The sequence below is a fragment of the Capra hircus genome, chromosome 11, assembly GCF_001704415.2.
Source record: "Capra hircus breed San Clemente chromosome 11, ASM170441v1, whole genome shotgun sequence".
Taxonomy (NCBI): Eukaryota; Metazoa; Chordata; class Mammalia; order Artiodactyla; family Bovidae; genus Capra; species Capra hircus.
In genome coordinates, this window is record NC_030818.1 from 43,690,641 (window position 1) to 43,834,819 (window position 144,179).

The 144,179-nt window shown below is 42.9% G+C and overlaps 1 protein-coding gene and 1 pseudogene across 1 annotated transcript; both read left to right on the forward strand.

The window, feature by feature from the left end:
* Positions 4,069–9,853, forward strand: LOC102178632 (annotated as a pseudogene).
* On the forward strand, positions 10,110–90,796 carry EVA1A (eva-1 homolog A, regulator of programmed cell death; the record flags this gene model as incomplete). The annotated part of the gene is made up of 2 exons (XM_013967623.2): positions 10,110–10,188; positions 89,516–90,796. Coding segments are annotated over 2 exons (441 nt in total), but the record flags the coding sequence as incomplete, so codon positions are not given.

The following is a 144,179-nucleotide window of genomic DNA, read 5'->3' on the forward strand; positions in this document are numbered from 1 at the left end:
GGGACTGGACCTCTTCCATGAGTCAAGATGTCCTGCTGCTAACCAGGACACCAGTGTGCAGGGTGGTGGAGCCCTGCTCTTACCACCAGCACCTTGGGAGCCTAGCATACTCTGCAGGGAGGCCTAAGCTTGTTGACAATTGGGCTTACAAGCTTGTAAGCTTACAAGCTTACACTTGTAAGCAAGAGTGCTTACAATGAGAGTTTAGTTCACAGCTCTGGGCCTGGACCCATGCATGAAGTAGTTACTTCAGATTCTGGTTTCCCAGGATGAACACTTTTCCTCTTCTAATTCCCCACCCCTGCCTATAACTGGAGCCACAGGCCATGTCTGTGAGTATGGACTCCCTCCTGCTTCTGCTCCTACCTGGCTCATCCTATGGCTCTCAACCCCAAATTGTGTTCCTATTTAACTGAGCCATAATGCCAGCCCAGCAGTCCCATAACCAGGGGAGTAGCTTCATAAGATGGCCACTGAGTATCTGCTATAGTCTAGGATAGGGACTTAATAGCCCCTCCTCACATTCAGTCTAAAGTCTTGAATTATACAGAATGCCAGATGGCACTAGTGGTAAAGAACCCGCCTGCCAGTGCAGGAGACATAAGAGACACAGATTCAATCCCTGCATTGGGAAGATCCGCAGGAGGAGGGCACGACAACACACTCCAGTATTCTTGCCTGGAGAATCCCATGGACAGAGGAGCCTGATCAGCTACAGTCCATGGGGTCACAGAGTTGGACACATCTGAAGCAACTAACCATGCATGCACAGACATGGAAAATAGAGGATTCCCTCTTTTATGATAGTTGTGCTATTAATGAAGTACTGAACCCTCTCATCCTGGGATAAATATCCCCAATATGTTTGGTTTCTCATTGCAGTCTATAGTTTCTCTCTCCTCATCTCAGGTTATGGAGGATCGAGCCATGCATTGCTTGCTTGCTTGCTGAGTCGCTTCAGTCATGTCTGACTCTTTGCGACTCTATGGACTGTAACCTACCAGGCTCCTCTGTCCAGGCAAGAGTACTGGAGTGGGTTGCCATGCCCTCCTCTAGGAGATCTTCCTGACCCAGGGATCGAACCTGCGCCTCTTACGTCTCCTGCGTTGTAGCTGGATTCTTAGCTGCTGAGCCACAGAGGAAGCCCCGAGCCATGCATAGTGTCTTGGTAAATGGGCAATCAAGGACAACTTATTTTACATATGGGGAAAAGGGGGACAGAGAATTTTGATGAAGTGTAGCTGTGACAAGTGAATGAGGTCTGAAATAAGAACTCTTGTTTCTATCAAAATGGTGGTGTGGGGGTAAAAGGGTGGTGATTGATGTGAACAATGGTGGTGGTCAATTGTACCACTTGAGAAACTTGGATTGCAGGGACAAACAAATCTTCATTTAATGACATCTCAGTTTTCTCATTTATAAAACATGAAAACAAGAGTACTTAACATGTCAGGATGCTGTGAGGGTTAGGAAAAATATATGTGAAAAGAACTGTGGCAGGGTTTGGCTTTTGTAAGTAAGCAAGACAGTTAAGTGCAAACAGGTGCAACCACGAAGTGGGTAGCTTTGAAGTGTCCCTATCCAAGGCTTAACCATATAGTCCAGAGATTTCTTGAGATAGCTTCTGGGAGCATCAGTTCTTATGGGGCCCTGGAGCAGTCACTCCAAAGCCCTTCCCTCAGGTTGGTCTCTACGGAAGCATTCTCTTTGAAGAGGGACCCCTAAGACCCCCAAGAGGGCTCTCTGGCCACATATGCCCAGTTGCACAACCAGAGGCAGGGGCTGCCCTGGATGCTGCCCTAGGGGCTGCCCTCATCCCTTTATATCTATGATTCCTGAAACTAACTGGGCTGTAGAAGTTCAATAGTATCTTCTTCAGTATAATGAAATGAGGTTATCCTAAGCAGAGCATTTAGCTCAATGCCTGGTGTGTACTAAGCATTCAACAAAGGTTTTATTTTTGTTGTTTTTTAGTTGCTAAGTTGTGTCTGACTCTTTGCGACCCCATGGACTGTAGTCCACAAGGCTCCTCTTTCCATGGGACTTCCCAGGCAAGAATACTGGAGTGGGTTGCCTCTTCTTTCTTCAGGGGATCTTCCCCACCCAGGGATTGAATATGCATCTCCTGCGTTGGCCGGTGGATTCTTTACTGCTGAGCCACCAGGGAGTAGTTTTAAATCCTAAGCTAGGTTTATGGGTCAAAGTGCTTCCAAATTCCAGAGTCCTTCCTCTAGATTAGGAAGCAAGTGAATATGCTCTGGGTTAAGGCCAATTCATGGAACGTCTATGCCACCATTATGAATGATATTTATTCATTCATATATTTATTTATACATTTAGTACACATTTACTGAGCATCACTTATGTGTGTTGCCCTTGCTCAGCACATAATTCTCTGATCTCTGGTGCTTATTAATGGCAGCTGCACACAGAGTGTTTTATCAGGAAAACCCACCTCTGAACATCACTTTTCCATTTGCGTGCTGATAAAGCTAGCAAGTTAGAAAGAGCTCTGATCATGGCACCTTTCAGGCCAAGGTGTGAAATATAGAGTTAGTCATGTGTGTATTTTACAGATAAGTAACTGAAGCCTGAGAGGCCTGAGGCTCCAAGTTTGGAACAGTACTTCAGAGGCCATCTGAGGCAAGAATCTGATTCCCTGATTAGTTTAGGAAACAAGGGACCTTTCCAGCAGACCCATTGCCTCTGTACAAGGGTGAGATAATTGGTCTTTACATTGTCATTTACACACAGGTGTTCTTTTCTTTCTGAAGAGGTGTCCTTCAAGGTTAAATGAAATAGCATTTGAATAAGTCTAGAACAGTGGTTTTTAACTCTGACTGTATTAGATCATCTGAAAAGCATTTTTAAAACACTGATTTTGGAGCCCCACCACTGCTGCTGCTGCTGCTAAGTCGCTTCAGTCATGTCCGACTGTGCGACCCCAGAGACAGCAGCCCACCAGGGTTCCCCATCCCTGGGATTCTCCAGGCAAGAACACTGGAGTGGGTTACCATTTCCTTCTCCAATGCATGAAAGTGAAAGTGAAGTCGCTCAGTCGTGTCCAACTCTTAGCGACCCCATGGACTGCAGCCTACCAGGCTCCTCCATCCATGGGATTTTCCAGGCAAGAGTACTGGAGTGGGGTGCCATTGCCTTCTCCAAGCCCCACCACAGACCAACTAAATAAACATTTGTGGGAGCAGGGGTCTGGGGGCCTCATATTGTTTTTTAAAGCTCTCCAGGTGTTTCTAATTAAAAAGCTCCACAGTCTAATAACCAGTCATTCTTATACACAGTCAGTGGTCTAGAGATCAGTGCTTTTGAAATTCTAATGCACATTTGAATTATCTGGGATCTTGTTAAAATTCAGATTCCGATTCAGTAGGTCAAATAGGGCTGTAAAGTTCCCATTTGCAACAAACTCTCAGTTCATGTTAATAATGCCAGTCCCCAGATCACACTTGAAAGAGCATCCCCAGAAGGTGCTCTGGATTCTGGTCATCCACTGGTCACCAGTGTGTCCAGCCAGAGGCCTGGAAGTTGCCTCTTTACTTCACCCACTCATCTGTACCCTATCAGCTCTTGGTCACTAGTTCTTGCCAATGCCAGCCCACTGTTCTCTGTAGCTTGTCAACTTAAATGCACAATGTGAGAGTATTATCTGCAGTAAAATGAGGACTGCAGCCAGGAGACAGCACCTCAGACAGCTCTGAGAAACTGCTCCAAAGAGGTAGCAGGGGAAAGGTCAGTATATATGATTTTTTGTGAACAGGGAATACATGCAATCAAACACATTATTTTTCCAGAAGGTTTCTATTAGTCTTGTGAAGCCTTTGCTAATCCTGAGGAACAGTGTCACCATGAAGGATTTTAGTGTTCCAGATAGGAGGAGATGCAAAAATTGGGCTCACAAAAATCAGCTCCTGAGAATATCTAACTATCTAAAGACCTGTCCTGTCAGTTTTCCTGGGGCACAGGTTACCTCATTTCTGCTCCTCACCCTGAACTCCTTCAGGGGATGTTGAAAGTTAGCAGCAACAAATGATTTAATCCTTGTAGAAGTAAATGGCAAGCACCCAGGTATGTGTGTTTGTGTGTGTGTGCTTAGTCAGTCAGTCATGTCCAACTCTTTGTGACCCCCAAAGACTGTAGTCGCCAGGCTCCTCTGTCCATGGGGTTATCCAAGCAAGAACACTGGAGTGGGTTGCCATTTTCTTCTCCAGGGGATCTTCCCGACCCAGGAACTGAACCCACATCTCTTGAATCTCCTGCATTGGTAGGTGGATTCTTTAGCACTAGTGCCACCTGGGAAGCCAGAGCTCCCATGGCAAGTGCAATCTGTGGTTGACAAGTTCTTAATTCTGTCTTGGTAGACTAGTCACCATTCTCTTCCACATTCATCTACTGTCACTCCCCATCCTGGCTGTGTTCTCTGATAGACCACCTCCTGATGGGGGTTTTCCATTCCTTCTTAGCTCTGTGCATGCCTTTTTCACTCTGTAGAAAGCTCTTCCAGTACTTGACCTATCTTGTAAGAGACCACAGAATTCCTGGGCCTCTGTCTGCACCAGACACATATTATAATTGTCCAGGAACAACTTGCCCTACTGGTTCTTTGCTAAGTTCCTAGAGCCCAGCTCAGCACTTATCAGGCTCTTAAATAAAACAGTTCTTGAATTTAAGAACAAAAATCCCAAATTTGAATGAGCAAAACCAAACAAAGACATCAAATACTCTCCTCATCAAAATAACATTCTTTTAAGATTACACATTAGGTTTTAAACACCCGCATTGGGGGACAAAAGATGTCCTTTTCATTATAGGGGACTGGAATGCAAAAGTAGGAAGTCAAGAAACACCTGGGGTAACAGGCAAATTTGGAATATGAAATGAAGCAGGGCAAAGGCTAATAGAGTTTTGCCAAGAGAACGCACTGGTCATAGCGAACACCCTCTTCCAACAATACAAGAGAAGACTCTACACATGGACATCATCAGATGGTCAACACCAAAATCAGATTGATTATATTCTTTGCAGCCAAAGATGGAGAACCTCTATACAGTCAGCAAAAACAAGACTGAGAGCTGACTGTGGCTCAGATCATGAGCTCCTTATTGTCAAATTCAGACTTAAATTGAAGAAAGTAGGGAAAACCACTAGACCATTCAGGTATGACCTAAATCAAATCCCTTATGATTATACCGTGGAAGTGAGAAATAGATTTAAAGGACTAGATCTGATAGACAGAGTGCCTGATGAACTATGGAATGAGGTTCGTGACATTGTACAGGAGACAGGGATCAAGACCATCCCCATGGAAAAGAATGCAAAAAAGCAAAATGGCTGTCTGGGGAGGCCTTACAAATAGCTGTGAAAAGAAGAGAAGTGAAAAGCCAAGGAGAAAAGGAAAGATATAAGCATCTGAATGCAGAGTTCCAAAGAATAGCAAGGAGAGATAAGAAAGCCTTCCTCAATGATCAATGCAAAGAAATAGAGGAAAAGAACAGAATGGGAAAGACTAGAGATCTCTTCAAGAAAATTAGAGATATCAAGGGAACATTTCATGCAAAGATGGGCTCGATAAAGGACAGAAATGGTATGAACCTAACAGAAGCAGAAGATATTAAGAAGAGGTGGCAAGAATACACAAAACTGTACAAAAAAGATCTTCACAAGCAAGATGATCATGATGGTATGATCACTCACACTCACCTAGAGCCAGACATCCTGGAATGTGAAGTCAAGTGGGCCTTAGAAAGCATCACTATGAACAAAGCTAGTGGAGGTGATGGAATTCCAGTGGAGCTATTTCAAGTCCTGAGAGATGATGCTGGGAAAGTGCTGCATGCAATATGCCAGCAAATTTGGAAAACTAATCAGTGGCCACAGGGCTGGAAAAGGTCAGTTTTCATTCCAATCCTAAAGAAAGGCAATGCCAAAGAATGCTCAAACTACTGCACAATTGCATTCATCTCACACACTAGTAAAGTAATGCTCAAAATTCTCCAAGCCAGACTTCACCAATATGTGAACCGTGAACTTCCGGATGTTCAAGTTGATTTTAGAAAAGGCAGAGGAACAAGAGATCAAATTGCCAACATCTGCTGGATCATTGAATAAGCAAGAGAGTTCCAGAAAAATCTGTTTCTGTTTTATTGACTATGCCAAAGCCTTTGACTGTATGGATCACAATAAACTGTGGAAAATTCTGAAAGAGATGGGAATACCAGACCACCTGACCTGCCTCTTGAGAAATCTCTATGCAGGTCAGGAAGCAACAGTTAGAACTGGACATGGAACATCAGACTGGTTCCAAATAGGAAAAGGAGTACGTCAAGGCTATACATTGTCATCCTGCTTATTTAACTTCTATGCAGAGTACATCATGAGAAACGCTGGGCTGGAAGAAGCACAAGCTGGAATTAAGATTGCTGGGACAGCAGCTCCCCAGCCCCAGGCCAGGAGGCCCAGATGGGGGAACCCCACGCTGGGCCCCTCTGGACGATGGCAACGACTGGACAGGAAGTGAGGAAGCAAGCGAGGAGGGCACCGACGGCAGTGAGGGGGCGGGGGGCGATGGAGGCCCAGACGCTGAAGGTGTCTGGAGTCCAGACATCAAGCAGAGCTTCCAGGAGTCCCTGGCCATCTACCCGCCCTGTGGGCAGAAAATCATCCTGTCTGATGAAGGCAAGATGTATGATTGGAATGAACTGATTGCCCGCTACGTCAAGTTGAGAACAGGAAAGACCCAAACTCGCAAATAGATCTCTAGTCACATCCAGGTTTTGGCCTGAAGGAAATTGAGGGAAATCCAGTCCAAGCTCAAGGCCCTGAATGTGGACCAGGTTTCCAAGGATAAGGCTTTCCAGACAATGGCCACCATGTCCTCTGCCCAGCTCATCTCAGCACCTTTCCTGCAGGCCAAACTGGGTCCCGCCGGTCCTCAGACCCCGCAGCTTTTCCAGTTTTGGTCGGGGAGTTCTGGGCCCCCGTGGAATGTTCCTGATGTAAAGCCATTCTCGCAGACACTGTTCTCCTTGTCACGGACTCCTCCATCTACTGACCTCCCAGGGTATGAGCCCCCCAAAGCCCTCTTACTTCCCGCTTTGCCCCCACCTGCCCCATCACCCCCAGCCTGGCAGGCTTGGGCTCTGGGCACTGCTCGGTTGCCGCTAGTGAAGTTCTCGGCCTTTGTGGAACCACTAGATGCAACTGATTCTTACCAGAGGCACCTGTTTGTACACATCAGCCAGCACTGCCCCAGCCCTGGAGCGCCTCCCCTCGAGAGTGTGGATGTCCGGCAGATCTAGGACAAATTCCCCGAGAAAAAGGGTGGTCTGCGGGAGCTGTATGATCGTGGGCCCCCCACATACCTTCTTTCTGGTCAAATTCTGGACGAAGCGTGCTCAGCTGGAGGACGGAAGATTCGTGTACTGCCTGCTGCGCTCACCCATGTTCGAGTACCTGGTGAATTTTCTGCACAAATTGCAGCAGCTGCCTGAGCGTTATATGATGAACAGCGTCCTGGAGAACCTCACCATCCTGCAGGTGGTGACAGAGACACCCAGGAACTGTTGCTCTGCACTGCCTACGTCTTTGAAGTCTCCACCAGTGAGCGGGGGGCCCAGCACCACATTTATTGCCTGGTCAGGGACTGAAGGGGGACCCCAAAAGTGGCTCACCCTCCAGAATACCCTCTCCTCCCAGGCAGGACCTCCAGCTTTCCCCATGTTTCTTACATGGGGAGGGGACTGCTCCCTGTTAGGACTCTAAAAGCTGGGTGGTGAGTGGAATGGGCTGGGACTGAGAGGGGAAGACGGATCCTGATGTTGAAACCTCACAGGGGTGTCTGAAAGGACAGATCACCCCAGAGCATTAGGCACTGAGGACGGGAGTGAGACAACCCCTGGGATAGCACTGGTTTCTGTCTCTGACAGGTGCCCTACCTTTTCTTTGTTCTGGATGTTCTGGAGGGCCCCCGTGACACATGGGCTCGTCCCTCCCTGTTTTTCCACACCTCCCTGTTCTCAATCTCCCTCTTCTTACCACCTCCATCCCAGGAACCCTGATATCGAATACTGAAGGTTAACCCTTTCTGTGCAGGGGCAGAGTCAGGTGGGCCCTGGAAATGTATTATTATTTTTTTAATATAACGTGATATTTATAAGTGGGTATTAGGGTCATGACTTTTTCTCAGCTGGGCAAGCAGTGGGGTGAGGCTTTTTAATCTCATGCCCTCTTCTAAATGTGCCATGGGGCTAGACTGTGTTGCCTCCCTCTCCTCTCTCTCCTCCTGCCCCCCTCTCCCCCTGCCTCAAATGTGTTGGTTCGTGTTTTGACAGAGGATAAAGCTATTTTACCAAAAAAAAAAAAAAAGATCGCCAGGAGAAATATCAATAACCTCAGATATGCAGATGACACTACCCTTATGGCAGAAAGTGAACAGGAACTGAAAAGCCTCTTGATGAAAGTGAAAGAGGAGAGTTAAAAAGTTGGCTTCAAGCTCAACATTCAGAAAACGAAGATCATGGCATCTGGTCCCATCACTTCATGGCAAATAGATAGGGAAACAGTGGCAGACTTTATTTGGGGGGGGCTCCAAAATCACTGTAGGTGGTGATTGCAGCCATAAAATTAAAAGACGCTTACTCTTTGGAAGAAAAGTTATGATCAACCTAGACAGCATATTAAAAAGCAGAGACATTACTTTGCCAACAAAGGTCCATTTAGTCAAGGCTATGGTTTTTCCAGTAGTCATGTATGGATGTGAGAGTTGGACTGTGAAGAAAGCTGAGTGACGAAGAACTGATGCTTTTGAACTGTGGTGCTGGAGAAGACTCTTGAGAGTCCCTTGGACTGCAAGGAGATCCAACCAGTCCATTCTAAAGGAGATCAGTCCTGGGTGTTCTTTGGAAGGACTGATGCTAAAGCTGAAACTCCAATACTTTGGCCACTTCATGCAAAGAGCTGACTCACTGGGAAAGACTGTGATTGTGGGAGGGATTGGGGGCAGGAGGAGAAGTGGATGACAGAGGATGAGATGGCTGGATTGGCATCACCAACTTGATGGACATGAGTTTGAGTGAACTCCGGGAGTTGGTGATGGACAGGGAGGCATGGCATGCTGCGATTCATGGGGTTGCAAAGAATCGGACACGACTGAGCGATTGAACTGAACTGATTGGGGGGGAATAAGTAGCTTAATTAGGGGCTCAGGTATGCCCCTGGTGGTTCAGTGATTCAGAGTCTGGCCTTCCACAGCAGGGGGCACAGGTTGGATATCTGATCCTAGAAATAAGATAGGGAACTAAGATCAGAAAAAGGGAACCACCCCCCCCGCCCCCCTCCCCACACACAAAAGAGCTCAAAGCAAGCTAGAGGACAGAAAGGAGAGGATGGGATGCTGGAAGCAGCTTGGAGGTTAGCTTTTAAATCTGGGCTGGTCCCAGCAAGGGCGCCCCTCATAGCTCAGTTGGTAAAGAATCTGCCTGCAATGCAGCAGACCCTGGTTGGATTCCTAGGTCAGGAAGATCCCCTGGGGAAGGGATAGGTTACCCATTCCAGGCTTCTCGCCTGGAGAGTTCCATGGACTGTATGGTCATGGGGTCGCAAAGAGTGGAACACGACTGAGCTACCTTCACTTTCTTTTTCTTTCCTCCCAGCAGGGGAAAAGGGAAGAGCTCTGGGGCAGGGTGGGGACAGCCCACGGAGAACCTTTCAGAGCCCTGGGGACTGTTCGAAGTGCGCGGAGAAGGCAGGAGTTTCGGAGCTTGAGCTAACTTGCTGCGGAGGGAGGCGCCGCGAGCCCAGCCATTCAGGTTTCAGGTCTTTCCAGCGCCCTTACGGGTAGCTGGTTTGGGGAAGGGGAGGGGAAGGGAGGGCAGGTCCAGAGCAAAGTGGGTGGAGTGGAGGGGGCAGACTGAAGGAAATGAGACAACCTTTTCCTCCCACCGAACCGTGGTCCTCCTGCGTCTGCTGGGGTTACCACCGCCGCCCGTGAGCGCCCCGGCCGGGACCCGGTGCCCACAGGTCTCCACGGGGTTTCTTTCCGAATCGCCAGTGCCAGCCCAAACCTTGGCCACAGCTGTGTTGCGTCCTCTTAGTGATCGGCTCCTGGTCCCCCGGCTCCGCCCCCAGCACCCGGAGCCAGGACCCCGGAAGTGCGCGTTGGCGGCTCGGGCGAAGGTAAGCGTTGCGGTTGAGCGCGCTCAGGGTGTAGGGGCGCCTGGCATGCCCAGCGCGCCGTGGCCTGCCCTGAACACCCCTGCTTTGGAAACACGCAGAGTACTTCTGACCCGAGAAGGCTGCTTTGTTCCTGACCCCCTGCCCAGGTGTTGTAGCCTGAGTATCCCCAAGGAACTTTGCTTACGGGCGCTTGTTTTCTCTCTTCTCACTTTCCTGTTGCTTCCTACCCGCATCCCTGCTGCTTTTTCTGGATCCAGGAACTCTCCGCTCCTTGCCTATGTAGCCTGGCTTCGGAGAGCGAGTCCTTTCCTAATCTCTGCACCTCTCTTCTCCTCCGCCTCCGGGACCAGGGGCTTAGTTCCCAGCCGGCGACAGTGACTGGCTTTGACCTCGGACCTGTCAGGTGCAGCCCTGTCCGAAATTTCCTTGGCTCTAGTTGATCTCATTTTTGTTCAGCGGCTCAGTCGTGTCCGACTATTTGCGACCCCGGGGACTGCAGCACACCAGGCTTCCCTGTCCCTGACCTTCACCATCTCCCAGAGCTTGCTCAAACTCATGTCCACTGAGTCAGTGATGCCGTCCAACCATCTCGTTCTCTGTTGTCCCCATCTCCTCCTGCCTTCAATGTTTCCCGGCATCAGGGTCTTTTCCAGTGAGTTGGCTCTTCCCCTTAGGTAGGTGGCCAAAGTGTTGGAGCTTCAGCCTCAGTTCTTCCAATGAAGATTCTGGGTTGATTTCCTTTAGAATTGACTGGTTTGATCTCCTTGGGGTCCAAAAGAGTCTTCTCCAACACCACAGTTCAAAAGCATCATTTCTTCCATGCTCAGCCTTCTTTATGGTCCGACTCTCACATTCATACATGACTACTGGAAAAACCGTAGCTTTGTTTTATGAATGTTTTAAGCCAGCTTTTTCACTCTCCTCTGTCACCGTCATCAAGAGGCTCGTTAGTTCCCCCTCGCTTTCTACCATAAGGGAGGTGTCATCTGCATATCTGACATTTACCAGACTCCTTTCTAGGAACTCAGCCTGCTGCATGCTTTTGGTGGCCCCAGAAATCAAAGTGGATAGGGGGGTGAAAAGGTAGTTGGTGGTCCCTAAATCCTTAGGGGGATGCTCTGCTCACGGAGAGGAGTGTAGTCAGCTTCTTGCAGTTCTGACTGGGTTTCCCAAGAATTAGAGTGTGGGGGTGGGGATGAGCACTAAATATGGGATTCAAGGGTGGAGGTAAGGAGGCTGATTTGGAAGGAGAGGGGAGGAAACCATTTTGTGTTAGTTTGCCATTTTGCTCTTATTAACTACCTGAGTTTTCACATCAAGCCTCTGAGTAGGGACTCCTATCCCTATTTTACAAAGGGGCAAAGTGAGAAGCACAGAGGGTGAGTAATGTTGCCAGGGCTATGCAGATGGGAAGGGATACAGCCAGGATTTGGGAATCAGCTGGTTTGTACCAAGCATCCCCACATCCTGCCCTACAAAGAGTTCCTCTATCCAGTTTGAGCAGAATACCAACACCTGTCCCTGGGCCATACCACATGGGACCAGGCTTTTTACTTTTTGAGCAAATACATCTTGATTCTATTCAAATCCAAATGATTTATTTAGTACCTACTATCCTCACAATTCAGTGGAAAGCACTGAAGCTTCAACTTGAAACCTCACTCCTGTATCTTCTGCCCGTCATCCAGTCTGTCATCAAATATGTAATTCTTCCCCAGAAGGATGACTTGAGTCTCTCTCCCAGAAAGACTGTTAGGCTTGTTGGCTAACCTAAACCCTAGAGTGGGACCACTAGCATTTAAATCCTGCATGAGGCCTTTCTGTAGTTTTCTGTGTCTGGAAAGTAGGGATGGGAGGATTTAAAATAGAGGCTGCCAGCCAGGGTTTCGGTTTTGCCTCCCAAATGGTATCTGGCAATGTCTGGAAACATTTTTGGTTCTTAACATGGAAGTGTTAGTGTCCTCCGACCCTCAGATGACAGAAGAGATGAGAGTCTGCACGTGTTTTACGAGCACTGAGGTAGATCCTGTGCATATTATAATTTGAGAATCACTGTCTCATAGAATAAAATCTAACCTCAGACACTGACCTCAATTTACCTTTCCCAATTCATCTCATGACACTTCCAGTATGCACTTTCTATTCCACCCAACTTCCCATTCTTTTGGTATTCTAGGTCTTGACTTTTTGGAACACCCTTCTTTCTCCATGGCTAGCAAATTCCTCATTATTCTTTGAGACCAGATCTCAAGTCCCGTGCTGGGTGAAGCATAATTCAGCCCCTACAGGTGGTTTGGTTTTATCCCTCCCTGCTACCCCATCCCCAGCCATCCTCTCCCATTTTTTCTTTTAATATCTCTCTTGTAGTGTTTACTGTGCTTTATAGGGATCTCTTGTTCATCCCCTGACTGGTCAACCTGGAACCCAGCACAGTGCTGTCCTCATGCTGGTGGTTAAACTTGCAAGCTTTGGAATCAGGCTGCCAGCATTCAAATTCTAGTTCTGCCACTTTGTGACCTTGAGACATTGACTCAGCCTCTCAAAACCTTATTAACAAAATAAGAAGAAATAGTCTGCCTTCTCTGCAGACGACTGTTATTAACTAGAGGGGTAATAATTGTTCATATTAGCACTGAGTGCCAGGACAGGGTTCAATTTTAGCATTTTATATTTTTACTAATTTAATTTTTATGAGGACCCTATTATTTAGTACTAGCATTATCCTATTTTCCAGGCAAAGAAATGGTGTCCCGGGAAGCTAAGCAGTTTGCCCAAAGTTGCACAGCTAATGTAGGCCAGGATTCACCAGACATCTGGACTGTAAAACACATTCTGGTAAAGGGCTTAAACCACATATAGTAAGTGCTATATAAACAGGAGCTGGATTTGTTGTGTACATTGATAAGAGCCAAAGTCTATTGGGTTTTTCAACTGCACCACCTTGTGGTCTATGACTCTGCCTTTCTTCTTACGATTCCCGTTCCCTTCCTCTCCATCTTGCCCCTAACCCAGGCAATGTCTTGTCTCAGAGGGACAAGACATTAGGGTCAGTCTCCTGTCACAGTTCTAGGTCAGCACCAATGAACTTGATGCTAAGTGGAGCCTTTTGTGAGCCAGGTCAGGGTCAGAGCAGCATTCACTCTTTGAGAACAGGCCCATAGAATCAGCACACTTGCTGGAGGTGGGAGGTGCCGAGGAGGAGTTAGGAGCTACCTGACTCCAGCTTCTAAGCATTTTGTGTTTTGCAGTGTGTATAGCACATCAGTATTGTGTTAAATCAGTCAGTGAATGTGGGATGAATGGATGAATAGCACTAGGTGGATCTCCTGCCTATACTTGATGATTCGGAGTATGCTTTTTCTCCAAGTGTTATATATTAAAGGTAAAACTTATTAAGAGAGTTTAATGACTTGCAGAGTTTTTGAGAACCACATTTGGAACCTGTCACTGACCACTTTCATGAGGTATGTGTGACACTGGATACTAGGTTACAGCTGATCACTTTATTAACTTGAGATCCTTTTCCCTGAATGTAGCCCTGCCTTTGTTTTTTTTTTAAATATAAATTTATTTATTTTAATTGGAGGTTAATTACTTTACAATATTGTATTGGTTTTGCCATACATCAACATGAATCTGCCACAGGTATACACATGTTCCCCATCCTGAGCTCCCCTCCCACCTCCCTCTCTGTACCATCCCTCTGGGTCGTCTCAGTGCACCAGGCCCAAGCATCCTGTATCATGCATCAAACCTGGACTGGCGATTTGTTTCATATATGATATTATACATGTTTCAATGCCATTCTCCCAAATCATCCCACCCTCTCCCTCTCCCACAGAGTCCAAAAGACTGTTCTATACATCTGTGTCTCTTTTGCTGTCTCGCATACAGGGTTATCGTTACCATCTTTCTAAATTCCATATATATGCATTAGTATACTGTATTGGTGTTTTTCTTTCTGGCTTACTTCACTCTGTATAATAGGCTCCAGTTTCATCCACCTCACTAGAACTGCTTCAAATGTATTCTTTTTAATGGCTGAGTAATACTCCATTGTGTATATGTACCACAGCTTTCTTATCCATTCATCTGCTGATGGACATCTAGGTTGTTTCCATGTCCTGGCTATTACAAACAGTGCTGCGATGAACATTGGGGTACACGTGTCTCTTTCAATTCTGGTTTCCTCGGTGTGTATGCCCAGCAGTGGGATTGCTGGGTCATAAGGCAGTTCTATTTCCAGCTTTTTAAGGAGTCTCCAACACTGTTCTCCATAGTGGCATAGTTTGCATTCCCACCAACAGTGAAAGAGGGTTCCCTTTTCTCCGCACCCTCTCCAGCATTTATTGCTTGTAGACTTTTGGATTGCAGCCATTCTGACTGGCGTGAAATGGTACCTCATTGTGGTCTTGATTTGCATTTCTGTAGCTCTGACTTTGAAAGCTGAAAGCTGAACCCCTTCTTTGCTGGTCCATTGGCCACTTGCTGTATAGGCCAGACTGCCTTACACAAATACCTGCACATTTGTGTACTCTGGCTTCTTTCACAGCTGACTCAGACAGTTGTGATCCCCCTGAGTTTGCTTGGTTTGGCAGGTTGTCCCTCAGACTTTAGTGGAGTGAGGTTGCCTGGTATGTGCAAGGTGTTGAGGTTTTGTTAGGAGGTCACAGAAATACTCTAGTAAGGCTGCTTTTGAGGATGGAGCAGGGTGAGAACTTCCCTGTCCATCAACGTGTTGCAGACCACTCAGATTCCCTGTAGCACTTCAGACCAGACTCTTACTGCCTCTGGTGGTAATGTCTCTGGCATTATCCCCTTTCCTGGGTCACCAGATGACTGATCTGAGAAGCATTTCCCTCAAGTGCTAATGACTGGAGTAAAAGGCTCAAGATTTTAGGAGCATCACTTGTATTTTCATTGAGGCATTTATCTAGAAGATAAACTAGCCCAGGAGGGGCATGTCAGGCCCGGCACTATGTTTTCAGGCCTCTGATGTCACAGCTTGGCTGCCGTCTTAGGTAGTACCTCTTAACCTCTTCTACCTCTCAAGTAGGAGCTTGCTGGGTTTGTGGGGACTGGTAATCATGAGTGTGACAGATAGAAAGCTGTATGTACCTGGAATATAGCTAAAGAAGGGCCTGACAGATGCATGGGTGTATGGTGACTGGAGGACAAGAGAGGGGTCTGGGAGATGGCTCTGACTTTCCAGCAGTCCAGGAATCTGTTTCTGTATGTTGGGAGACCATGGAGTGGGCTCAGGTATGCTGAGCTCTTTGAATGGTGGCTCTCCCTTCTGTTTCCTCCTGGGGCAGTGGAACCAGAGCCCAGGGGGAGGGACAGTGTGTCCAGCAAGCAAAGAAACCAGAGTCACAAGGTTGTCTCAGTGGTTGAAGGTTTATTTGTTTGTTTTTTCCTTCAAAGCCCTGGCTAATAAACTGTGTGGATGCCTCCTCCTGAATCTGGACTTTTGAACATTACCTTTAGAGAAGCCAAAAGTCTGTCTGAATTGATAAGTAATTGCTAAGTTTCTCTGGACTTAGAGAGGGAGGAAGAAAGCAAGAGAGAGAGACGAGAGAGAGAGCTAGGACACTCTCTATCAGGTCTGTTTTTTATAAAATCCAGCATGTGACCTAGCAGATCGCTGTCATGGCTGATACATTTGCTGGGAATCATGTTCACAGTTCCAGTCCTTTTCTTTGATCCAAAAGCCTTTTGTCAAAACACACCTCAGGGTACATATGTTTGTTGATTGGACAACTGATATAAGTACGTCTATAGGTCATTCCCAGATTTCACTAGTTTGTTTACCACTTAGTGACATGCCCCTCCCCCCCACATATAAGCCATACTTCAGTTCAGTTCAGTCGCTCAGTCGTGTCCAACTCTTTGCCACCCCATGAATCGCAGCACACCAGGCCTCCCTGTCCATCAGCAACTCCAGGAGTTCACTCAGATTCATGTCCATCGAGTCAGTGATGCTATCCAGCCATCTCATCCTCTGTCGTCCCCTTCTCCTCCTGCCCCCAATCCCTCCCAGCATCAGAGTCTTTTCCAATGAGTCAGCTCATCACATGAGATGGCCAAAGTACTGGAGTTTCAGCTTTAGCATTATTCCTTCCAAAGAAATCCCAGGGCTGATCTCCTTCAGAATGGACTGGTTGGATCTCCTTGCAGTCCAAGGGACTCTCAAGAGTCTTCTCCAACACCACAGTTCAAAAGCATCAATTCTTCGGCGCTCAGCCTTCTTCACAGTCCAACTCTCACATCCATACATGACCACAGGAAAAACCATAGCCTTGACTAGACAGACCTTAGTCAGCAAAGTAATGTCTCTGCTTTTGAATATGCTATCTAGGTTGATCATAGCTTGCCTTCCAAGGAGTAAGCGTCTTTCAATTTCATGGCTGCAGTCACCATCTGAAGTGATCTTGGAGCCCCCCAAAATAAAGTCTGACACTGTTTCCACTGTTTCCCCATCTATTTCCCATGAAGTGATGGGACCAGATGCCCTGATCTTCATTTTCTGAATGTTGAGCTTTAAGCCAACTTTTTCACTCTCCTCTTTCACTTTCATCAAGAGGCTTTTTAGTTCCTCTTCACTTTCTGTCATAAGGGTGGTGTCATCTGCATATCTGAGGTTATTGATATTTCTCCCAGCAATCTTGATTCCAGTCTGTGTTTCTTCCAGTCCAGCATTTCTCATGATGTACTCTGCATAGAAGTTAAATAAGCAGGGTGACAATATACAGCCTTGACGTACTCCTTTTCCTATTTGGAACCAGTCTGTTGTTCCATGTCCAGTTCTAACTGTTGCTTCCTGACCTGTGTACAGATTTCTCAAGAGAAAGGTCAGGTGGTCTGGTAGTCCCATCTCTTTCAGAATTTTCCACAGTTTCTTGTGATCCACACAGTCAAAGGCTTTGGCATAGTCGATAAAGCAGAAATAGATGTTTTTCTGGAACTGTTTTGCTTTTTCCATGATCCAGCAGATGTTAGCAATTTGATCTCTGGTTCCTCTGCCTTTTCTAAAACCAACTTGAACTTCTGGAAGTTCACGGTTCACGTATTGCTGAAGCCTGGCTTGGAGAATTTTGAGCATTACTTTACTAGCAATTGAGTGCAATTGTGTGGTAGTTTGAGCATTCTTTGGCATTGCCTTTCTTTGGGATTGGAATGAAAACTGACCTTTTCCAGTCCTGTGTCCACTGATGAGTTTTCCAAATTTGCTGGCATATTGCGTGCAGTACTTTCACAGCACCATCTTTTAGTATTTGAAATAGCTCCACTGGAATTCCATCACCTCCACTAGCTTTGTTCGTAGTGATGCTTTCTAACGCCCACTTGACATCACATTCCAGGATGTCTGGCTCTAGGTGAGTGATCACATCATCATGATTACCTGGGTCATGAAGATCTTTTTTGTACAGTTCTTCTGTGTATTCTTGCCACCTGTCCTTAATATCTTCTGCTTCTGTTAGGTCCATACCATTTCTGTCCTTTATCGAGCCCATCTTTGCATGAACTGTTCCCTTCATATCTCTCATTTTCTTGACTAGATCTCTAGTCTTTCCCATTCTGTTGTTTTCCTCTATTTCTTTGCATTGATCATTGAGGAAGGCTTTCTTATCTCTCCTTGATATTCTTCAGAACTCTGCATTCAAATGAGTTTATCTTTCCTTTTCTCCTTTGCTTTTGGCTTCTCTTCTTTTTTCAGCTATTTGTAAGACCTCCTCAGACAGCCATTTTGCTTTGTTGCGTTTCTTTTTCTTGGGGATGGTCTTGCTCCCTGTCTCCTGTACAGTGTCACGAAGCTCCGTCCATAGTTCATCAGATACTCTGTCTATCAGATCTAGTCTCTTAAATCTATTTCTCACTTCCACTGTATAATTGTAAGGGATTTGATTTAGGTCATACCTGAATGGTCTAGTGATTTTCCCTACTTTCTTCAATTTAAGTCTGATTTTGGCAATACAGAGTTCATGATCTGAGCCACAGTTAGCTCCCAGTTTTGTTTTTGCTGACTGTTTGGAGCTTCCCCATCTTTGGCTGCAAAGAATATAATCAATATGAATTTGGTGTTGGCCATCTAGTGATGTCCATGTGTAGAGTCTTTTCTTGTGTTGTTGGAAGAGGGTGTTTGCTATGACCAGTGCATTCTTTGGCTAACTCTATTAGCCTTTGCCCTGCTTCATTCTGTACTCCAAGGCCAAATTTGCCTATTTCTCCAGGTGTTCTTGACTTCCTACTTTTGCATTCCAGTCCCCTATAATGAAAAGGACATCTTTTGTGGGTGTTGATTCTAGAAGGTCTTATAGGTCTTCATTGAACCGTTCAATTTCAGCTTCTTCAGCGTTACTGGTCGGGACATAGACTTGGAATACCGTGATATTGAATGGTTTGCCTTGGAAATAAACAGAGATTATTCTGTCATTTTTGAGATTGCATCCAAGTACTCCATTTCAGACTCTTTTGTTGACTATGATGGCTACTCTATTTCTTCTAAGGGATTCTTGCCCACAGTAGTAGATATAATGGTCATCTGAGTTAAATTCACCCATTCCAGTCCATTTTAGTTTTCTGATTCCTAAAATGTTGATGTTCACGCTCTCCATCTCCTGTTTGACCACTTCCAGTTTACCTTGATTCATGGACCTAACATTCCAGGTTCCTATGCAGTATTGCTCTTTGTAGCATCAGATCTTACTTCTATCATCAGTCACATCCACAGCTGGGTGTTGTTTTTGCTTTGGGTCTGTCTCTTCATTCTTTCTGGATTTATTTCTCTACGGATCTCCAGTAGCATATGGTCACCTACCGACCTGGGGAGTTCATCTTTCAGTGTCCTAGCTTCTTGCCTTTTCATATTGTTCGTGGGTTTCTCAAGGGAAGAATACTGAAGTGGCTTTCCATTCTGTTCTCCAGTGGACCACATTTTGTCAGAACCCTCCACTGGAAACCTTCCATCTTGGGTGGCCCTACATGGCATGGCTTAGTTTTGTTGAGTTAGACAAGGCTGTGGTCCATGTGATTAGATTGGCTAGTTTTCTGTGACTGTGTCTCCATTACTTGTCTGTAAATATGTTCTTCAGTACTATTTTTCTAGATTCTGTATATGTGTATATTCACAATCAATAGCCAGACAAAAAAGATAATTACAATTGCAAGCTTCAATGGAAACATGATTAACAACAATATTAAATAATTACATGCAATTTGAGGGGTCAAGCAGAATGATGTGGGAAGTGGACATACATACATGTACATGTTTTCATCTGCCCAGCCAGTCTTTGTCTTTTGATTGGTGCATTTAATCCATTTACATTTAAGATAATTATCAATATGTGATCCTATTACCATTTTCTTAATTGTTTCAGGTTTATTTTCTGTAGGTCTTTTCCTTCTCTTGTGTTTCCTGCCTAGAGAAGTTTCTTCAGCATTTGTTGTAAAGCTGGTTTGGTGGTGCTGAATTTACTTAACTTTTGCTTGTCTGAAATGCTTTTGACTTCTCAGTCAAATCTGAATGAAAGTCTTGGGTAGAGTGTTCTTGGTTGTAGGTTCTTACCTTTCATTACTTTAAATATATCATGCCATTCCCTTCTGACTTGTGGAGTTTCTGTTGAGAAATCAGCTGATTATCTGATGGGAATTCCCTTGTATGTCATTTGTCATTTTTCCCTTGTTGCTTTCAATATTGTATCTTTGTCTTTAATTTTTGTCTGTTTGATTAATGTGAGTCTCAGTGTGTTCCTCCTATGGTTTATTCTGCCTAGGACTCTGTGCTTCCTGGACTTTGTTGACTATTTCCTTTCCCATGGTAGGGAATTTTTCAGCTATTATATCTTCAAATGTTTTCGCCGGTCCTTTCTCTCTGTCTTCTCCTTCTGGACCCCCTATAATGAGAACGTTGGTGTACTTAATTTTGTCCCAGAGGTCTCTCAGGCTGTCTTCATTTCTTTTCATTCATTTTTTCTGCATTCTGTTTTGTGGCAGTAATTTGCACCATTCTGTCCTCCAGGTCACTTATCTGTTCTTCTGCATCCATTATTCTACTATCGATTCCTTGTAGTGTATTGTTCATCTCTGTTTGTTTGTTCTTTAGTTTTTCTAGGTGTTTGGTAAACATTTCTTGCATCTTCTCAATCTTTGCCTCCATTCTTTTTTCCAAGATCCTGGATCAATATCACTGTCATTATTCTGAATTCTTTTTCTGGAATGTTGCCTGTTTCCAATTTATTTAGTTGCTTTTCTGGGATTTTATCTTGTCCCTTTATCTGGGATATAACTTTCTCCCTTTTTATTGTGATTAACTTTCTGTAATATAATTCTTGTTTTAGCTGCTGTGAGACTGTTTCTTCTTGCTTCTTCTGTCTGCTCTCTGATAGAGAAGGCTAACTAAAAGGCTTGTGTAAGCTTCCTGATGGGAGGAACTGGCGCTGGGAAAAACTGAGTCTTGCTCTGGTGGGCAGGGCCTTGCTCAGTAAAGTTTTAGTCCAATTATTTTTAGTCCAATTATCTGTGATGTGTAGGGTGTACACCCTCCCTGGTAGTTTTTTGGCCCGAGGTGACCCAGCCCTGGGGTCTATGGTAGGGTTAATGGTGACCTCCAAAAGGGTTTATTTCAAAGAGGGCCTTCAAGACTTGCTGTTTCCATGCCCCTATCCTGGTGGTGAGCCCCTGCCAACCCACACCTCCACAAGAGGCCCTCTAACACTAGTTTTGGTTCAGCAGCCTGTGGGGGTCACTGCTCTTTTCCTCTGGGTCTTGGTGTGTGCAAGATTTTGTTTGTACCCTCCGAGACAGGAGTTTCTGTTTCCCCTAGTCCTGTGAAAAGTGAAAGTGAAAGTCACTCAGTTGTGTCCAACTCTTTGCGACCCCGTGGGGTATACAGTCCATGGAATTCTCCAGGTCAAAATACTGGAGTGGGTAGCCTTTCCCTTCTCCAGGGGATCTTCCTAACCCAGGAATTGAACCAGTGTCTCCTGCATTGCAGGCAGATTCTTTACCAACTGAGCTCTGAGGGAAGTCCCAGTCCTGTGGAGTCCTGTAATCAAATCCTGCTAGTCTTTGAGGTCAGATTTCCTAGGGATTCCTAGTCCCTTTGTTGGATCCCCAGGCTGGGAAGCCTAACATGGGGTTTAGAACCTTCACAACAGTGGGGAGATTTCTTTGGTATTATTGTTCTCCAGGTTGTGGTTCACCCACCCGGCAGGTTTTGGATTTGATTTTATCGTGATTGTGCCCCCTCCTGCTGTCAGGCTGCAGCTTCTTTCTCTTTGGACGTGGGGTACATTTTTCTGGTGTGTTCCAGCCTCCTCCTGTCTATGGTTGTTCAACAGCTAGTTGCAATTTTGTTGCTCTCGCAGGAGGAAATGAGTACACATCCTTCTATTCCACCAGCTTGAACAGGAAAGCTTAATTCTAATTTTTTTGAAATTAAAAAAATTTTTTCTTTTTTTCTTGATGAATCTAGCTAATGGTTTGTCAATTTTGTTTATTTTCTCAAAGAACCAGCTTTTAGTTTATTGATCTTTGCTATCGTCCTTTCATTTTTTTTTCCATTTATTTCGGCTCCGATTTTATGAGTATTTCCTTGTACTAACCCTGGAGTTTTTTGTTTCATTTTTTTTCTGGCTGCTATAGATGTAAGGTTAGGGTTATTATTTGATGGTTTCCTTGTTTCTTATTTTTTCTCTTTTTAAAAAAGTTTATTTTTAATTGGAAGAAAACTGCTTTACAATATTTTGTTAGTTTCTCCCATACATCAACGTGAATCAGCCATGGGTGTATATGTATCCCCTCCCTCTTGAACCTCCCTCCCACCTCACTCCATCTCTCTGCATTGTCATAGAGCACCAAGTTTGAGTTCCCTGAGTCATGCAGGAAATTCCCAGAACAAAGCTAGTGGAGGTGATGGAATTCCAGGTGAGCTATTTCAAATTCTAAAAGATGATGCTGTGAAAGTGCTGCACTCAATATGCCAGCGAATTTGGAAAACTCATCAGTGGACACAGGACTGGAAAAGGTCAGTTTTCATTCCAATGCCAAAGAAAGGCAATGCCAAAGAACGTTGTAATGTAACTACCTTACAATTGCTCTCATTTCACATGCTAGCAAAATTATGTTCAAAATCCTTCAAGCTAGGCTTCAACAGTGTCTGAATCGAGATCTCCAAATGCACAAGCTGGATTTAGAAAAACAGGGGAACCAGAGGTCAAATTGCTAACATCTGCAGGATCATAGGAAAAGCAAGGGGATTCCAAAAATATCTACTTCTGCTTCATTGACTACAAGAATGCTTTTGACTGTGTGGATCACAACAAACTGTGGAAAATTCTTAAAGAGATGGGAATGCCAGACCACCTTAGCTGTTTCCTGAGAACCCTGTATGCAGGTCAAGAAGCAACAGTTAGAACTGGACATGTAACAGTGGATTGGTTCTAAATTGGGAAAGGAGTATGTCAAGCCTGTAGATTGTCACCCTGCTTATTTAACTTAAATGCAGAGTACACCATGCAAAATGCTGGTCTGAATGAATCGCAAGCTATCATCAAGATTGCCAGGGGAAATACCAACAGCCTCAGATATGAGGATGATACCACTCTAATGTCAGAAAGCCAAGGGGAACTAAAGAGCCTCTTGATGAAGGTGAAAGAGGAGAGTGAAAAAGGTGGCTTAAAACTCAACATTCAAAAAACCAAGATCATGACATACGGCCCCATCACTTCATGGCAAATAGATGGGAAACAAGTGGAAACAGTGACCTATGTTATTTTCTTAGGCTCCAAAATCACTGTAAATGGTGACTGCAGCCACAAAATTAAAAGATGCTTGCTTCTTGGAAGAAAAGCCATGGCAAACATAGACAATGTATTAAAAAGCAGAGACATCACAGTCAGCAGAGGTCCACATAGTTGAAGCTATATTTTTTCCCGTAGTCATGTACCAATGTGAGAGTTGGACTGTAAAGCAGGCTGAGTGTCTAAGAATTGATGCTTTTGAACTGTGGTGCTGGAGAGAACTCTTGAGAGTCCCTTGGACAGCAAGGCGATCAAACCAATGGAAATCAGCCCTGAATATTCATCGGAAGGGATGATGCTGAATAGGAATGATGCATGATGCTTGACCACCTGATGCAAAGAGCTGACTCATTGCAGGGTGTCCTGATATTGGGAAAGATTGAGGGCAGAAGGAGAAGGGTGGGACAGAGGATGAGATGGTTGGATGGCATCACTGACTAGATGGACATGAGTTTGAGCAAGGTCTGGGAGTTGGTGATGGACAGGGAAACCTGGTGTGCTGCAGTTCTTAGGGTTGCAAAGAGTAGCACATGACTTAATGAGTGAACCACAGCAATCTATTTTACATATGTTGATGTTTATGCTTCAATGCTACTCTCGATTTGTTCCACCCTCTCCTTTCCCTGCTGTGTCCACAAGTCTGTTCTTTATGTCTACGTCTCTATTGCTGCCCTACAAACAAGTTCATCAGTACCATCTTTCTTGATTACATATATATGCATTAATGTACAATATTTATTTTTCTCTTTCTGACTTAACTCTATATAACAGGCTGTACGTTCATCCACCTGATTAGAACTGACTGAAATGCATTCCTTTTTATTGCTGAGTAATGTTCCATTGTCTATATGTACCACAACTTCTTTATCCATTCATCTTAATGAATGTCCATTCATATCCATGGACATCTAGGTTGCTTCCATGTCTTCACTATTGTAAATAGTGCTGCAGTGAACATTGGGGTATGTATGTCTTTTTCATTATGGTCTCCTCATGGTATTAACCCCAGTAGTGGGATTGTTGGATCATATGGTAGTTTTGTTCCTAGTTTTTAAAGGAATCTTCATATTGTTTTCCATAATTGCTGTATCAATTTACATTCCCACCAACAATGCAAGAGAATTCCATTTTATCCACACCCTTTCAAGTGTTTATTGTTTGTAGATTTTTTGATGATGCCATTCTGACTGATGTGAGATGATACCTTACTGTTTTTTTTGATTTGCAGTTCTCTGATCATGTGTGATGTTGAGCATCTTTTCATGTGTTTATTAGCCATCTGTATGTCTTCTTTGGTGGAATGTCTGCATCGGTCTTCTGCTTACTCTTTGATTGAGTTGTTTGTTTTTCTGGTATTGAGCAGCATCAGCTTCTTATATTTTGGGGGAATTAATCCTTTGTCATTTTTTTCCTTTGCAATTATTCTCTCCCAATCTGAGGGCTGTCTTTTCAACTTGTTTACAGTTTTCTTTTGCTGTGCAAAAGCTTTTAAACTTAATTAGGTCTCAATTGTTTATTTTTATTTCTATTCTTGAAGGTGAGTCATGGAGGATCTTGCTGTGATTTATTCAAGGAGTGTGCTGCTTATGTTTTCCTCTAAGAGCTTTATTGTTTCTAGCCTTATATTTAAGTCTTTAATCTATCTTGAATTAATTTTTGTGTATAGTGTTAGGGGGTGTTCTAGTTTCATTCTTTTACATGTCCAGTTTTCCCAACACCACTTATTGAAGAGGCTTTCTTTTCTCCATTGTATATTTTTGCCTCTTTGTCAAAGATAAGGTGTGTGGGTTTTCATCTGGGCTTTCTATCTTGTTCCTTTTGTCTACATTTCTGTTTTTGTGACTGTAGCTTTGTAGTATAGTCTGAAGTCAGGAAGGTTGATTCCTCCATCTCCATTTTTCTTTCTCAAGATTACGTTAGCTATTCACAGTCTTTTGGTTTCCATATAGATTATGAAATTTTTTGTTCTAGGTCTGTGAAGAATATCATTGGTAGTTTGAGAGGGATTGCATTGAATCTGTAGGTTGCTTTTGGTAGTGTAGTCATTTTCACAATATTGATTCTTTTAATCCAAGAACATGGTATATCTCCTCATCTGTTTGTGTCGTCTTTGATTTCTTTCATCAGTGTCTTATAGTTTTGTGCATAAGGTCTTTTTTTAGGTAGGTTTGTTCCTAAATATTTCATTCTTTTTGTTGCAATGGTGAATGCAATTGTTTGCTTAATTTCTCTTTCTGGTTTTTCATTGCTAGTATATAGAAATGCAAAGGATTTCTGTGTATTAACTTTATATCCTGCAACTTTATTATATTCATTGATTAGCTCTAATAATTTCTGGTGGCACCTTATCATTTCTATGTATAGTCTCATGTCATCTGCAAAAAGTGAGAGTTTTACATCTTCCTTTCTAATCTAGAGTCCTTTTATTTCTTTTTCTTCTCTGATTGCTGTGGCTAGGGCTTCCAAAACTATGTTGACTAATAGTGGCGAGTATGGGCACCCTTGTCTTGTTCCTAATCTTAGCAGAAATGCATTCAGTTTTTCACTCTTGAGAAAAATGTTTTCTGTGGATTTGTTATATATAGCCTTTATTACGCTGAGGTAGGTTCATTCTGTACCTACTTTCTGGAGAGGTTTTTGTTTTTGTTTTTTTAAATCAGAAATGGGTGTTGAATATTGTCAAAAACTTTCTCTGCATCTATTGAGTTGATCACATAGTTTTTATCTTCAGTCTGTTAATATGCTGTGTCACAGTGACTGATTTGTATATATTGAAGAAACCTTGCATCCCTGAGATAAACCCCCCTTGATCATGGTGTATGGTCCTCTTAACGTGCTGTTGGATTCTGTTTGCTGAATTTTGTTGAGGATTTTTAATGCATCTGGTTCATCCATGATTTTGGCCTGTGATTTTCTTTTTTTGTGTGATATTTTTGTCTGGTTTTGGTATTAGGGTGTTGGTGGTCTGATAGAATGAGTTCAGGAGCTTTCCTTCCTCTGCAATTTTCTGTAAGCATTTGAGCAGTATAGGTGTTAGTTCTAAACTTTTGGTAAAATTCACCTGTAAAGCCATCTGGCCCTTGGCTTTTGTTTGTTGAAAGATTTTTGATTGAAGTTTTGATATCTGTGCTTATGATTGTTCTACTCATATTTTTTATTTTGTAGCTTTTAGTTCAGCTTTGGAAGGTTTTTCTAAGAATTTGCCCATTTCTTTGGTGTTGTCCATTTTGTTGGCATATAGATGCTCACAATATCTGTTATAATCCATTCTATTTCTGTGTTGTCTGTTGTAACTTCTCCTTTTTCATATTCAATTTTATCAATTTGAGTTTTCTCCCCTTTTTTCTTGATAAGTCTGGCTAATGTTTTGTCAATTTTGTTTATCATAGTTTTAATTTTATTTAGCTTTTAGTTTTATTTATCTTTGCTATTGTCTTCATTTCTTTTTCATTTATTTCTATTCTGATCTTTTTTATTTCTTCTACTAAATTTTGGAGTTTTTTTTGTTCTTCTTTTTCTAGTTGCTTTAGGTGTAGCATTAGGTTGTTTATTTGATGTTTCTCTTGTTTCTTGACGTAGGCTTGTATTGCTGTAACCTTCCATCCTAGCACTGGTTTTACTGCATCTCTTAGGTTTTGAGTTGTTGTGTTTTCATTGTCATTTATTTTTATATATTTTTTCATTCCTTTTTGATTTCTTCAATGACCTCTTTGTTATTCAGAAGTGTATTTACCACCTTCCATATGTTTTTTTTTAGCATTTATTCCCCCTGTTTTAATATCTAATCCTGTAGCATTGTGGTCAGAAAAAATGTTTGATACAATCTTAAGTTTTAAAAATTTATGAAGGCTTGATTTGTGACCAATGATGTGATCTATTCTGATGAATTGTCCATGTGCGCTTGACAAAATAGTGAAATCTAGCCTTTTTGGATAAATGTCCTATACATATCAATTAGGTACATCTGGTCCAATATGTCATTTAAAGCTTGTGCTTCCTTATTAATTTTGTCTGGAAGATCTGTCCATTTGTGTTAGTTGGATGTGAAAGTCCCTACTATTATTATGCTGCTGTCAATTTCCCCTTTAATAGTTGTTAACATTTGCCCTATGTCTTGAGGCAATCCTATGTTGTGTGCATATATATTTTAAATTGTTATGTCTTCTTCACGGATTGATCCCTTGATCATTATGTAGTGTCCTTCCTTGTCTCTTGGAATGGTCTTTATTTTACTTTCATTTTTTTATGATGAGTATTACTACTCTCACTTTCTTTTGATTTCCTTTTGCATGGAATAATTTTTTCCAGCCCTTCACTTTCAGTTTGTATGTGTCCCTAGGTCTGAAGTGGATCTCTCATTGAGAACCACATTGGGGTCTTGTTTTTTTATCCATTCAGTTCTCTGTGTCTTTTGGTTGGAGCATTTAATCCATTTCCATTTAAGGTAATTACTGATATGTATGATACATTTACCATTTACTTTATTGGTGAGTGTGTTTTTGTAGGTCATTTTTTTTCCCTTGTGTTTCCTGTCTAGAGAAATTCCTTTGGCATTTGTTATAAAGTTGGCTTATTGGTGCTGAATTCTTATCTGTAAAACTTTTGATTTCTCCATCGAATCTGACAAAGCAAAGTCTTTGCCGAGTAGAGTAATTTTGGTTGTAGGTTTTTCCCTTTCATCACTTTAAGTATATCTTGCCACTCTTTTCTGACCTGCAGAGTTTTTGTTGAAATATCAACTGATAGCCTTATGGGAATTTCACTGTATGTTTTTTTTTTCCCTTGTTGCTTTTAATATTATTTCTTTCTGTTTACTTTTGTTAGTTTGTATAATAAGCGTCTTGACATGTTTCTCCTTGGATTTATCCTGTTTGGGACTCTCTGGTCTTCCTGGACTTGGGTGGCTATTTCCCTCCCCATGTTAGGGAAGTTTTTGACTATAATCTTCTCAAATATTTTATCATACCCTTTATTTTTCTCTTCTTCTTTAGGGACACCTACAATTTGAATGTTTGTGTGCCTTATGTTTCCCTAGATGTCTGTGAAACTGTTCTCATCTTTTCTTATTCTTGTTTCTTTATTCTGCTGTTTCAGTTACTTCCACCATTCTATCCTCCAGCTTGCTTATTTGTTCTTTTGCCCCAGTTATTCTGTTACTGGTTGCCTCTAGTGTATTTTTTGTCTCATTGTTCATTGCTGATTGTCTGTTCTTTAATTCTTCTAGGGCCTTGTTACACATTTCTTGTATCTTTTCAATCCATGCCTCCATTCTATTAATCTGTGCCTCCATTTTTATTTCCATGATTTTAGATTATCTTTACTATCATTACTCTGAATTCTTTTTCAGGTAGACTGCTTATTTCCTCTTCGTTTGTTTGGTCTTGTAGGTTTTTACCATGTTCCTTCATCTGCTGTGCATTTTTTGTGTCTTTCCATTGTGTTTAATTTGTTGTGCTTGGGATTTCCTTCCTACAGGATGCTAGGTCATAGTTCCTCTCATTCATGGAGTGTGCCCACCGTGGGTGGGGCTGGACCAGTGCCTCATGATGGTTTCCTGGTTGGGAAGACCGGTGCTTTTGTTCTGGTGGACAGAACTGGATCTTGTCTCTCCGAATGGCAGTTCTGTATTATCCAGTGATGTGTTTTGGAGTGTCTGTGCACTTAGTGTAGCCATACCAGCCTGTCTGCTAGTGGGCAGTGTTGGTGTTCTTGTTTTACTGATGTTTGGGCCTGAGTCTTCCACACTGGAGCTTGCTGGCTTTTAGGTGGTGCCTGGTCTTAGTGTTGAGATGGAGGCCTTTTGGAGAACTCTCACCAGTTGATGGTCCATGGGCTCGGGAGTTCTCTGGTCCAGAGTCCCAGACTCAGGTCTCCTACTTCAGAAGTTGAGGCCCAGCTCCTTACTGTAGTTCTGGACTCCACAAGGCATATAATGCAGAAGAGAAGAGAAAAAAAAGCAAGTCGAACAAATGTACAAACAAAAAATGGATGGACAGATAAAATCCTAAGACAAATGGTAATAGCAATACTCCGTAGACAAGAACATCCGAAGAAGCTCACATGCTCACAAGAGGAAGAGATAAAAAAAGAGAACAAAAAAAAAAGAAAAATAAGAACCAAAAGAGAAGAGAGCAGTGAAGCCAATTAAAAAACCCATAATTAAAACAAATATAAAAACTAGCAAAAATACAAAATTGAAAACATGGGGAAAAATCCTATATATCTACAGAGTACTGTAAAAATAGGAAAAAATGAACAGGAAAAAAGATATATATATATATATATATGTATATATATATGTATAGTGTGAGAGAGAGAGAGGAGGAGGAGGAGCAGTAATATCCTCCTGCGTACTCTGTTGTCCTTACCACACAGTGATCACCAGCCAATCTGCCTCCTCAGGAAGTCCTCCAATATCTCTAGGAAGGTGTCTGGACCTTCTGTGGGCATTCTGGGGTCAGCTCAGACCCAGATATGTCCTCCAGCTTGTACTTGCTTCCAAAGTCCACAGTTGCCCCCAAAGCAGTCTCAAACCTATTGCGGGGATTTAACCTGGTGTCTGTGACCATGAAATTAAAAGATTCTTGTTCCTTGGAAGAAAAGCTATGACAAATCTAGACAGCATATTAAAAGCAGAGACATTGGTTTGCTGACAAAGGTCCATATAGTCAAAGCTAAGGTTTTTCCAGTAGTCATGTATGGATGTGAGAGTTGGACCATAAAGAAGGCTGAAGAAATGATGCTTTTGAGCTATGGTGTTGGAGATGACTCTTGAGAGTCTGTTGGACTGCAAGGAGATCCAACCAGTCCATCCTAAAAGAAATCAGATCTGAATATTCAATGGAAGGACTGAGGCTGAAGCTGAAGCTCTAGTACTTTGGCTATCTGATGCAAAGAGTTGACTCTTAGGAAAGAACCTGGGATAGATTGAAGGCAGGAGGAGAAGGGGACAACAGAGAACGAGATGATTGGATGGCATAACAAACTCAATGAACACGAGTTTGAGCAAGCTCCAGGAGATGGTGAAAGACAGGGACGCCTGGCATGCAGCAGTCCATAGGGTCGCAAAGAGTTGGACACAACTGGGCGACTGAACAACAACAACCTGTTGTACCTGCAGCTGCAGTAATGCATTCCCTTCCTCTTCTCAGGTCACACAGCCCCTAGTGCTCAGCTTTGGTTTTGGCCCTGCCTCTGCTTGTAGGTCTCTTTCTGGTGTCTGTTCCACCCAGGCAGGAGAGGGCAAAAGTATCGGCTTATTAGGGCTCACTTGCTCAGACAGGCTAAGGAGATGGAGGGGAATAGCACATACAGTTGGGGTTTGTGAGGCGTGCCTTCTGCAGCTGCAGCCTGAGGAAAGTTGCTGTAGTCTGAGGTGGTTCATGTGCTCTCCTAAAGGAACTGGCCCTGGACTGTGTGTCCCTCGGCAGAGTCAAGCTGCACAGGCTCCCAGGAAGGTGCGGGTAGTGACCTGTGCCTGTTCACAGTTTGGTGGCGGGTGCTACCTCGGGGGTTGGGACAGCAGTGGTGTTTTGTCCCTTGCCTTTTGCACTCGTGCAGGCTTTGGTGGTGGCCATTTGGCCTGTTTCCACCTTTGGGACTGAAAACTACAGTCCCTTCTAGTCCTGCTTCTGGCACTCGTGCCAGCTTTGGTGGTGCTGGCCAGCGTATCTACCTCTGGAGTCACAGTCTGCAGCTGCATCTTGTCCCACCTATGGCACCAGCGAAGGCAGAGCCCTGTGGTCTGTGAGTATGTGGAGTTAGAGGGTCCCCACAGCAGTGATCTTTTGTGTCTCTGGCAGGCCCAGGCTTTTCCCCGGACTCCCTCAGCTGTGTCATACTAGCTGCCTCAGAGTATCTTCACAGCAGTCAACCCAAGTCCTTTACCTGAAGTCTGACCCCCACAGCCTGAACCTTAGCACCCAGCCCCTGTTTGCCACAGCAAGTGTGCAAACAGCCTCTCAGCCTACAAGGGCTGGTTGGCAATGATCTCTGTAGTGAATTCTCTCCATTTTGCCTTCCAAGCACCTATTGCTGCATCCAGCTTTGAGGTTCTGTAGCTCCCCGCCCCCCCCCACCAACCTTTTCCCTGCCCGTGAAGGGGTTTCCGAGCGTGTGGAAACTTTTTCTCCTTCACAGCTCCCTCCTTGAGTTGCAGGTCTCTGTTCTAAATCCTTTTATTTATTTATTTTTTTCTTCTATCTTTTGCCCTACCCATTCTGTGGAGATAAGCTTGCGTTTTTGGAAGTCTGGGATCTTTTGCTAGCATTCAGCTGTTTTGTAGACGTTGTTCCACATGCAGATGTATTTTTGGTGGATTTATGGGGAGAAAGGTGATCTCTTAGTCTTACTCCTTAGCCATCTTGAAACCTACTCCCATTTAGCTTCTTAATAATGGGAAAGACTGATATTTCCTTATGAATGCTCTGTAACCAGGCTTAAAGGACAGTTCCAACAAACTCTTAGAAGTGTTTATCTAGATCCAAAGACAATCTCCATGTTTTAATACATAGAATTCTTTCATTGCTTGACCAGAGGTAGATGCCACAGAGGGCTGAAAGCTTGATTTAAACAAGAAATTCAGCTTTGCCTTCATTCATGGAACTGACATCCCTGAGGCTGCAGGCTAGAAATAGAGTTTGACTGCCAGCTTCATTAATTTGCCTTGGTTGAAAAGGTGTCTTTGCTCTTCTTGGAAACATCTCAGTGAAATGCACACACCTCCACAGAAAGCCTTTGTGGATGGGGCTGTCTCTCAAAGAGACACTGTCCAAAATCAAAAAGGCCACACAGGAAATGGCCTTGGGATATTTTTCCCCCCCTATACTAAGCAGCAACTAAGCTGAATTATTTGCTTGATCTTGAGCTTCAGGTCTTAGGAAGAATGAACAGTACAGCTTTCAAAAGTCACAGTCTGAGCTCAAAGATTTCCTCTGTTGGAGTCAAGGAAGGATCATTCCAGCCTGGCAGTCTCCTCCAACCCTTCCCACCCAGGCCTCTCATCTATGTGGGCATGGTGTGTGGTGCCTCTAGCTGGATGTGGGTGTGATGCATGGATAGGACACCCTCCTTAGGGACAGAGAGAAGTTGCAGTAGTCTTGCTCACCTTTCCTTAGTAGAAAAGGAGTAGACGATGTCTTTTTCCAGGAAGTCATGGTTGGGATACTGTATGGTTCAGTGAAAATGTAGACTCAGTGACATAAAACTATAGCTTTATTCCAGTTTCATGAGGTCTGAATTTGAACTCATCAAAAGGGCTATGTAAACATTCCGCACAGATTCCAAGAACAAGTGAATAGAACTGTATACATATTCCAAACACCCTCATCAAAGCGTATCCAAACTTTTGGACCATCTGAATGCCAGAAGAATCTGAGGGGCAGTATCTGGTGTACTCAGAAAGTAACAGTTTTGATTCTTTCGATTATTTCATTGGTATTTGTTTCATTAGTAAAATCTCTGTTTTCTTTTATCATTCATTCATTCATTCAACAAATTGTACAACTATTATTTGGCTGGCTACAGGATATGTGATGGTAACGTGATGGTGAATCCAACAGTCTTAGTTCCTGTCTTCTTGGAGGTCATTGTGATTAGGGGACAGACATTAAAGAAATAAATACACAATGAAATACATGATTATAAATTATAGTAAGTTCTATGTTGGAAAAAAACAGGGTGTTCCAGGAGGGAAAGAGAAAAAACAGTTTAACTTGGGGATGTCTAGTGAGGAAGACAGCTATGTAGACTCATATCTACTGTATTTGTTGGTGTTCAGTTGGTAAGGTGGGCCTGTCTCTGTGACCCCATGGACTGCAGCATGCCAGGATCCCCTGTCCTTCACTATCTCCCAGAGTTTGCTCACATTCATGTTTGTTGAGTCAATGATGCTATCTAACCATTTCATCCTCTGCCCGCCTCTTCTCCGTTTGCCTTCAATCTTTCCCAGCATCAGGGTCTTTTCCAATGAGTTGGCTCTTCGCATCAGGTGGCCAAAGTACTGGAGGTTCACTTTAGTCCTTCCATGAATATTCAGGGTTGATTTCCTTTAGAACTGACTAGTTTGATCTCCATGCAGTCTAAGGGACTCTCAAGAGTCTTCTCCAGCAGCACAATTTGAAAGCATCAATTCTTTGGCACTCAGCCTTCTTATTGGTACAACTCTCATATCTGTACATGACTACTGGAAAAAAAAAAAAAAAAACCCGTAGCTTTGACTATACAGACCTTTGTTGGCAAAGTGATAACTCTGCTTTTTAATATGCTAAATTTGTCATAGCTTTTCTTCCACTGAGCAAGTGTCTTTTAATTTCATGGCTGCAGTCACAATCTGCAGCGATTTTGGAGCCCAAGAAAATAAAATCTGTCACTCCTACTTTTTCCCCTTCTATTTGCCATGATGTGATGAGACTAGATCCGGATGATCTTAGTTTTTTTCATGTTGAGTTTCAAGCCAGCTTTTCAGTCTCCTCATTAACCCTCATCAAAAGGCTCTTCAGTTCCTCTTCAAATTCTGCCATTAAAGTGGTGTCATCTGCATATCTGAGGTTGTTGATATTTCTCCTGGCAGTCTTGATTCCAGCTTGTGATACATCTAGCCTGACATTTTGCAGGATGTACTCTGCATATACATTAAATAAGCAGGGTGACAATATACAGTCTTGTCTTACTCCTTTCCAAATTTTGAACCAGTCCATTGTTTCATGTCCAGTTCTAACTGTTGTTTCTTGACCTGCATACAGGTTTCTCAGGAGATAGGTAAGGTGGTCTGGTATTTCCATCTCTTTAAGAATTTTCCAGTTTGTTGTGATCCACACAGTCAAAGGCTTTAACAAAGTCAATGAGCAGAAGTAGATGTTTTTCTGGAACTCCCTTGCTTTCTCTGTGATCAAAAGAAGACTGTCAATTTGATATCTGGTTCCTCTGCCTTTTCTAAAGCTAGCTTATCTATCTGGAAGTTCTTGATTCACATACTGGTGAAGCCTAGTTTGAAGGATATTGAGCATAACCTTACTAGCATGTAAAACGAGAACACCCATACAGTAGTTTGAACATTTTTTGGCATTGCTCTTCTTTGGGATTGGAATAAAAACTTACCTTTTCCAGTCCTGTGATCACTGCTGAATTTTCCAATTTTGCTGACATGTTAAGTACAGGACTTTAACAGCATCATCTTTTAAAATTTGAAATAGCTTAGCTGGAATTCCATCACCTCCACTAGCTTTGTTCATAGTAACACTTCCTAGGCCCATGTGACTTCACGCTCCAGGATGTTTGGCTCTAGGTGAGTGACCATACCATCACGGTTATCTGGGTCATTAAGACATTTTTTGTATAGTTTTTCTGTGTATTCTTGCCACCTCTTCTTAATCTCTTTTGCTTCTGTTAGGTCCCTACTGTTTCTATCCTTTGTTGTGTTCATTGTGCATGAAATTTTCCCTTGAAAGCTCCATTTTCTTTAAGAGATCTCTAGTCTTTCCCATTCTATTGTTTTCCTCTACTTCTTTGCATTGTTCTTTGAAGAAGGCCTTCTTGTCTTTCCCTATTCTCTGGAACTCTGTATTCAGTTGAGTGTATCTTTCCCTTTCTCCCTTGCTTTTCACTTCTCTTTTTTCCTCAGCTATTTGTAAAGCCTCCTCAGACAACCACTTTACCTTCCTGCATTTCTTTTTCTTTGGGATAGTTTTGATCACTGCCTCCTGTACAGTGTTATGAACCTCTGTCCATAGTTCTTCAAGCACCCTGTCTACCAAATCTAATCCCTTGAATCTATTTGTCACCTCCACTGTATAATCATAAGGGATTTATGCTCTAAATCAGACTTGAATGGCCTAGTGGTTTTCCCTACTTTCTTCAATTTGAGCCTGAATTTAGCAATAATGAGCTGATGATCTGAGCCACAATCAGCTCTAGGTCTTGTTTTTGCTGACTGTATAGTGCTTCTTCATCTTCAGCTGCAAAGAATATAATCAGTCTGTTTTCAGTATTGACCATTTGGTAATGTCCATATATAGAGTCATCTCCTGTGCTGTTTGAAAAGGGTGCTTACTGTGACCAGTGTGTTCTCTTGACAAAACTCTGTTAGCCTTTGCCCTGCTTCATTTTGTATTCCAAGGCCAAAATTGCCTGTTATTCCAGGTATCTCTTGACTTCCTTACTTTTGCATTCTAGTCTCCTATGATGAAAAGGATATCTTTTTTTGGTGTTAGTTCTAGTAGGTCTTGTAGGTCTTCATAGAACTACTCAACTTCAACTTCTTCAGCATTAGCAGTTGGGGCATAGACTTGGATTACTGTGATGTTGAATGGTTTGCCTTGGAAACAAACAGAAATCATTCTGTTGTTTTTGAGATTGCACTCAAATACTGCATTTCAGACTCTTTTGTTGACTTTGAGGGCTACTCCATTTCTTCTGAGGAATTCTTGCCCACAGTAGTAGATAATAATGGTCATCTGAATTAAATTCACCCATTCCCATCATTATAGTTTACTGATTCTTAAGATGTTGATGTTCACTCTTACCATCTTCTGTGTGACCACATCCAATTTATCTTGATACATGGGCCTAACATTCCAGCTTCCTATGCGATATTGTTCTTTACAGCGTCAGACTTTACTTTCACCACCAGACACATCCACAACTGAGCATACTTTCCACTTTGGCCCAGTCACTTCATTCTTTCTGGAACTATTAGTAATTGCCCTCTAGTCATCCCCATAGCATACTGGACACCTTCCAACATGGGGGGCTCATCTTCTGGTGTCATATCTTTTTGTCTTTTCATACTATTCATGGTTTCTCGCTGCAACAATACTGAAGTCATTTGTCATTTCCTCCTCCAGTGGACTGCATTTTTGTCATAACTCTCCACTCTGGCCAGTCCATCTTGGGCGGCCCTGCATGGCATGGCTCATAGCGTCATTGAGTTATGCAAGTGCCTTCTCCATGACAAGGCTGTGATCCATGAAGCAATATGTACTGAATATGACATGTCAGTTATTGGTGGGATATTATTTCCAAGGAAGGAGTGCCTGCCCCTTGGACAGGGCTGAGGCAGCAATTCTAGAAGGCTTCATAAAAGAAAGGATATTCAAGAAGTATATTGAAGTACAAATAGAAGTGTTTTTGTTGTTGTTGTTTATTTGGAAAGGGCGTAGTGTTGTTCTAGGTGAAGAGATTCTGGTGTGTTTTGGGGAGCCTTATTCTGCAAGAAGTTTAGGCTGCAAGTAGGAGAATGGTGAGAGATAAGTCAGGATAGACTGGTTAGGGCCAACTAACACAGCTTAGACTTTATCTTATAGTCAAGTCACTGAAGGGAATGATGAATTATCAAGGGGGAATGTTCTAGAACAAATTACCAAGGGTACTGCAAGCTTTCTTAAAGAACCAGATAGTAAATATTTTAAGCTTTGCAAGCCATACTGTTTCTGTTGCAGCTACTCAGCTCTGCCACTATAGTGTGAAAGTTGTAATAGGTGATACATAAGCAAATGAGCATGACTCTGTTCCAATAAAACTTTACTGATACAAACAGCCAGTGGGCTTGAGTTACCTGGGAACTTACCAATGGCTATTCTACAATGACAATTCTAGGGCCTCACTCAAGATTGGATTGGACCATGGGGAGAGAATGGAGGCAGTGAGGCCACTTAGGCTCCACTGCTTTAATTCAGGGGACCTAAGAAGGAGGGACTTTGAAGAGAAATGGCTTGTGACATGCTCAAAAGTCAAAATGACAGGACTACATAACCAATTTGATGAAAAAATGTCTAGCTGTTTCTTTAATGCTCAGTGGACTGATTCTTCCAGTAAAAAAAAAACAAAACTGTAAATATTCTGTATTTGTGACTCAGAATTATGTGTACATCCTGGGGAAGTCACCTCTTGATCACAAGACACTATGCTGGGTGTATTATATAGATTATTATGTAGAATTCTTAAAAACATTGTTTTATTTCCTGTTTTTCAAACTGAGGTTTGGAAATGCTAAGCCATTTGCCCAAAGTCAAGTAGCTGGTAAATGGTGGAGCTGAGATTGGACCAGATCTTGTATCAAAGCTTGTGACATTCTTAAAATATAGAGTCTTCTCCCCACCTCTCATAGTGTGGCATGAAGCCCCATTCCATAAGCCTATGCAACTCTCTCTTCTCTGTCCCTGCTAAGACCCACCTAGCCCTTCAGGGTTCTCAGTTAGCCTCTAGCATAGCAAGGACTGTGTTTTAGCTGCAAAAAACAGTTAGGTGTGAGATTATTCTTCTGTGTTTGACAAAGGACATGCAGGAAAGCTCAGACCCCAACTTGAGGTTCTAACCTGATGATTTTTGCATGTTACAATTTGGAGAAAGTGTGGTATTAGGTTGTGGATTAGGGAATTCCTGAATTTAAGTGTCTAGATTAGAACATTTTCTTATCCACTGCCTAATCATCCAGGGGATGTTTGTTAACTTCAGATAAGATAACTATCTGATAAGAGAAAACTTGTTAACTTACACTCTGGAGGTCCAGATTAGCTTCTGAAAGGACAAATGACCATTATGGTCAAGGAAATCAATTCAGTTACCATTCTCCCTCAGGTTATCTAGTAACACCACTGATTATTACTTTAGTGCCTTGTCCAGGTTCACTAAGAGACAGTCTCTGCATTGAATATTTCAAACAGGCCTTCAGAGACAGAGAAATATCCAAAACCAACTGAATTGTATCATGGATGCTGTGCTGTGCTGCTGTGCTAAGTCGCTTCAGTTGTGTCTGACTCTGTGAGACCCCATGGACTGTAGCCCGCCAAGCTGCTCTATCCATGGGCTTCTCCAGGCAAGAATACTGGAGTGGGTTGCCATTTCCTTCTCCAGGGGATCTTCCCAACCCAGGGATTGAAGCTGCGTCTCATAAGTCACCTGCATTGGCAGGTGGGTTCTTTACCACTAGCCCCACCTGGGATACAGCAGTCCTTTTAGTGAGACCTCTTGGACAGAGTTGGGTCACATGGTACATGGAATGGCAAAGAGATCTCTGGGATTGAAGTGAATCAACTCCATGTCCCATACCTTGGGCCAGGGAGGACGGACAAACAAAACAGAGGTCCAAGGAGGACAGCATCTTGGAGATAAACACCAGTGCCTGCCACAGGTTTTGGTCTGTTTTGACTTCCAGCCTGTATTAGTTTCATAAGGCTGCCATAACAAAGTACTACAAACTAGATGGCCTATAACAACAGAAATTTATTGTCTCACAGTTGGGGAGGCCAGAAAAAATATTAGCAGGGCCATGCTCCCTCTGAAGGTCCTAGGGAAGTATCTGTGACAGGTTTCACCCTGGTTTCTGGTAGTCTTAGGCATTTTTGTTTCCTTCCTTTGTCTCTTCACATTGTCTTCCTTCTGTGTATGTGTGCATCCAATTTTCCCCTTTATATAAGACACTAGTCATATGGAAGGACCCACTCTAAAGACCTCATTTTAACTTGGTTAAATCTGTAAAGATCCTGTTTCCAATTAAGGTTACATTTTGAGACTTCATATCTTTTTTGAGGGACGCAATTCAACCTATAACACAACCCTCTCTCAAGGAGAGTTCAGGACTCCTTCCTCATACCAAGGTGATTGAGTAGCTCTACCCTAAGGTATCTTCATCTGTGTTCTTTAGGCCACGCTCACAGCCTTTGTCCTTCCAGTCTCTCCTTACTTTAAACTTTGCTCATTCAGTTAACAGTAAGTGTTCATGTTAACAGTAAGCATTGAGTTCCTGTTGCATATCAGGTACTATGCTAAGTGCCCCTCTACCATGCTCTCTTCACTTCCTTTGGAAACAGTACTCCTTTCCCCCAAACAGACATTGACCAAAATTTGTTTGTCTTCATAACTCAAGTACTAGTATCATGCCTGTGTTAATAGGTGCTTTATCAGTAAATGAGTGAATGAATGAATGAATGATTCCTAGGCTATGCTGCACTGCTGCTTTCCAGGCTGCATTCTTCTCTTGGCCTCCTTCCCTCAATCATGTCTAGTCACCACTCTTTTTCTACATGCCCAGAGCAAGTAGCACATGGCACTCTTTCCATTATGCTGATACCTCAGCTATGCTGGTCCTAATCATCCATGGATACATTTGGCTACCCATTGACTACCATCTCTCTGTCCTGCCTCACACAAAGAAAAGTCAAACTTCAGTTCAGCTCAGTTCAGTTCCTTGGTCATGTCCAGCTCTTAGCGATGCGGCCATGGACTGCAGCATGCTAGGCCTCCCTGTCCATCACCAACTTCAGGAGTTTACTCAAACTCATGTCCATTGAGTTGGTGATGCTATCTAACCATCTCATCCTCTGTTGTTCCCTTCTCCTCCCACTTTCAATCTTTCCCAACATCAGGGTCTTTTCTAATGAGTCAATTCTTTGCATCAAGTGGCCAAAGTATTGGAGTTTCAGCTTCAACATCAGTCCTTCCAGTGAATATTCAGGACTGATATCCTTTGGGAAGGACTGGTTGTATCTCCTTGCAATCCAAGAGTCTTCTCGAGACAACACAGTTCAAAAGCATCAATTCTTTGGCGCTCAGCTTTCTTTATAGTTCAACTCTCACATCCATACATGACTACTGGAAAAACCATAGCCTTGACTAGATGGACCTTTGTTGGCAAAGTAATGTCTCTGCTTTTTAATATGCTGTCTAGGTTGGTCATAACTTTTCTTCCAAAGAGTAAGTGTCTTAATTTCTTGGCTGCAGTCACCATCTGCAGTGATTTTGGAGCCCCAAAAAATAAAGTCTGACATTGTTTCCACTGTTTCCCCATCTATTTCCCATGAAGTGATGGGCCCAGATGCCATGATCTTCGATTTCTGAATGTTGAGCTATAAGCCAACTTTTTCACTCTCCTCTTTCACTTTCATCAAGAGGCTCTTTAGTTCCTCTTCACTTTCTGCCATAAGGGTGGTGTCCTCTGCATATCTGAGGTTATTGAAATTTCTCCTGGCAATCTTGATTCCAGCTTGTGCTTCATCCAGCCCAGCGTTTCTCATGATGTACTCTGCATATAAGTTAAATAAGCAGGGTGACAATATACAGCCTTGACGTACTCTTTTCCCTATTTGGAACCAGTCTGTTGTTCCATGTCCAATTCTAACTGTTGCTTCCTGACCTGCATACAGATTTCTCAAGAGGCAGGTCAGGTGGTCTGGTATTCCCTTCTCTTTCAGAATTTTCCACAGTTTTTGGTGAGCCACACAGTCAAAGGCCTTGGCATAGTCAATGAATCAGAAATAGATGTTTTTCTGGAGCTCTCTTGCTTTCTCAATGTTCCAGTGGATGTTGGCAATTGGATCTCTGCTTCCTCTGCCTTTTTTAAAACCAGTTTGAACATCTGGAAGTTCGTGGTTCATGTACTGTTGAAGCCTGGATTGGAGAATTTTGAGCATTACTTTACTAGAGAGTGAGATGAGTGCAATTGTGCAGTAGTTTGAGCATTCTTTGGAATTGGAATGAAAACTGACCTTTTCCAGCCCTGTGGCCACTGCTGAATTTTCCAAGTTTGCTGGCATATTGAGTGCAGAACTTTCACAGCATCATCTTTTAAGATTTGAAAAAGCTCAGCTGGAAGTAATTCCATCACCTCCACTAGCTTTGTTCATAGTGAACAAAGCTACGAACAATGTTCAACTTGCTTGCCCACAGAAAGATGGCTCTCATAGGAAAAGCAAAACTTCTTCCATAGGCATCTTTGTTTCTCCATTTCTAAAGTTTCCCTCTCTTGCAATTTCAGAAGGAAAGGACATACCATTTCTGCTACATTGATTATTTCAGCAAGTATTTTTTCGAGTCCCATGTTTATAGATGGGGCTATATTTAAAGCACATTAACTCTTATCTAGTTTCTACCTTTCTAATAAAAAGGCCTGCTTCTTTAACTTCTTCCTGTTTAATATATTGGGTTTCTCCTATGTATTGAATAACACAGTGATGTTTAAATTTTTTTTAGCATTAATACTCTTCAAATGAAATCTTAAATGGAATATCAAAGAGTTAAAGAGAAGAAACAAAAATTGTGTGGTATATTTGAAAACAATGAGACTGGTTATGATGAATATAAAAATATAAATTGAAATTTTGCGATGACAGGGCAGCCTTGGAGTCTCCTCACTATTAATACTTCTCTGTGTTTTGTATTGGCTGTACAGCCTTAAGGAAGTTATGGCAGCCAGACGTTCAAAGTGATAGCACTTTTAAACAGGATACCTTGCAGATTCAGGTTATTTTGATTAAAATGATCCAGAAACTTGAAAGAAGAATATAGGAAAATGTGGTTTTAATGTTGACTAATTAATACTATGTAACAACTGTTTGCAGAGAAGGCAATGGCACCCCACTCCAGTACTCTTGCCTGGAAAATCCCATGGACGGAGGAGCCTGGTAGGCTGCAGTCCTTAGGGTCGCTAAGAGTCGGACACGACTGATTGGACTTCACTTTCACTTTTCACTTTTATGCATTGGAGAAGGAAATGGCAACCCACTCCAATGTTCTTGCCTGGAGAATCCCAGGGACAGGGGAGCCTGGTGGGCTGCCATCTATGGGGTCACACAGAGTCAGACACGACTGAAGCAACTTAGCAGCAGCAACAGCAGCAGCAACTGTTTGCATTCTTTAATTATAAGGGATTTAATTGAAAGTAATAGATAAACAGGTTCTTCAACCAATTTTTATCTTCCTTTCACAGAAAATACTTCTTCAAAGCATATTGTGACATAATGATATGTTAATTAAGAGTTTTGTGACTTCAGTGCCTGTTTCTATTTAGTAATCACTTAAAGCCCTTAATGGGCTTCCCTGTGGCTCAGGTGGTAAAGAATCCACCTACAATGCGGAAGACCTGGGTTCCATCCCTGGGTTGCAAAGATCCCCTGGAGGAGTGCATGGCAACCCACTCCAGTATTCTTGCCTAGAGAATTCCATGGACAGAGGAGCCTGGTGGACTGCAGTCCATGGAGTTGTAAAGAATCGGACACAACTGAGTGACTAAGCACAGCACAGCACAAAGCCTTAAACACAGCAAAAAATATTTAATTTGGCATGTTGAGTCCAAACTTCAGTTGTCATTTTCATCACTGACATTTTGGCCTGCATTGCTGAGTTGGTCTTATTTGGATTTATAGAAGCCTTCCAAGCGCTATAAGAATAAAACAAACATTAAAGATACTAATAATTCCACAGTGCAACAGGTAATGTGGTCACTTATTACTATATAGTTTACTGTTACCTCTTTATGTGAGCATGCGCTCAATGGATATCCCAGAGTCTTGTCTGGAATTTAACCACGCCATGGCATACTTGAGCCAAAGTGGTGGTGGTGGGCTTACTTGTCCAGTTTTACAAAGGAAAGACTTGCATGGATCTGAATCACTAAAGACTTTTTCAGAACTATAGCTTTCCTAATTAATGACATTAGAAACGTCATTCCCTGATGGCTCAGTGGTAAAGAATCTACCTGCCAAGCAGGAGATGCAAGAGACGTGGGTTCAATCCCTGGGTCAGAAAGATCCCCTGGAGGAAGAAATGGCAACCCACTCCAGTATTCTTACCTGTAAAAAATCCCATGGACAGAGTAGTCTGGCAGGCTACAGTTTTTGGGGTTGCAAAGAGTTGGACATGACTAAGCACAAGCTACCCTTAATATATTCAAACATACTCATGATTTTCCTTTATTCTGTGCTTGTTCACATTTGGTATATCACACACTGAATATATATGCTTATGGTTTAAAAAATATTTTAAAAAACATAATTTGAGTCAAACATTTGTAGAACCTTTAAAGCAAATAGTTTGAACTCCAGTGTATTGGAGTATGATGTAAAATAATGGTGGCTTCTAGGAAGCTGAAGAACTGACTTGTTGGCATCAGATAAATGTCTGCCCAGCTCATGGCTTTTCACCTTCTGGGTATTCAGCAGTTTGTCTGCATTGCATTGAATTGAATTGGCCCAGAGCAGGTCCTGTGTATCTGTGGACTAGTTCCCCCTGGAAGGTCTCAGGTGGAAGCTGTCTACCTTCTCAAGAATCCACATGGCTCTTGCCAAGGAAGGCTGGCACACCCCTACCTAGAATTTCCCTTTTCTCCAGCTCCCTGGGGGACTACAATGGGTTTCCAGACTCTACCTTGTTTTGGATCCACTCTTCTGACTTCTTGTATTCTTTGGCTTCCCTTGTGGCTCAGCTGGTAGAGAATCTGCCTGCAATGTGGGAGACCTAGGCTTAATCCCTGGGTTTGGAAGATCCCCTGGAGAAGGGGAAGGCTACCCACTCCAGTATTCTGGCCTGGAGAATTCCATGGACTGTATAGTCAATGGGGCTGCAAAGAGCTGGACATGACTGAGCAACTTTCGCTTTCTGACTTCCTCAGTGTCCCTGTGCTTATGCTCTGGTTTTAATAATTGTCATGGACTTAGAAGTCAGCTTGGGACTTGGGAAGCCAAAATGGAAAAGAATCATGACCAGTAACGTTTCTTGCTCCCATTTACGTGTTCCTTGGCGGGGCATTATTTTTGTGAGTTCTCTACATTCACAGATGCCCCAGCTATACAGGACTTGGGAAGCCCTGCTGGTGGCAGTTGAAGCCTTTGCTTGAGGAATACAGGTTAAGAATAAAATGGCAAGTGGATTGCCTTTTTTAATGGCCTGGATTAAAGATCCACGAGTCTGTCATCATGTTCTGCCTTTTCAGCAACCGTAGAGAGAGAATCACACAGGATTTAGTCAGAATTATTCAAGCACATGTTGGCTGGCTGGCCATCAGGACTGAAATTCTTTTCATGCCCAGTGTGGTACAAATGTTGTGATCCTGTTTGACTACTTCTGCCATCTCCGTGAAGTTTCTCCTTTCTCCATCTGACACTTGGCAGGCTAGTTTTCACTAGGTTTCAGCCATGAGCTCTTTCCGTTACCTTTGGTATTCTTCATCAGGGTTACCTCGTCTGTTTTCATACTTCAGCTGATGACTCTCAAATGCTTTTAATTATCACTCCAGGATCACAGTATGACTCCAGAATTCCTTTACGTTATTATTCCTCCAAACCTCTTTACATGTCTTACAAGCTAACCAAATTCAATGTTCTTGGGTTTCCCTACATTTCCTTCATGAAGGAGAATCTGGTATAAGGCCCCTAATTTCAAAGAACTTATATAACCTAATGCAAAAATATAGGAAACACATACTTTTACCACATGCAAAATATTGTCACAGAGGGCTACAGGGCTACAAGAGAGGGACCCATTCTGTATGATGAGGAGAATCAAAGAACTTTCTTACAGAAGATGATGTGACATGGATCTTGAAGGGTGGATAGGACTCAGAAGTGCATGAATATAGAGAAGAGCATTCAGCAGAGCAAAGCCCAGAGGTAGAACTGAGTGGGAAGTATATGAAGAAGAACATGATTCCATTTGCTGGGACTTTGGCTGTGTTGGAAAGCTAGGTTGGGAAGAACCTATGAAGGGCCTTGATTTACAGGCTCACACTTGAATGGCTCACACTTGAATTTTACTCTGTAGGTGGCGATTTTAGAACAGAGGAGTGGCATTATTAGAACATTGTTTCTGAATGCGCAGTCCGACACCAGTATATGATCTTGGGGTAGGAGAAGAAAAGGGAACTCCTAAGTTAGGTGAGTGGCAATGGAGACCAAAGAGGGGATAGGAGGTAGAATTTTCAGGGCAAGGGATAGGAAGGGCACAAGATGACTTCCAAGTGTGAGTATGAGTGATTGGGAGGGTCAGGATATTGTGAAAACTGTGGAGAAAATAGAAAATAGTTTAGTGGGAGAATGAACTTAGGACACACTGGGCTGGGGAGATCTCTGAGAAATCCAAGTGGAGACTCTCATCACGCCTCATCCGTCCTCAGTCCTTTAGACTCCCCTTTCAGGTTAAGGTGGTCTTGCTCCCTGCCCGGCTCTCCAAGCTAGAATCAACCCCAACTTATATGCCCAGGCCTGTCTCATTTGGGGCAGTAAATATTTAAGAGGATCCCCTGACCTTCTGGGCACATATATTTGGGCATCAGTCAAAGAGTCAGACACAACTGAAGGGACTTAGCACAAACCTACCAGGCCAGCCTAGGGCTGATCCTAAGAACCTTGCAGGTTAGACCACCTCTAACCCACATGGTCTACTTCACAGGACTGGTTTTTGTTTATTTCCCTTTCAAATTCTTGCCCCTTTTCTTGTGTTCTCACTCCTGTATGCCCTCCTGGGACAGAAACCCCTGCTCCCAGACTAGTGCTAGGGTCCTAAAACATATGGACAGAATCCAGAGGCTGAAAGCTAGTCTTTAAAGATAGCTTCCTGGATTCTGACCATTTTTAAGGCCCTTAGAGTTGACTCAGGCTTCCCAGGTGGCGCTAGTGGTAAAGAACCCACCTACCAATGCAGGAGACATGAGACGCAGGTTCGACCCCTGGGTCAGGAAGATCCCCTGGAGGAGGGCATGGCAACCCTCTAGTATCTTGCCTGGAGAATCCCATGGACAGAGGAGTCTGGTGGCCTACAGTCCTTGGGGCCACAAAGAGTCAGACAAGACTGAAAGTGACTTAGCTCTGGCACTAGAGATGACTCCACTCTTCTATCTACAAGATCAAATCTTCAGTGCCTGTATCATCCTTAGGGATGGGCCCTGGTTCTCTTCCCACTTCCAGGTGCTACTTCAAGCCCAGTACCACAGCTCACCAGTGACTTCCAGGAAATGTGAGGTGTCCAACATGTGCATGGCACGCTCTGCATCTTGTACCTATCTGGGCCCTTATGAAAACATCTTGCATCCTGCCTCCCAAGTTTTGAACATTCCTTTAGATCCTCACTCTTCCCTCTGTTGTACTCTAGTTGACCTCCCACACGACTGGACACCTGACCTTCATGCCATACTGGAGGTATTTGGATTGCTGGTGCTTGATATTTCCCATATTGGTTGTTTTTGCTGCTGGTTGCCCCTTGGTTCGGACAGTGTCATCATGCAATTCCATGGGTACTTCCTTTATGTTTATGGTTTGGGGACTTCAGAAATAAACTGAAACTGGGGAGGAATCCAGGAGTATCCAGAGCCTTTGCGATTGACTTAGTCAAACATCTTCAATCTCTTTTTTCTCATAGTGAAGACTTCACATAATTAAAACCATTCCTGGCCAACACTAAATAAACTTTGCACATGCTGCTTGAGTTACTATGCAGTTTTACCCTAGTGTGGCTTTGTCTGAAATTAACATTTCACTGAAACTCTTCCTCTGAATAGGCTGAAACCAGAAACAGTGGAAACCCAACATTTGCTTTGTACAATGCAACTTTAGGACAGGACTTCCCCACCCCCCCACCTCCCCTCAACCATCCCACCTTACCCCCCTGCCCCTGCCACATTTCTTAGGTATGTAGCTCATTTGGGGGAAAAAAAAAAGCCTTCTTGGCAGAATCCATGTAGCATGAGCCAAATATCCTAGCTTGTGTTTCTATATACTCAGATATAAAGTGATGGAGAAAATGCAATTCTAAATGCCCATCATATAGCATTGGTGTATAAAAGTTAGGATTACCATTTATTGAGTATCTACTATGTACCAGGCTCTGCATCCTCAAAAACATCCTGTGAGTATAAATGTGTCAAACCTGGGTTTTCTGGTTTTCTGATCCATACTCTGCCATGCATAGGATGGACTAAACTGGAGGCTGCCTTTCTCAGGCTTAAGGGTGCTCTGATTTCCTGCTAGGTTTGGTCAGTAGAGTCACCAGTGAATGAATGATTGGAGGGTGAGGAAAGGAGGAAGCTGGAGCATTTCCTTCCTCTCTCTTTCCTCAGGTATCTCCTCCAGTAGTGGCTGCATCTCCATGGTTCCATCTTCCACTATATCAGTGCTCCATGGTTCCAGATTCTTCCTGGCGACCCTGGCTCCTGGAAAACACAGCCTTCTCCCTGTGTCCCTTCAATTGGCTCCTGCTTATTGTTGCTAATCTCTGGTTTATCTCTGGCCCATCTTGTACAGTCTTACTCCAGCTATTTTCCTCTTTTTAAAGTTCAAACCAATCTGAAAAGATTTTTAAATTCTTGACTTTGTCATCTGTTATAGCAGTCTTCAAATCTCAGCTTCTCTGTCGCCTTCAACCTGTTTATATCTTTATCAAATGCAACCAGTTCTCTGAAATAAATTTCTTTTGTTGTAAATACTTGAAGCAGTTTCTCTGGTTAGAAGGGGATTGATGGATTGAAGCTGGAATCATTAGCCTCATTTTAAGGATGAGGAAACAGAGGATCAGAGGTTAACTGATTTGCTCAGTCTTAAATATAGGAAATAGAACTCTAGTTTAAACTCATGCTTGATCAGTCCTGAAGCTTGTGCCCTTTCCCCTATGTACATCTGTGTTCTGCTTACTGCTACCACACAAATGGAATCTAATTTTTTTCTGTATAAATCCCTTCATCTTCTGGAAAAAGAAAACTCTCATAACCTCCTTCTCCATGATTTCCCCAGATGAAATGTTCTATATCTCTTCAACTGTTCCTTATGAAAAAGAATTTTGAATTTCCCAAGAATCCCTCTGTGGCCCTTTTATTGCCATACTCACTTCCCTTCTGACCCTAACCCCTCCTTAATCCCTAAAACCACTAATTTACTCACCATTTTTATAGTTTTGGCATTAAAAAAAAAGACTATTACATAAAGTCATGCAATATGCAACCTTTTTGAACACTTTTTTTTAGATTCACTTTTTTTTTAATTTTTATTTTTGCTTTATTTTACTTTACAATACTGTATTGGTTTTGGCATACATTGACATAAATCTGCCACGGGTGTACATGAGCTCCCAAATAGAACTGCCTTATGACACAGTAATCCCACTGCTGGGCATACACACCAAGGAAACCAGAATAGAAAGAGACACATGTACCCCAGTGTTCATCGCAGCACTGTTTATAATAGCCAGGACATGGAAACAACCTAGATGTCCATCAACAGATGAATGGATAAGAAAGCTGTGGTACATATACACAATGGAGTATTAGGCAGCCATTAAAAAGAATACATTTGAATCAGTTCTAATGAGGTGGATGAAACTGGAGCTGATTATACAGAGTGAAGTAAGCCAGAAAGAGAAACACCAATACAGTATACTAACACATATATATGGAATTTAGAAAGATGGTAATGATGACCCTGTATGCGAGACAGCAAAAGAGACACAGATGTGTAGAGTGGACTTTTGGACTCTGAGGGAGAGGGAGAGGGTGGGATGATTTGGAAGAATGGCATTGAAACATGTATACTATCATGTAAGAAACGAATCGCCAGTTTATGTTCGATGCAGGATGCAGGATGCTTGGGGCTGGTGCACGGGGATGATCCGGAAAGATAATGTGGGGTGGGAGGTGGGAGGGGGGTTCATGTTTGGGAGCTCATGTTAGATTCACTTTTTAAAGTTATTTATTTATTTATTTATGGCTGCTGTGGGTCTTTGTTGCTGTGTGCAAGTTTTCTCTAGTTGTGGCGAGCGAGGGCTATTCTTTGATGTGGTGTGCAGGCTTCTCATTGCGTTGGCTTCCTGTTGAGAAACACAGGCTCTAGGGTGTGTGTGCTTCATTAGTTGCAGCCCGTGGGCTCAGTAGTTGTGGTGCACAGGCTTAGTTGCCCCACAGCATGTGGAATCTCTCTGGACCAGGGACTGAACTTGTGTCCCCTGCATTGGCAAGTGGATTCTTAACCACTGGACCACTAGGGAAGTCCTGAAATCTTGGATTGAGTTTTTAACTCAACTTAATTTTTTAGAGATTTATCCAGGTTGTTGCATTTATTAAAAGTCTGTTCCTTTTTTCTTGCTAGGTAGTATTCCATGGCATGAGTATTCCACAGAACATTTACCCCTTGAAGAAAATTTGGGTTGTTTTCAGTTTTTGGATATTACAAATAAAACTGCTTTAACTATCTGTGTGGGTTTTTGTGTGAATGTAAGTCTCCCCTTATTTGGAATAAATGCCCAGGAATAGTGCAATTGCTGGGTTATGTGACAGTTTTTTGAGGAACTATAGAACTGTTTTCTAGAGTGGCCGTCTAATTTTACATCCTCACTAGCAATGTATCACTGATCTAATTTCTCCATATCTTTGTCAGAAATTGGTGTTGTCTCTATTTTTTAGTTTTGCTGTTTTGATAGATATGTAGTGGTATCTCATTGCTTTAATTTCATCTTCCTAGTGACTAATGATGTTGCATATCTTTTCATGTGCTTATTTGCTATTTCAGTATCTTCTTTGGTGAAATGTCTCTTCATGACTTCATTCCTGTTCTAAATGGATCGCTGTTTTTTATTGTTGAGTTTTGAAGGCTTTTTATATATTCTAGATAGTAGTCCCTTTGACAGATATATGACTTGCACACTTTCCCCCACTGTCTAGTTGTCTCTTCATCCTCTTAACAGAGAGAATGTTTTTAATTTTGATGAAATCCAGATTATCAATTTTCCCTATTCTGCATCGTGATTTTGGTGTCAAGTCTGAGAATTCTTTACCTAATGCTAGATCCTGAAGATTTTCTATTTTTTTCCAAAAGTTTTGTAGTTTTATGGTTTGTATTTGGTCTGTGATTCACTCTGAGTAAACTTTTATGTAATATATGAGGCTTGGGTCAAGGTTCACTTTTTTGCCTTTGGCTGTCCAGTTTCTCCAGCACCATTTGTTGTAAAAGCTCTTTCCTCCATTGAACTGCAAAGCATCTTTGTCAAAAATCAGTTGGGCATATTTATGTGGGTCTATTTCTGGGTTATTTATTCTGCTCCATTGCTCTATGTTTCTGTCTTTCAGAAGTAACACACAGTCTTGATTAATGTAGCTGTATACTAGTAAGTTTTGATATAGGTAGACTTATTCCTCCCACTTAATTCTTTTTCAAACTTGTTTTAACCATTCTAGTTCCATTGCATTTTTATATAAATTTCAGCAAAATCTTATTTATATCTACCAAAAGTCTTGCTGGTTTTCTTGTTTGATTTTTGGCTATGGTTTTAATAAGAATTCATTATATTTATATCTCTTTGGCCTTTTATACAGCTCTCACAGCAAGTATACTGGGGTGGTTTGCCATTCCCTCCTTCAGTGGATCACGTTTTGTCAGAACTCTCTGCTATGACCTGTCTGTCTTGGGTGGCCCTGCATGGCATGGCTCATAGCTTCATTGAGTTACACAAGCCCCTTTGCCATGACGAGGCAGTGATCCTTGAAGGGGACTGTATACACAGAAGAACTGTATAGAAAAGATCTTAATGAACTAGATTACTAGATGGTGTGGTTGGTCACCCAGAGCCAGACATTCTGGAGTGCAAAGTCAAGTGGGCCTTAAGAAGCACTACTGTTAATAAAGCTAGTGGATGTGATGAAATTCCAGCAGAACTATTCAGATCCCTAAAGGATGATGCCATCAAGGTGTTACATTCATTATGTGAGCAAATCTGGAAGACCCAGCAGAGGCCACAGGACTGGAAAAGGTCGATCCTCATCCCAGTTCCAAGGAGGGTAGTACCAAAGAATGTGCTAACCATTGGACAGTTGCACTCATGTCCCATGCTAGTAAGGTCATGCTTAAAATCTTGCATGCTAGGCTTCAGCATTATGCGAACCAAGAAATTCCAGACGTCCAAGCTGGGTTTAGAGAAGGAAGAGGAACTAGAGATCAAATTGCCAATATTCACTGGCTTATAGAGAAAGCAAGAGAATTTCAGGAAAACATCTTTGACTGCATGGATCATGACAAACTGTGGAAAGCTCTTTGAGAGATGACTCATTGGACAAGGCCTTGATGCTGGGAAAGATTGAGAGCAGAAAGAGAAGAGGGTGTGAGAGAATGAGAGGGCTGGACAGCATGACCGATGCAATGAACATGAACTTGGGCAAAGTTAAGGAGATGGTGAAGGACAGAGAGGCCTGGCGTGCTGCAGTCCATGGGGTCACAAAGAGTCGGACACAACTGAGCGACTGAACTGAACTGACAGGGCAACTGCACAACAACGACAACAACAAAATACTTGTATATCACTTTGGGGAGAATTAGTATTTTTACTGTATTGAATCTTTCAGTCCACAACCATGATTTCCTTTCACTTTTTAGATCTTTGATTCTCTCTGCAGCATTGTGTAGTTTTCAGCTTTAGAGTTCTATACATGTTATGTTACATTTATATCTAGGCATTTAATTTTTTGAGCAATTGTAACTGGTATTGTGTTTTTAATTTCAGTGTCCACATGCTCATTACTGGCATTTAGAAATAAACTTGAATTTTGGATGTTTTATCTGTTTATCTTCCCTGTGATATTGCTGAACTCACTTATTAGTTTTAAGGGTTTGTTGTGGCTGTTGACTTTTTTGTTTTGTGTTTTTAGATTCCTTGGTATGCTCTATGCAGACCATTAGTTCAGCTCAGTTCAGTTGCTCAGTCGTGTCCAAGTCTTTGTGACCCCATGGACTGCAGCACACCAGGCTTCCCTGTCCATCACCAACTCCTGGAGCTTACTCAAAGTCATGTCCATTGAGTCGGTGATACCACCCAACCATCTCATCCTCTGTCATCCGCTTCTCCTCCTGCCTTCAGTCTTTCCCAGCAACAGAGTCTTTTCCAATGAGTCAACTCTTTGTATGAGGTGGCCAAAGTATTGGAGTTTCAGCTTCAGCATCAGTCCTTCCAATGAATGTTCAGGACTGATTTCCTTTAGGATGGACTGGCTGGATCTCCTTGCAGTCCAAGGGACTCTCAAGAGTCTTCTCCAACACCACAGTTCAAAAGCATCAATTCTTCAGCACTCAGCTTTCTTTATAGTCCAACTCTCACACCCATACACGACTACTGGAAAAACCAAACTCTTGACTAGACAGACCTTTGTTGTCAAAGTAACGTCTCTGCTTTTTAATATGCTGCTAGGCTGGTCATAGCTTTTCTTCCAAGGAGCAAGCGTCTTTTAATTTCGTGGCTGCAGTCACCATGTGCAGTGATTTTGGAGCCCCCGAAAATAAAGTCTCTCACTGTTTCCATTGTTTCCCCGTCTATTTGCCATGAAGTGATGGGACTGGATGCCATGATCTTAGTTTTCTGAAAGCTGAGTTTTAAGCCAACTTTTTCTCTCTCTTTCAATTTGATCAAGAAGCTCTTTAGTTCTTCTTCTCTTTCTGCCATAAGGGTGGTGTCATCTGCGTATCTGAGGTTATTGATATTTCTCCAGGCAATCTCGATTCCATATTGTGCTTCATCAGATAGCTATAGCTTAATTTGCTTTCAAGACTTCTTTCTTTGTTTTAGTTTTCAGAAATTTAATTAAAATGTGTTCTGGGGACTTCCATCTGCCTGCCAGTGTAGGGGACATGGGTTCGATCCCCGGTCCAGGAAGATGCCCAGGGCAACTAAGCCCATGTGCTGTATCTCCTGAAGTCTGTGTGCTCTAGGGCCCATGCTCTGCAACAAGAGAAGCCACACAGTGAGAAGCCTGCACACTTCCCTAGTTGTGGTGAGTCAGGGAGAGAGTAGCCTCCACTCACCACAACTAAAGCAAGCCCACATGCAGCAATGTAGCCAAAGTGTAGCCAAAAATAATACATAAAAATTAAAAAAAAATTAATGTGTTTTAGCATGGATTTCTTTTTTGATAATAGCTATCTTTATTTATTTAAGTGTAAATTTTTATTGGCATACAGTTGGTTTACAATGTTGTGTTAGTTTCAAAGTAAATCATTTATGCATATATCCACTCTTTTTTAGATTCTTTTCCCATATAGGCCATTACAGAATATTGAATAGAGTTCCCTGTACTATACCATAGGTCCTTGTAAGTTATTTATTTTATATGTAGTAGTGTGCATACGTCGACCCCAGTCTCCCAATTTATCTCTCCTACCCCTTTCCCACCTGGTAACCTTAAGTGTTTTCTACCTCTGTGACTCTATCTCTGTTTTATAAATAATTTCATTTGTACCACCTTCTTTAATATGCTACATATAAGTGATATCATATGATATATCTGTCTTTCTTTGACTTACTTTAATCAGTATGACAATCTCTAGTCCATCCATGTTGCTGCAAGTGGCACTATTTTGTTCTTTTTTATGGCAGAGTAATATTCCATTGTGGGCAGGAGAAGAAGGGGATGACAGAGGATGAGATGGCTGAATGGCATCACTGACTCTATGGACGCGAGTCTGGGTGAACTCCAGGAGTTGGTGATGGATGGGGAGGCCTGGCGTGCTGCGATTCATGAGGTCACAAAGAGTTGGACACGACTGAGCAACTGAACTGAACTGAACTGAATATTCCATTGTATATGTGTCCTCCATCTTCTTTATCCATTCCTCTGTTGCCTGACTTTTAGCTTGCTTCCATGTCCTGGCTGTTATAAACAATATTGCAATAAACATTTGGGTGCATATATCTTTTCAAATTATGATTTACTCTAGATATATGCTTAAGGGTGGGATTGCTGGATCATATGGTAACTCTGTTGTTCATTATTCTTCTTCATAGTGCCCGTACCAATTTACATTCCCACCAATGGTGTGGAAAGTTTACCTTTTCTCCACACTCTCTCCAGGATTGATTGTTTTTAGATTTTTTGATGATGGACATTCTGATCATGGTATGAGCTGATGTCTCATTGTAGTCTTGATTTGCATTTCTCTAACAATTAGCCATGTTTTGTCAGAACTCTCCATTATGACCCAACTATCTTGGGTGGCCCTGCACAACATGGCTCATAGCTGAGAAAAGAAGTGAAAGGCAAAGGGAAAAAGGAAAGATATACCCATCAGAATGCAGGGTTCCAGAGAATAGCTAGGAGAGATAAGAGAGCATTCCTAAGTGAACAATTCAAAGAAATAGATGAAAACAATAGAATGGGAAAGACTAGAGATCTTTTCAAGAAAATTAGAGATACCAAGGGAATGTTTCATGCAAGATGGGCACACTAATGGACAGAAACTGTGTGGACCTAACAGAAGCAGAAGATATTAAGAGGAGGTGGCTAGAATACACAGAAGAACTGTACAAAAAAGATCTTCATGACCCAGCTAATCATGATGGTGTGATCAATCAGCTAGTGCCAGACATCCTTGAGTGTGAAATCATGTGGGCTTTAGGAAGCTCACTACAAACAAAACTAGTGAAGGTGATAGAATTCAAGCTTAGCTATTTCTAATCCTAAAAGATGATGCTGTTAATGTGCTGCACTCAATATGCCAGCAAATTTGGAAAACTCAGCAGTAGTCACTGGAAAAGATCAGTTTTCATTCCAGTCCCAAAGAAGGCAGTGCCAAAGAATGTTCAAACTACTGCACAATTGCACTCATCTCACACACTAGCAAAGTAATGCTGAAAATTCTCCAAGCCAGGCTTAAGCAGTATGTGAACCGAGAACTTCTGATATTCAAGCTGGATTTAGAAAAGGCAGAGGAACTGGAGATCAAGTTGCCAACATCCATTGTATCATAGATAAAGCTAGAGAATTCCAGAAAAGCATGTACTTCTGCTTCATTGACTACACTAAAGCCTTTGACTATGTGGATCACAACAAACTGTGGAAAATTCTGAAAGAGATGGGAATACCAGACATCTTACCTGCCTCCTGAGAACTCTGTATGCAGGTCAAGAAGCAACAGTTGGAACCAGACATGGAACAACAGACTGGTTCCAAATAGGGAAAGGAGTACATCAAGGCTGTATATTGTCACCCTGCTTATTTGACTTATGTACAGAGTATATCATGCAAAATGCCAGGCTGCTTGAAGCACAAGCTAAAATCAAGATTGCTGGCAGAAATATTAATAATCAGATATGCAGATGGCACCACACTTATGGCAGAAAGTGAAGATGAAGAGGAACTAGAGAGTCTCTTGATGAAGGTGAAATAGGAGAGTGAAGAAGCTGGCTTAAAACTCAACATTCAAAAACTAAGATCATGTTATCTGGTCCTATCATTTCATGGCAAATAGATGGAGAAACAATGAAAACAGTGAGATATTTTATATTCTTGGGCTCCAGAATCACTGCAGATGGTGATTGCAGCCATGAAATTAAAAGATGCTTGCTCTTTGGAAGAACAGCTATGATAAACCTCAGTTCAGTTCAATAGCTCAGTCGTGTCCTACTCTTTGCAAACCCATGGACTGCAGCACGCCAGGCCTCCCTATCCATCACCAACACCGGGAGTTTACTCAAATTCATGCCCATTGAGTCGGTAATGCCATCCAACCATCTCATCCTCTGTCATCCCCTTCTCCTACCACCTTCAATCTTTCCCAGCATCAGGGACTTTTCCAATGAGTCAGTTCTTCGCATCAGGTGGTCAAAGTATTGGAGTTTCAGCTTCAGCATCAGTCCTTCCAATGAATATTCAGGACTGATTTAAATTGACTGGTTGGATCTCCTTGTAGTCCAAGGGACTCTCAAGAGTCTTCTCTAACACCACAGTTCAAAAGCATCAGTTTTATGGTGCTCAGTTTTCTTTATAGTCCAACTCTCACTTCCATACATGACTACTGGAAAATCCATAGCTTTGACTATACAGACCTTTGTTAGCAAAGTAATATCTCTGCTTTTTAACATGCTGTCTAGGTTGGTCATGCATTATCTCTTATAATTTGAAATAGTTCCTTAAAGATCAACATTCAGAAAACTAAGATCATGGCATCTGGTTCCATCACTTCATGGGAAATAGATGGGGAAACAGTGGCTGACTTTATTTTGGGGGGCTCCAAAATCACTGCAGATGGTGACTGCAGCCATGAAATTAAAAGACGCTTACTCCTTGGAAGAAAAGTTATGACCAACCTAGACAACATATTAAAAAACAGAGAGATTACTTTACCAACAAAGGTCTATCTAGTCAAAGCTATGGTTTTTCCAGTAGTCATGTATGGATGTGCGAATTGGTTTATAAAGAAAGCTGAGTGCCAAAGAATTGATGCTTTTGAACTGTGGAGCAAGCGTCTTTTAATTTCATGGCTGCAGTCACCGTCTGCAGTGATTTTGGAGCCCCCCAAAATAAAATCTGTCACTGTTTTCACTGTTTCCCCATCTATTTGCCATGAAGTGATGGGACCAGATGCCATGATCTTAGTTTTCTGAATGTTGAGTTTTAAGCCAACTTTTTCACTCTCCTCTTTCAATTTCATCAAGAGGCTCTTTAGTTCTTCTTCACTTTCTGCCGTGAAGAAAGTGACCTGCATATCTGCATATCTGAGGTTATTGATATTTCTCCTGGCAGTCTTGATTCCAGCCCAGTATTTCTCATGATGTACTCTGCATAAAAGTTAAATAAGCAGGGTGACATACTGCTTTCCCAATTTGGAATCAGTCTGTTGTTCCATGTCTGGTTCTAACTTGCTTCCTGACCTGCATACAGATTTCTCAAGAGGCAGGCCAGGTCGTTTGGTATTCCCATCTCTTGAAGAATTTTCCGCAGTTTGTGGTTATCTATACAGTCAAAGCCTTTGGCATAGTCAAGAAAGCAGAAGTAGATGTTTTTCTGGAACTCTCTCACTTTTTTGGTGATCCAGAGGATGTTGGCAACTTGATCTCTGGCTCCTCTGCGTTTTCTAAATCCAGCTTTAATTTCTGGAAGTTCATAGTTGATGTACTGTTGAAGCCTGGATTGGAGAATTTTGAGCATTACGTTGCTAGCATGTGAGATGAGTGCAATTGTGCAGTAGTTTGAACAGTCTTTGGCATTACCTTTCCTAGGGATTAGAATGAAAACTGATCTTTCCCAGTCCTGTGGTCACTGCTGAGTTGTCCAAATTTGCTGGCATATTGAGTGCAGCACTTTCACAGCATCATCTTTTAGTGTTTGAAATAGCTCAACTGGAATTCTATCACCTCCACTAACTTTGTTTGTAGTGATGCTTCCTAAGGCCCACTTGACTTCACATTCCAGGATGTCTGGCTCTAGGTGAGTGATCACACCATCATGATTATCTGGGTCATGAAGATCTTTTTTGTATAGTTCTTCTTGTATTTTTGCCACCTCTTCTTAATATCTTCTGCTTCTGTTCAGTTCAGTTCAGTTCAGTCACTCAGTTGTGTCCGACTCTTTGCGACCCCATGAATCGCAGCATGCCAGGCCTCCCTGTCCATCACCAACTCCCGGAGTTCACTCAAATTCACATCCATCGAGTCGGTGATCCCATCTAGCCATCTCATCCTCGGTCGTCCCCTTTTCCTCCTGCCCCCAATCCCTCCGAGCATCAGAGTCTTTTCCAATGAGTCAACTCTTTGCATGAGGTGGCCAAAGTACTGGAGTTTCAACTTTAGCATCATTCCTTCTCATTCCTTCCAAAGAACACCCAGGACTGATCTCCTTTAGAATGGACTTGTTGGATCTCCTTGCAGTCCAAGGGACTCTCAAGAGGCTTCTCCTCCATACTGTTTCTGTCCTTTATTTTACCCATCTTTGCATGAAATGTTCCCTTGGTATCTCTAGTTTCTTTAAGAGATCTCCAGTCTCTCCCATTTATATTGTTTCCCTCTATTTCTTTGCACTGATCACTGAGGAAGGCTTTCTTCTCTCTCCTTGCTATTCTTTGGAACTTCTAGCAGATGAAATAAATCAGGCTCACTTGGTTAGAGGGCCAATATTTACGGAAATGACACAAGATTTTACCTTATCCTTGACAACTGTAGTTCTCAATTTCTTTACCCTTGTTTTTAAAGATGGCAGAGATAAGGTGTTCTCCTGAATACCAGATATGAACATTTACATTTTGAAGATATAGGCAGATTTCTCCTAGGATGACTGTTTCCCCTCTGTTTAATACTTACAAGCCTTTTGAGAAAAATAAGGTTTTGGGAGTGGTAAAAAGGATTGGTGGGCTTCGGATTACTTTTGGAGCCACACTTCTGGTCCTGTAAAGACTAAATTTGTAAAACAAAGATGGTTTGTTTTTATTTCTCTCTCCCTCTCTCTTTTTTTTTTTTTTTTTGCAAAGTTTGGCTGGCTACCCCAGTGATATGGAAGGACTGACATACCCATTTGCCTGTGCTGGAATGTTTTTGTTTTACCATTTAGCTTAAGGGAGAAGGCCTTCACCTAAAATTCCTCCAAATGTTAGCTATGGTTAGTGTGAAAGTGAAAGTGTTAGTCACTCAGTCATGTCTGACTCTTTGTGACCCCATGGACTGTAGCCTACCAGGTTCCTCTGTTCATGGAATTCTCCAGGCAAGAATACTGGAATGGGTTGCCATTTCCTTCTCCAGGGGATCTTCCCCATTCAGGGATTGAACCTGTGTCTCCTGCATTGCAGGCAACTGTTTACCATCTGAGCCACTAGGGAAGTCCAGGATCAGTGTAGTGACATCCCATTTTGGTAGTCTATTTACAAACACTTTCGAGGATCTTCCCTATGCTTAAGGAATTTGTACCTTACATTTAGACACCCTTAAACCATTTTTACTTAATAATCATTGGCTGGATATCTTCAGCCAATCCTAGAACCTTGATATTCCACATTATAGGGTCTACTAAGGCTTCTATTTTAGTTTCAGCTTTTATCTGTTACTTTCTACTTTCTGTTAGAACCACTTGGTGATGAGGGTGATTACCTTGCCCCTCAAGAAACAGAGAAGTCCCTAACTTGGTTAATAAATCTCTTCCCTTTAAAGGGATGGGACAATCAGGCACAAATAGAAAGGAATGTAAAAACAGCTGGCCATTGATTTTGCACTAAAGAGGTTTCTAGGAAAGTGTGCCCCTTCCTTTTCCCTGACACCCCCATTACATACTCTTTATGGTGGCTAAGGTTTCCAATACTTTGGGTTAAGACTGAAAAGGTTGCACCATATTTAACATATTTCTCTGGGTATGTTAAGACTTTCTGGCCATATCCCTATTACTGAAAACCAAATAAGCCCATTGGAACAAATCATTCATCAGTGTCTGAGGACCAGCAATTATTTTCTGAATTTTGTTCCTGGGGCAGACTGGGGTATGAAATGCATAAAAAAAGGGCCTGTCTCTTGGAGGAGGAGGTATCCATGTTCATGTACCTCCTTACAGGCTCTACTACATTGGAAGACTGCAAGACTTTTCTCTTGTCCCTGTCGGACCTCTTGTCTCAAACTTCCATCTTGTATGTGGTCCTCTCATAGTCCTGAGGAAGTACCCTGCTTGCCACCCGACTCAGAACCAGTCAGCCCTGGTGTCCTTTTAGTCTTCAACGTGGCTCACTCTAAAATCTACTCAGTGGCGGATTCATGTTGATGTATGGCAAAACCAATACAATATTGTAAAGTAATTAGCCTCCAATTAAAGTAAATAAATTTATATTTAAAAATAAAAATAAAATAAAAGTTTTAGTGATATACGAAAACAAATGAATAAATAAAATCTACTCAGAAATACTCTCTGAGACTTACTCATGCATGCAGAATGTTGTTAGTCACTCAGTCGTTTCCAACTCTTTGCGACCCCATGGACTGTAGCCCGCCATACTCTTCTGTCCATGGAATTTTCCAGGCAAGAATACTGGAGTGGCTAACCATTCCCTTCTCCAGGGGATCTTCCTGACCCAGTATCAAACCTGTCTTCTGCATTGCAGGTAGATTGTTTACTGTTTGAGCCACTGGGAAGCCCTTATGCATACAAAGCTCATGCCTAATTGCTCTTTTTGTTTTTCAACCGGCTAGAATTTTATTGAGAACCTTTCATCAGGTACCATGCTAGGTACCAGGATAATAAGAATTTGTAAGATGCCTCGTCAGTAAACCAATAATTCCAATTACAATAGCATAAGTGCAATGTTAGAAAAATATTTCGATACTTTGATAGAGAAGAAAAGAGTCTGGAGCATTTGAAGCTTTGCTTCATTAGACTATTCTTTTTTAAAAAGAATCATGAATTTTTATTAATTTTTACACAAACACATTTTTACAATCAGTGATGTATGTTTTTCCTCTTAATCTATAAATGTGATAGAATACAGTTATTTACATTAAATTTTTTATAAGTGAGATAATAGAAGCTTTTACATAAAGTTAAGCCAGATTTGAGTTGTATTGACTTCAACTTTTTACATCAAAGTGTAGTTTATGTATAATATTCTATAAATTATAAGTGTACAATATAGTGATTCACAATTTTTAAACATTATACTGCATTTTTAGTTATTATAAAATATTGGCTATATTCTCTATGTTATATGGTGTATCTTTGCAGCTTATTTTACATATAAGACTTTGTACTTCTGAATCCCCTACTCTGTATTGCTCCTCCCCCCTTCCCTCTCCTCACTGGTAAACACTAGTTCTCTATATCTGTGAGCCTGCTTCTTTTTTATTATACTCACTAGTTTGTTGTATTTTTTTAGATTCTGCATATAAGTTATATCATGTAGTATTTTGACTTCAATTTTAATATCACTATAACTATAACTATTACCATTCCTGTTAACTGAAAATCAATATTTGATTGCAGAATTCCCTAAAGAATCTTTAAAATTTAACCTTTAAAATGTATTGTGTACCTCATCAATAGCTTATATTCTTATTATTTTAAAAATTGTGAAAATTTCCTATGTTAGTCATTTTTAAATGCACAACTCATTGGCATCAAGTACATTTACTTTGTTGTGCAACCATGATCACTATCCATGTCCAGAACACTTTTCATCTTGCAAAATTGAATCTTTGTACTCTATACCCATTAAACAGTAACTTCCCATTCCTGCCTTCTCCCCACCCCTAACAGTCACCATTCTTCCTTCTGTCTCTATGAATTCGACTACTCTAGATAGTTCATATAAATGGAATCATACCATATTTGTTCTTTTGTGACTGGATTATTTCATTTAACACAATGTCCTCAAGATTCATCCAAGTTGTTGCATGTGTCAGAATTTCATTCCTTTTAAAGACTGTGAGTAATATTCCTTTGTATGCATATACCACATTTTGCTTATCCATTTGTCTGAGAATAGACATTTTGATTGATTTATCTTTCAGTCCAGTTCAGTTGCTCCGTCATGTCCGACTCTTTGTGACCCCATGAATCGCAGCACGCCAGGCCTCCCTGTCCATCACCAACTCCTGGAGTTCACCCAGATTCACGTCCATCGAGTCAGTGATGCCATCCAGCCATCTCATCCTCTGTCGTCTCCTTCTCCTCCTGCCCCCAATCCCTCCCAGCATCAGAGTCTTTTCCAATGAGTCAACTCTTCACATGAGGTAGCCAAAGTACTAGAGTTTCAGCTTCAGCATCATTCCCTCCAAAGAAATCCCAGGGCCGATCTCCTTCAGAATGGACTGGTTAGATCTCCTTGCAGTCCAGGGGACTCTCAAGAGTCTTCTCCAACACCACAGTTCAAACGCATCAATTCTTCAGTGCTCAGCCTTCTTCACAGTCCAACTCTCACATCCATACATGACCACAAGAAAAACCATAGCCTTGACTAGATAGAACTTTGTTGGCAAAGTAATGTCTCTGCTTTTTAATATGCTATCTAGGTTGGTCATAACTTTCCTTCCAAGGAGTAAGCGTCTTTCAATTTCATGGCTGCAATCACCATCTGCAGTGATATTGGAGCCCCCAAAAATAAAGTTTGACACTGTTTCCACTGTTTCCCCATCTATTTCCCATGAAGTGATGGGACCAGATGCCATGATCTTTGTTTTCTGAATGTTGAGCTTTAAGCCAACTTTTTCACTCTCCACTTTCACTTTTATCAAGAGACTTTTTAGTTCCTCTTCACTTTCTGCCATAAGGATTTATCTTTAGGCTGCTATACTAGTGCTTCATAATTCATTAACAAATATCTGAGTCCCTGTTTTCAGTTCTTTTGATTGTAGACCCAGAGATGAATTGCTGAATCATATTTTTAATTTTTTTTTTTTTGAGAAACTGCCATACTATTTTCCATAGTGCCTCCACAACTTTACCTTCCCACCAAGAGTACAAGTGTTCCTCTCAAATCGCCTCAAATACTTGATCCTTTCTGTTCTTTCTTTCTTTATTTTTTTTAATAATAGCCATCCTAATGGAGAATCCCGTGATGCCATCCAGCCACGGGATTCTCCATTAGGATGGCTATCACGGACTCTATGGACGTGAGTCTGAGTGAACTCTGGGAGATGGTGATGGACAGGGAGGCCTGGCGTGCTGCGATTCATGGGGTCACAAAGAGTCAGACATGACGGAGTGACTGAACTGAACTGAACTGAATGGAGAATCCCATGGACGGAGGAGCCTGGTGGGCTATAGTCCAAAGTTTTGATGTAGTCCAGCTTATCTACTGTTATTTTGTTGCCTGTGCTTTAGATATAAAGTTCAAGAAATCACCGCCGAATCCTGTGTCATGGAAATTTTCCTCTATGTTTTCTTCTAGGAGCTTTATAATTTTAGCTCTTCCATTTAGGTCTTTTATCCATTTTTAGTTAAAGTCTTTTAGTATGGTGTAAGGTAAGGGTTCAACTTCATTCTTTCACAGGTAGATATCCAGTTTTCTCAACAAGACTATTCTATCCAAGTTGTATGGTCTTGGCTCCTTTGTTGAAAATAATCGAACCATATATATAAGGTTTTATTTCTTGGCTCTCTATTTTATTCCATTTATCTATATGTCTGTCTTCAGGCAAGTACTATATTGTTTGGGTTACTGTAGCTTTGTAATACATTTTGAAATCAGGAAGGGTGAGGCTTCCAGCTTTTTTTATTTGTTTGTTTAAGACTGCTTTGGTTATTTGGATTGCTTGATATTCCATATGAATTTTAGTCTGGATTTTTCTATTTCTTAAAACGGGAAGTCTTCGAGATTTTAGACTATAATAGAACTTTTGAATTATTTCTTTAAGGAAACATTAGCCAGACAGATAAAATGAGGAGGGGCTTTTAGGCAAAAGGAAGGGTATAACAAAAAAGCATGAAAAGATAAAAGAGCCTAGTATATTTGGGGAACTGAAAGTAATTTGGTATTTTTGAAGTATTAGGCATATTTCTATCTCTATGTATATGTGTAAGAGTGTAGACTTGATTAGGAGATGAATTAGGAGCTAAAATAGAGGTCATATATTGTGAAAGTAGATATATGTTGTTCAGTTTAATGAGGATTAGTTGAAGGGTTGGACTATGGAGTGAAATGATCAAATTTGTACTTTATATATAAAGATAATCTTGTTGGTGAGAGTGGGTGCTAGGTTGAATAGGAAGAGTTATTGGCAGAAGCACCAGTTAGGAGGCTATTAGAAAACTCACAGAAATGAAATGAGATTTGCACTGTAGTAAATCTTGATGGGGATAGAAATGAGGGAATGGACCTGAAACAGCTTTGCCCCACTACATATTCCATTTTTCATTGACTTCACTTTCTTCCTAGGTCCTGAAGTCCTCAGACCTTCAGTTCAGAGTTCAGTCTCTGAACTCAGTATGGTGGTTCCAAGTCTTCACCTATATCATCTAGTTGTCACCATTTAGGAACTGAAAAGGCATTGGGGGCTCAGAGATACAGGGGTCCCTAAGCAGCATCTAGCCCCCTCTCAGAGTCCCCTAGCTCCCACTCATCATCCTGCTTCTCTCTAGGCCTCTGGCTGCTCCAAGGACCTTATGTTGGTTTCTGTCTGTGGGTTGGTCTGTCTTTCCATGCTTTAGTCTTCCATAAGCCCATTGGAATTCATCAAAGTGAGAGTTGCCTTATCTGTTGTGACCCATTCCACCCACCTATGGAACTGTGGTTCTCCAAGCCCTCTAAATGTGATCCATGTTACCAACGTCTATGAACCTGTTTCTTCTGCAAGTACTGGAGCTTTCTGCTTCTCTTACTTTCCTCAGGGCTTCCCTTGTAGCTCAGCTGGTAAAGAATCTGCCTGCAATGCAGGAGACCTGGGTTCAGTCCCTGGGTTGGGAAGATCCCCTGAAGAAGGGAAAGGTTACCCACTCCAGTATTCTGGCCTGGAGAATTCCATGGACTGTGTAGTCTATGGGGTCGCAAAGAGTCAGACACGACTGAGTGACTTTCACTTCACTTCACTACTTTCCCCAACCTGACATCCCTCCATACCCTGTGACTCAGTTTCCTGTTTTCAGTTGGAGAATGGCATTGAATAGGAATCATTAAAATCTTTGCCACTTGAAATCTTCAGCTGTCTGCCAGGGCTTCATTGAATCAACTGGGTAATGATAATGTTGGGCCTGAGCAACGGTAGCAGCTAGGGAAAGAATGTGTTCCCCCAGCCAGAGGCTGAGCCACTGATACTGAGACCCCAAGTTCCTGTTTGGAACCCCAGAGATACAGTTCCTTTGATGGGTGTTCATAACACTGCATGTGTGTTTGGTTGGCCCACTACTGTCACAGTGGAGTCATGGAGCCAGGTGCAGGGAGCATGCTTGAGCTCCCAACTTCTTGGGGGCATTTAAGAACTGGAACCACTTTAGCAGTTCTAAAATAGCCAGCTCTGACCCATTTCCAAGAATCCACATCTGGTGATATGTGGGATGAGGCAAACTGATCAAAGGACCCGAGTGCCAACAGTACAGGGGAAAGCAGAGCCAAGTGAAGAGCAGGCTGTGGCTTGGGGTTAAAATGCAGTGACTAAAATGACGATGGACTGCACCTCATAGACAAACCAGCGAGAATGAAATGAAACATCACAGAAAGATGAGGGAGAAATGTTAAAATGGGAAATTGGGAAGAGATGGGGAAGAGAAGGGCTTCTCAGGTGGTGCTAGCAGAAAAGAACCCACCTGCCAATGCAGGAAACATGGGTTTGATCCCTGGGTCAGGAAGATCCCCTGGAGGAGGGCATGGCAATACACTCCAGTACTCTTGCCTGGAGGATCCCATGAATAGAGGAGCCTGGTAGGCTATAGTCCATAGGGTCGCAAAGAGTCAGACATGACTGAAGCAATTTAGCACGCATGCATGCAGGGAAGAGAAAGGAGAAAGGCCAGGAAAAAAATGACTTAAAGAGTTACTGCTTCTTTGAAAGCCAAGAAGCTGTTATAGCAAAGGGAAGTAAGACCTCAGGTCTTTGCAGCCCCGTGGCTGGAAATTGGACTGACCTTTGTTCTTGAGCCCAGGCTACCTGGAACACAGCTTCAGGAAATCAGAACGTGTTCTCATCACTCACTTTGTGTTCCCAAACAGAAGAGAAGAGAGGGAGGGTGGCCACCTTGATCCAGCTAAAGCATCTCCAGGAGGCCTTCTCTGGATGTCACATCGAGGCTGCCCTTCTGCCACAACACGGAACTGGTGATCCCCGAGCGCATGGACATGGCTTTGCTCAGCAATATCCTAGCGGCCTATTCCTTTGTCGCAGGTAGTTGTCCAGTCTCAGCTGGGCCAGGTCTGAGGCCTTGGGCTGGGCAGAGTCATTTCCTGAGTGGCCATCTCTGGCCTTTACTCAGGAGAAAATGGTATGCAGACTTAACAGAGGGGCTCTGTGTTACTGAGTTTTGAATGGAAAAGCTTCTGGTTTGAAAGTTAAGTTTTCTCTAATTTGGCAAATGGGAGGAGTTCTAAGAGCTTTATATAATGTTTGGTTTCCTTTTGGGCTCAAGTGAGTGAATGAAGTAGCCTGGGGCTGCTGTTGGCTTCTGTCATTAAGCATTTAACTCCAATATGAAAGGCCAGAATGGAGTATCCTCAGCCTGATTTTTTCTAAGCAGTGGTTCTCAACCCTGCTTAGGGTGGGTGGGTGGGTGGGTGGGTGTGTGTGTGTGTGTGTGTGTGGTCTGTGTTTGGGGGGCTATGTGGAGAAGTTTGATAACTCTCTGGGAGACATGGAAACAAAAAGTATGAGTCTGGGAGAGTCTAATATTTGCCTCTTCCTTGATTCCAGGTTGTTTTCTTTTAGGAAGCTGGCTGATTTCTCAAGATCATTTCTTGAGAACGGGTGCTGTACATATAAAAGGAGTCATCTGAAAATACATGAAAATATACCTCAAAAGCTGAAAATTTTTAAAAATACATGAAAATGTGCAATGGTCTGAATGACCAAATTGATTTTCTGCTGCTGGAGTGAGTTTTTGAGCTTTGGTAGTTGACCTTTCTTTATGTTAACGTCTCTATTCTGTTGTATAGAAAGGAAGGGACTGAGGTTCTGAATAGATTTCCTTTGAGAGCCTGGTTTTACTTTCTAGTTCTCCAGTCAGGGTTGACATGTGATGACCTCAGAGTTCAGATACAAAGCCTGACTCTTCTATTTACAATGTCAAATCTGAGCCAGGATTGAGGATAAAGGAAGTTCATGGCTTCTTGCTGAGAGAGCATCTTGGATGGTATGCAATCTGATTTTAGAATGGAAGACTTCTCAGGAGCTTGGCTGGCTCCTTAGTGGTTGGCAAGATGCAGCATGTCATCTTCACATGTATTGAGGCCAGGGTTTTTCCTTCTCAGATCAGCAAAGGCTCAGGTCATCAGTCAGCTCCTCACCTCCCAAAGTGATGCCAAAAGCTCAGCTTCTCTATAAACTTATGCCAAATCGGATCTCAGAGACAGTTTTAGGTGAAGTAGAAACGGATAGCTTTATTACTTTGCCAGGCAAAGGGGGACACAGTGGACTCCTGCCTCAAAAAAAAAAAACTATGTGTCCCCACTTGGAGAAGATAGAAAGTTTATAGTAATTGTTCAAAGAGGGCATGATCAACTCATGGGTATTCTTCCGATAGGTTGATGATAAGTAGAATGCAGCATCACATTCAGGTTCCAATTAGTCTGGGTCTCCATACTTGTGGTCAGCATGCCATCATTAACTGTTAATTTCTCCCGCTTGGAGGGCGGTTTCAGTATCTGAAAACCAGCTCAAAGATATTGTGTGTATCTGTTGATGGGGAACCAGGACTGTGCCCCAAGGCTGAATAACTTGCTTCTCTTGACTGTTTCTTCCCGGTGTTGCATTCTCTCCCTTCCCCAACTAACAACTGCTAGAATCTACCCGTTGGAACTCAGCAAAGGTCATGGAGGCTGAATGAAGGCTATTTTCTGTAATCAGAGAAATGGGAGACATAGAAAGTCTTTGTGCCCAGGAGACCCACAGGACCCTGCTCAGTATCTAAAGGAAGTTCTAGTGCCAGGAGCCTCCTTACCTGGGTACCCACACATCAAAGGAATCTCAGTTCTGCTCTTTCTTCTAGGCTATTCTGGGGAGAAAGGACACTGGAGCTGGAAAAGAGATGTTTGAAACTATGGTATCGTGTTTTCACAGGCAATTGAATGATGGTCTCCTCAACTCTATAGTGAAGACACCCCAAAATGTAGTGGGGTATGGCAGGGAGGGTCTGAAGTTTCCAAGGTCTCAGATGACACTTGCAAATAAGCTGTTGTAAGAAAATATCTCTGGTGAGAATAAACAGGCTATTGGACTTTGCAACTGTTCTCAGCACAGGAAGTACCTGGCAGATTTCCATTTTGGCCAGCATAACCCTGAGTTGTGATCATTGAATGTGGTAACTCATTGAATGCCCTGGTTCACCATGTGTCTTATGATCTTAAGGTGAAAGGGTATGTGGCCCTGTTTTTCTTTCTCCTTCAAACTTTTTCCTTCCCACTCCATATTCTGGAATTAAATATTGCTTAGCATACAGGAAAATAATTTTTCTTTTGAGTATAGGCTGAGATAAAAAGAGAATGCAAGGAAATGGAAAGTAGAGTAGCTAAAATAAAATGCATTAGAACTAGTAAGTAGATTTGGTGGCTAAAAATTCATTCCAAGTGTGATCTAGAACACTGCCTGACTATAAAGGAAATGAATTAAAACATTTAAAATATTAAAGTATTGACTTTAAAAATATTCACAACCTATTAATAAAAATTGAGAGTAATATTTTATTCAGTGGATATTTGCGGGATTTCAAGCCTCGAAGACAGCATTTCAAGTGACCCTGAGAGAACTGCTCCGATGAGGTGAGGGAGGAGCCAAGTTATATAGAAGTTTTGCAACAAGGGGCAGATAGTCTTAACATCAGAAGATGATTGTTAATTAAAGAAAACCAGATGCTCCGAGTTAAAGAATTTAGTGCTTTATGGCAGGAAACATTTCATTTCTCAAAGGTGAATATAATATCCCCTAACCTCTCCTAGTTTCTCCCAGCTTATCAATTGCCTCATTCATGTGATCCGTCATTTCAGCAACACCCTTGCTAATACACATAATTCCCTTATTCCTGTGTCTCGTTTCTGACTAAACCAACAGGCAAAATTCCAGCTGTTAAGTGAATCCTTCTTTCTCCCCTTTCTTTCTCTGCACTCAAGAAACCAAACACTGTTAAAACTTTGAAGATTGAAACAATTAGAAATTCATGGAATCCAGCCTTTGCTGAGCCTAATATTGCATCATTCTTTCTGTTTGCTTTTGGATACATCTTGTTCCCATTCTTCACATTCTTCCCCATTCTTCACCATTTCAAACCTTGGCCATTCCAGTGATTTAAAATATCTGTTAATCAAAAAGTACCCTTAGTTGACAAATGCAACTAAGAATAAAATGTAGCATTAATGAAGAAAGGTTAAAGTTAATATGTAAAGAGCTCTTACAAATGAATAAATGTTTTAAAAGAAAAGGGGCAAAGGATAAGAATCAGCAGTTTGCCAAAGGAAAAATACAAATTGCTGATAAACATAAGCAGCTCAGGTTTTAGAAATTAAATGCAAAATGAAAACAACAGGTTAACATTTTTATTTTATAAAATTGTCAAATATTTGAGTGATTATAATTTCAGTTTTAGAGAAAGTGTAGGGAGATGAGTATTTGCACATATGCTGATGAGGTTATGAATTGTCACAGCCTCTTTGGGAACACCTGTCAAAAGCCTTAAAACAACATTTAGCCAGCAATTCCACAAGTAGGAATTTATCCTAGTGAAATAGTTAAGGTTATGGGCCAGAATTTTATTGTGAGGACAGTTTGTCTCAGAACTATTTATAATAGTAAAAAAAAAAATCATAAAAGTAAGTGAATATTAATTTAAATAGAAAGATGTTTATGATGTGCTATTAAGTAAATAAAGCCTGTCACACACAGCAGTATAATCCTGTTAAGTGCATATATTCATATGTATATGAATTGTATACATATGTATTTTTTTTACTACAAACTGTATCTGAATGCTGGGATTGTATGAATATATCTGTGTATTTTTAATTCTCTTTTGCTTAGCTGTATTATTAAGTATTCTATACTTCATTGATATTACTTTTGCAGTAAGTAATGTTATTTTATTGGAATTTAAAATTTTGACATATATATATGCCACTGCTTTACTCTTTTTCTGACTTCTCTAGCTAAGTATCTAAATGTCATGTACATTGCCACTTAGATGTGCCATTAGCATTTCAAATTCAACTTGGCCTGGAATGGAATATTATCCTCTTTAAATATATGTATATAATATATATATATATAATCTTCTTCAGATCCTTTTCCATTATAGATTATCACCGGATATTGAGTATAGTTTCCTGTGCTATATAGTGGGACCTCATTGTTTACCTATTTTATATATAGTAGTATTAGTACGTATATGTTAATTCCAAACTTCTATTTTGTCCTTCTCTTGCCTCTCCATTTTGGTAACCACGTTTGTTTTTTAAAATATCTATTTTTATTTATTTATTTGGTTGTGCCAGGCCTTAGTTGTGGTATGTGGGCTCTTCAATTTTTATTGTGCCATGTGAGATCTTTAGTTGTAGCACATGGAATCTAATCCCCTGACCAGGGATCAAACCTGGGCCCCCTGCATTGGGTGAAGTCTTAGCCACTGGAACAGCAGGGAGGTCCCTCTAAGTTTGTTTTCTGTGTCTGTGAGTCTATTTCTGTTTTGTAATTAAGTTCATTTGTATCACTTTTTAGATTCCACATATAAGTGTATAATAAAATATTTATCTTTCTCTAATTTGCATCACTTAGTGTGATAATCTTTACATCCATCTATGTTGCTGTAAATGGCATCATTTCTTTTTTTTTTTACAGTTAAGTAACAGTCCATTGTGGTGTCTGTGTATATACACACCATATTTTTATCCATTCACCTGTGATGGACATTTAGGTTGCTTTCATGTCTTGGCTATTGTAAATAGTTCTGCTGTGAACATTGGGTTGCATGTGTCTTTTCAAATTAGAGTTTTCTTCAGATATATACCCAAGAGTGGGATTGCAGGATCATATGGTTACTCTATTTTTAGTTTTTAAAGAACCTCTATACTGTTCCCATAGTGGCTGCACCAGATAACATTCTCATCAAAGTTTCTTTTTCTCCACACCCTCTCCAGCATAATTATTTGCAGGCTTTTTAATGATGGCCATTCTGACTGGTTTCGATTAGAGTTTTAATTTGCCTTTCTCTAATAATTAGTAGCGTGGAGCACTTTTCGTGTATTTGTTGGCCATCTGTAGGTCTTCTTTGGAAAAATGTTTATTTAGATCTTCTGCCCATTTTTAAATTTTTTTTAATATTAAGCTTTATGAGCTGTTTGTATATTTTGGAAATTAATCTCTTGTCAGTAGATCATTTACAAGTTAAATATGCTCCTTATATTTTGTGTTCCATCTAGGACATCACCTACACCAGAAGTATGAGTTTTAGCCTTTGATGTATCTTCTTCCTGCCCATATCTAATTATTTACAATTTCGTTTATAAGATCCATTTCACCTTTCAATGTCCTTAAATGTATCCTTTCAACTTTATTCCCACTATCATTGAGTTGACTTAAGCTCATTCATGTTTTTGCCTGATTTGCCATAATGGTATTTTCCATGGTCTACCAAACTCTATTGCCTATGTTTTGTAGTGAAATGTCTTTCTAAAAGGTCGATATGATAATGAAATTCTTTTTACTTTTTAGAATGTAGGAAATAATCCAAACACTTTTGTTTGCTTTAACAGTTAGGATTGTTTTCAGCTGCAAATAATAGAAACCTTCAATTTGGTGGCCTAAATGCATAGGAGTTATCAAACCCACTTCTATGGGAGAAGTCTGGAGGTAGGTGATTGCTAGCATTAGCTCACAAATGTAGGGGCCAGCTTCTCTGACTCTGGTGGTTTTTCTTTTACGCTTATCACCTCATGGCTGCAAAATTGCTGCTGTTGCTTTTGCCTTTCAAGTAAGGATTGAAAGGCTGACAAAGGAAGTTCCAGTAGACCACCTCTCATGTTTCATTGGTTAGACCTGTGTCATGTAGTGATTTCTAGCTGCAAGGGAGGCTGGAAAAGTGAGAATTCTAGCTTTTTCAACTTCCAGACCAGTGGTTCATAATCAGGGGTGATTTTGCCCTATAAGGGGATTTCTGACAATGTCTGGAGATATTTTTGGTTGTAATAACAGGTAAGGGGGACTGTTACTGGCATCTAGTGGGTAGAGGAACATACTGCAATGCATAAGACAACCCCAATGACCAAGAGTTCACCATTCCAAGATGTCAGTCATGCTGGGATTTAGAAAACATGCTAGAAGAGAGACAAGCAAGGGAGAAGGGATTTAGGGGTAGTTTGAGGTACTCCAATCTGCAGTTTTTCATGTGGCTTACCAGGGCTTTTAATGCTTACCTTGACATCTCCATACTCTTATTTAGTTACAGTCCTCCCTGACCAAGACCTCACTTGGGTTATTCTGAACCATCTGCCTGGCCTTTGCTCATCTCTTTGCTTTTGCACAGTCATTTCCTTTTCCAAGAATTCTTTCACTCAGTCTTGGATTGGCTAACTCCTTCCTGGTCTTTAGAACTCACTCAGCCATCTTCTCCCGTCACGGCCCATTCTGACCTAGGTGCCCATCTGCCTAAGGATCATCAATGTGTTCTCCCTACACATTTAATTTCCTCTATCTCAGCACTTGAATTGGAGCAGTAAACACTTCTTGTTTTAACTACTTGAAAGCACCCCCTTGAGATCATAATATAGTAAATTAAAATAAGGATATAACCTCATTAATAATAACCTTATTAATAATTACCTTATTAATAATTAATAACTTCTAAGAGCATTGTTTGAAAAATTAAACTGAATGGTTGCTCTTTTTTAATTCAATGTTTTTAATTGATAATACGTTCTCCAGCCTCACTCTTCCATTTTTAGATTTTTTTCCTTAAAAATCACCTTCTTAGTGAGATTCTGGTCACTGTGTTAACTTCCTTGCCTCCAGCATACATTCAATACATCATAACTTCTTTCCTATTTTTTCCGTTTTCTCCTTATCACCATCTAACATACCACCTATTTTATTTATCTTGTTTATTATTTATCTCCTTACTAGCTTACTAGAATGTAAAAGCTCCCAGGAGCACAGAGATTTGTGTTTCTTTTATTGACTGCCATATCCTTAGCACAAGAATAGGGCCTGGCACCTATTAAGTATTCGACAAGTTAGTGAATGAATATTGTTCAATGATCAAATAATATAAAAGGACATATAGTAAGGAGTCTTACTCCAGAGCTGCCCCCTCCTTCCAGTCTTCTCTGCACCTTTCCAGTGCAAATTGTGCAGATGTAAGAAACTTTGAGCTCAACAATTTCATCCTCCCCACTTTTATAGACAGGTAACATATCCCGTGTGCTGTATTGCACTTAACTTTTTTTCACTGAACATATATTATAAAAGTATTTAATATCAGTATATAGAGAGCTCCCTCATTCTTTCAGACAACTACATACTGTTTCATTTTATAGATGAAAGTATTACCAAATTGCCATTTAAAAACTTTCACTAATTTACTATTCATAAGATGTGTGAGAAGACCCTGTTATAGTATTTTCAAGCCATTGGATTTTTGACAGTCTGATAGATTAAAACTAGTATCTAAATGTCATTAATTTTTTTTTTTGTCCAGGTCATGGGTCAGTAAACTTTTCTTTAAAAAACTGGGTAGTAAATATTTTTAGGTTTGTAGGCCATATGCAGTCTCTATTGTAACTCTCAAGTCTGTTGTAGCATGCAGGCAGACACACAGTTCAGTTCAGTCGCTCAGTCGTGTCCGACTCTTTGCGACCCCATGAATTGCAGCACGCCAGGCCTCCTTGTCCATCACCAGCTCCCAGAGTTCACTCAGACTCATGTCCATCAAGTCAGTGATGCCATCCTCTGTCGTCCCCTTCTCCTCCTGCCCCCAATCTCTCCCAGCAGGGCATAGCTATGTGCAAATAACAAAACAGCTAGCTAGCCACATTTGGCTTGTGAACCACAGTGTGCCAACCCCTGCTGTCAGTGAGCATTTATTCACATGTTTTAAAGAACCGTTTGTATTTACTTTTCTGTGCACGATTAATATTTTTTGTTCATTTCCTTTATTGATTGTCTTTTTCTTAGTGCTTTTTCTAGGTACTCTTTATATATTAGCTCTTCATCTCTGTTACATATTTCAAATATTTCTCCCAGTTTAGCATTTGTCATTTAACTTTGCTTATGGTAATTTTTTCAATGAATAAGTTTTGGGGAATTATCTTTCTATTTAACCAATATTCTTTGGATGTTTAACTGCCAGTATAGCTGTATAGGCTATGTAATATTTAACCAGAATTTAAATCACTGTTCCTATGAGATTGGCCTGAGGGAGATGATCTCAGCAATGAGGGAGTGTAGGCCACCATTGCTCAATTGATAGTCACAAATTTGGGGATTTAAGAAAGTATTGTAATTTCTATTTTCTAGTATTCCCCTTTATATGGAAATCTGGTGAGGGCTAAGAACCTTTATGTCTCTAGGTCAAAGGCATTGTAGACTCACAATAAATTTTTGTGATATAAAGTGACCGTTTACTAACAAAAAATTTAGAATTTTTTTCAACAGTTCAAGTATATCTTCTTGGAGAGTTTGGTGAAAGTGGTAATTTCATACATAGCTGTTGGCAAGAAAAATTAATGTACCATTTTTGAACATTCCCTTAGCAATGTATTTTAAGAGGTATAAAATTGTATACCCTTTTGACATGAAGATTTCTATTCTGAGAATCCATTATAAAAGCTGTAAGTGAAACAAGCAAAAAAGAAAGTAGTGTTAAGCACAAAAATGCTCCATCCATCATTTTTAACATAAAAAGAAATTGGCAACAACCTAAATATTCAAAGGTAGGAAACTGTTTTTGTAATTTGTGGTGAATTCACTGGGTAGAATACTATGTAGCTATTATTAGGTATGATTGACTGGAAGACTATGGAGCAATGCAGAAAGACATTTACATTATATAAACTATATGTCCTTGGAGAGAAGAGTGAGTAGGTGGAGCACAGGATTTTTAGGATTGTAAAAATGCTCTGTACAATGAGTACATGTCATTATACGTTTTTTGAAACTGATAGAAAGTACACCACCAAGAGCAAGCCCTGGTATAACCACTGGCCTTTGGGTTATTATGTGTCTATGTAGTTTCATGTAATAAATGTAGTAATTGTACCAAATGTAACAAATGTACCACTCTGCTCGGACATGTTGATAATGGGGGAAGCTATTACATGTGTAAGGTTGGGAGGCATATGGGATATCTCTGTACCTTCCTCTTAATTTTCCTCTGAATGTAAAACTACTCTTAAAAAAAAAAATCATTGTAAAAGCAACCAAAAAGTATATCCAGAGAAAAAATATATAAGTTGTATATAAACCAACAATAACCAAGTAAAATAAATATATATAGGAGAAAGAAGGGAGAAAATTCACTTCACTGTACTTCATAGTGTGTAGTTATATTCAGGTTGTGAGATTATGATGATTTGATAGATTTTTTTCTGTTGCCATCACTTCATGGCAAATAGAAGGAGAAAAGTGGAAGCAGTGACAATTTTATTTTCCTGGGCTCCGAAATCACTGTGGATGGTGCCGCAGCCATGAAATTAAAAAGACTTGCTCCTTGGAAGAGAACTATGACAAACCTAGACAGTGTATTAAAAAACAGAGACATCATTTTCCTGACAAAGTCTGTATAGTCAAAGCTATGGTTTTTCCACTAGTCATGTACGGATATGAGAGTTGGACCATAAAGAAGATTGAGTGCTGAACTGTGGTAGAGAAGACTCTTGAGAGTCCCTTGGACTGCAAGGAGATCAAACCACTCAATCCTAAAGGAAATTGACCCTGAATATTCATTGGAAATACTGATGCTGAAACTGAAGCTCCAATTCTGTGGCCACCTGATGTGAAGAGCTGTCTCATTGGAAAAGACTTGGATGCTGGGAAGGATTGAGGGCAAAAGAAGTGGGTGGCAGAGGATAACATGGTTAGAGATTATCACTGACTCAATGGACATGATTTGAGCAAACTCCGGGAGACAGTAGAGGACAAAGGTGCCTGGTGTACTACAGTCCATGGGGTTGCAGAGTCTTAGCGACTTAGCAACTGAACAAAACTCTTTTACTATTTCAGCCTCCTTCTCTCTTCTTTCCTTTTTTTTCTCCCTCCCTCCCTCCCTCCCTTCCACCCTTCCCTTCCTCCCTTCCCTTCCTCCTACCCTCCTTTCGTTCGTTCGTTCCTTCCTTTATTCCTTTAATTGAGATATAATTTGACATAAGACATTGTATAGATTTAAGGTTTATAAGTGTATAAAGTTATGCATTTCTGTATTGCTGCATGATCTCTTGTAGCATTAGCTAACACCTATTTCACGTCATATGATTACTCTTTCTTTTTTGTGATGAGAACAATTAAGATCGTGTCTCTTAGAAATTTTGAAGTCTATAATAAATATTGTTGTGTATAATGACTCTGCTGTACATTAGGTCTCCGAGAACTAATTTATCTACTAGTTGCTAATGGGTACATTTGAACAACAAATCCACTGTTCTCCCACCCCTCAGCCCTTGGTAACCAGCATTCTACTCTGCTTTTATGAGTTCAACTTTTTAAGATTCCACATGTCACTGATATCATACATTGTCTTTGTCTGATTTATTTAATTTGGCATAATGCCTTTGAAGTCCATCCAAGTTATAAATGGCAGAATCTCCTTTTCTTAATGGCTGTATAATATTGTAATATATATCACATTTTAAAAATCTATTCGTCTGTTGATAGGTTGTTTCCATATCTTGGTTGTTGTGACTAACACTGCCATAAACATGGGACTGCAGGTATCTGTAAGATGATGATTTAATCGCCTTCTGTTTCCTTGATTATCTCAATAGATGCAGAAAAAGCATTTTACAAAATACAACTTTCCTTAATGATAAACCCTAAACAAATGAAGAGGAACTCAAAAGCCTCTTGATGAAAGTGAAAGTGGAGAGTGAAAAAGTTGGCTTAAAGATCAACATTCAGAAAATGAAAATCATGGCATCCGGTCCCATCACTTCATGGGAAATAGATGGGGAAACAGTGGAAACAGTGTCAGACTTTATTTTTGGGGGGCTCCAAAATCACTGCAGATGGTGACTGCAGCCATGAAATTAAAAGACGCTTACTCCTTGGAAGAAAAGTTATGACCAACCTAGATAGTATATTCAAAAGCAGAGACATTACTTTGCCGACTAAGGTCCGTCTAGTCAAGGCTATGGTTTTTCCTGTGGTCATGTATGGATGTGAGAGCTGGACTGTGAAGAAGGCTGAGTGCCGAAGAATTGATGCGTTTGAACTGTGGTGTTGGAGAAGACTCTTGAGAGTCCCTGGGACTGCAAGGAGATCCAACCAGTCCCTTCTGAAGGAGATCAGCCCTGGGATTTCTTTGGAAGGAATGATGCTAAAGCTGAAACTCCAGTACTTTGGCCACCTCATGCGAAGAGTTGACTCATTGGAAAAGACTCTGATGTTGGGAGGGATTGGAGGCAGGAGGAGAAGGGGATGACAGAGGATGAGATGGCTGGATGGCATCACGGACTCGATGGATGTGAGTCTGAGTGAACTCTGGGAGTTGGTGGTGGGCAGGGAGGCCTGGTGTGCTGCAATTCATGGGATGGCAAAGAGTCGGACACGACTGAGTGACTGAACTGAACTGAAACAAGTTGAGTACAAAAGGAATATATCTCAGTATGGGCTTCCCAGGTGGCTCTAGTGGTAAAAGAACCTGCCTGCCAGTGTAGGCGATGCCTGAGACAAGGGCTCGATCCTTGGATCAGGAAGATCACCTGGAGGAGGTCATGGCAACCCTTTCCAGTATTCTTGCCTGAAGAATCCCATGGACAGAGGAGCCTGGCAGACTACGGTCCATAGGTTCACAAAAAGTGGGACGTGACTGAAGCGACTTAGCACGCATGCATGCCTCTCAGTTTGATAAAGCCAATATATGATGGGCCCAAAGCTAACGTACCAATTGGTGAAAGACTGAAACCTTTTCTACCGTTTTACTCCCCTCTTTACATTTGATGTCACAGTTTACTTCTTTTTAATATTGTGTATTCTTTAACAGATTATAGTGTTATAGTTAGTAATACTCTTTAACCTTTAAACTGCAGTTAAGTGGTTAACACACCATGCTATTACAGAATTAGAGTTTTCAAAAATCTGAAACTGTATTTACAGTATATTTACCTTTACTGGTGTGTTTTACACTTTAATATATTTTCATGTCACCAGTGGCTTCCCTCGTGGCTCAGATGGTAAAGAATCTGCCTTCTGCGTGGGAGATCTGGGTTTGATCCCTGAGTCGGGAAGATCCCCTGGAGGAGGGCATGGCAACCCACTCCAGTATTCTTGCCTGGAGAATCCTCATGGACAGAGGAACCTAGCAGGCTACAGTCCACGGGGTCACAAAGAGTCAGACATAAGTGAGTGACTAAGCATAGCACAGCACATCACCAATTAGCATATTTTCTTCTTGATATCTGAAGGATAACTTTGCCAGATAAAATATTCTTGGCTGGCTTTCTTTCTTTCAACAATTTGAATATATCATTCTATGCTCTCCTGACCTATATAGCATTTCTGCTAATGAATCTTCTGATAGCCTAATGAGGGTTTGTTTGCAAGTTTACTATCTTTTTTCCTCTAGCTTTTTAAGGATTCTCTCTTTTCCTTTGATTTTTGACAATTTCATTATAATGGGTTCTTGGTAGTCTTTTGCACTGAGATAGTAGGATGACTTATTAATTTCATAAACTTGGATTATCTATGTCTCTCCTTAGGTTTGTGAAGTACTTAGCTAGTGTTCCCTTAAGTAAATTTTCTGCCCCTCACTTCTTCTTTTGGAACTCCAATTATGCTAAATATTTGTACGTTTGATTGGATCCTATAGATTATGCACACTTTTCTTCCCACTTTTTCATTCTTTCTCTCTTCGCCTCTGATTGGGTTATTTCAAAATCACTATCTTCCTGGTTGCTAACCTTAGATCTACCCTGCTGCAGATTGTCTCTGCATTTTTATTTTAATCGTCAAATTCTTCAGTTCTGGAATTTGTTTGGTTCTTTTTTATGGTTTTTAACTTTTTGCTAAATTTCTCATTTTGTGCATGCATTTCCCCCTAGGTTTCATTGAATTGTCTTCTGTGTTTCTTGTAGTCTATAGTTTCCTCAAAACAGCTATGTTTAATTCCTTATTGGATCAATTATAATTTTTTTCTGCTTTTGAGCTCAGTTATTGATGGATTATCTTTTCTTGATTCTTCCTTTCTTGTATCAGACACTTCCTCAAATCTTCGCTAGTTGCCTTCAGATAGGGTATATACTGTTTGTTAATCCTGTTCTATCTGGGGTTCTCTCTGACCTCGTATTGATACACCTGCTTTGCACTACTTCCTCCCTCATGTGGCAGAATTCATAAGCTTTTATGTCTTCTGTGGTTCTTACAACTCACGTGGCTGGCTGCTAGAAACCTCTCCTGTTTTTCCAGAAAGTAGAGCTATAGCTCGTTTGGTTTTCTCTTTTGCCAACAGATTCTGGTCTGTTTTCGTCATAGCACTCCTTTTACTGTGCTCACTCCTGCTACCAGTCTCTGCTCACTCTAGGAAGCCACCCTAGAGTGAGGGGAGGCATGGTTTTAGTTCTTGGGACATTGAGGGTGACCACTCGCTAGTGGGGAGATGCTTGGCTGAGCCTCCCAGGGGCTTTCAAGTGGACTTCCTGCTGAAGCTCTGAGCGCAGACAGCAGGACCCGTGACCCTTTAGTGCCTTTTGATGTTCTTATAGCCTTTCCTGATCTCTCCGCTGCCTCCCAGTAATGGAGGTCCCTGCTTCCAGTACTCTTACTGTTGCTAGAGAAAAGTGGATTTCTTGTGCGCAGCATCTAGTACAGCTGGGGAAGCCGTGCACTCACTACGTCTCCTTTTCACCTGTGGAGAAGTCATCATGAGACAGTTCAGTCTCTTGTTGTGTCAGCTTGAGGGGAGGGGCAGAGCTGATCAAGTTCCTCTTTCCCTCTCTGCTACATTCAGACTCGCGTGTGTGTGTGTGTGTGTGTGTGGTGTGTGTGTGTGTGTGTGTGTTCCCTCCAGTGGTGTGCTCTGATCATCTCCACAGGGCTGGACTTTTACAAATTCTCCCTCATCTGTGGGTATTTGCCCAATTCAGAAATCTCCAAGTTTTCCCCAGTTATGGCTGGGAGTTGTTGGGGCAGGTTTGCTCACTCTGCTGATTCTGCAAACCAAACCAAGGATTTATCTGTTACCAGATGAACAGGTAGGCGAGATTTCTCCCTGGTCCCTTGGTTTACGTTGATAGATCACACTGTGCCTGCAGAGGCACTCTTGTTTGTGTTTGTTAAAAAGAAGGGACAAAAAGTAGACTCACACTACCATGACGTTGCTGGCGCTCCTTTTCCATTATATTACACTGTTTGTTGGCCACTCTTACGTTCTCTTCATGTTTTCTATTTTCTTCTCTATTCCTTTCTTTGTAAAAATATCTATAATTTGGATCTATTTTATACAGGTCACTGTCATTTCAGTGGGGATTTCAGAGAGAAGGAGGGATCATAAACACATGGGTTCAATATGCTGTGTTCAAACTGATAGAACCTTTTTTAGGTAGAATTTGAAATGTATAAAACCTCAGAATGTCTAAGCCCTTTGATGCAAAGTTCTGTTTCTAGATTAATTAACCTGTAGATATAATTCTACATGTACATAAAGAGATGTATACAAGGACACAAAGATATGATGCTAGCATTGATTATAACAATGAAAAACTGGAAACAGTTTATATGCTATCAACAAGGAAAAGGTTAAATAAACTTTGATGTCTATACTACAGAAAAATATGCAACAGTAAAAAAGAATGCTATTGGCATATGTTGAAACCTCTCTAATAAATATTCTTAAGTTTAAAAAGCAAATATAAATAATATATAATCCCACTTATATTCTTTAAAAACACACAAATACAGGGTTTTGAGCACACCATACAGGGATCATCACTGGGCCCACCAAGTATGTTGCTCATCAGCAGAATGTTTATTTTTCTCTCTCACAAAGGAAGAGCTTAAATTACTTCCCCACAAATTAACCTGATGAGGTCATTCAAAAATGCCCACACTGGTTTTCAGTCTATGATTGTATAAGTTATGTATTGTTGCACAGTAAATTATGGATCTTCTTAACTTACCCACTGTAAGTTGAAAATAACATAAGTCCAGATGCATTTACTTTTAAAAAAAATATTTTATATTGGACTATATTTACAATGTTGTGTTAGTTCCAGGTGTACAGCAAAGTGATTCAGCTGAAAATATATATATATCTGTCCTTTTTGAAATTCTTTTCCCATTTAGGTTATTAACCAGATTTCCCTATGTTATACAGTCAGTCCTTGTTGGTTATCTATTTAAAATATAGTATTTTGTGTATCTCAGTCCCACAGTCCAAGTTTATCCCTTTCCTCTACCTTTCCCCTTTGATCACCATAAGTTTTTTCTAAGTCTGTGAGTCAGTTTCTGTTTGGTAAATTTTTAGGTAGGAAGTTAGTCATGAGCAACTGAGGGGCGGCCTAGCTGAAAAAGATTCAAGCTGGTATCTAACCCCCACCCCAGTTGCTTTACAGACAAGCAAGAGATAAGAGAAGTCAGAACAACAAAGCCTTTGACTGTGTGGATCACAATAAACTGTGGAAAATTCTGAAAGAGATGGGAGTACCAGACCACCTGACCTGCCTCTTGAAAAACCTATATGCGGGTCAGGAAGCAACAGTTAGAACTGGACATGGAACAACAGACTGGTTCCAAATAGGAAAAGGAGTACCTCAAGGCTGTATATTGTCACCCTGCTTATTTAACTTATATGCAGAGTACATCATGAGAAACGCTGGGCTGGAAGAAGCGCAAGCTGGAATCAAGATTGCCGGGAGAAATATCAATAACCTCAGATATGCAGATGACACCATGCTTATGGCAGAAAGAGAAGAGGAACTACAAAGCCTCTTGATGAAAGTGAAAGAGGAGAGTGAAAAAATTGGCTTAAAGCTCAACATTCAGAAAACGAAGATCATGGCATCTGGTCCCATCACTTCATGGGAAATAGATGGGAAAACAGTGGAAACAGTGTCAGACTTTATTTTGGGCGCTCCAGAATCACTGCAGATGGTGATTGCACCCATGAAATTGGAGGACGCTTGCTCCTTGGAAGGAAAGTTATGATCAACCTAGACAGTATATTGAAAACCAGAGACTAGTTTGCCAACAAAGATCCATCTAGTCAAGGCTATGGTTTTTCCAGTGGTCATGTATGGATGTGAGAGTTGGACTGTGAAGAAAGCTGAATGCCAAAGAATTGATGCTTTTGAACTGTGGTGTTGGAGAAGACTCTTGAGAGTCCCTTGGACTGCAAGGAAATCCAACCAGTCCATCCTAAAGGAGATTAGTCCTGGGTGTTCATTGGAAAGACTGATGCTAAAGCTGAAACTCCAATACTTTGGCCACCTCATGCAAAGAGTTGACTCATTGGAAAAGACCCTGATGCTGGGAGGGATTGGGGGCAGGAGGAGAAGGGGACGACAGAGGATGAGATGGTTGGATGGCATATCTGACTCGATGGACGTGAGTCTGAGTGAATTCTGGGAGTTGGTGATGGACAGGGAGGCCTGGCGTGCTGTGATTCATGGGGTCACAAAGAGTTGGACACGACTGAGTGACTGAAATGAACTGAACTGAACTGAAACTAGTTTTACAACAAATGTTTAAAGAACTTCTCTAGGGAGGAAACACAAGAGAAGGAAAAGACCTACCTACAGTAAATAAACCCAAAGCAATTAAGAAAATAGGAATAGGATCATACATATTAATAATTACCTTAAATTTAAATGGGTTAAATGCACCAACCAAAAGACATAGATTTGCTGAGGTGGATACAGAAATAAGACCCATATATGTCATCCAGAAGAGCCCACCTCAGACCTAGGGACATCTACAGACTGAAAGTAAGCAGGTGGGAGAAGGTATTCCGTGCAAATGGAATTCATAAGAAAGCTGAAGTAGCAATGCTCATATCACATGAAATAGACTTTAAAACAAAGATTATTATAAGAAACAAAGAAGGACACTACATAATGATCAAGGGTTTAATCCCAGAAGAAGATATAACAATTATACATATAATAATGCATCCAACATAGAAGTACCTCAATATGTAAGGCAAATATTAATAAACATAAAGGGAGAAATTGACAGTAACACAATAATAGTGTGGGACTTTAGTACCCTATTTTCATCAATGGACAGATCATCTGAACAGAAAATTAGTAAGGAAACACAGACCTTAAATGACACTTTAGACAAGTTGGACTTTATTGATATTTATAGAACATTCTACCCAAAAGCAGCAGACTACTCAAATGCACACAGAACATTGTCCATGATTGACTACATGCTGTGCTGCAAGGCAAGCCATGGTAAATTTAAGAAAATTGAAATTATATCAAGCATCTTTTCTGATCACAACACTATGTGATTAGAAATAAACTATAAGACAAAAACCTCTAAAAAACCCAAACACGTGGCAGCTAAATAATATACTACTCAATAACCATTGGATCGCTGAAGAAATCAAAGAGGAAATAAAAAATACTTAGAGACAAATGAAAACGCAATGGTCCCAAACTTACGGAATTCAGCAGAAAGCAGTTCTAAATGAGAAGTTTATAGTAATACAATTTTATCTCAAGAAACAAGAAATCTCGAATAAAAACTCGTCAGTCCACACATGCCTAAATGAGTATATAAAAGCCCTCTCTTGAAAATCCCTGTACCTCCTCATTCTGGCACCAGTGCCTCTCGGCTTGGCCCACCTCTCCCTTGAGGTGTTCTTGTAAGACCTCAGATTCTTCTTAGTGTTCTTAAGAAGAACTGAGGCCCCACAAGGGAGGGTCCTCTTCAATTCTCCCTGTATCTGTTAATAAAAATAGGCTCATTTGTATCATTTTTGGGGGGTTCTGTATATAAACAATATCGTATGATACTTGCCTGTCTCTGTATGACTTACTTCACTTAGAATGATAATCTCCAGGTGCATCCATGTTATTGTAAGTGACATTTCATACTTTTTAATGATTGAATAATATTCCATTGTGTATATATATGTATATCCATTCATCTGTCAATGGAGATTAAGTTGCTTCTATATTTTGGCTATTGTAAACAGTGCTGCAATGAACATTGGGTTGCATATATCCTTTCAAACCATGATTTTCTCCAGATATATGCTCAGGAGTGGGATAGCTAGTTCATAGCTCTGTTTTTAGTTTTTAAAAGAATCTCTGTACTGTTCTCTATAGTAGTTGTACCAATTTACAGTCCCACCAACGGTGTGAGAGTTTTCCCTTTTTTCCACACCCTTTCCACTAATTACTGTTTATAGACTTTATGATGAACAGTAGTCAGAGCTATGATTTTTCCAGTAGTCATGTATGGATGTGAGAGTTAGACCATAAGAAGGCTGTTGTTGTTCAGTCACTCAGTCATGTTTGACTGTTTACAAACCCATGGGCTGCAGCACGACACTAGGCTTCCTTGTCCTTCACCACGACACTAGGCTTCCTTGTCCTTCACCATCTCCTGGAACTTGCTCAGACTTATGTCCATTGAGTCATAATGGGTCCATTATGATGCAATCATAATGTCAATGATACCATCCAACCATGTCATCCTCTGTCACCTCCTTCTCTTACCCTCAATCTTTCCCAGAATCAGGGTCATTCCCAGTGAGACAGCTCTTCATATCAGATGGCCAAAGTATGGGAGCTTCAGCTTTGGCATCAGTCCTTCCAATGAATAGTCAGGGTTGATATCCTTTAGGATTGACTGGTTTGATCACCCTGCTGTCCAAGGGACTCTCAAGAGTCTTCTCCAGCACTGAAATTCAAAATCATCAATTCTTCAGCACTCGGTCAACTTTATGACATACATGACTACTGTACATATCACATCTGTACATGACTACTGGAAAACCATAGCTTTGACTATTCAGACCTTTGTCTGCAAAGTGATGTCTATTTTTTAATATGCTGTCTACATCTGTTAGAGCTTTTCTTCCAAGGAGCAAGTGTCTTAATTTCATGGATGCAGTCACCATCCACAGTGATTTTGGAGCTCAAGAAAATAAAGTCTCTCACTGTTTCTATTGTTTCCCCATCTATTTGCCATGAAGTGATGGGACCGGATGCCATGATCTTCATTTTTTGAATGTTGAGTTTTAAGCCAGCTTTTTCACTCTCCTTGTTCACCTTCATTAAGAGGCTCTTTAGTTCTTCACTTTCTGCCATTAGTGTGGTGTCATCTGCATATCTGAGGTTATGGATATTACTCCTGGCAATCTCAATTCCAGCCTGTGATTTATCAAGCCCAGCATGTCACATGATGTACTCTGCACATAAGTTAAATAAGTAGGATGATATACAGCCTTGACATACTCCTTTCCCAATCTGGAACCAGTCCGTTGTTCCATGTCCAGTTCTAACTGTTGCTTCTTGACCTGCATACAAATTTCTCAGGAGGCAGAGAAGGTGGTCTGGTATTCCCATCTCTTTCAGAATTTTCCACAGTTTGTTGTGATCCACACAGCCAAAGGCTTTAGCATAGTCAATGAAGCAAAAGTAGGTGTTTTCTGGAATTCTCTTGCTTTTTCTATGATGCAATGGATGTTGGCAATTTGATCTCTGGTGTCTCAGCCTTTTCTAAATCCAGCTTGCACTTCTGGAAATTCTCAGTTCAAGTACTGTTGAAGCCTAGCAGGAAGGATTTTGAGGATTACCTTTCTAGCGTGTGAAATGAGCACAGCTGTGCCCTTTTTGGGGACTGGGATGAAAACTCACCTTTTCCAGTCCTGTGGTCACTGCTGAGTTTTCCAAATTTGCTGGCTTATTGAGTGCAGCACTTTCACAGCATCATCTTTCTGGATTTGAAAAAGCTCAGCTGGAATTCCATCACCTCCACTAGCTTTGTTCATAGTAATGCTTTCTAAGGTCCACTTGACTTTGCAGTCTAGGATATCTGGCTCTAGGTGAGTGACCACACCATCACGGTTATCTGTTATTAAGATCTTTCTTGTACACTTATTCTATACTTGCCACTTCTTAATTTCCTCTGTTAGGTCCATACCATTTCTGTCCTTAATCGAGCCCACCTTTGCATGAAATGTTCCTTTGGTATCTCTAATTTTCTTAAAGAGATCTCTAGTCTTTCCCATGCTATTGTTTTCCTCTATTTTTGTGCATTGTTTACTTAAGAAGGCTCTCATCTCTCCTTGCAATTATTTGGAACTTTGTTCAGATGTGTATATCTTTCCCTTTCTTTGCTTTTCACTTCTCTTCTTTTCTCAGACAAACATTTTGCCTTCTTGCATTTCTTTTTCTTTGGGATGGTTTTGGTCACTGCCTCCTGTACAATGTTATGAACCTCTGTCCATAGTTCTTCAGGCCCTCTGTCTATCAGATCCAACTCCTTTAACCTATTTGTCACTTCCACTGTATAATCATAGGGGTTTGATTTAGGTCATACTTGGATGGCCTATTCATTTTCCCTGCAGTCTCCAATTTAAGCCTGAATTTAGCAATAAGGAGTTCATGATATGAGCCACAGTCAGCTCCTGATCTTGTTTTTGCTGGCTGTATAGAACTTCTCCATCTTCTGGTGTAAAGAATATAATCAATGTGATTTTGGTATTGACCATCTAGTGATGTTCATGTGCAGAGTCATCTCGTGTTATTGGAAGAGGGTATCTGCTATGACCAGTACATTCTCACGGCAAAATTCTGTTAGACTTTGCCCTGCTTCATTTTGTATACCAGGGCCAAACTTATCTTGGAGTAACAACTCTAGGTATCTCTTGACTTCCTACTTTTGCATTCTAATCCCTTATGATGAAAAGCACATCTTATTTTGGTGTTAGTCCTAGAAAGTCTTGCAGGTCTTCGTAGACCCATTCAACTTCAGCTTCTTCAGCATCAGTGGTTGGGGCATAACTTGAATTACTATGATGTTTATGGTTTGCCTTGGAAACAAATTGAGATCCTTCTGTTGTTTTTGAGATTTCACCCAAGTACTGTATTTCAGACTCTTGTTGACTATGAGGGCTACTCCACTTCTTTTAAGGGATTCTTGCCTACAGTAGTAGATATAATGGTCATCTGAATTAAATTCTCCCATTCATCCATTTTAGTTCACTCATTCCTAAAATGTCGATGTTCACTCTTTCCATCAGAATTCCAATTGTGGTGCTGGAGAAGACTCTTGAGAGTCTCTTGGACTGCAAGGAGATAAAACCAGTCAATCCTAAAGGAAATCAACCCTGAATACTCATTGGAAGGATTGATGCTGAAGCTGAAGCTCCAGAGCTTTGGCCACCTGATGTGAGGAGCCAACTGATTGTAAAAGACCCTGATGTTGGGAAAGATTGAAGGCAAAAGGAGAGAGAGAGGCAGGAAAGAATGAGATGGTTAGATAGCATCATTGATTCAGTGAACATGAGTTTGAGCAAACTCTAGAAGACAGTGAAGGACAGAGGAGCCTGGCATGCTGCAGTCCATGGGGTCGTAAGGAATTGGACACGACTTTGCAACTGAACAACAACATTCTGACTGGTGTGAGGTGATATCTCATTGTAGTTTTGATTTGCATTTCTCTAATAATTAGTGGTGGTGAGCATCTTTTCATGTGCCTCTTGGCCATCTGTATGTCTTCTTTGGAAAAATGTCTGTTTAGGTCTTCTGCCCATTTGTTGTTTTCTTTTATATTTTTTTAAAAAGGCATTTAATACACCTAACCCTTGGAATATCATAGTATATAGCCTCAGTTCAGTTCAGCTCAGTTCAGTTGCTCAGTCGTGTCTGACTCTTTGCGACCCCATGAATTGCAGCATGCCAGGCCTCCCTGTCCATCACCAACTCCTAGAGTTGACTCAGACTCACATCCATTGAGTCGGTGATGCCATCCAGCCATCTCATCCTCTGTTGTCCCCTTTTCCTCCTGCCCCCAATCCCTCCCAGCATCAGAGTCTTTTCCAATGAGTCAACTCTTTACATGAGGTGGCCAGAGTACTGGAGTTTCAGCTTCAGCATGATTCCTTCCAAGAACACCTAGGACCAATCTCCATTCACTTACATTAATCTGTAGTTGGGCAAAATCATCTAACACAAAGCCTATTTTATAATTAGAATCTCATATAATTTATTGACTACTGTATTGAAAGTGGGATAGCAAATGGTTGTCTAGCTTCAGAATGGTTGTAACTGATCACGTGGCTAACTGGGAGCACAGCTTGCTGCTACTCCCCAGCATTAGGAGAGAGTATTATACTGTATGTTGCTTGCAGAAGGAAAGATTAAAATTCAAAATTAGAAGTACAGTTGCTACTTAAATGCACATTGCTTTCACTCCCTTGTGAATTTAAAAAAATTGTAAGTCCAGCCATTGTAATTCAGGGACACTCTGTATCTCAAAACAAAAGTATTTATTTTCTCAGTTTCTCTAAGTCAGGAATCTGGGATTTGCTTAGCTGGATTCTCTGTTCAAGGGGTTCCACAAGATTGCTGCAAGACCAGGATTGTGGACACCTCAAGGATTCACCAGGAGATGATTCAGCAATGGCACCCCACTCCAGTACCCTTGCCTGGAAAATCCCATGGGCAAAGGAGCCTGGTGGGTTGCAGTCCATGGTGTCGCTAAGAGTCAGACACGACTGAGCAACATCACTTTCACTTTTCACTTTGATGCATTGGAGAAGGAAATGGCAACCCACTCCAGTGTTCTTGCCTGGAGAATCCCAGGGACGGGGGAGCCTGGTGGGCTGCCGTCTATGGGGTCGCACAGAGTCGGACACGACTGAAGCGACTTAGCAGCAGCAGCAGCAAAATAACATTACTTATTACAAATGTGATAGCAATAAGTATAGAATACTTCAAAAATACAGCTAAGCAAAAGAAAATTTAGAAGACAAATGCACATATTCATACACATCCAATGAGCAACACTTCACATGAGGTGGCCAAAGTACTGGAGTTTCAGCTTCAGCATCATTCCCTCCAAAGAAATCCCAGGGCTGATCTCCTTCAGAATGGACTGGTCGGATCTCCTTGCAGTCCAAGGGACTCTCAAGAGTCTTCTCCAATGCCACAGTTCAAAAGCATCAATTCTTCGGCACTCAGCTTTCTTCACAGTCCAACTTTCACATCCACACATGACCACTGGAAAAACCATAGCCTTGACTAGACAGACCTTTGTTGGCAAAGTAATGTCTCTGCTTTTAAATATGCTATCTAGGTTGGTCATAACTTTTCTTCCAAGGAGTAAGTGTCTTTTAATTTCATAGGTGCAGTCACCATCTGCAGTGATTTTGGAGCCTAAAAACTCTGATGCTGGGAAGGATTGGGGGCAGGAGGAGAAAGGGATGACAGAGGATGAGATGGCTGGATGGCATCACTGACTCAATGGACGTGAGTCTGAGTGAACTCCGGGAGTTGGTGATGGACAAGGAGGCCTGGTGTGCTGCGATTCATGGGTTTGCAAAGAGTTGGACATGACTGAGCGACTGAACTGAACTGAACTGATACACATCCAAGCTCACTTACATGGCTGTTGGTGCAGTCCAATTCTTTGAAGGTTGTTAGTCAGAGGCCACCCTTAGTGGGCCTCTCTGTAGTACAGCTCGCAGCATGGGAACTGACTGCTTCAGAGCAAATGGGTGAGAAAGAGAGAGCATGAGTAAGTTGGAAGTCAGACTTAGGTTACCTAATCTCAAGTCATCCATCGTGTTTGTTAGAAGTAAGTCACTGGTGCAGCCCTTGTGGGGAAGGTCTTATGTAAGAGTATGACTACCGAGAGGTAAGGATCATCTCTGAAGTTGCTTTTAGAACTACAGTTAAAAGATAATTCAAGGAGTTTCAGGAGAAAATTCAGAAGCAAAGATTTGTATAATATAAGCAAATGGCATCTAAGCACAGTTACTTGCTTATAGTAGATGCTAAACAATATGTTTTAACTTTTCTTTTTGAAATAGTTTCAAAGTTAAATTTCCAAGAATAGTGAAAGAATTCCATATAGTCTTTATCCACACTATTTGTTGAAAATTATATTTTAATACATTATGCGATTTGTCTCATGAGAAGGTATTATTTGTAGCCATCAAAGCTTTGGGGCCTGGTGAGAGGGGTCGATCCTGCGCTGAAGTCATGTTTGCCCTCTGAGTATGTAGTTGTCATCTTTCAAACGTTCTCCTCTTCCTCCTTCTCCAACAGAAAATCCCGAGGGAGCAGCTCTGTACTTTGTCTGTGGTGTGTGTATTGGACTGGTCCTCACCCTAGCTGCCTTGGTGATGAGGATCTCTTGCCACACAGACTGCTGTCAGCATTCCCAGGAGTTTCTGAAGGACCAAGAAAGCAGCAGCGACAGTGAGGATGGCAGCCTGGATGCAGCATCTGACATCTCGGTCAGGAGACATCGGCGCTTTGAAAGGACTTTGAACAAGAATGTCTTCACCTCAGTGGAGGAGCTGGAGCGAGCCCAGCGGCTGGAGGAGCGGGAACGTATCATCAGGGAGATTTGGATGAATGGCCAGCCTGAGGTTCCTGGCACCAGGAGCCTGAACCGCTACTACTAGGGGCAGGAGCAGGAACCCATACCCCACTGTTTAGCTGCCTGGGAGAGAAAGGGCCCTGCAGAGATGGTGGGCACTAAGAGCTGAATACAGTTCTGCTAATGTTATGGTGGCAGAGATAGGCAGGACGCTGCCATTTTCGAGACAGTATGACACATTTGTCCCTTTTGGCTACATGGAGAAGTAGAAAAACCAAGTCGTTTCATCAACCTTTCTAGATCTTGGAATGGTGCTGAAAACCCTCTCCAGCAATGTGGATGGAGATTAGAGGAATGGCACTTGTGGTTTCTCTTGATTTCTGAGGATCTCAGAAGTTTCTGCAGACTTCCTTGCTATGTTTTATTTCTATAGAAAAGGAAATAATATTATAGCAAGAGGGCTAGGAAGAGCAGGGTTACCTTAACTTAGTAAATGCCACTTAAATGACTGTTTGCCATGGAGGTGATTTTAATCCAGATAGCATTATCTATGCTTATTATTTAAGGCCTATTTTCAAATCATGTATTGTAATTGCAACCTCTTCCATTTAAACTGGCACCTCAGGGATTAAAATCCTGTTTTTTATTACAGTTACCACTTTACTCATGAAAATGACTAATGTATTATAGGAGATGTGTCAGTGAACTAGAAAAATGTCAATAACCTCAAAGGATGAAGGGTTTTATTTTAAATAGCTTCTAAGGAATATATTAATGTATATTTAATGCTGTATGCATTTGAAAATGCAGCAGCAGAACAAAAGCTGTGTCTCCCCTGTTTTGGAGAAAAGAAAATGTTGTGACTCTAGATAATTAAACATTTTGTTAAAACAGTAAAAACCATGTTTGGATTTATAGTAAGAGAATGGGAATGGGAGGTGAGGAATAAAGCCCAAATTAGGGCTTTATTAGGTTGGGATAAAAAATAAAAGTTACATAAAATCTTTTTTGTTTCATGTTTTGTTTCTGTGGTTATACTTACTTTAAACAGCAGCCCTTTTATATGTGGGTATGGTCTTTTGCCAGATCCTGCAAATAACTGGAGAATTGTGAAACAGAATCCAGAGAATGGAGAAATGACACCCAAGGGCTTGTTATTTTATGTATGTTTCTATTATGATTACAGTATAGTTGAGTGGTAAGTTGATATAGGACTAGAAGACTTACCAAAGGCTAGAACTAACAGGCTGGCCTCATATGGAGAGGGGAAGTTGGTAAGGAAGGGAGGCAAGGCTGAACCACATTTAGGAATGGGCTACAGAGGGCAATGCAGCTTCCTCCAGCCTGATACACAGGAAGACTGTTAGTCCTGTGTGGCTGTCAGATCCCTTTTCTCGCCATGCAGTAGATTCCTTACTCTGTCTGGATCCTCCAGAGCCTTCCTACTAGATTTCTCCTGTTCATTGGCTTTGTCATCATACCTGAGAGGCTGGTTGGGAGACTTTCTCTGCTGGACTCTCTATCAATGATACTTTTGCAACCCTCTCTCTGTAAGAGGGGCTTGGAAGTCTGTCTTAAGAACTGAGAAGTTACAAATACATGTTTCCCAAGGGAGCAATAGTTTGCTTGAAACCCTCAGTGGCTGGCTTGATTATACCTTTTTCAGCAATCTCACTTGCCACTGCCAAAAATCCTGTTAAATCAAGCATCTCTGAATCTGGTTTCAGTCCCTTGCCAACAAGTACAGGAATCATATCATTTCCCCTGAGCATTGTATTAATATCATCTATATTGGTCTCTGCCTCTTTTTTAACTTTTAAATTTATTTTATAAATTAATTTTTGTTGGGATATAGTTGCTTTACAATGTTGTGTTAGTATCTGGCTGTGCAGAAACATGAATCAGTCATACATATATCTACTCTTTTTCAATCTCCTTCCCATTTAGGTTACCACGGAACATTGAGTAAGAGTTCCCTGTGCTATACTGTAGGTTCTAATTAGTAATGTATATACTTCAGTCCCAATCTCCCAATTTATCCCACCCTGTCCCTTCCCCTCTTGATAGCCATAAATTTGTTCTCTTCATTTGTGACTCTATTTCTACTTTGCAAATAAGTTCATCTCTACCATTTTCTAGATTTCACATGTAAGTGATACTATACAACATTTGTTTGTCTCTTTCTGATTTCACTCTGTACGACAGTCTCTAGGTTCATCCACATCTCCACAAATGGTACTATTTTGTTCATTTTTATGGCTGAGTAATATTCCATTGTATATTTGTACCACGTCTTTCTCCATTCCTCTTTCAGTGGATATTGAGGTTGCTTCCATGTCCTGGCTATTGTAAATCATTCTGCAATGAACATCAGGATGCATGCATCCTTTTGAATTATGGTTTTCTTTGGATATATGCCTAGAAATGGGATTGCTAGGTCATATGGTAGCTCTGTGTTTTGTCTTTTAAGAAACCTCCATACAGCTCTCCACAGTGGCTGTGTCAGTTTCCATTTCTGTCAACAGTTGCGGGATGGTTCCCTCTCCTCCATACCCTTTCCAGCATTTATTGTTTGTAGAATTTTTGATGATGGCCAGTCTAGCTGGTATGAGGTGATACCTCATTGCAGTTTTGATTTGCATTATCCAATAATTTAGTGATGTTGGGTCTGTTTTCATGTGTTTGTTGCCCATCTGATTTTTTTCTTTGGGGAAATATTTTGGTCTTGTCCATGTAGGTCCTGTGACCGCTTTTTCATTGGGTGGTTTGTTGTTTTGATATTGAGCTGAATGAGCTGTTTGTATATTTTGGAGATTAATCCCTAGAAGATGGCTGTGTTATTTGCAAATATTTTCTCTCATTCTGAAGGTTATCATCTTGTTTATGATTTCCTTTGCTGTGCAAAAGCTTTTAAGTTTAATTAGGTCCTATTTGCTTATTTTTGTTTTTATTTTATTTTCATTACTGTAGGTGGTGGATCAGAAAAGATCCCATTATCACTTATGTCAGAGAGAGTTCTGTCTATATATTCTTCTAAGAGCTTTATGGTATCTGGTCTAACATTTAGGTCTTCAGTTTGTTTTGAGTTTATTTTTGTGTGTGATGTTAAAGAGTGTTCTAATTTCATTTTTAACATGTATTCGCCCAGTTTTTCCACCATCATTTATTGACAAGACGGTCTTTCCTCTATTGTATAGTCTTGACTCCTGTATTATAGATTAATGGATCATAGGTGCATGGGTTCCTTTCTGGCCTTTCAATCCTGTTCCATTGAATTATATTTCTATTTTTGTACAAATACCATACTGTTTTGATGGACTGTAGCTTTGTCGCGTAGCCTAAATTCAGGATGCCTGATTCTTCAAACTCCGTTTATCTTTCTCAAGATTGCTTTGACTATTCAGAATCTTTCATGTTTCCATACTATTTGTAAACATTTTTGTTCTAATTCTGTGAATATTGCCATTGGTAATTTGATAAAAATTGCTTTGAGTCTGTAGATTACTTTGGGTGGTATAGTCATTTTGACAATATTGATTCTTCCACTTCAAGAATATGGTACCTCTCTCCATCTGTTTGTGTCTTCTTTGATTTCTTTCATTAGTATCCTATAGTTTTCTGATCACAGGTCTTTTGCCTCCTGAAGTAGGTTTATTCTTAGGTTTTTTATTCTTTTTGTTGCAATGGTAAATAAGATTGTTTCCTTAATCTCTCTTTCTGATCTTTCATTGTTAGTGTCTAGGAATGCAAGAGACTTCTGTATGTTAATTTTATAGCCTGCAGCTTTACCAGATTTATTGAGGAGCCCTAGTAGTTTTCTGATAGCTTAGGATTTTCTATGTATAGTACTGGGCTCCCCTGGTGATCAGTGGTAAAGAATTTGGACTCTGTGGGAGAAGGCAAGGGTGGGATGATTTGAGAGGTTAGCACTGAAACATGTATATTACCATATGTAAAGCAGATGACCAGAGCATGTTCAATACATGAACAGGGCATTCAAAGCTGTTAATATGGGACAAGCCAGAGGGATGGGGTGGGAAGGGATGTGGGAGGGGGGTTCATGATGGGGGACACATGTGTACCCAAGGCTGATTCATGATGATTTATGGCAAAAATCATCAAAATATTATAAAGTAATTATTCTCCAATTAAAATAAATTAATTTAAAAGTTAAATTAAATATAACTTAAAAGGCAAAAAAGGAAACTCACTGCCAAGCAGAAGTTACAGACTTGACTCCTGGGTCAGGGAGATCTCCTGGCAAAGGAAACAGCGAATTTCCTGTATTCTTGCCTGGGAATTCCCATGGACAGGGGAGCCTGGACAGTCCAAGAGGTCACAAAAGAGCTGGACATGACTTAGCAACTAAACAACAACATGTATAGTATGTCATCTGCAAATAGTGAGTTTTAGTTCTTTGTTTCCAATTTGAATTCCTTAATTTTTTTTAATCTGATTGCCATTCTAGGACTTTAAAGCTATGTTGAATAGAAGTGGCAAGAGTGAACATCCCTTGTCCTGTTTCTGATTTTAAAGGGATTGTTTTTCAGCTTTTCACCTATGAATATGGCCTTTATTACATTGAAGTAGGTTTCCTCTAAGCTTGTTTCTGGAGAGTTTTTATATATGGGTGTTGAACTTTGTCAAAAGATTTCTCTGCCTCTATTGAGATGATCTTATGGTTTTTATTCTTCAATTTTTTAATATGACATATATCATTGATTTGTATATATTGAAGAATCCTTGCATTTCTGGGATAAAGCCTATTTGGTCATTGTGTATGATCCTTTTAATGTGTTGTTGAATTCTGTAGGCTAGTATTTTGTTGAGGATTTCTGTGTCTATGTTCATCAGTGATATTGGTCTATAATTTTCTTCTTTTGTGATATCTTTGTCTGGTTTGGGTTTCAGGGTGATGATGGCCTTGTAGAATGAGCAGAGGAGTACCCTTCTCTGCAATTTTTTTGAAGCATTTGAGAAGGACAGGTATTAGGTGTTCTCTAAATGTTGGAAAGAATTTCACATATGAAGCCATTTGGCCCTGGGCTTTTGTTTGTTGGAAGATTTTTTTAATAAGAGTTTCAATTTCACTACTTGTTATTGGTCTGTTCATATTTTATATTTCTTCCTAGTTCAGTTTCTGTAAGCTATATTCCTTCTAAAAATCTTTCCATTTCTTCTAGGTTGTCCGTTTTATTGGTATATAGTTGCTTGTAGTAATCTCTTATGATCCTTTTTATTTCTGTGGTAGCTATCATAACTTCTCCATTTTCATTTCTAACTTTACTGATTTTTAAAAGCTTTTATTTGTACTGGGGTTTATAGCCAATTAATAAGCAAGGTTTAATTTTTTTTTAATTGATTAAAAAAATATTTCTGTACTTGGCTCCACCATGTCTTAGTTCTGGCACACAGGATCTTAGATCTTCATTGTAGCATGTAGGATCTTTAGTTGCATCATGTGGAATCTAATTTCCTGACCAAGGAGCAAACCTAGGCCCCCTGCAATGCGACCATGGAGTCCTAGCCACTGGGCCTCCAGGCAAGCCCCTAATTGTATTGACTTGAGTCTTCTTACCTTTTTCTTGATGAGTCTGGCTAAATACTTAAGAATTTTGTATATTTTCTAAAAGAACCAGCATATATATATTTTTATTTTTTGCTTTCTAAATTATGAAAACATGATAACACATTTACAGGAGGCTTGGAAAACACAGAAGTTTACTATAGTTCTATTATATATTACAATTATTTTTTAAATATATAAAGTAAGATATTTAGTTGGAGTTTCAATATCAAACACTCAAAAATTAATGGAATGAATAGACAGAGAAATAGAAAGATATAGTAGACCTAAAAATCACTATGAACAAATTCACCATAATTAAGATTTATGCAATTTTCACACAACAGTAGCATACAAATTCTATTCAAGTTCCCATAGATTATGAACTAGGAGACACTAGAACGTATCCAGAGACATAAGACCAGGTTTAAAAATTTCATAGTCTAAAGCTATTGAAATTATAGAGTCTGTTCTCTTATCACTGTGGAATTATGTTAGAGATCAATATCAAAACCTTTTGAAAATAACCCACATATTTTCAAGTGCAATGTGACATCTACCAAGAGAGATCTTTGACTTAGCCACTGAAAGCCTCAATAAAGTTAGTAGACTGAAAAACCACAGAGGGTGATTGCACAGAAGAAAGCTTTTAAATAAGAAATTAATATCAAAGATACTAAAAAAAAAAAAGTCCATGTGTTTGGAAATTAAACATCACTTTTAAATGATGGGCATATCTAAGAAGTCGTAACAAGGAAATAGAAGCTGTTTGAGAACAAGCTTTTAGTTTCCTCTATATTGACTGTTTTCTTTATCTCCATTTCACTTTTCTGCTCTGATCTTTATGATTTCTTTCCTTCTACTAACTTTGGGTTTTCATTTGTTGTTGTTGCTGTTGTTGTTCTCCTTTCTCCAGTTGCTTTAGGTTTAAGGATAGGCTGTTTATTTGAGATTTTCCTTGTTTCTTTTTTCTTTTATTTTTTTTATTTATTTTATTTTTTTTAATTTTTTTTTAAATTTTTTTTTATTTTTAAAATTTTAAAATCTTTAATTCTTACCTGCGTTCCCAAACATGAACCCCCTCCCACCTCCCTCCCCACAACATCTCTCTGGGTCATCCCCATGTACCAGCCCCAAGCATGCTGCACCCTATGTCAGACATGGACTGGCGATTCAATTCTTACATGACAGTATACATGTTAGAATTCCCATTCTCCCAAATCATCCCACCCTCTCCCTCTCCCTCTGAGTCCAAAAGTCCGTTATACACATCTGTGTCTTTTTTTCCTGTCTTGCCTACAGGGTCGTCATTGCCATCTTCCTAAATTCCATATATATGTGTTAGTATACTGTATTGGTGTTTTTCTTTCTGGCTTACTTCACTCTGTATAATTGGCTCCAGTTTCATCCATCTCATCAGAACTGATTCAAATGAATTCTTTTTAACGGCTGAATAATACTCCATTGTGTATATGTACCACAGATTTCTTATCCATTCATCTGCTGATGGACATCTAGGTTGTTTCCATGTCCTGGCTATTATAAACAGTGCTGCGATGAACATTGGGGTACATGTGTCTCTTTCAATTCTGGTTTCCTCAGTGTGTATGCCCAGCAATGGGATTGCTGGGTCATAAGGTAGTTCTATTTGCAATTTTTTAAGGAATCTCCACACTGTTCTCCATAGTGGCTGTACTAGTTTGCATTCCCACCAACAGTGTAGGAGGGTTCCCTTTTCTCCACACCCTCTCCAGCATTTATTGCTTGCAGATTTTTGGATCGCAGACATTCTGACTGGTGTGAAGTGGTACCTCATTGTGGTTTTGATCTGCATTTCTCTAATAATGAGTGATGTTGAGCATCTTTTCATGTGTTTGTTAGCCATCCGTATGTCTTCTTTGGAGAAATGTCTATTTAGTTCTTTGGCCCATTTTTCGATTGGGTCGTTTATTTTTCTGGAATTGAGCTGCATAAGTTGCTTGTATATTTTTGAGATTAGTTGTTTGTCAGTTGCTTCATTTGCTATTATTTTCTCCCATTCAGAAGGCTGTCTTTTCACCTTGCTTATATTTTCCTTTGTTGTGCAGAAGCTTTTAATTTTAATTAGATCCCATTTGTTTATTTTTGCTTTTATTTCCAGAATTCTGGGAGGTGGATCATAGAGGATCCTGCTGTGATTTATGTCTGAGAGTGTTTTGCCTATGTTCTCCTCTAGGAGTTTTATAGTTTCTAATCTTACATTTAGATCTTTAATCCATTTTGAGTTTATTTTTGTGTATGGTGTTAGAAAGTGATCTAGTTTCATTCTTTTACAAGTGGTTGACCAGTTTTCCCAGCACCACTTGTTAAAGAGATTGTCTTTACTCCATTGTATATTCTTGCCTCCTTTGTCAAAGATAAGGTGTCCATATGTGTGTGGATTTATCTCTGGGCTTTCTATTTTGTTCCATTGATCTATATGTCTGTCTTTGTGCCAGTACCATACTGTCTTGATGACTGTGCTTTGTAGTAGACTGAGTCAGCAGTTGATTCTCCAGTTCATTTTCTTTCTCAGATTTTTGCTATTCGATTTTTTGTATTTCATAAATCTTAATTATTTGTTCTAGTTCTGTGTTCTGTATTGACATTGCATTATTTTATTGCTTTTAGTATATCATTTTCATATATTGATTCTTGTCTGACATGTTTATTTCTCATCTATTAGTGTTCTTTGATTTCTTTTCAGTGTTTTATAGTTTTCTATATTAGTCTTTTTTCTTTAGTAGATATTTCTATATTTTATTCTTTTATTGCAATGGTGATGATTGTTTCCTTATTTCTTTCTTGATAATTGTTTTGCTATATTCCTCTTAAGCTGCATTTGTACATCATACATTTTTTTCATTTTTTTGTTTTGTCTTAATATTTTTTCAGTTTCTTTTTATTTCTTCAATGATCCTTGTTATTTAATAACGTATTGTTTAACCTCCACATGTTTTTGTTTTTACTTTTTTTTTTTCTGTAATTGCTTTCTAATCTCATAGCATTGTGGTCAGAAAAGATGCTTGATATGATTTCAATTTTCTTAAACCTACTGAGGCTTGATCTGTGACCCAAAATGTGATCTATCTTGCAGATGTTTGTTCACTTGAGAGTGTATTCTTATTTCATGGTGTCCTATAATTAATATCTATCTGTTTTTCCTTTTGCTCGCATATCCTTATTAATTTTCCTGTGATTTGTCTTAATTTTTTTTTTTTTTTTTTTTTTTTTTTTTTTTTTTTTTTGTTTTTCGTGCTCATTTCCGACTCTGTGTACCTATGGACTCAGCTGCCAGCTCCCTTCCTCCCATCTCCCAAGCTTGCTCAACTCATGCCATTGAGTCAGTGATGCCCCTTCTCTCCTCCCCCCTCCCCTCCTTCAATCTTTCTACATAGGTTTTTTATTTATTTTATTGGAGATAATGCTTTACATATTGGATGGTATTTGCATATATCGACATGAATCAGCCACAGGTATACATGTGTCCCCCATCCTGAACCCCTCTCCCTCCCCTCCCTATCCCTCTGGATTGTCCTAGAGCGCCAATTTTGGGTACCCTGCTTCATTAATTGAACTTGCACTGGTCATCTGTTTTACATATGTGTAAAGTACATGTTTGAATGCTATTCTCTCAAATCATGCCACTCTCACCTTCCTCCACTGAGTCCAAAAGTCTGTTCTTTACAACTGTGTCTCCTTCGCTGCTCTGCATGTAAGATCATCAGTATCATTTTTCTAATTTCCATATATAAGAGTCAATATACATGATTTGTGTTTCTCTTTCTGACTTCCTTCATTCTGCTCTGCATGGTAGGCTCCAGGTTCATCCACCTCAGTAGAACTGACTCAAATGTGTTCCTTTTTATACCTGGGTAATATTCCATTGTGTATATTTACCACAACTTCTTATCCATTTATCTGCCAATGGACATCTAGGTTGCTTCCATGTCCTATCTATTGTAAACAGTGCTGCAATGAATATTGGGATACATGTATATCTTTCAATTCTGGTTTCCTTGGGGTGTATGCCCAGAAGCAGGATTGCTGGGCCATATCACAGTTCTATTTCCAACTTTTTAAGGAATCTCCACACTGTTCTTCATAGTGGCTGTACCAGTTTGCATTCCCACCAACAGTGTAAGAGCGTTCCCTTTTCTCCATACCCTCTCCAACATTTATTGTTTGTGGACTTTTTGATTATGGCCATTCTGACTAGTGTGAGATGATAATTCATTGTAATTTTGATTTGCATTTCTCTAATAATGAGTGAGCTCTTCAATTTAAGAGCTCCAGGCTGTGCGGTGCTAGAGCTGCGAGCAGCTGAGAGGAGTTAACCCGTATCCAAGGTCAGGAGCGCCGGCTGCTCTTCACTGGCAGGCCATGTGGAGATACCCCACATCCAAGGTCAGAGAAACTCTAGTAAGAGGGTAGGCACTGGAGCAGCTGTGAGGAGATACCCCACTTCCAACGGCAAAGGAGAAGCCTCAGCAAGATGTTAGGAGGGGTGAATTCACATGTTCACAGACAGAACTGTGTTTGAACATCTCCTGTGCAGGTACAGGATGGCAGTGGTCTGCCGCAGGGAGAGGGCATCTGGGTATGGGTATGGCATAAGTCCTCTTGGAGGAGGTCACCATAACCCCATCATAGAGCTGCCAGAACTTACACAGGACTGGGAAATATACCCTTGGAGGGCACAACAGAACCTTGTGCACCAGGACCCAGGACAAAGGAACAGTGACCCAACAGGAGACTGTCCTGGACTTGCCTGTGGGTGTCCAGGAATCTCCGGCGAAGGCGTGGGTCAAGGGTGGCCTGCTGCAGGGTTGGGGGCACAGACTGTAGCAGTACATGCATGGGATCTTTTCAGGGAGGTCAACATTATCTTCATTACCTCCACCATAGTTTGGGCCCAGGTAAATAGCAGGGACCAATGCTGTAAAGAACAATATTGCATAGGAACCTGGAATGTTAGGTCCATGAACCAAGGCAAATTTGAAGTGATCAAACAGGAGATGGAAAGACTGAACATCAACATTTTAGGCATCAGTGAACTAAAATGGGCTGGAATGGGTGAATTTAACTCAGATGACCATTATATCTACTACTGTGGGCAAGAATCCCTTAGAAGAAATAGAGTAGCCACCATAGTCAACAAGAGAGTCTGAAATGCAGTACTTGGATGCAGTCTCAAAAATGACAGAATGATCTCTATTCGTTTCCAAGGCAAACCATCCACTATCATCATAATTCAAGTCTATGCCCCAACCAGTAATGCTGAAGAAGCTGAAGTTGAACAGTTCTATGAAGACCTACAAGACCTTCTAGAATTAACACCAAAAAAAGATGTCGTTTTCATTATAGGGGACTAGAATGCAAAAGTAGGAAGTCAAGAAATACCTGGAGTAACAGGTAAATTTGGCCTTGGAGTACAGAATGAAGCAGGGCAAAAGCTAATAGAGTTATGCAAAGAGAACGCACTGGTCATAGCAAACACCTTCTTCCAACAACACAAGACAAGACTCTACACATGGACATCACCAGATGGTCAACACCGAAATCAGATTGATTATATTCTTTGCAGCCATAGATGGAGAAGCTCATACAGTCAGCAAAAACAAGACCAGGAGCTGACTGTGGCTCAGATCGTGAACTCCTTATTGGCAAATTCAGACTTATATTGAAGAAAATAGGGAAAACCACTAGACCATTCAGGTATGACCTAAATCAAATCCCTAACGATTATACAGTAGAAGTGAGAAATAGATTTAAGGGACTAGATCTGATAAACAAAGGGCCTGATGAACTATGGACCGAGGTTTGTGACATTGTACAGGAGACAGGGAGAAAGACCATCCCCAAGAAACAGAAATGCAAAAAAGCAAAATGGCTGTCTGAGGAGGCCTTACAAATAGCTGTGGAAAAAAGAGAAGCAAATGGCAAAGGAGAAAAGGAAAGATATACCCATTTGAATGCAGAGTTCTAAAGAATAGCAAGGAGAGATAAGAAAGCCTTCCTCAATGATCAATGCAAAGAAATAGAGGAAAACAACAGAATGGGAAAGACTAGAGATCTCTTCAAGAAAATTAGAGATACCAAGGGAACATTTCATGCAAAGATGGGCTAGATAAAGGACAGAAATGGTGTGGACCTAACAGAAGTAGAAGATATTAAGAAGAGGTGGCAAGAATACACAGAAGAACTGTACAAAAAAGATCTTCAAGACCCAGATAATCATGATGGTGTGATCACCCACCTAGAGCCAGACATCCTGGAATGTGAAGTCAAGTGGGCCTTAGAAAGCATCACTACGAACAAAGCTAGTGGAGGTGATGGAATTCCAGTTGAGCTATTTCAAATCCTAAAAGATGATGCTGTGAAAGTGCTGCACTCAATATGCCAGCATATTTGGAATACTCATCAGTGGCCACAGGACTGGAAACGGTCAGTTTTCATTCCAATCTCAAAGAAAGGCAATGCCGAAGAATGCTCAAACTACTGCACAATTGCACTCATCTCACTCTCTAGTAAAGTAATGCTCAAAATTCTCCAAGCCAGGCTTCGCAATACATGAACCGTGAACTTCCAGAAATTCAAGCTGGTTTTAGAAAAGGCTGAGGAAGCAGAGATCCAATTGCCAACATCTGCTGGATAATTGAAAAAGCAAGAGAGTTCCAGAAAAACATCTATTTCTGTTTTATTGACTATGCTAAAGCCTTTGACTGTATGGATCACAATGAACTGTGGAAATTTCTGAAAGAGATGGGAATATCAGACCACCTGACCTTCCTCTTGAGAAATCTGTATGCAGGTCAGGAAGCAACAGGTAGAACTGGACATGGAACAACAGACTGGTTCCAAATAGGAAACGGAGTATATCAAGGCTGTATATTGTCACCCTGCTTATTTAACTTATATGCAGAGTACATCATGAGAAACATTGGGCTGGAAGAAGTACAAGCTGGAATCAAGACTGCCAGGAGAAATATCAATAACCTCTGATATGCAGATGACACCACCCTTATGGCAGAAAGTGAAGAAGAACTAAAGAGCCTCTTGATGAAAGTGAAAGAGGAGAGTGAAAAAGTTGGCTTAAAGCTCAACGTTCAGAAAACTAAGGTCATGGCATCCATTCCAATCACTTCATGGTAAATGGATGGAGAAACAGTGGAAACAGTGGCAGACTTTTTTTGGGGGGGGCATGCTCCAAAATCACTGCAGATAGTGACTGCAGCCATGAAATTAAAAGACGTTTACTCCTTGGAAGGAAAATTTTGACTAACCTAGACAGCATATTAAAAAGCAGAGACATTACTCGGCCAGCAAAGTTCCATCTAGTCAAGGCTATGGTTTTTCCAGTAGTCATGTATGGATGTGAGAGTTGGACTATAAAGAAAGCTGAATGCCAAAGAACTGATGCTTTTGAACTGTGATGTTGGAGAAGACTTTTAGAGTCCCTTGGGCTGCAAGGAGATCCAACCAGTCCATCCTGAAGGATATCAGTCCTGAGTGTTCATTGATAGGATAGATGTTGAAGCTGAAACTCCAATACTTTAGCCACCTGATGCAAAGAGCTGACTCATTTGGAAAGACCTTGATGCTGGAAAAGATTGAAGGTGAGAAGAGGAGATGACAGAGGATGAGATGGTTGCATGGCATCACTGACTCAGTGGACATGAGTTTGGGTAGGCTCTAGGAGTTGGTGATGGACAGGGAGGCTGGTGTGCTGCAGTCCATGGGGTTGCAAAGATTCGGTCAGGACTGAGCCACTGAACTGAACTGAACTGCTTGCCCTGGGAATTAGATAGGCATGAAATAATCCTGCCACCTTGTGGTTGCTGCTTATAAGAACAATTTAAAAACTGCTGCTGACGGGCTTTTAACATTCATAAGCTCTGTGGGTCTTCTTCCCAGGTGGTACTATGGTACCACCTGCTAATGCAGGAGATGCAGATTCGATCCCTGGGTTAGGAAGATCCCCTGGAGTAGGAAATGGCAACTCATTCCAATATTCTTGCCTGGGAAATCCCATGGACAGAGGAACCTGTCTATAGTCCATGCAGTTGCAGTCGGACATGACTGAGCACACACACTCTAGATGAAAAAAAACAAAACAAAACCAGAAAATCTCAGCAAAGAAATAGAAGTACATATTTTTTTTAAAGAACCAAATGGAGGGAACTTCCCTGGTGGTCCAGTGGCTAAGACTCTGTGCTCCCAATGCAGGGGGCCTGGATTCAATCCCTGGTCAGGGAACAAGATCCTGCAGGCCACAACGAAGATCAAAGATCCCACATGCTGCAACCAGGACCTGGCACAGCCAAATAAGTAAATTTTAACAAAAGAACCAAATGGAAATTACAGAATTGAAAAAAAAAAACGTAATAGGTGAAATTCTAAAATTCACTGGCTGAACTCAGTAGCACAGGGGAGATGAGAGGATACAGTCACAGAAGCTGACTTTCAGAAGAATTTACAGGAACCTTTCAAGGTTGACATTTCAGAAGACTTTATCTGATCCAAGTGACAGAGAGAAAACAGACCCCATGCAGGCAGGGCTCACTGTGATGACCATTTTGCAATATGGACAGGGAGGCCTGGCATGCTGCGATTCATGGGGTCACAAAGAGTCGGACACAACTGAGCGACTGAACTGAACTGAACTGACAAATAGTGAGTCATTGTGCTGCATACCTGAAACTGACCCGATGGCACATGTCCATTATGTATCAGTGAGAAGGATGTGAGGAATTCTGTAGGCCTTCACCAGTTAATTTGTAGAACTTCACCAGTTAATATTTTGTGTTATGAACTCTATAATAATAATGAGTTCCATGACTTTCTTATTGTCACTCAATTCAGAGGCTTCCGCAGGCACTAGCAGGAGCTGTAGGGGCACCTGTATGCAGCGAAGTGCCTGCTTTTTATGGGACAGGCGCTAAATTAACACTTCTCACCTCTTAATTTAACTTATAGTGAATCTGTCAGCAATCGAGTTCACTGACTTCTCCCAGTGCAATGCTGGAACTAATACAAAAAAAATCCAGCAAAGAAAAGTAATATTTAAAGAACAAATGGAGGGAACTTCCTGTGGTCAGTGCTCCTGCCTCCATGCACTATTCAACCCTGTCACAGATCTGCAGGCCACAACAAGATCGAAGATCCCACATGCTGCAACCAGGACCTGGCACAGCCAAATAAGAAATTTAACAAAAGAACCAAATGGAAATTACAGAATTGAAAAAAAAAAAAACGTAATAGGTGAAATTCTAAAATTCACTGGCTGAACTCAGTAGCACAGGGGAGATGAGAGGATACAGTCACAGAAGCTGACTTTCAGAAGAATTTACAGGAACCTTCAAGGTTGACATTCAGAAGACTTTATCTGATCCAAGTGACAGAGAAAAACAGACCCATGCAGGCAGGGCTCACTGTGATGACCATTTTGCAATATGGACAGGGAGGCCTGGCATGCTGCGATTCATGGGGTCACAAGTCGACACAACTGACGCTAACTGAACTGAACTGACAATAGTGAGTCATTGTGCTGCATACCTGAACTGACCGATGGCACATGTCCATTATGTATCAGTGAGAAGGATGTGAGGAATTCTGTAGGCCTTCACCAGTTAATTTGTAGAACTTCACCAGTTAATATTTTGTGTTATGAACTCTATAATAATAATGAGTTCCATGACTTTCTTATTGTCACTCAATTCAGAGGCTTCCGCAGGCACTAGCAGGAGCTGTAGGGGCACCTGTATGCAGCGAAGTGCCTGCTAGGGACACACTAAATAACACTTCTCACTCTTTTTCTTTTTAAATTATTATTTCGGTTGAACTAGGTCTTTGCTGCAGCACATGGGCTTTCTCTAGTGGCAGTGTGCATGCTTCTCTGGTTGCAGACCATTGGCTCTTGAGCGTTCAGACTTCAGTAGTTGCAGCTCGTGGGCATGGGTGCCCCATGGCATGTGGAATCTTAGTTCCCAGACCAGGAATGGAATCTGAGTCCCCTGCATTGGAAGGCTGATTCTTAACCACTGAACCACCAGGGCAGTTCTCTGACTCTGCTTTATCTTTTCTTTCAGTAGCATCTTCATGCAAGGATCATAAAGCCATCTGTTGCTATAATAAATGAATCTTCATGCTGTTCCTTCAGAAGGAAGGAGAGGGGAGGCCATCTGTATCTGGGGGTGGGAGGGGGAGCAGTGTTTAGACTGAAAGGAAGGATCTGGAGGGCGGGGGTCTCCTGGGCCATCCTGTCTCTGCCACTGACACACACAGAGTCTGAGGGTAAGACCTCTGGGTTTGGATTACAATTTTTCATTCGTGAAGTGACCAGAATCACCTTCCCAGTCCTTCCTTCATCAGGAGGTTCAAGGAATCTAAGCAGTTTGAGTAAGCATGCTGTTTCCGTGTGTCCACACAGGACTTGATCTCAGAAGCTCATGAAATGTTGGCTCTCCTCCCTCCACCTACAGTCATCCCGTCCCCATTGTTCCTCAATCCAATCCTAATTCCTTACTGAAGTCTCAGGTTGGATGGGGGCTTTCTCTGTGTTCCTTTCTGCCTCTTGGAGACAGTCCTGATATCAACCTGAAAACCACTGTGAACTTTTGGAAGGAAAATAACAATTTGGGGTTTTGAATTATGATCTGAACACTCATTCAGAAAGTACATGTTTCTTGGTGGTGAGCACGCTAGACTGAGGGTCAAGGAGGAAGGGAAACACAGGAGCCAAGAGCAGGAGAAGGGGATGGGAGTGGGGTGGAAAGAAGGACCACACTGATGTGAGAGGGAAGGAGGGCGGCTCTCAGGCTGCCAGAGCTCCTCCTGGCAAGGACTGCACACGGAATGGGACGATCCTCCCTGTTATCCACAAAGTGCTTTGCTGTCATTTGGTTTCAGATACCTGGGAAGAGCTAAGCCTGAAGAAGGGCCACCAGGAGAGCGAGGCTACAGCCAGGCTGGGGGAAATTCTCTCTGCTCCTGGCCTCATGCTCACCAACAATGGGCCAGGCACCCCAAGGACAGAGGCTGTCCTTGGTTTCTTTATCTGCTTCTGTGTTCCTGGAATTGACTTGAGTGTGACTAATCGATTAGCCCACTTTCTATCCAGAACAATCACACATCAGGAAGGAATGTCCTCGATGAAACTGTCAGATTTTCCCTCCATGGCCTCAACCCATTACAGCCATTCATTTTCCTCTGGAAGAAGTGAGCCTGGGGGCAGAACCACTCCTCTGCCTGTTCCCGGAGCCAGCGGCTGAGTCACAGCCCCAACTCCCTGCAGCCGCAGCGGCTGTGACATCAAGTGGGTTTTTCCGGTTGGCTCTTCACTCCAGACCATCACCCCACCACACTGGTCCCCCACTTCAACCTCTGAGGTTCAGACTCTGCAGATATCACCCGGTCCCAGAGAGGTTCGCTGTCTCCCCAGGTCACATGTCTCCCGGAGGCCACACCTGCTCTGGGTTTTCAGTGCATCTGAGGGTTAGTCCTCCCACACCTGATCCTCTCATTTCCTACCAGTCCTCTCTTCCAGCGACCTACCAGAAACAACAGCCTGCCTGTTTCCAAATTTCGTGGTCAGCTCACCTCTCAGAAACATGTGACATGGGTGGTCACACCTGGCTTCTTGATGCACTTCCCCCCAGTGGCCTCCCGGGTCTTCCTGCGCCTACCCTTGCCAGTCTCCTCAGATCTCACGGCCTGAAATACCACCCACATGCTGGCCACTCCCACGTGCTTCCAGGTCAGTTTTTCCTCCCGGTTCCAAACTCGTGTATCTAGCAGCTTATTTGAGCTCTCTGCTTGGAAAGCGGACAGACACCCCCAAGGTGGCACCTCAGAGCTGAACTCCTACCAAGCCCTCCTCCAGAAACCGGCTTCATCTCAGGCAAGGCCAGCGCCGCCCTTTGTTTGCTCAGGGCAAAACTTATCCCTTATGATTATACAGTGGAAGTGATAAATAGATTTAAGGGACTAGATGTGATAGACTGAGTGCCTGATGAACTATGGATGGAGGTTCGTGACATTGTACAGGAGACAGGGAGCAAGACCATCCCCAAGAAATAGAAATGCAAAAAAGCAAAATGGCTGTCTGAGGAGGCCTTGCAAATAGCTGTGGAAAGAAGACAAGTGAAAAGCAAAGGAGAAAAGGAAAGATATAGGCATCTGAATGCAAAGTTCCAAAGAATAGCAAGAAGAGATAAGAAAGCCTTCCTCAGAGATCAGTGCAAAGAAATAGAGGAAAACAACAAAATGGGAAAGACTAGAGATCTCTTCAAGAAAATTAGATATACCAAGGGAATATTTCATGCAAAGATGGGCTCGATAAAGGACAGAAATGGTATGGACCTAACAGAAGCAGAAGATATTAAGAAGAGGTGGCAAGAATACACTGAGGAACTGTACAATAAAGATCTTCACGACCCGGATAATCATGATGGTGTGATCACTCACCTAGAGCCAGACATCCTGGAATGTGAAGTCAAGTGGGCCTTAGAAAACATCTCTACGAACACAGCTAGTGGAGGTGATGGAATTCCAGTTGAGCTGTTTCAAATCCTGAAAGATGATGCTGTGAAAGTGCTACACTCAATATGCCAGCATATTGGACAACTCAGCAGTGGCCACAGGACTGGAAAAGGTCAGTTTTCATTCCAATCCCAAAGAAAGGCATGCCAAAGAATGCTCAAACTACTGCACAATTGCGCTCATCTCACATGCTAGTAAAGTAATGCTCAAAATTCTCCAAGCCAGGCTTTAGCAGTACGTGAACTGTGAACTTCCTGATGTTCAAGCTGGTTTTAGAAAAGGCAGAAGAACCAGAGATCCAGTTGCCAACATCTGCTGGATCATGGAAAAAGCAAGAGAGTTCCAGAAAAACATCTATTTCTGCTTTATTGACTATGCCAAAGTCTTTGACTGTGAGGATCACAACAAACTGTGGAAAATTCTGAGAGAGATGGGAATACCAGACCACCTGACCTGCCTTTTGAGAAATCCATATGCAGGTCAGGAAGCAACAGTTAGAACTGGACATGGAACAACAGACTGGTTCCAAATAGGAAAAGGAGTATGTCAAGGCTGTATATTGTCACCCTGCTTATTTAACTTATATGCAGAGTACATCATGAAAAACGCTGGACTGGAGGAAACACAAGCTGGAATCAAGATTGCTAGGAGAAATATCAATAACCTCAGATATGCAGATGACACCACCCTTATGGCAGAAAGTGAAGAGGAACTAAAAAGCCTGTTGATGAAAGTGAAAGAGGAGAGTGAAAAAGTTGGCTTAAACTCAACATTCAGAAATCGAAGATCATGGCATCTGGTCCCATCACTTGGGGAAACAGTGGAAACAGTGTCAGACTTTATTTTTGGGGGCTCCAGAATCACTGCAGATGGTGACTGCAGTCATGAAATTAAAAGACGCTTACTCCTTGGAAGAAAAGCTATGACCAACCTAGATAGCATATTCAAAAGCAGAGATTTTGCTTTGCCGACTAAGGTCTGTCTAGTCAAGGCTATGGTTTTTCCAGTAGTCATGTATGGATGTGAGAGTTGGACTGTGAAGAAGGCTGAGCGCCAAAGAACTGATGCTTTTGGACTGTGGTGTTGGAGAAGACTCTTGAGAGTCCCTTGGACTGCAAGGAGATCCAACCAGTCCATTCTGAAGGAGATCAACCCTGGGATTTCTTTGGAAGGAATGATGCTAAAGCTGAAGCTCCAGTACTTTGGCCACCTCATGTGAAGAGTTGACTGATTGGAAAAGACTCTGATGCTGGGAGGGATTGGGGGCAGGAGGAGAAGGGGACGACCCAGGATGAGATGTCTGGATGGCATCACTGACTCAATGGATGTGCTGTCTGAGTGAACTCCAGGAGTTGGTGATGGACAGGGAGGCCTGGTGTGCTGCGATTCATGGGGTCGCAAAGAGTCGGACAGACTGAGCGACTGAACTGAACTGAACTGAACTGGACTTCTTTTCCTTCCACATCTTACATCTGATTGGACAGGCTCTGCAACCACCACGTATCTTGACTGTATTTCTCACCACCTCTACAGCCCCTCCCTGGTCCCAGTACCACTGAACTCAGCAGGACCGCGCAGCCCTGGATCCCTTCTCAGCTGAGCAACCAGAATGGCTGTCACATCCTCCTCTGCTCTGGACCACCCGGGGGAGGCGGGGCGGGGAGCGGGCATCACTCTCGGGAGAGCGGCCAAAGACCCCATCAGGCATGGTAAGACTCGGAGACACGGGAATGGCTGTCATGAAGGAAGAGTCTATATTGACACATCCCTAGAGACGGGAAGCACGCACGCTTGGCCACGTGGGGGAGCCCAAGGGCCAGTCCGGTGGTTCACTCTGGGGAAATGCTGCCAAGAGCCTTTACTGTGGTTTCCATATGTAGGCACCGGGGGTTGAATAACTAAATAAACTGCCCCTGGCTTTCTGATTCCTGGCCCCGGGTGAGCAGACCAGGGGAGCAGAAACCTGGACTGTGAGAGCCTCTGGAGAAAGGGCTGGGGTGATTTGCCCATTTGCTGCCCCTGGGGATTAGCTGACATGGTAAGAAAACACACTTCATAGCCTGGCGCCTCCGCGAGCTGTGGCCGCACCGCGCGCCTGAGCAGGACCACTCCTTCCCCGGTCCCTGCAGGGCTTTCTCCTGCCTCCTTGTGGTCTTTGCTCAGATGATACCTTCTTAGTGGGGTCTTCCCTGCTCACCCAGTAATTTAAAGTTGCACCCCGACTCTGTGCTCCCAACCGCCTACCCTGCTCTGCTTTTTTCTTTTCTTGCACTGACACTTTTTAATAACCTCACACGATTTACTTGTTCGTTGTTCACTGTGTTTCTGTCCTCTTTGACGACAGTGGGTGCATCCCCAGGCCTAGAGCAGGGTGTGGCTCACAGAGGCTCCAAGCCAACAAGTCTCCTGAACTACAGACGGAACCCGTGCTACAGCTTTGAGGGTGAGTTAATTCAGGCAGCCCCTCTGCAGCTCCCGAGGAAACCAAGTTCTGACTTAGGGAAGAAGAAGAGGCTAAGAGCCAGCATAGACGGGGGACCCCCTCCACAGTTGTAGGTTTTTCTCCCCCGTGGCCAGTAGCCTCCAGCTGAGCCAAAAACCAGCCTCAGACTCAGGGGTTTCCCGTGAAAAGGGCGGCATGAGGCTCTCAGCAGCTAGTGTATATCGCTTAGTTCTCCTGCCATGTTCGCTTTTCTGTTGAGATGTATTTCACAAGTCATAACACTCACCCTTCTAAAGAGTGCAGTTCACAGCCCAGAGCTGTGCATCCACACCCCCATCATCAATTTTAGGACATTTTTATTGCCCAGGAAGACATTGCACACCCCTTCACTGGAACCCCAGCCCTAGGCACCCAGACTCTCTCCCCATCCCTATAAGTTTGCTGTTCTGAATGCTCATATAGAGGCAGCCATACTCTGCCATTGTGCTGGCTTCTTACTGTGGCCACTCTCCCTGGGTGGTGAGAGGCAGAAACTGAACACTGATCAGGAACTCTCCAGGATGCTTGAGGCTATGATGGATTTCAAAGTAGGCAAGGGCTCCTGGGATGCCAGGAGTCTGCAGTGAGGATTTACTTGCTGGCATGGAGCACGGGAGTGGAGATGAGCCTCAGATCCCCTCCAGCTTGGTCTTTGAGTTGGAAGTGTTTTAAGAGAGGAACAAAGGGTCTGGGATTAATCATAATCCTGTGACATTTCTTCACCATGGCTTCAGGAGTCAGGATGCCTCTGGCAGTTCATGGCTCAGGGGTCTGTGAGCTCACCTTGCACTGGAGAAATGACCTGTGTGTGTGACCTTAACACTGGTAGCGGTTTTCATTAGTATGACTGTTATATACAGTCTTATCAATAACAGCAATCTTAGTCACCTAACCCTGGTTGATTAGTGTTCAGTGAGCACAGGATGGAGGTCAGAGGGGACAAGAAAGGGAATAAAGTTATAGATGGAGAGGTTAATCATAGATGTAGTGAGGAAGCTCTGTTTTAGGGGGACTCAGTTTCAAAAGCAAGGCTGCATTCCCCAGGGCCCTCACAAAGGATCAGTTTCAATGTACAGGCTTTCCAGCTGGCTGCTGTGGTCCCCACCTCCATCCTCCTCCCACCCCTCAGTGGCAGGGAAAGGGACAGGAGGAGCCTGAGCCTGGACCTGAGATGAAGATTGTTGAAAAAGCTCCAGGTCCCACTTCTGGGGCTGGCAGCGCTTGCAGAGTGCTGCACAAGGCCCACTCCAGACCCGAACTGGCTGCTGCTTGAGGCCCTTGCCAAGTGAGAGGTCAACAGAGCCCTCCTGCTTTGGCCCAGCTCTGAGCAGACCTGGAAACCGGCCCCGGAAGGAGCATGTCAGCTGAGCTGTCTGCCCTCAGTAGATCACAGGACACACCCCGGAGTGGCTCTCCCCAGGCCCCCAGGTTTAGGCAGAAACCACCATCGTTAGGTATTATACAAGGGAAGTTTCTCCCAGTCATCGACTGTGGCTGGTAAGTAGGTCTGTTTTTCTTCCAGCACATTTGCTGAGCTGCTGGCAGAGCTGCTGTAAACACTGCAGTTCTGCTGGGACAGACCTCAGGCCTCAGCCGGTTGTTGTTTATAAAGAACCTGCCTCAGAGCAGGGACAGGGCTGACTGCTGAGAACGTGGTGAAACCTGAAGAACCAGACACGGCCTGTCCTGGGGAGGAACCCGCTCCACCCAGGCAGTGCAGTTAGGTAGAAATGGAAGCCAAGGCTGGGCTGGGGAGGAACTGTCACGAAGGCACTGTTCAGAGCCTGAGGTCACTGCGTGTGCAGGAAGAAGGAAGCTGTGTGAAAGGAGGAGAGCCAGCTGGGGCTTGCAAAGTCCTCCCAACCAGGGGGTGTCCCAGGGTGTGGTCACCGTGTGCTCTACTGATGGGGAGCAGCAGACCGACAGGAGGGGCTGGGCCTCGGAGGGGCTCAATTTCCCACTCACTGTAGGACCCTGAGCTGCCACCAGCCTCAGCTGGCTGAGGTTCTGTCACCTGTGCCAGAAACTCCTCGGGTCCAGAAGACTTGCATCATAAGCACATTCCTCATTAGAGTAACTACTGGAGGCTGGGGACCAGATGGCCTTTATCTCTGCGCCCCAGTATGTACCTGCCACAGACCAGGAAATTTTATAAATTCTGGTTACAATGAATGAAATGATAGATAAGGGAGAGAGGGTGCTGATACTAGTTTTGGGAGTTTGGCTATCGCTTTTTTCCTGGAAAAACATTTTTCTGTTGTTCAGAGATACATGGCTGTAGAAGAACTCTTACAAAAGAGCAGTTTTATAAGAGAAGTGTAGACTGTCCAGCCCATATGGATCAAATTTCCCTGTAAGTCCAAGAACGTTCTTTTACAAACATAGCAGAGATGAGCAGAGGGGGTGGGGGGGGGTGGGGGGGTTGGAGAGGGCTTTCAGAAGGGAGGAATATTAGAGCTTACCCAATCCAGTACAGGAGAGGGAAAAGGCGATGGTGTGCAGTCCAGAGTGGCTGGATTCTGTTCCTGTATGGAAAAGTGGGTACTGAAACACACTGCTGCTGCTGCTGCTGCTGCTGCTGCTGCTGCTGCTGCTGCTGCGTCACGTCAGTTGTGTCCGACTCTGTTCGACCCCATAGACAGCAGCCCACCAGGCTCTGCTGTCCCTGGGATTCTCCAGGCAAGAACACTGGGAGTGGGTTGCCATTTCCTTCTCCAATGCATGAAAGTGAAAAGTAAAAGTGAAGTCGCTCAGTCGTGTCTGACTTTTTGCGACCCCATGGACTGCAGCCCACCAGGCTCCTCCGTCCATGGGATTTTCCAGGCAAGAGTACTAGAGTGGGTTGCTATTGCCTTCTCCAACTGAAACACACTACGGCTAGTTAAAACTCTCTCCACGTGTGATTTTTCTGCTGACTTTGCCCCTCCCCCGTGCCTGCTGACCCCAGCGCTACCACTGCAAGATGAACAGCCTCAGTTCAAGTTCTGCTGCTGTTTTGTCCTATGTGAAATAAAAATATCTACTGCCATATTAATAAACAAGAAACAGCACAGCCATCAGTGATTTTTGGCTTCCAAATGTGAGTGAGGACTCCCGAAACTGTCACCATACAGATGCTGCCACCCCCATGGTGATGGCTGAGGAGCCGGGGGACACAGGTAGCAGGTGGACAAGGACACGGGATCAGCCGCAGACAGCTGAGCTGCACATGCAGAGAACGGACTCAGCGAGCCCAGAGGCTTGCAGCTTGCCATACGTAGGATGTTAAGTTCCTTAATTTGATGCCTTCTGGAGTGCGAAGTCAAGTGGGCCTTAGGAAACATCACTATGAACAAAGGTAGTAGAGGTGATGGAATTCCAGCTGAGCTATTTCAAATCCAAAATGATGATGCCATGAAAGTGCTGCACTCAATATGCCAGCAAATTTGGAAAACTCAGCAGTGGCCGCAGGACTGGAAAAGGTCAGTTTTCATTCCAGCCCCAAAGAAAGGCAATGCCAAAGAACAACTGCACAATTGTACTCATCTCACACACTAGCAAAGTCAGGCTCAAAATTCTCAAGCCAGGCTTCAACAGTTTGTGAACCGAGAACTTCCAGATGTTCAAGCTGGATTTAGAAAAGGCAGAGGAACCAGAGATCAAATTGCCAGCATCCATTGGATCATAGAAAAAGCAAGAGAGTTCCAGAAAAATTTCTGCTTCATTGACTACACTAAAGCATTTGACTGTGTGGATCACAACAAACTGGAAAATTCTGAAAGAGATGGGAATACTAGACCACCTTTCTGCCTCTTGAGAAATCTGTATGCAGGTCAAGAAGCAACAGTTGGAACCAGACATGGAACAACAGACTGGTTCCAAAATGGGAAAGGAGAATGTCAAGGCTGTACATTGTCACCCTGCTTGTTTAACTTATATGCAGAGTACATCATGGGAAATGCTAGGCTGGATGAAGCACAAGCTGGAATCAAGGTTTCAGGAAGAAATATAAATAACCTCAGACATGCAGATGACACCACCCTTATGGCAGAAAGTGAAGGAGAACTAAAGCGCCTCTTGATGAAAGTGAAAGTGGAGAGTGAAAAAGCTGGCTTAAAACTCAACATTCAGAAAACTAAGACCATAACATCCAGTTCCATCACTTCATGGCAAATAGATGGGGAAACAAAGGAAACGGTGACATATTTTATTTTCTTGGGCTCCAAAATCACTGCAGATGGTGAGTGCAGCCATGAAATTAAAAGACGCTTGCTCCTTGGGAGAAAGGCTATGACTAACCTAGACAGCGTGTTAAAAAGCAGAGACATTACTTTGCCAGCAAAGGTCCGTTCAGTCAAAGCTATGGTTTTTCCAGTAGTCCTGTATGGAGGTGAGAGTTGGACCATAAAGGAGGCTGAGTGCCGAAGAATTGATGCTTTTGAACTGTGGTGCTGGAGAAGATTCTTAAAAGTCCCTTGGACTGCAAGGAAATCAAACCATTCAATCCTAAAGGAAATCAATCCTGAATATTCATTAGAAGGAATTATGCTGAAGCTAAAGCTCCCATACTTTGGCCACCTGATGTGAAGTGCTGATTCATTGGAAAATCATTGGAAAATTGTTTGGAAAATCTTTCCCTGATGCTGGGAGAGATTGAAAGCAGGAGGAGAAGGGGAGGACAGAGGATGTGATGGTTGGATGGCATCACCAACTCAATGGACTTGAGTTTGAGCAAGCTCTGGAAGTTGGTGAAGGACAGGGAAACCTGGTGTGCTACAGTCCATGGGGTCGTAAAGAGTCAGACACGAGTGAGCAACAGATCAATGACTTTGATGTTCAGACTACCTGCTGCCTTTGTTGCAAACTTGTATATAACCTGACTCCCCCTCCCACCTCCTTGGAGAAGTTTTCTCAGAGTTCCTGAGATACTGTCTCCTGGCTCAGTCCTAAACATTCCCACCAAATAAAATAACTCTCTACTTCCAGGCTGTGACTGTTTTTTAGTCAACACCTAAAAGAATCTGAAAAGAAATATTAGTGACACGGGCACCTTTCTCCAAGAAATGGAACCAGAGCTCCTTGGAGAAGGGACAGATTCCAGGATTGAGGGGAAGGAGTGACCAGAAGACCCTAAACAGCTTCTGGGGCCAAAAGGTAAGAAGCACTCGGAAGTCAGCTGGACTCATCGACCTGAAGGAATCCCTGCTGGGGCAGTGTGCACAGCAAAATAAACAATGACAATTCTGGATTGAAACCCCAATAAAATCAGCATTCTAGAGTCCACACCACTGCAAACAGGTGACTTCATTGCATGCGCTGAGCCTCATCAGAGTCGGGGCCGAGCTGCACACAGGCTGCGTGTCCCTGAAGGAGCAGAGGCCGTGGTTAAAGGCTGTCTGCTGTCAAACACTGGGCGCCTATGAGCAATGTGACTTACAGGGCGGATTTCACATACAAGCCCTTTCCTGTTCACACCAACAGACTCCGGATTAGCAATGAAGCAGAGCCGTCAGCCTCCTCCTTGCGATCTTCCAGGGTCAGAGGGGCAGGGTCTGCACTTGCTCTAGCGAAAGCCCAGGCCCCCAAACCCTTGTCACAGGCTGCCCCCCTAACACCGCGCAGGCCCTAACGCAGACACCCAGTTGCCACGGGACTGAGCATAACTGGTAAAGCATCTACACAAAGTCCTGAGACGTGAGGCCAGAGGCTGGGAGATAAGGAAGTGCCAAAACTCAAAATTAACCATGAACCCCTCTAAAAAAATTACTCTTCTGTGATATTTTTTCAGAAATTATAAAATGCAAAGTCATCCCTCATAGTTTAGGCTTTTCCTCCAAAACTTGACCTGCTCTCCAGAGTCCCCATGCTCCTCCCCTCCTCTCCCTCCTCCCTCCAGCACAGGCCCTTCCTGGCCCCGGAAACCCTTCCCCTGTTTTGTGACCCTGATGTGACCCTTCCCACGAACAGATGGCTGTTCCAAACACCCCAGAACCCAGCACCCAGGCCCCAGCCTAACAAGCCTCCAGGACCCATCACATTGGTGGCTGATCTTCTTGGGGGCTGTTCTTCTGCCACTGGCCAGCCCGTCACAGCTGCCATGGGCTTTCAGCTGCCCCCACTCACAGCCTGAGCAGAGCACCAAGCACACAATGAGGGCTTGGTGAGATTAAAAATCATGCCCGGTTCCTGAGGGTGTGGGAGACATACTGCATGTAAGCTGGTGTGACCTCGACAAAGGCAATTCAGCAGTAATTGCCGAAGTTTGAAATACACACATCCTAAGACCCAGGAGTTCTCATACGTGATTATCCTAGAGTTTTACTGTGGCAAGTACAACAGTTTGCTTTAAAAACCTACTCATTGTAACATCATGTGCCCTTGCAGGCTTATCATTGATTCGGGCAATTGTTCATCCTCTGTTGCTCAGTTGTGTCCAACTCCATATGACTGTAAGACCCATCCACCCTGTAAGACCCCATGGACTGTAGCCTACCAGGCTCCTCTGTCTATGGGGCTTCCCAGGCAAGAATACTGGAGTGGGTTGCAATTTCCTCCTCCAGGGGATCTTCCAGACCCAGAGATCAAACCCACATCTACAGCGTCTCGTGCATTGCAGATTCTTTACCACTGAGCATATCAGTGGTTACCTGGTGGAATAAATCACAAGCCCTCTGCATGTTAACTCAGATGTTAACAAGAAAGCGACAAGGCTGGTGCACTGGTACAGGAAAGGCTGGCGGACGTCTGGCAGGTGACAGTAGCCGTGAGCGCAGCACGGTGCCACCTGTGTGAAAACGTATGTTCACAGAAGCCCGTAAACATAGACCGTTTCTCACAGGACTCCCAAGAAGCCTGGCAGTGGTTGCCTGAGGTAATTAGATAGAAAGGCCAAAGACAGAGGAAAACTCGCTTTTCTCTTTCTTCACAGAATCTTAACTTTACTATTTTGTTCGTATGTATAGTTACTTATTCCCAAAAAATAAAATAATATTAAAAGGATGTATAGTTTTGTCTCTATAAACTTGGGGGACGTGAAAGGGTTATTGAATTTAACCCCCGTGGGCCTTGTACTTGTTCCCTAAGAGTCACAGAGAAGAACACGAGGCGGTCTCCTCTCAGAGGGAAACAGCCAATGTGGCCCCCAGCAGGTCCTCCAGGAGTCAAGAAGTGGACAGGAGCCAGAGGGCCCTGGGGGTGGCCTGGCCACCTCAGGGGGACCCCAGCCCCGAGTTCTGCCCCAGAAGCAGTGCGTTTATTGCTTAATCTGCCAGCACTTTTGGAGGATGGTCACTGACTGGAGGGCTCAAGGACACAGAGGTGAGCAGGCCCACATTCCGGGAGCGATGTTGACTCTGCCAGGTCAGGCTGGGCCGCTCCCAGTCATGACACAGCTGAGGGAGGGGCCGCCTGGGCTGCTGGCTCATGAATCACAGCCTGACCCTCCCTGTGGCCGGGGCTCTGGGCCACCCCCACCCACAGTGCTGCCTGTGGCCCTGCAGGCTGTCTGGTCCCGTCTTCCCTCCACCCCTCCCCTGGCCCAGGCCCCGCACCTGTCACCCACCCCCCTTCCTGCCTCCTTAGCAAGGTGCCCTCCCGCCCAGCTCCCCCAGCTCAGGGCTTTGTTCTGAGGGTCACACAGCTTGACCTCTAACCACTCCTGCACTCTCCTCAAGTAAGTCCTCTTTCTATGGAGGGTGGGGACTACATTACTCCATGGCAGCGTCCTGTCCAGCACCTTCCAGCCCCACTTAGGACCTTTCCAACAATTGAATGACTTAATCTCCTCCTTCCTGGTCCCCTGTCAGGCTTGGTCCTCCCCAAGCCCATTCCCTGGGCCACACTGACAGGGATATTTAAAGAGAAAGAGCTGTTTCCTTCTTACTGAACTAAGAAAATAGAGGATAGGCTGGTCTGTCCTTGCCACCATCCTTAGAGGAGAGTCAGCCGAGGAAACGAGCTGGCCCAGGCTCTTCCGACAGGGACCAGCCCCTGCCCTGCAGGTCAGCATCCCAAGGATGGTAACGACCATCCTCCGCCTGATGGTGACAGTCCCCCTCACGTCACACAGGCACGGGTCCCCTGCCCAGAGCTGTTTCCTGGGATGCTGGCTTTTCCTGTCCCTGGGGTTCCTTTGTGTGCCGCCCTCCCCCCTATGTCTGCAGGCATCACATACCGATTTCAGCCTTCAGGGGGTCTCAGGTCTAGGAGCCAAGCCCACCCCTTTCCCAAGACGGGAGAGCCCAGTGCTCCCCCCCATACACACAACCCACACCGGCCACACGGGGTCAGGCTTGGTGAAGCTCATACCACAGTCAGGCCTTCAGTCCCCTCTGGTTTTTCTTACTGAAAGTCTGTGCTTCTCCAGTTCCCAGTAAAGTGTAAACACCATCTCCCCATTCCCCCACGCACACACGCACAACACACACACACATGCACACGTGGAGCACACATACCAGCTCTTCTGATGAGGAAATGAGATCATCATATCCAGATCCTGGGTCCACAGCTGCCCCAGGCCGCTCTGTGGCAGCACTTTGTGGACGGCTCCCACAGGGACATAAACGGGCTTTGCTCAGCCCTGACAGTAGCCCAGGACCAGAGGCACAGTCCACCTTCTGTTTTCCCCATCTTTGCTCAGCTTTTGGCTTGAAAGGCTGTGAGGCGGCCCTGGATCCCCATTCATATCAGTTTCCTGACGTTAGCACAGTCTCTTAACCCCATCCCTGCTCTCAAATTTGCTCCAGACCAATGAAATCAGGATCTCTGGATGTGGGACTCAGAAATCGTGGGATTTTGTTTTCTCCTGTTTTCTTCACAGCTACAAAGTGGGTGTAACTTTCAGCTGCTGTAACTGAGAACCACTGTCTGCTAGTAATTAGCTGTGTCAGGTTAGGACGCTCAGGGCTGCGACAAACAAGAAATCCCAGTTTAAACAGAAAGAAATGTCCTCTGTCCTCTAACAACAAGTCAAAGGTGAGGCGGTATAACACCCTGACGTGTTGGCATCACCCACTCTGTGCTCACCTCGTCAGCCTGTCCCTGGCTCCCGGCAGCACATCCTCACATGGACAACTTTACAGGGTGCGGCCTCCTCACCTCCCTTCTGGGAGTCAACTCTCTGGACTTGTCACACGTTCTTGGATCCTTTCCATAGCTGAGTCATATTGCATTGTGTGTGTGTGTGTGTGTGTGTGTGTGTGTGTGTGTATGCAATATATATATACCACACCTTTTTTATTCATTCCTTTGTGATGGCTGTTTAGGTTGCTTCCATGTCCTGCCTGCAGTGAACCCTGGGGTGCACAGTTCCTTTCAAACCATATTTTTCTCCAGACACAGGCCCAGGAGTGGGATTGTTGGCTCGTACGGTAGCTCTGTTTTTAGCTCTTTAAGGAAGCTCCATCCGGCTCTCCACAGTCACTGACTCACTTCAGTTGCTCAGTCGTGTCCGACTCTGCAACCCCATGGACTGTGCACTCCAGGCCTCCCTGTCCATCACCAACTCCCAGAGCTCACTCAAACTCATGTCCATTGAGTCAATGATGCCATCCAACCATCTCATCCTCTGTCATCCCCTTCTCCTCCCGCCTTCAGTCTTTCCCAGCATTAGAGTCTTTTCTAGTGAGTCAGTTCTTCGCATCAGGTGGCCAAAGTTTTGGAGCTTCAGATTCAGCATCAGTCCTTCCAGTGAATATTCAGTACTGATTTCCTCTAGGATGGACTGGTTGGATCTCCTTGCTGTCCAAGGGACTCCATAGTTCTCCACAGTGGTGTCACTAATTTACATTCCCACCAAGAGCACAGGAGGGTTCCCTTCTCTCCACAGCCTGGATGTGTATAGTTTAATTTTCATAACTCTTACCAAAATGCCCTCCAGAAATGTGTCCCACGTTACTCTCCCAAAGGCATATGAGAAACCCTGTCTCCTACACCTCCACCAACAGCAGGTCGTCATCCTTTGAGGTGCCTGTTGAGCTGACACATGAAAAATCATCTCACTGCTATGATTTGTGTTTCCTCCATCACGATCCTGATAAGAGTAATGTTTGAAGTGTTGTGTAGATAATAAGCACAGCACCCTCCATTTGCTGCCGGGGGAGGGCAAAGAAGACCAGTTCCTATAAAGGCAGAGAGGCCCACTGCAGGCTGCCCACCGTGGTCTGACGCTCTGGTGTCCTATGGATGGAGTTGGGAAGACCACCACCAGGACGATGTTTGGGTTGCCAGAAAAGGTGGGAAATCTACCCAGGGTGGGCAGTCTCCTGCTGGGCACCAGGTCTACCCAGAGACACCCAGCTCCCCCTCCAGTCTCTGTCCTGAACTGATGCCCACTGTGAGGTCTTCAGTGGGTTCCAGGGACCTTCCTCAGTCCTCAGACTGCCCAGGGAGGAGGACAGGTGGTGGTGGGGCTGGCCAATGATTCTTTCTTCCTGGACCAAGTACTGCTCTGAGCACAAATGGTGAGACAGAAATCGACACGATGCAGCGGGAGCCCTGGGGAAGGCAGCCAGCCCTGGGAAAGCCGCCAAAGGTCTGAGAAAGACCCAAGCCGAGGGGAATTTAGGGCTTACTCCAACCTCTGATGAGGTTCTAGAGACAGCCTCCTCTTCCCAGCACTATAAGCACCACAAAGCAGTCCCTGGGCCACCTACCCCACAAGTCCTGGGCCAGCACACAGCAGGAACAGTCAGTGCTAACACAATACAAGAAAGGGCTGAGGGCAGGGACCACCACGGTGAAGAGCCCCTTTCCCAGAATGCTGGCCTCTCCGTGGTGAGTGGTTGTGGCCAGGCAGGCAGCTGGTCCAAGGGCAGGGACCACACTGCCTGGGAGCACCCCTGCTTTTCTGGGTCCTCACTCTTGAGACTGGGGACAAGTTACAGCCATCTGCCAGTTTCCCATCTGTGAAGGGGGATAAACCGGACATCTGAGGTCAGGGGAAGGGGCAATCCACTATATTACATGAAGTGCTTGCAACAGTGTGACCCTCATAACAGTCCATCAATTTCCTGTCATCACATGAGTCGCCGACCCCACCGACCCACCTGTTCCCTCTGCCATTGACTCCAGGAAACCCCCTTGGGGTCTTCAACCTCCCTTGGAGGGTGGTCAGATCTGCCAAGTAACAGTACAGAGCAGACAGTCTAAGAGCATCTCAGGCATACCATACTAAAATATTGTCCACTGCTTATCTGAAATCCAGCTTTAACTGGGCATCCTGTGCTTTATGCAGCAACCTGACTGCTGGACACATTGTCAGAACCCCCCTTCTCCCCTACAGGAAACTGTAAAGTTATTACAGTACTTTGGAGTATTTTCAAAACATCATCTCACTATTCACAGTAATGTGTTTATTCTTTTCCAAAGAATGTTCTTTGCACCAGAACTGTTTCCAAAACTGGTCTGATTTAAAGATAAGCCTAGAATCCTGGACCCCCCAGACCAACCAGTCAGCGTCTCCAGGAGACAGCCCTGGGGGCGTGTTTTTGGCAAGCATCTCAGAGATCCTGAGACACAGGACAGGTAGGTCTGGGAAACACTGGGCTGAAGTGGATGGAAAGAGTGTGGAAGAGTAAGAGCTCGTGAACTTCTGATGGCAAAGCAAACGATGATGCCTCCCTAGTGAAGCAGACCGCAGCTGTGCAAGCCTCCCCAAGGCCACAACTGAGCACACTGGGATCCCTGCAGCCACTCAGCTGCCCTGGCTGTGACTCTCCAGGTTGGCCTCTATGAATCCCAGAGTTTCAGTGCTTCATCTTTCAAAATCATCACAGTCCTTGACTTCCTCCCCCTCTTTTAAAGATTTTTTCCTGGTGGGGACCACTTTTAAAGTCTTTATTGAATTTGTTACAACATCGCTTCTGTTTTATGCCTTTTGATTTTGTAACCTGGAGGCAAGTGGGATTTTAGCTCCTCAACCAAGGATTAAGGTGAAGTCTTAACCACTGCACCACCAGGGAAGTCCCCCACTCCACTGCACCCAGATTGTTCCTAATTCGTTATTACTGTGCCATCTGGTACCTGTCTTCTGGTGAGTGTACTGAAGTGTGAAGACCTGATGCCCCACTAACACCATTTTGACATAATGACTCTTTGGAACTGAAGGCACTTGAGAAATAGCAAGTGTGGTAAAGTCTCTCTGACCCTTTTTGAGATAAAAACAAGTCACAAAATTTCCCACGAGAAGGACAACCTCTCTATACCAGGAAGAAATATCCTTATCACCAACAACCAGGAGTCCACACCAAAACAGGCTATGAGAAAGAGACTCCTAAATCAGCCTGGTGGGTTCCCAGGTATTTCGTGATCCCTGTCTCACAACCCACCACTCCTAGAAGCTTAAATCTTTTCCTGTCTTTTTGCTTCACAAACTTACTGTTTTGTTAAGAGAGTATCAGTTTGGTTCAGTTCAGTCACTCAGTTGTGTCTGACTCTGCGACCCCATAGATTGCAGCATGACATACTTCCCTGTCCATCACCAACTTCCAGAGCTTGCTCAAATTTATGTCCATTGAATCGGTGATGCCATCCAACCATCTCATCCTCTGTCATCCCCTTCTTCTCCTGCCTTCAATCTTTCGCAGCATCAGGGTCTTTTCCAATGAGTCAGTTCTTCATATCAGGTGGCCAAAGTAATGGAGCTTCAGTCTCAGCATCAGTCTTTCCAATGAATATTCAGGACTGATCTCCTTTAGAATTTACTGGTTTGATCTCATCCAAGGGATTCTCAAGAGTCTCCAACACCACAGTTCAAAAGCAGTAATTCTTCAACACTCAGCTTTCTTTATGGTCCAACTTTCACATCCTTACATGACTACTGGAAAACCATAGCTTTGACTAGACAGACCTTTGTTGGGAAAGTAATGTCTCTGCTTTTTAATATGCTGTCCAGGTTTGTCATAGCTGTTTTTCCAAGGAGTAAGCGTCTTTTAATTTCATTTAAGAGAGTATAGAGGGATAAAAGATGGCTCAGTCCTACCTGCTTTTTTGGCTCTTGTTTTTCCTTTTTTCTAATTGTATTTATTTTTGGGCTTCCCTGGGTCTTCATTGTTCAGGTTTTGGGTTCTCATTGTGGTGGCTTCTCTTGCTGCAGAGCATGGGCTCTTGGCTCATAGGTTTTAGTAGCTATGGTGCATGGGCTTAGTTGCTCCAACGCATGTGGAATCGTCCCGGACCAGGGATCAAATCTGGGTCAGCTGCACTGGCAGGCAAATTCTTAACCTTTGAACCATCAAAGAAATCCCTCTTACTTTTCTTATGAAGGCTTCCATGAACACATTAAAAAAATAAATAAAACTGTAGGCTTTCCTCCTGTTAATATGACCATGCCAGTTTAATTCTCAGGCCCAGTCACAGAACCTAAGAGGGTAGAGTACCTTCCTTGCAGAACCTGTGCCTTTACCAGTGGGATGCTGGGTCCCCAGGGTATGGTGCTCAGCTCTGACAGGCAGTGTCAAAGACAATGTACAGGGTATGCTCCCAACAGCAAGGTTTAAAGTCCCACTTTCTCCACATTTTTACCAAAGCTAAGTATGATCACTCTTTTTCATTTTATTTTAGGTGTAAAGTCTGGGACTTCCTTGGTGGTCCAGTGGCTAAGATTCCATGCTCCCATTGCAGCAGACAGGGGTTCAATCCCTGGTCAGGGAACCAGATCCCACATGCCCTAACTAAAACCCGGCACAGTCAAATAAATAAAAATAAGTATTTAAAAAAAAAAAGAATAAAAGTAACCATTTAAAATGGAAACATACAGATTAGAACAGGGAAGGTTTGGGCAAGAGGTGAGAGTCATGTGGCTAAAACGGGAGCAAGAGTAGAGGGTGGGGCCTGACTGAAAGGGGTGTAGCCGAGTCTAGGCGGCCAATTAGTAATGATGATGATGAGTGGTCACTGGGTGTTTCTACATGCTCCCTGTGTATTAATACATTGAGTTCTACAGAGAGAGAGAATCACTATTACTAGAGCCCTGACTGTATAGATAAGATACAGAGGTGCTGATAACTTTCCCCAGGTCACCCAGCTTCAAACAGAACTGCCACTGCCTACCTAGACTTGACCTACGACATTATTCTGTCCTGGAGCCAAATTCACACTGGGTCCATGGGCTCACAGCTGAGGGTGGGAGGAAGGGCTGTGGCTTGCCTCTTGCCCTGGGATCAGACAGTTATCTTCAACTGTCTGGGAACCTTCAGGGTCATTGTTAAACTGTGAGCTTTGAAAACTGTGTAAAATGCACCTTCACATTGCTGGGCTCTGCTCAGATACCTGATACTGTTTCACAAAGTCTGGAGTAGGGTATGGTCCTGGTAATGTTATCAAGTCCAAGCTCACTCTGCTCACTGCAGGACAGGCCAACGAATCTGAGAGACAAGATGTTGAGGCAAAGAAAACGACTTTATTTGTGAAGCAGCTGACCGAGAAGATGGCAGCCTAGAGCCTCAGAATAACCATCTTATCGGGGTCTGGATGCCAGTTTCTTTTGTAGGTCAGAGATTGAGGGAGGTGAGAAAGCAAAATACAAAGGCCATTAGTCTTGCAAACATCTCCTAGAATGGCAAGCCTTAAACAGGGAATGTGTTAATTTCTTCCTTCCTCCATCTACAGGTGGACAGGGTTCTGAACAAAGGCAGTCTAGTTTAACAGTCAGGCAGAGATGCTGTGCTGTGGTGTGTCACTCAGTTATGTCCAACTCTTTGCAATCCTTTGGACTATAGCTCTTTGCAACCTTGCCAGGCTCCTCTGTCCCTGGGGGTTCTCCTGGCAAGAATACTGGAGTGGGGAAATGCTTTCAATTTTTCACCATTGAGGATAAAGTTTTCTGTGGGTTTGTCATATATAGCTTTTATTATGTTGAGATATGTTCTTTCTATTCCTGCTTTCTGGAGGTTTTTTTTTTTTTTAATCATAAATGGATGTTGAATTTTGTCAAAGCCTTTCTCTACATCTATTGAGATAATCATATAGTTTTTATCTTTCAATTTGTTAGTGTGGTGTATTACATTGATTGATTTGTGGATACTGAAGAATCCTTGCCTACCTGGGATAAAGCCCACTTGGTCATGATGTAAGATATTTTAAATATGTTGTTGGATTCTGTTTTCTAGAACTTTGTTAAGGATTTTTGTATCTATGGTCATCAGTGATATTGAACTGTAGTTTTCTTTTTTTGTGGCATCTTTGTCTACAGTCAGGAACAAGACAAGGGTGCCCACTCTCACCACTACTATTCAACATAGTTTTGGAAGTTTTGGCCACAGCAATCAGAGCAGAAAAAGAAATAAAAGGAATCCAGATTGGAAAAGAAGAAGTAAAATTCTCACTGTTTGCAGATGACGTGATCCTCTACATAGAAGACCCTAAAGACTCCACCAGAAAATTACTAGAGCTAATCAATGAATATAGTAAAGTTGCAGGATATAAAATTAACACAAAGAAATCCCTTGCATTCCTATACAGTAACAATGAGAAAACAGAAAGAGAAATTAAGGCAACAATTCCATTCACCATAGCAACAAAAAGAATAAAATACTTAGGAATATATATACCTAAAGAGACAAAAGGCCTATATATAGAAAACTATAAAACACTGATGAAAGAAGTCAAAGAGGACACAAATAAATGGAGAAATATACCATGTTCATGGATTGGAAGAATCAATATAGTGAAAATGAGTATACTACCCAAAGCAATCTATAGTTTCAATGCAATCCCTATCAATAATTTCACAATTTGTATGCAAATACAAAAAAACCTCGAATAGCCAAAGCAATCTTTAGAAAGAAGAATGGAACTGGAGGAATCAACTTGCCTGATTTCAGGCTCTACTACAAAGCCACAGTCATCAAGACAGTACAGTACTGGCACAAAGATAGAAATATAGATCAATGGAACAAAATAGAAAGCCCGGAGATAAACCCAAGCACCTATGGACATGTTATCTTTGACAAAGGAGGCAAGAATATACAATGGAGAAAAGACAATCTCTTAAACAAGTGGTGCTGGGAAACCTCGTCAACCACTTGTAAAAGAATGAAACTAGAACACTTTCTAACACTATACACAAAAATAAATTCACAATGGATTAAAGATCTAAATGTAAGACCAGAAACTATAAAACTCCTAGAGGAAAAACACTCTCTGACATAAATCACAGCAGGATCCCCTATGACCCATTTCCAAGAGTAATGGAAATAAAAGCAAAAATAAACAAATGCGACCTAATTAAACTTAAAAGCTTTTGCACAACGAAGGAAACTATAAGCAAGGTGAAAAGACAGGCTTCAGAATGGGAGAAAATAATAGCAAACAAAGCAACTGACAAAGAATTAATCTCAAAAATATACAAGAAACTCCTGCAGCTCAATTCCAGAAAAATAAATGACCCAATTAAAAAATGGGCCAAAGAATTAAACAGACATTTCTCCAAAGAAGACACAGATAGCTAACAAAGACATAAAAAGATGCTCAACATCACTTATTATCAGAGAAATGCAAATCAAAACCACAATAAGGTACCATCTCATGCCGGTCAGAATGGCTGCTGTCCAAAAGTCTACAAGCAGTAAATGCCGGAGAGGGTGTGGAGAGGAGGGAACCCTTTTACACTGTTGGTGGGAATGCAAACCATGGCCTATTTAGTTTTCATGTGTTGTCCTTATTTCACACTGTTGGAAATGGCCCCAGGAGTGACTTTGTCTGAGCTTCTATGGGCAGGAAGGCTGGAGTGTGCTGCAGGCAGGGTTGCACATATACAGTGAGTCTCCTTCAGTCCTGAGTCACGAGAGTTCAGTGACAGTGAATCAATAACTTATATTCAATATGGTGTCTACACTGAAGCACACAGAACAAAGTACCATGGTGATCTGCTGATGGAAGTGCTGAGTCACGGGACCTACCCTTGTATTTCCCTGGTGGCAGAATCCGGGTACAGAACAGACTGGCTGTGGAGGCAGTGAGACCATGTGCAGGGGCACCTCTGCCTTTGCCTCTACTGGGTCAGCCCAGGACAGGCCCTTCACAGCTTTGGCTGAGAGCGGAGCAGTGGAAGGCTCCAGGCTTGTTTCCTGATTATGCCCCTCCTGTGCGCCGGGTCCACATGGAGGTTCCGCTCTCGAGCTATGGGGCGGCCAGCCTGCCCTGCACCCACGAGCCAGTGGAGCCCCTTTGGCCTGGCTCCAAGGTCTGGTTCAGGCTCCTTGGGAGCTGGAAGGAAAGAAGAGAAGGCAGAGTTGAATGTCCACAGTGCACTCGGACCCCAGGGAGTCTGGTCACTCCTCAGGACTACCTGCCTCCTGTGCAAAGTTCTCGGTGCGAATTCTTTAGGAGCTCATGTTCGGAGGAAGGCTCTGGACGCTCTCTCCTGGACTGAGTGAGCATGTCTGGAGGTGCTTCTGTTGGGCCCAGGCCAGCAGCCAGGTCTGTCCCTCAGGGATCAGAAGGCTGGCTCTAGACAGTCTCCCCATTCACTCAAACATGGCTAACCCTCCGGTGACAGATTCTCAAGTGTGAACATCTGATATCCTCAACATTTTCCACCCTGGGGGTCCTTTAAAATTTTTGTGTTTTGAGCTGAGACAAAAGGAAGGAACTTAGCTAGTTTTAAGAGCAATCAAAGATGTGGTCTTGCCATAAGAAACTTTTGGTCTGTACTTTCTGAGTGCTAGGAAGTAGGGAACTGTTGCTAAGCAACTCTGTACATCTCTCAAGTCTCTCATCCCCAGCAGCTCCTGCTCAGTAGGGTCCAAGGGCACATCCCTGAGGAGCCTGTGCCCCTCCCTCTGATCAGCCATCCTGTCTCTCTCTGCAGCGGGATTTGTCGGGTGCTTGCAAGACCCCCTGCCAGGTACTGGGGGTGCCTGAGTTAAACCAGGAGAGTCCAGCCTGGTTTTAGAGGGAGACAGCCCCAACGAGTGATTATACGACAGTGTGGCAGTTGCTCTTATAAGGAAATAAAAAACTGCTTTATCTAAACAGCTGACACCAGAGTTTTCCACTGGGAGGAAACTGACTTTATCCGGGAAAATGACTTGGTAAACTTCTGGGTCAGGACTTGGCACACAGGATATGGAGGCTGCAGGCGCAGCCTGCTGGGTGGGAGGGAGTTCCTGGAAAAGAGAAGAGGAGGAAGGACAGAGAGCCCAGCTTCAAAAATCCTGGCTGAGGCCCAGCTCAAGAGGGATGTGGAGTTAACTGCGTGGCTTTTAAAGCACTGCCTGTGACCCACAAACCTTCAGTAAGCATTCTGCTGGTCCTGGTAGAATTCAGTTCACTGTCACCGGGAAAGGCTGCTCGGAGCGGATGGGCCTCGACTCTTAGGGTGTCGGGACAGCAGTGGAGGGTGAGCTGCAGCACAAAAGGGAAAGCAGACCACAGGGCTGAGACTGGACATCGGTGCAGGATCGACCTTGAGACCGCAGACTTCCTCCCACCAAATTCGGAGAAGTCCTGGGGCAGGCACGGGTACAGCCTGAAAGCCAGGTGGTGGGACCTAAGCACCCCATCCAGACGGTGGGGTGGGGGGCCCCTGTGACACCAGGCCATCCTGTAGCACAGGTGGGGTGGGTGAGGGACCGTGCTTCGGGGTCCCTCCCTCCAGAATTCCTGAAGGAGGGGCACAGTGCTGAAAAGAGAGTGAGCAAAAGTCGCCTGCAAATAGGGCTGTCTGCCTTGGAAGACGGGGAGTGTGACATAAAGTGACAAATTTGTGAGAAGCAGAGCAGAGGTGGGAAACCTCAGAGATGACACCCCAGCGTCTGAGAGATGGCGATCTCTTCTTCTCAAACCAGGTCTCACAGAGAAGATGACAGAGAGACAGATGCCAAGGAATTGCCTGCAGTGTCCAAGTCAAGTCAACAGAAGCCCAGATGGCGGCCTCGGCCACAGGGATGTGTTGGGGGCCGTGGAGGGTGCCGTGGGGGCCATGGGGGATGAGCCCAGGGCTCCCAGGAGAACCAACCACCGGCCCGCAGACAGGAGGAGCATGCTGGGAACCGCCCAGCCTTCCTAAGGCAGAGTGAGCACACACCCAAGTTGGTCATAGCTGGCTCGCTTCCTTATTTCAGGAAGAAAAATGCTTCCTTTCCTTTCCACAAAAACATTTACGACCCCTCGTTCAGCTGGAATTTCCTGGATCTGTCCTGTCATGTCAGCTCTCTGGCTTCTGCTCTGACAAAGGCAATTTCAGGGCTGATATTTCCTCCCGGCCATGCTGAAAAGGCAGAAACCGTGCCCAGTGAATCTAAGTGCCTGCACATGCCCTCCTCTAGCTCCTCTGCTTCTGAATGGGAACCACACCCTACTTGTACCCGCAGTTACTCACTGAGTTGGGGCAGTGGGGAGAGTGCAGGTGCGGAGGTAATGCTGAAAGAGGTGTCCTTCAAAGGGCACTGCCAGTGCTGAGGGAAAGCCTGGCCCCATGTGCACCCGAGGACCCAGGCCGTGCAGGTGGGAGGAGAAAGGCAGAGGGTGGGCTGGCGGGGGTGACCAGGGTGGGAAGGGTGATGGAGTGGATCTGGCCATGGTCTCTCCAGCCTGCCGGACCTCCTCCAGGGCACATGCAGCAGGACTGTGATGGCTAGTACACTGGAGGAACCCCCACACTGGGAAATGTTTGTGGAAGGATAAGCAGTTGCAGTCTTGCTCCTGTAGTCTCCCTGCCCCACCCAGATGCCTGTGTTCCCACGGGAATCAAACACTCCCAGGGATAGGAAGGGCACTGTCTGCAGGTGAGGGGAGCTCAGGGCCTCCACCCACCCCGGGGACGGTTTACTACGCAGTCTCCAAATGGAGCCACCCTCGGTAGAGACAAGCAGGCAGGGTGGGGCTGGCACAGAAGGAGCCACGGGGTCCCAGGCTCAGGGAATTCCATGTCACGAGGCGCCAGCAGGCAGCCCCCTGCATTCAAGAGCAGCTGTTGCAAGAGGCACATGGACAAAGGATCTGCTACTCTGTCTGCCAAGAGGCACATGGGCAACAGCTTAGCCACTGTGTCCTCCGAGTTGGCAGGTGGCAGACATTCTCTAGCATCAGAGGAAGTCAGCACCTGAGGGCGCTTAAAAACATCACTGGAAATGAAGTGCAGCCAACCAAGAGGTGGATCAAAACAGAAAATTAAGGGAGGGAGGAGCCACGGTCAAAGACTGGCAAAGAGGATGAATCTGTTCTACGGAGGAAACTGGTTTGAGAATAAAATGCAAAACTCAGCAGCATAAGCTGGCAAACTCAGGAGGCTGGGAGAGAGAAGGAAGGAAATGTGAGAAGGTGATTTCCTTATTCAGATCAAGCATTAGTAGATACTATCCAAAGTTAAAACACATTTTAAAATAACTGCTGGGATGTCCCTGGGGGGTCCAGTGGTAAAGACTCTGCATTTCCACTGCAATGGGTGTGAGTTCGATCCCTGGTTGGGGAAATAAGATCCCACATGCCACAGTCAAAACAAACAAACAAAATTAACTGCTACTCACTAATGCTTATCATAAATCCTTTTCTTAATTTCAGCAGCTTTAGCATAGAAACTAGTATTTTTTTTATGGTGAGGAAATATTTATCTGAAATTCTGCATTCTCTCCATCTTACTTCAGTTTTTTTTCTGTTAAATTCAAGTACAGTGACACTCAGTATTTATCATTTAAAATAGGTTGTTTTCGGGGACTTCCCCAGTGGTCCGGTGGCTAAGACTCCAAACTCCCAATGCAGGGGGCCCAAGTTTGATCCCTGGTCAGGGGACTAGATTCCATATGCCACAACTAAGATCCAGCACAGAAAAATAAATAAATTAATTAATTAAAAAGAAATAGGATGTTTGTGCTTACTGAGATGTAAAGCCTGACACAATAAAAAGCTGTCACAGGCAGCCCTGAAAGAGCGAAAGGTGTTTCCCACAGGGTGCGAGGAGGTCTCTGCAACAACCTGACACATTAATGAGAAACAGGAAGACAACCCAGCAGGAAAACCAGGCAGAAGACCCAGTCAGGCACTTCACCCACAGACACCCTAGACAGGCAATGACTGCATGGACAGGTGTTCACCTCCTTAGTCTTCAGCAAAACACAAATTAAAACCACATGAGCTACAACTTTTCTCCCAGAATAGCAAAAAATGCCTTATCATACTGTTGCTGGGGTTCTCTTGGCAAGAATACCAGTGCTGTGCTTAGTTAGCTGTCTGTCATGTCTGACTCTTTGTGACCCCATAGGCTGTAACCCATAAGTTTCCTCTGTCCATGGGATTTTCCAGGCAAGAATACTGGAGTAGGTTGCCTTATCCTTCTCTAGGGGATCTTCCCAACCCTGGGATTCCCAACCCATGTCTCCTGCATTGCAGGTGGATTCTTTACCCACTGAGCCATCAGGGAAGTTCATTTCAATTCCAAAGAAGGGCAATGCCAAAGAATGGTCCAACTACCATGCACTGCACTCATTTCACAAGCTAGCAAGGTAATGCTCAAAATCCTTCAAGGTAGACTTCAGCAGTACGTGAACTGAGAACTTCCAGATGTACAAGCTGGGTTTAGAAAAAGCAGAGGAACCAGAGATCAAATTACCAACATTCGTTGGGTCATAGAGAAAGTAAGGGAATTCCATGAAAACATCTACTTATGCTTCACTGACTACACTGAAGCCTTTGACTGTGTGGCTCACAACAAACTGTGGAAAATTCCTCGAGAGATTGGGTTACCAGACTACTTTACCTGCCTCCTGAGAAACCTGTATGCAGGTCAAGAAGCAACTGTTAAAACTGGACATGGAACAATGGTCTTGTTCCAAACTGGGAAAGGAGTATGACAAAGGCTGTATACTGTCACCCTGTATATTTCACTTATATGTAGAGTACATCATGAAAAATGCTGGGCTGGATGAAGCACAAGCTGGAATCAAGATTGCCAGGAGAAATATCAATAACCTCAGATATGCAGATGACACCACCCTTATGGCAGAAAGCCATAGAGGAACTAAAGGATCTCCTGATGAAGTTGAAAGAGAAGAGTAAAAAAGCTGGCTTAAAATTCAACATTCAAAAAATGAAGATCGTGGCATCTGGTCCCATCACTTCATGGCACATAGAAGGGGGAAAAGTGGGAAGATTTTATTTTCTTAGGCTACAAAATCACTGTGGACAGTGACTGTAGCCATGAAATTAAAACTTGCTCCTTAGTAGGAAAGCTATGACAAACCTAGACAGTACTAAAAAGCAAAGACATCACTTTGCCAACTCTTAAGAGTTCCCTGGACAGCAAAGAGATCAATACAGTCAGTCCTAAGGGAGACCAACCCTGAATATTTATTGGAAGGACTAATGCTGAAACTCCAATTGGCTACCTGATGCAAAGAGCTGGCTCATTGGAAAAGACCCTGATGCTAGGAAAGACTGAGGGCAGGAGGAGAAAGGACAACAGAGAGTGAGATGATTGGATGGCATCACTGACTCAATGGACATGAGTTTGAGCAAACTCTGGGAGATGGTGAAGGACATAGGAACCTGGCATGCTGCAGTCCATGGGGCCACAAAGAGCTGGACATGACTGAGTGATTGAACAACAACAAGAAAGCTAAAATGCAGAAAGACATTGGATATTATTGAGCAGACCAGGCCAGGGGTCCTGGGAACCCTCGTGTACTGTCTGCAAAGGTAAACTAATGCCGCTGCCTCAGAAAACTGGCCTTTTCTGACCGAAGCAGAGTGCACATGCTACGTGACTCGACAATTCTATTCCTGGGAATATCTAACAGACGTGTATACACGGGCTAAAATGTGCACAGGAACAGCAAGTGCAGCATTACTCAGAGCAGTCCTGAACTGAAATAGCCACGTGTCCACTGACTATTCACAGAAGTCAACGGCACACTAGACAACAAAATCAGCAACAGAGACACAGAGCAACGGTGATGAGACTCACAAACATCATTTTGAGCCAAAGAAGTCAGACGCAAAGTAATACCGAATTCCTTTTCTTTTGGCCTGCATCCTGAGGCATGTGGGATCTTAGATCCCAGACCAGGGATCAAACCCACAACCCCTCCCCTGTTAAGGGAGGAATCTTAACCACTGACCCTCCAGAGGTGTCCCAATGATTCCTTTTATAAAAAGTTAAGGCAAAACTAGGTTATGGTGACAGAAATCAGGACAGTGGTCTTCTGTGGGGAAGGAGGAAGAAAGGGCGATGAGGGGGCCTTTTACAGAGGAGCAGGAGTGGGATTCTGGGCACTGATCTATTTCTTGACATAAGTGGAGTTTACATAGATGTATTCATATTGTTGCATTTACAGCTTTGAAAATTTCCCCTTTTCTGTATGTATGGCATACTGACAAAGTTTTAAAATAAAATTTAGGATTACAAGTAGGATTGTTGTATCTCATTTGGGGATAATTCATTTTATCTACATTAAAGTATTCACTGAGAAATTTCTGTGAGACTATTCACTAAACATTCATAAAGGTGCTTTCTGGAGGGAATTTAGGTGATTCTAAATTTTGCACTATTGCTTGAATTTCTAAATGCATGCATCATTTCTGCAGAAATTGAATGATGGAATTGTGCGACAAGCAGAGACCTTGCCCAGCAGGAAGGATGATTCAGAAGAGGAACAGATTTAACGAGGCCTGCCCAGCACCAGGACGGGACAGCCTGCTCTCCAAGCAGAAAAGAACACAGGCTTGACTTGGAGACTTTTCCGCCTCATGCTCCTCCCAGCTCTCAGCCAATGCATCTGGATCCACGACTGCAAGCAGGCTGGCCACTGCCCGGTGACCCTGAGCAGGTACCTCAATCTCACAAGAGTCTTTTCCCCACAGCCAGCTGGAAACATTTCCTGGACGAGCCCAGTCTCTCTGCTGCCACGTGGACTCATCAGTGTTATCACTGCTGCTGCGGCTCCTCTGGATGTTCTGTCAGCCATCCTAACTCCTGTCTCAAGTGTTCTCAGCCTTTCCTTGTGGCTCGTTTCACGTTTGTTGATGTAGTTACAAAATTTCTGCAGACATTCTAAGCTATAATTCCATTTTTCTTTCACCCAAGGGAGACATGAGTTTCAGTGCTGCTGTTAGCAATGTATTTGGTTGGCAGGCTAAAAGGTTTAAATAGCCTTTCCACATTTAACAGCAAGGCACTTTGTATGTGTGCTCAACATTGGGTCTAAACTGGATCAGAACTCCACCAGGAAAGGGATGTCTGGGACGTCTTTATCTATCTTGTTGATTTGTCCCCAACACCTAGGAAAAGAACTGGTGCATAGCAGATTCTGAGTGAATGAATGAAACACCACCTTTGCCTTCAATTTTCTGCACTAGTGGAGGAGATAATCGTGCACCTAAGACACAAGGTTAGGGATCTGTGCAAAGTGCTATGAGATCCCAGAAAAGGGAAAAAACTAGGTCTTTGGGGACATCAAAGGGACCCCCAGACTGATTCTTTGCTGTCTTCTCTCAGGCGTCCTGGCCCCTCTGTTCTCCCCACCTTGTCTGGAGCTCTGCTGACCCCTTTTCTAACCCTGAGCCCTGGGCATGCGTACTCTGTCTGCCAGACCAGGTCACCCTGGCACACAGTGCCTGCTGCTGGGGCTGCACACACACCGTATGCCAGGCCTCCTTCATCCCTCTCCTGGGCCCGCTCCAGCCAGCCACCCACTGGTGAGCCTCTGAGCACACTCGAAGCTGACCAACGATAAATCAGAGCATCTCTGTCAGAAGACAGTGCTCCAATCCTCGTCAACATTCACTTCTGAAAGGTAGCCAAGGCAACTGGGTTACTGTTAGCTGAGCTTCTTTGATTTTATCTAGTTTCCTTCTTGGGATATCACGGGTGTCATGGGTCAGTCTTCGAACAGCTTTAATATGATACTTTCACTGTGACTCGACATTGTTCTAAAAGAATCTCAGTACCAGATATCGTGGTACCTATTTAAATAAGGAGAAGACATTGTGATTCTGATTCACATTTGTTAGAAGTGAAATCATTTTATTCAGAAAACAAGTGAGAATCAGTTTATGTCACATGAATTCCGATTTGTGCTAATTTCAAAGTCAGGAACTTGGTAAGACTTCCACGTCAAGTGACAGATGACAAACAGCTAATCGAGCCTTTGGAGAGCTCAGTCACCTTGGGTTCCCTCTGAGAGTGGATCCACCCTCACCCTTAATAAAATGTCATTCCTTGTTTCTAAGAGTAACACACACTAGACGTGAAGTTAAAACCAACTTAAACATTTACTTCAAGTTGGAAGTCACCTTGCACATGTATGTGATATTTTTTCTATGGAAATGCTGAGAAAGGACGTGGGTGTGAAAGAAAGAAAGTTCTGCTTAAACAAACAGCTGTCAGGCATCTGACATGCAGGGGTGCCTGCCTGGCCCCACAGAACTGGTTGCTAACCGTCACCAGGTGGGTAAAGTCTAGCTTTGGGCTGTTGACGCCCACGTGAAAGCAGAGGGTGTTTCTAATTTAGCTGAAATGACTTCATCTCTTAAATCGTATCGTGGATTTTCTTGGCTCCAATGTTGAAACAACCGGACCGAAGACCAACCTCAGGTTTGTGAATTTTTGCCATCTGTCCTTTCCTTTCTCCATCGTGGATCTTGGTTCCTCCTATGACTCTACTTTTCTACATTCTTTCCATTTTCTTAACAAAATCATAGACCACATTTTCTCTCTTTCGAGCCCCTTCAGGCCTTATTCTTCTTTCACTAAAAACTGAGCTGAAGAAAACTCAGAAGGCTCACAAGACATTAATTAATGCCAGAGGGCCAATTAACTGTACGATTGTTAACTAATCACTTGAGATATACTTCAGCAAGGATTATGGACATCAGGTACCTGAACAAATGAAGCTGGGCTTCCTTTGGTATTTTAGTGATAAGAAAAGGAGTTGAAAATTAAAGGAAAGAAAGTAGTCCTAACGGACAGTGGACAAAAGGCAGGCGGAAGACATGTGTGGGGAGGACAACAGGGTTCTGCTCCATTTCAGGCACTCAAGCCGATGTCATGGACTGGGTCCTGTCTGGGCCACAAGCCACATGGCAGTGCATGCACAGCAGGACTCCATCGCCACGTGACAATGACTTCCTTCAATGCAAGAGAGTCCCTTGGTTAGAGTCAGGTTTTGCAGGATATTGTAATGATAAGCAGAACATTCTTTGCATCCAAGAATAGGGGCTAGGGACTTCCCTGGTGCTCCAGTGGCTAAGACACACATATCAGTGCCTTGCTAGAACATCCAGAACCTAGATTGTTCCAGGAAGCTTTAGGATCACATGCCCTAAGAAAGTGATACAACTGTTCTGCAACAAATGGTTGCATCCTAGAACTGTCATGTCATCACACAAGTGTGACACTGTGAGGGCGGGGTCATGGCCCCTGTGGGCTCTCATGGCTCCCCAAGTTCATCTCCACCCAAGTAGTTACCTCTGTTAAATACACAAGGTGGGGAGGAATATTAGTGAAGAAAATATGTGCTCTGGAATTCAGCTCCTAGAAAATGGAATATAAAAAATTTGGAATTTTAAAAGAGACAAGGAGTTAATCAGAGGTTTTACCAAAAAAAATAAATCTTTATTTTAGGTAAGTATAAAATTCACAATACTCTTAAGTACTGAGCCCCTGCGACACATTTCAAGCACCATTTCAGGATAATTAGAACTCTTCTGCTAACGAAAGGAGAAGGTTAAATTACTCAAGATTTCAAAGCCATCTCCAAGTTTTCTGTTCCTATCTAAAAAGAAGCATCAGGACTTCCCTGGTGGTTCAGTGGCTACACTCCTAATGCAAGGGGCCCATGTTCGATCCCGGATCAGCGAACTAGATCCCACATGCTGCAACTCAGGCCCAGTGACCTAGCACAGGCAAATAAATAAATAAAAAGAAGCTTGTTGCCCCCCCACCACCTTTATCTTGGACAGACAACATGGCTTGCAGATCTTAGTTCCCTGACCAGGGTTCAGTCCAAGGCAGTGAAAGCACCAAACCCTAATCACTGGACCATCAGGGAATTCCCACCCACTCCCCTTTTTGGAATGTTTAGGTAGTCAGGTGTTTATTTTCTAGTTCCCAATAAAAATTGTCAGATTTTCATTTTTGGTAAGCACTGTGTCTTACCTTCCTGCTTTTTTGTTTAGTATTTATTTGTTTGGCTGCACTGGCCCTCCAAATCTTCAACCTTCACTGCAGCATACGAACTCTAAGTTGTGGCATGTGGGATCTAGTTTCCTCACAGGGATCGAACCTGGGACCCCTGCATTGGAAGCACAGAGTCTTAGCCACTGGGCCACCCTTACCTTCCTGCTTATAGTAGGAAGCTTATGCTTGAAGGTAGCAGTTAACAAGCACGGGTCTAAGTGAAACAGCAGAAGCCAATTTACTCTAAATAGGGTAGAGGTAGGTCCAGGCCAAGGTGACCTGGCCTGGTTACTCCCCTCTTGGGTCACCTGGTCACTGGTTAGGAGTTAGGGTGTCTACCCCACCAGTCACCTGCTGAGTCGGAATCCGTATTCAACAAGGGTCCCAGTGGAGAAGCACTGCATTGTGGTTGGTGCAGGAGTTCCCACAAAAGCCACAAAACACAACAGTTGTGCTGAGTGCTCAGACTAGAGGTGTGAAGCTGCTGGCTGTCCCAGCAGATCCTGCAGGGACCCCTACACATCTGGGGCTATTCCGAGCCTGGAGTCTCCTCTTTCCTCAAACCCTGCCAGCACGAGGAACACCCGTGACCTCAGAAATTCAAAGTGACACCCACTGTCCTAGCTGACTCACCAAATCTGCATCAGAGATTTTTCTGATTCTCAGTTCAGCTCAGATCAGATCAGTCGCTCAGTCATGTCAGGCTCTTTGCGACCCCATGCACTTCAGCACACCAGGCCTCCCTGTCCATCACCAACTCCAAGAGCTTGCTCAAACTCATGTTCATCGAGTTGGTGATGCCATCCAACCATCTCATCCTCCATTGTCTGCTGCTTCTCCTGCCTTCAATCTTTCCCAGCATCAGAGTCTTTTCCAATGAATCAGTTCTTCCCATAAGGTGGTCAAAGTATTGGAGTTTCAGCTTCAGCATCAGTTCTTCCAATGAATATTCAGAATTGATCTCCTTTAGGATGGACTGGTTGGATCTCCTTGCAGTCCAAAGGACTCTCAAGAGTCTTCTCCAACACCACAGTTCAAAAGCATCGATTCTTTGGTGCTCAGCTTTCTTTATAGTCCAACTCTCACATCCATACATGACTACTGGAAAAACCAGAGCTTTGACTAGACAGAACTTCGCTGGCAAAATAATGTTTCTGCTTTTTGATATGCTGTCTAGTTTGTCATAGCTTTTCTTCTAAGGAGCAAGTATCTTTTAATTTCATGGCTGTAGTCACCACTTGCAGTGATTTTGGAGCCTAAGAAAATAAAGTCTATCATTGTTTCCATTGCTTCCCCATCTTGTTTTTCATGAAGTGATGGGACTGGATGCCATGATCTTAGTTTTTTGAATGTTGAGTTTTAAGCCAGCTTTTCCACTCTGCTTTTTCACTTTCTTCAAGAGGGACTTTAGTTCCTCTTTGCTTTCTGCCATAAGGGTGTTATTGTCTGCATATCTGAGGTTATTGATATTTCTTTCTGCAATCTTGATTCCAGCTTGTGCTTCATCCAGCCCCTCATTTCACATGATGCACTTTGCATGTAAGTTAAATAAGCAGGGTGACAATATACAGCCTTGACGTACTCCTCTCCTGATTTGGAGCCAGTCTGTTGTTTCATGTGTGGTTCTAACTGTTGCTTCTTGACCCGCACACAGATTTCTCAGGAGGCAGGTCAGGTGGTCTGGTATTCCCATCTCTTTAAGAATTTTCCACAGTTTGCTGCGATCCACACAGTCAAAGGTTTTGGCATAGTCAATAAAGCAGAAGTAGATGCTTTTCTGGAACTCTCTTGCTTTTTTGATGATCCAACAGATGTTGGCAATTTGATCTCTGGTTCCTCTGCCTTTTCTAAATCCAGCTTGAACATCTGAAAGTTCATGGTTGATGTACTGTTGAAGCCCATCTTGGAGAATTTTGAGCATGACTTTGCTAGCATATGAGATGAGTGCAATTGTGCAGTAGTTGAACATTCTTTGGCATTGCCTTTTTTGGGGATTGGAATGAAAACTGAGCTTTTCCAGTCCTGTGGCCACTGCTGAGTTTTCAAAATTTGCTGGCATATTGAGTGCAGCACTTTCACAGCATCATCTTTTAGGATTTGAAATAGCTCAACTGGAATTCCATCACCTCCACTAGCTTTGTTCGTAGTGCTGCTTCCTAAGGCCCACTTGACTGCATTTCAGAATGACTGGCTCTAGGTGAGTAATCACACCGTCATGGTTATCTGGGTCATGAAGATTATTTTTGTACATTTCTTCTGTGTATTCTTGCCACCTTTTCTTAATATCTTCTGCTTCTGTTAGGTCCATATCATTTCTGTCCTTTGTTGTGCCCATCTATGCATGAAATGTTCCCTTGGTATCTCTAATTTTTTTGAAAATATCTCTAGTCTCTCCCATTCTGTTGTTTTCCTCTATTTCTTTGCATTGATAATTTAGGAAGACTTTCTTATCTTTCCCTGCTATTCTTTGGAACTCTGCATTCAGAGTTCCTTTGCCTTTCACTTCTTTTTTCTTTTCTAAGCTATTTGTAATGCCTCCTCAGACAGCCATTTTGCTTTTTTTGCATTTCTTTTTCTTGGGGATGGTCTTGATCACTGCCTCCTGTACAATGTCAGGAGCCTCTGTCCATAGTTCTTCAGGCATTCTGTCTATCAGATCTAATCCCTTGAATCTGTCACTTGCACTGTATAATCATAAGGGATTTGATTTAGGTCATACCTGAAAGATTCTAGTGGTTTTCCCTACTTTCTTCAATTTAAGTCAGAATTTTGCATAAAGGATTTCATGATCTGAGCCACAGCAGCCCCCAGTCTTGTTTTTGCTGACTCTACAGAGTTTCTCCATTTTGGCTGCAAAGAATATTATCAATCTGATTTTGGTGTTGATCTTCTGGTGATGTCCTTGTGTAGAGTCATCTCTTGTGTTGTTGAAAGAGGGTGTTTGCTATGACCAGTGTGTTCTCTTGGTAAAACTCTGTTAGCCTCTGCCTGCTTCATTTTGTACTTCAAGGCCAAACTTGCCTGATATTCCAGGTATCTCTTAACTTCTTACTTTTGCATCCAGTCCCCTATGATGAAAAGTACATCTCTTTTTGGTGTTAGTTCTAGAAAGTCTTGTAGGTCAACAGAAATCCACTTATAGCAGCTGAAGGGGGGAAAAGGACTTAATCATAAGGACAGGAGTGTAGATCATGAAACCCAAGGCAGCCTTCTGGGGGAATTCCCAGGACCCAGAGAATTATTCCAAGTCCAGCCCCACAGCCACATGGCCTCTGGTTGCTGTTTCCGTCTGCACATTGCATGCTTCTGTCTTTTCACACTGTTCACATGACCAGCCCAGAGGTCCCCTCATGCCAGCAATATGCCCCCACCATCCTCACCTAGAAGGTGTCCTCTCAGATATAAACTTGGGGGGACCTCCATTTAATAAGGCACAGCCCGATTTACCCAGAGAAAAACATCTCTGGTTGACAGGGTGATTTTAGGCATCACCCACAGACCTTGGCTGGGTGCCCGCTCAGCCACGTCACAGACTACCTGCTGCTCTAGGAGAAGGGTGTGGGTGGACTGCACAGAACCCCACTGCCGGCAGTTGCACTGACATTTAGAGTCCCACGGGCTTGTGAATGTGGCATTGTCCTTCCAGGCCACACAGCCAGAAAGCAAACAAATGCTCAGTCAGCCCTGCATTGCTCTCCCTGGGGGTGGGGACCAGCCACAGCCAAGAATCAGGGAAAAGTCGACAGTTTGATCAGAGCGATTTCTGTTGACTTCTTCTGTTTGTTTTAAGTGACAGGCTTGGGGTTTGGCAATACACAGTGTCCTGTGATCTGGAATCAGATATTGACAAGCAGCCGGGGAGCAGGCAGGAACAAGGTGCACATTTGGATGACAGTGTCGCTTCTTTGGAAAGTGGAGCACTAGCTGCAGGCTGACATCCTCCGCAGGCCATGTCCAGGCAGCATGGCCACAACTTCCCAGCCACAGAGCTCTGATGCCCAGGGGATAAAGGATGCCAGCCAGTGTACAGCTCCCACAGTTTGAGTGTGGTTACTGCAAAAGCCTGATTTCTTTTTTTGCCTCAGATTTCTCAGCAGTCATTTTAGAGATTCTGGAAAATTCTGCCTCTAACACAAATTACTTTTCTTTAACCACAGCCTTTCTCCTAGTGAACTTATTCAATCCCCTAGTTTTAATGCCATCTATTGACTGATGGCTCCTAAATGCGCATCTCCTTTGAGCTCAGGGCCAACCTGAGAGTTATGCTTTATTTGGCAGAAATTTTTTAAGACTGAAGTTTGGGAAGCAGCATCTCAAGTAACTCTGAGAGAATTGCTCCAAGGAGGCGAGGTGGGGAAGCCAGGTTATACAGAAGTTTGCAACAAAGGGCAAGGTAGTCAAACATCAAAACTATTTTTGTGAATTAAAGAAAACCAGCTATCTCAAGTTAAGGAATTTAGACCTTTTCTACATATGGGAAGATGTAAGAATCTGGGCTCCCTGAAATGGTTCCTTTCATATGCATCTCAATTATCTGGGGCCAGTACCCTGAGCTCCTCACGGCTCACCGAAGGGAGTGGATCCAGTCTGAGTGCTGCCAGATGGAGCAGACATTCTTCTCCTTCCTGGGTGCCCTTGGAGCTCAGGAATTCACATGCAGAGGGCCAGAATCGCTGATCGTTGTCAGCCTTGTTTACTGATCTTGCAGAAAATACTCCATTTCTCAAAGTTCCACCTGGGACGTAGATTTCTAATTCCATCTCAGGCTCAGTGTGGCCACAAGTGAACTTCAGAGCTCTGCCTGTCTCTTCCATCTCCCAGTGTCTCTAATGAGTTCATGACCTCCTTCCAGCCACCACAGGCAAAAATGGAGGAGTCATAACCAGTTCCTCCTGTCGACCGAGAGAAATACAAAGCCAGAAAGTTGAGTTTGTTCCGCAGACTTTGGAGGACTTAGCCTAGGATGCAGGCTCTCAAACAGCTCTGAGGGTGTACTCTGTTACAGGCAAGGGGAGAGCCAGGATATCCAGGAGTTTTTGCAACAAAAACCAGGCAGTCAGAACACTGAAAAGTTACTGTTAATGAATCTAGTGCTCTGGTATGTATGGGAAGATGCAAGAGTCTGGGTTCACTGAAATCATTCCTCTGATGGGCACCTCAGCTGTCTGGGGCTAACATCCTTCTCTTCTCCATCCTGAGCTCCCTTGGGGTGCACAGTCTGGGTGGCCCAGTGGCTGCTGGCTTGACAGCATCCCTTGTTTACTGCTGTGGGAGGCGGCATTCTTTGTCGTCACCCTCTTTGCTAATACCGCTGGAAAATAGCTCTCTACTCCCCACAAATATACCCCAAATTTATCAGTTCTCACCATCTTGTTGACAGAAACCAGAGTACTAGTCACCTTTGTCTCCACCTAGACTATATCTGGCACCCCACTCCAGTACTCTTGCCTGGAAAATCCCATGGATGGAGGAGCCTGGCAGGCTACAGTCCATGGGGTCGCTAAGAGTCGGCCTCGACTGAGCGACTTCACTTTCCCTTTTCACTTTCATACATTGGAGAAGGAAATGGCAACCCACTCCAGTGTTCTTGCCCGGAGAATCCCAGGGACGGGGAAGCCTGGTGGGCTGCCGTCTATGGGGTTGCACAGAGTCGGACACAACTGAAGTGACTTAGCAGCAGCAGCAGACTATATCATGAAAGCTTCCCTTCTCTCTCTCACTTTTAAATTTTTGTTGTTTTTATGCTTCAAAAACTTTATTATGCTGCTGCTAAGTTGCTTCAGTTGTGTCCCACTGTTGGAACCCAGGCCTCCCAAATGAGACTCACCCTGCTATCCTGTTGCTGGGACCAGGCTTTATGTCACCCTCCAGGCACAGGATTCCTGCTCTACACACAGACTGGCTTCAGCAAGAACGCTGTCAGTTACCTTTCTGTGTGCCTACTACTGTCCTCCTTACCCGGGTTCTAAGGCCCTGAGACCAAAAGTCTCATCTTGTATTTACTGATACACCCAGAAGACCTGGCACTATGATCCACAGCACATGATTGATAAATGTGGTCAAGTGGCTGTCATTACTCAATTGGATGCTAAAGGTAGAGCTTTGAGAGAGAAAAGATGATAATTACCTGAGCACAGAGTTAGGAGCAGTAAGGCTAGAAGTGAGACAATCTTCCCAGAAGAAAGAAAACTACCCGAGGCCAGCCTCTGAGAAAACTACCCGAAGCCAGCCTTTGGGACGCCTAACATGGGAAGACGCGCCTTACTGTTACTGAGCCCAAGCATTCTCTGCTCGCTGCACAGCTGGCCAAAGAATCGAAGAGACGAGGTGTGGAGGCAAGGAAAATGACTGTTTGGAAAGCCAGCTGACTGAGAAGACAGCAGGCTAGTGTCTCAGAATACCCATTTTGTCAGGGTCTGGATGCCAGGCTCTTTTGTAGAGTCAGAGAGAGAGAAGCAATGAGGAACTAACATCAAAAGGCAGAATAGAGAGGGAGAGGCAGAGGGGAAGCAAAGTGAAGGGGTCTTCAGCCCAGCAAAAACATCTCCAAAGGAGCAGCCAGCCTTTGGAAGGTTTGTGTTAATCTCTTCTATTCACAGGTGGGCAGGGAGAAATCTCTCTCTCCATGAGCTGAACAAAGGCACATTAGTTTACAGTTAAGCAGAGGGGCAGGGTCCTCTGAGGCAA